This window comes from Felis catus, chromosome C2, assembly GCF_018350175.1.
Source record: "Felis catus isolate Fca126 chromosome C2, F.catus_Fca126_mat1.0, whole genome shotgun sequence".
Classification (NCBI taxonomy): Eukaryota; Metazoa; Chordata; class Mammalia; order Carnivora; family Felidae; genus Felis; species Felis catus.
In genome coordinates this window covers 150134856-150279034 of record NC_058376.1, presented here as the reverse complement: position 1 = coordinate 150279034, position 144179 = coordinate 150134856, and the positions used below count along the sequence as shown (strand labels likewise).

At 44.4% G+C, this 144179-nt stretch overlaps 1 long non-coding RNA gene and 1 pseudogene across 8 annotated transcripts; both read left to right on the top strand.

Annotated features, from left to right (window-relative positions):
* The first annotated feature begins 50445 nt into the window (after positions 1 to 50445).
* Positions 50446 to 139823, top strand: LOC109491582. 8 transcript variants are annotated; one of them, XR_006585638.1, is made up of 10 exons: positions 50446 to 51890; positions 77230 to 77461; positions 78821 to 79605; positions 81486 to 81630; positions 81766 to 81982; positions 104325 to 109912; positions 114480 to 114616; positions 133115 to 133218; positions 139260 to 139380; positions 139547 to 139823. It is a non-coding gene; the product is annotated as an uncharacterized LOC109491582 (long non-coding RNA). The 8 variants fall into 8 exon arrangements; XR_006585639.1 differs by lacking the exon at positions 78821 to 79605; XR_006585640.1 differs by lacking the exon at positions 114480 to 114616.
* LOC101083029 lies at positions 132444 to 133108 on the top strand (annotated as a pseudogene).
* Positions 139824 to 144179: the final 4356 nt, after the last annotated feature.

Below are 144179 nucleotides of genomic sequence, written 5' to 3'. Positions count from 1 at the left end.
GACTGTCCTTCACTTCCTTCGTGCCTGTCCTTTCTCCTTCGCCCAGCTTGAATTCCATGCTCACCTGTTAGGACATTCCTTCACAGTCTCCCTGAACTCCCCGTCCTCTTGCTTAGCCGTGTGCACTTGGTAAAACCCTACCTGTGACTAAACGCAGCGTGTTTGCCTTCCTGGTGCCTGCACCTACACTACCAAAAGTGAGCGGGGAAAACTGCCACGCTCAATCGTTTTCGCGAAAGTTCGCGGCCAGTAACTGCAAGTAGGCCCTTGATGCTTCCTGAGCGTCATACTCTATTTCTGGGGTCCACGTCCCTCCCCCACTTCCCTCGACCACTATTCTGGGGCTTCTGTCTTCTGGATTCTGCAGTGCGTCCCTCTCCGTCCTTGGGCTCAGCCGCTGGTCATCTCTGCCCTCCGCCGGGAGAACAGTGCGCTCCAGGGAGCCTGGGTGACCCGCGAGGACACGTGGGGCCACCTTGGCGCGCCACCTTTCCAGCTTGGGGTATCTGGTCTTCCACCACCATATTCGCAATCACTTCCGCTAAGGCACGTCCACCTCTAAGGTTCACCCGCACAGCAGTCCGCTTCTGGTTCCTAACGCTTGTGTTCAGGTGCTGACTGCAGATCCCCCTTAACTAGGGTTAAGCAAAAAGAGATTTGTTAACCTATTGGTGGTTAACGTGCAGGATTTCCAAGAGGGAACCAAGGGAGGATGCCACAGTGGCAGAAGCCGAGAAGAGTAACTGACAATGGCAGCACCCAGTGGTTCAGCGGGAACCCAGCCGCTGCTGGTGTCTGTGACTGGATGTCTCCTAACCCCACTGGAGAGCGGGACCACCAGGAGGTGGAGAAAAGCAAGTACCCGCACGACCGTTTTGGTAGGAGACTGCAGGGCACCGTGATCTTCTGTCTCCAAGGACGTACCTGCCACTGAAGTCGATTATATGTGTACATCGGAGGAGCGAGGGCTTCCGGGAAATACCTTTTGGATTCTACCTGGGAAAGTGAGGTTTACAAGGGGGAGAAGTCCTAAAATGGGGAAAGGGTTTTCAAAATATTTTGGGGCAGCCATAAAATATCAGATACCCCCACTAGAGGCCCAGAAGACGGCCGAAATGACTGAAGGGTCACCATAGTCGTGGCTGGGGAGGATCAGTACCGTCAAGATTTCAACTTTTGCCAAATGAATTTATGAAGTTAAAAGCAGTTTCAACCAGAATTGCAAAGGAAGATTGTGGACGGTGCCTGACAAACTGATGCTAAAATTTATATTCAGGAGACCAAAGAACAAAGGATAGCTACGACAACTTGGAAGAGCAAAGTGGGAGATTTTGTTCTAGATATTAAATATAACGATCATTGAAAACAGAACAAAGCAAAACCCGAAAAATCGTATAAAAATAGATACACTGTGATATGATTTGCATAAATTAAAAATCTAAGCCAACAATATGCTATTTTACAATATACACATCGTATACAAAATTATACACGTGCAAAATATAACATCATAGAGAAATGAGAGCAAGCGTCAGGGGCATAGGCTGAGAAAATATACAAGACATTTCCGTCTCTCGCCTGCCTTCTTCATTTCTCTCTTACTACTTTTCTCGTTTTGTCCCAAACGCCAGGAACCCAATCCCAAATGTTGCTCGCCAGTTGCCCACCAGCCTTCACTGTTGCCACCTCTCTCTTTTCTCAAAACAAGTTTGATATTTTCTAAAATATCTTGACTTAACGATTCTTAGCGTAGAAAAGGTGGTCTCTCAATCTCCCTGTAAGTAGACCAGTACCAGTGTCTTCGTGACTGTCCAGAAGTTACGTAACTTGCTTTAATCTAAAAATCATAATGTTAAAAGCTAGGTGCTTGAATGCATTGCTTAAAGAAAGCATTGCCAGTTTTATTACATGGAGCCCAATGACAAGATTGGCTCATGTCTTCCCCTTAAAGGAATCCGTAATCAGTGGTACAATTTTATTTCTGCTGATCCACTTGCTAATTACAATGAATTTATGGTGCTCCAGGAAATTTTAATTGGCCTAAAAGTTTCAGTCTACTTCTTTTTGCTGCCTCCACAAGGATACCTTGGAGGTTAATAATGATAAAAATGGATACTTTTCTGGTTTGCCACTTAATATTTAAGCACAGTACATTGCATGAGAGACTTCCTATCTCTGGTTTGTATACCGGGAAACTCCAGAGATGGTAAACGACCTTTCTCAAGGTCACAGTGGTTGGGGACAGAAATGAAATGTTTTGATGTACATTTTCAGCTCTTGACGTTAACTTTCTAAGAAAAACAGCCGCGAGTGTAGCAGATTTCAGTGTATCAAATAATTACTGGTGTGGCAGAGATTTTTTTTTTTTTACTTGCCCTCATTTTGCAGGGAGTCTTAGAAGTTTTGTTATAATTTATTCTTCAGTGACTACTAGCATATTGGTTAATTATGGCAGGAGTGATGTCCATTAGACTGTAAAAGTGTAAATAATGAATCTTAACAGTATAGGCAGCAGAAATATGAAGCCACACTGTGCCTTTTTCTGAGAAGGGCGATTCTCTTTACAGGCGCTGTGTTCTGGGAATAGGGCAGTTTCCTTGTACTTCTCAGGTCTTCTTATCTCCCCATAAACGAGATGCCTAGTTTTTTTGTAAACACTGAGGTGTCTCCATCATTTGAATAGATTGCCCACTTTATTTTAAAATTAGTTAATTTATTTTTAAATTTTATTATTTTTTTAAATTTACATCCATATAGTTAGCATATAGTGCAACAATGATTTCAGGAGTAGATTCCTTAGTGCCCCTTACCCATTTAGCCCATTCCCCCCTCCCACAACCCCTCCAGTAACCCTCTGTTTGTTCTCCATATTGAAGAGTCTCCTCTGTTTTGTCCCCCTCCCTGTTTTTGTATTATTTTTGCTTCCCTTCCCTCATGTTCATCTGTTCTGTGTCTTAAAGTTCTCATATGAGTGAAGTCATATGATTTTTGTCTTGCTCTAACTTTGCTTAGCATAATACCCTCCAGTTCCATCCACGTAGTTGCAAATGGCAAGATTTCATTCTTTTTGATTGCTGAGTAATACTCCATTGTGTGTGTGTATATCTATATATATACATCTTCTTTATCCATTCATCCATTGATGGACATTTGGGCTCTTTCCATACTTTGGCTATTGTTGATAGTGCTGCTATAAACATGGGGGTGCATGTGTCCCTTCAAAACAGCACACCTGTATCCCTTGGATAAATACCCAGCAGTGCAATTGCTGGTTCGTAGTGTAGTTCTATTTTTAGTTTTTTGAGGAACCTCCATACTGTTTTCCAGAGTGGCTGCACCAGTTTGCATTCCCACCAGCAGTGCAAAAGAGATCCTCTCTCCGCATCCTTGCCAACATCTGTTGTTGCCTGAGTTGTTAATGTTAGCCATTCTGACAGGTGTGAGGTGGTATCTCATTGTGGTTTTGATTTGTATTTCCCTGATGATGAGTGATTTTTCCCTGATGAGCATTTTTCCCTGATGATGAGTGATGTTGAGCATGTGTTGGTTGGCCATCTGGATGTCTTCCTTGGAGAAGTGTCTATTCATGTCTTTCGCCCATTTCTTCACTGGATTATTTGTTTTTTGGGTGTTGAGTTTGATAAGTTCTTTATAGATTTTGGATACTAACCCTTTATCTGATATGTCATTTGCAAATATCCTCTCCCATTCTGTCAGTTGAGTTTTAGTTTTGCTGATTGTTTCCTTCGCTGTGCAGAAGCTTTTTATTTTGATGAGGTCCCAGTAGTTCATTTTTGCTTTTGTTTCCCTTGTCTCCGGAGACGTGTTGAGTAAGAAGTTGCTGTGGCCAAGATCAAAGAGGTTTTTGCCTGCTTTCTCCTCAAGGATTTTGATGGCTTCCTGTCTTACATTTAGGTCTTTCATCCATTTTGAGTTTATTTTTGTGTATGGTGTAAGAAAGTGGTCCAGGTCCATTCCTCTGCATGTCGCTGTCCAGTTTTCCCAGCACCACTTGCTGAAAAGACTATCTTTATTCCATTGGATATTCTTTCCTGCTTTGTCAAAGATTAGTTGGCCATACGTTTGTGGGTCAATTTCTGGGTTCTTTATTCTGTTCCATTGATCTGAGTGTCTGTTTTTGTGCCAGTACCATTCTGTCTTGATGATTACAGCTTTGAAGTACAGCTTGAAGTCAGGGATTGTGATGCTTCCTGCTTTGTCTTTTTCAAGATTGCTTTGGCTATTCAGGGTCTTTTCTGGTTCTATACAAATTTTAGGATTGTTTATTCTAGCTCTGTGAAGAATGCTGGTGTTATTTTGATAGGGATTGCATTGAATATGTAGATTGCTTTGGGTAGTATTGACATTTTAACATTTGTTCTTCCTATTCAGGAGCATGGAATCTTTTTCCATTTTTTTGTGTCTTCTTCACTTTATTTCATAAGTTTTCTATAGTCTTCAGTGTATAGATTTTTCACCTCTTTGGTTACATTTATTCCTAGGCATTGTATGGTTTTTGGTGCAATTATAAATGGGACTGATTCCTTGATTTTTCTTTCTGTTGCTTCATTGTTGGTGTATAGGAATGCAACCGATTTCTGTGCATTGACTTTATATCCTGTGACTTTGCTGAATGCATGAATCAGTTCTAGCAGTTTTTTGGTGGAATCTTTTGGGCTTTCTATATAGAATATCATATCATCTGAGAAGAGTGAAAGTTTGATGTCCTCCTGGCTGGTTTGGATGCCTTTTATTTCTTTGCGTTTGATTGCAGAAGCTAAGACTTCCAATACTATGTTGAATAACAGTGGTGAAAGTGGATATCCCTGTCTTGTTCCTGCTTAGGGGGAGGGCTCTCAGTTTTTCCCCATTGAGGATGATATTTGCATTGGGTCTTTCATATATGGCTTTTATGATCTCGAGGTATGATCCTTCTATCCCTACTTTCTTGAGGGTTTTTTATCAAGAAAGATGCTGTATTTAGTCAAACGCTTTCTCTGCATCTATTGAGAGGATCATATGGTTTTCATCCTTTATTTTATTGATGTGATGAATCACATTGATTGTTTTGTGGATATTGAACCAGCCCTGCATCCCAGATATAAATCCCACTTGGTTGTGGTGAATAATTTTTTAATGTATTTTTGGATCCGGTTGGCTAATATCTTGTTGAGGATTTTTGCATCCATGTTCATCAGGGATATTGGCCTATAGTTCTCCTTTTTAGTGGGGTCTCTGTATGGTTTTGGAATCAAGGTAATGCTGGCTTCATAGAAAGAGTTTGGAAGTTTTCCTTCCATTGCTATTTTTTGGAACAGCTTCAAGAGAATGGGTGTTAATGCTTCCTTAAATGTTTGGTAGAATTCCCCGGGAAAGCCATCTGGCCCTGGACTCTTGTTTTTTGGCAGATTTTTGATTACTAATTCGATTTCTTTACTGGTTATGGGTCTGTTCAAATTTTCTATTTCTTCCTATTTCAGTTTTGGTAGTGTATATGTTTGTAGGAATTTTTCCATTTCTTCCAGGTTACCCATTTTATTGGTGTATAATTGCTCATAATATCTTCTTGTTGTTTGTATTTCTGCTGTGTTGGTTGTGATCTCTCCTCTTTCATTCTTGATTTTATTTATTTGGGTCTTTTCCTTTTTCTTTTTGATCAAACTGGCTTGTGGTTTATCAATTTTGTTAATTCTTTCAAAGAACCAGCTTCTGGTTTTATTGATCTGTTCTACTGCTTTTTGGTTTCAATACCATTGATTTCTGCTCTAATCTTTATTGTTTCCTGTCTTCTGCTAGTATTGGGTTTTATTTACTGTTTTTTTCCCCAGATCTTTAAGGTGTAAGGTTAGGTTGTGTATCTGAGATCTCTCTTCCTTCTTTTTAATTTTTTTTTAACGTTTATTTATTTTTGAGACAGAGAGAGACAGAGCATGAACGGGGGAGGGTCAGAGGGAGAGGGAGACACAGAATCCGAAGCAGGCTCCAGGCTCTGAGCTGTCAGCACGGAGCCTGAGCGGGGCTTGAACTCATAGACCATGATGAGATCATGACCTGAGCCAAAGTCAGATGCTCAACCGACTGAGCCACCCAGGCGCCCCTACTCTATGCATTTTGATTGGAGCATTTAGTCCATTGACGTTTAGTGAGTACTTAAAAATATGAATTTATTGCCATTATGTTGCTTGTGGAGTTGGAGTTTCTGGTGATGTTCTCTGGTCCTTTCTAGTCTTTGCTGCTTTTGGTATTTATTTATTTATTTATTTATTTATTTATTTATTTATTCATTCATTCATTCATTCATTCATTCATCTTTTCTCCCCTCAGAGAGTCCCCCTTAAAATTTCTTGCAAGGCTGGTTTAGTGGTCACAAACTCCTTTACTTTTTGTTTGTCTGGGAAACCTTTAATCTCTCCTTCTATTTTGAATGACTGCCTTACTGGATAAAGAATTTTTGGCTGCTTATTTTTGCAATTCAGCACATTGAATATGTCCTGCCACTCCTTTCTGGCCTGCCAAGTTTCTGTGGATAGGTTTGCTGTGAACCTGATGTGTCTTCCCTTATATGTTAAGGACTTTTTTTCCCCTTGCTGCTTTCATGATTCTTTCCTTGCCTGAGTATTTTGTGAATTTGACTATGATATGCCTTGTTGATGGTCGGTTTTTGTTGAATCTAATGGGAGTTCTCCGTGCTTCCTGGATTTTGATGTCTGTGTCTTTCCCCAGGTTAGGAAAGTTTTCCGCTATGATTTGCTCATGTAACCCTTCCACCCCTTTTTCTGTCTCTTCCTCTTCTGGGACCCCTTTCATTCTGATGTTCCTTTTTAATGAGTTACTGATTTCTCTAATTCTTAAATTGTGCTCTTTTGCCTTAGTTTCCCTCTATTTTTCTGCTTCATTATTCTCCATAAGTTTGTCCTCTATATCGCTCATTCTCTGGTCTGCCTCATCCATCCTTGTCGCTGCAGCATCCATTTGAGATTGCAGCTCAGTTATAGCATTTTTTATTTCATCCTGACTAGCTTTTACTTCCTTTATCTCCACAGGAAGGGATTCTAATCTATTTTCGACTCTAGCTAGTATTCTTATTATCATGATTCTAAATTGTGGTTCAGACATCTTGCTTGTATCTGTGTTGGTTAAGTCCCTGGCTGTCATTTCCTCCTCCTCTTTCTTTTGGGGTGAATTCCTTCATTTTGTCATGTTGAAGGGAGAATAGGAATTATTGAGGTCAAAAAATTAAAATTAAAATAAAAAATCAAAATTTAAAAAATCAAAATTAAAAAATTAAAAACAAACACACACATACAAGACAAAATGAAATAAATAATGCTAGATCATAGGTGTGTTTTGGTCTGGGTGTTGAAAGGTGTTTGATAGATTAGAGAAAAAAGGGGAAAGAAAAAAAAGAAATCGTTTGAAAATTTGAAAGAAGGGATACACTGAAGTAGAATAAAATGAAATGATGGAAGTAAAATAGAATGAAAAAAAATTGACACAAGGGTAAAAAATATGGTAGAAAAAAATTATAGAAAAATGTAATAAAAATTGAAAATAAAAATAAATTTTTTCTGTGTTCAAGAAAGAGAAAAGAAATGAAAAAGAGAAAAAAAGGAAAATAAAAGAAAATTGAATAGATGGACCAGCAAACGGACTGAAATACGATTGAATTTACTTCATTTTCCCCCAGAACTCAAACTAGGAAGCGCTTTATAGTCCATAAACTAAGCAGGCGGAGAGATATGTGTTCCTGAAGAGCGAGGTTGGCCCAGTTGGGCGGGGTTTAGTGTAACAGCTCCATTCTCCACTAGATGGCGCTGCTCAGCTTACTAGGGTGGATCTTTGGGCGCTTGTAGGTGTGTATGCGCATGCGCGGAAGCGTTAAAAATGGCGTCATCCAGCTTCCTGGTCTCTAGTGTCAGAACTCTGTTCTCCCCTCCCCGATCAGCAATCGCGCACCCGTCCTTTGTCTTTGGCTTCTGCCCTCTCCCCGCTTTTACGCCGTCCGTGAACAAGCCCTCGGGTTGCCAGGGGGCGTTTCCATCTTGAGTTTTATGTCAGATGCGGCCATTTTCCCCGAGCGCTTACTTCTGAGGGACTGCGTCTTTGACCCGCTCCGCCCCTCTGCGGGAGGGTCTCATGGGGCGGCAGCACCGAGCCAGCCACACCCAGAAACGTCCGTGCGACCAGGCTGCCGCCGCCACCCAGGGACTGCAGCCGGGCGCCAGCCCTCCCCGGAAAAAGTTGACGCGATCGTGTAGCAGCAGCGCCTCAGGGATTCCGGAAAATCGCAACACACATCTGGCGCCGGGCTTCACCCCCAGCGGCCTTGTTCCGGCACCGGTGAATGTGGTTGTTCCCCGGGGTCCGCTGACACCTTGGCCTGTGGCGGGGAGGGCACACAGCCTCTAGCGGTGTCCTCCCGGCAGGGGAACCGCCTCTCCGGCGTGGCCCGAAGACCCCCGGACTCCACTCCGCTCCTGCGGACTCGCCCTTCCCACCAGAGCACCGCCAGGTATCGAGCTGCGGAGTTTCATCTGCGCTCCCCCTGTTTATAGAGTCTTAGTGGAATTTAAGCCCTCTCCTCTCTCCCTTTTTAGTTCTGTCCCTGCGGCTCTTTCCACTTTTCCACTTTGTCTCCAGCTGCTTTTGGCGGGGGTGGTTTTCCCGTACCCTTACCCCCCTTTCCTCGGTCCTCTCTCCCCAAGCAAAAACGGCTCCCTGCCCTCTGCAGCTGCTTTCTCCCCCAGTTCACTTCTCCGCGCCACGTACCTGCTGCGTTCTGGGGTTCAGGTTGTGCAGGTGGTTGTGTTAACCCTCAAATCAGTTTCTAGGCGTGCAGGATGGTTAGTGTTGATCTGGCTGTATGTCATGGACACGAGACGCAAAAAAGACTTTCATGCTGTTCTGTCATCTTGGCTCCCTCTGCTCGTGGTGAATAATTCTTTTAATGTATTGTTCGATTTGTTTGCCAATATACGATTTTTTAAAATGTATGCATGAATGTGCATATACACATATACGCATGCAATTTTTTAAAAGCCCCAATGGGATCATACTATAGATCAATGCTCCTCAAATTGGAGTGTGCTTAAGAATTATCTGGAGGAACTTCTTTTTTTTTTTTACGTTTTTATTTTAATCACCTGGTGCTCGAACCCTATTTCACCCATCCTCCCACCCACCACCCCTCTGGTAGCCATCAGTTTGTTCCCTATCATTAAGAGTCTGTTTCTTGGTTTCCCTCTCATTCTTTTTTCCTTTTCCTCATTTGTTTTGTTTCTTAAATTCCACATATGAGTGAATTCAAATGGTATTTGCCTTTCTCTGACTGACTTATTTCATTTAGCCTTATATTCTCTGGCTCCATTCATGTCATTGAAAGTGGAAACATTTCCGTGTTTTTTTTTTTTTTATGGCTGAGTAATATTCCCTTGTACACTACATCTATATCCATTCACCAATCAGTGGACATTTGGGCTCCTCCCATAACTTGGCTATCGTTGATGATGCTATAAACATCGGGGTGCATGTATCCCTTTGAATTAGTGTCTTTGTTTTCTTTGGGTAGATGCCTAGTAGTGCAGTTGCCGTATCATAGGGTAGTCCTATTTTTAACTTTTCGAGGCATCTCCATACTGTTTTCCACAATAGCTGCACCAGTTTGCGTTCCCACTGATAGTGCATGAAGGTTCCTTTTTCCCCACATCCCCACACCTGTTGTTTCCTGTGTTGCTGATTTTTAGCCATTCTGCCAGGAGTGAAGTGACATCTCTTTGTGCTCTTGATCTGCATTTCCCTGATAATGAGAGATGTTGAGCATCTTTTCTTGTGTCTGCTGGCCATCTGGATGTCTTCTTTGGAGAAATGTCTGTTCAGGTCTTCTGCCCACTTTTTTTTTTTTTTAACATTTTTTAATTGGATTCTTTGATTTGGGGGTCTGGAGGACTACTTAAACACAGATTTCCTAGCTGCTGTCCTCAGAGATTGGCACACCGCAGGGACTAAAACTTAGTCCTCCCAAATACTAGTGGACAAGCCACCTGGAGTTCTGCCACCTCGGACCCTCTGAATATGCATGACTCATGTCCCCATCCCTGCCACTTCTCTTCCTATTCCTAGGGGAACAGCTGTCTTCCTTCTGGATCCCCCTGCCCCATCCAGAAAAACACAAAGCCTGCCTTTCATCCTCTCCCCAGTCTAGTTAGCGTCTCAATAAACTTACCCTTTTAATAGCAAATGTCTGCTTCTAAGCAAAGGTATTGTCATGGCACTAGACTCCAAATTGCTGTCTTTTTAAATTTTTTTTTATAAGAAACAAGCGCTTATTAACTGCCCTCACAGGGACAGAAAAATTCTGATTTTAGTATCCAATACATCTAGCTACTCTCCTGGGAGAGGAAAAAAAAAACGTTCACTCCTTGATGACTGACAGCAGCAAAACCAAGGAAACAAATCACAAGCCACTTGCTTAATCAGCCCGCCACATCCACGATGTGCCAGATGCGGCAGCAAGCTCTAGCATGTTATTGGAGGAGCCTTTGAGCAATGCTTCCTGCCTTGTCCTTGACTGATGTACCGTGTTCTTTACAACATCTTTCCCCCCTAAATGACTGCGTGCTCGTTCTGTTTGATTTTCTATCTACTCCCAAGTGGAGGTCCATTATGGAGATAGTGAGAAACAGGTCGGCGGAGACCTCCAGGGAGTATCAACAGAACTGGATCTAAAATGATAATCGTTCCTTAGAGACCGACCTGTTCTGAGATGCAGTGGTGCTTCCCTAACACTAGTGACATTCGTGACAGCGGTTGACACATTGGTTGACTTATTAAATTCATTCTTTCATTCTCTTAAAAATTTTATCGGGCGCCTACTATGTACTAAGCCCTGCACCGGGACTGGAGACACGATGGTAAACAAACCCTCACCCTCCTGAATGTTACAATCCTTTGTGGGAGGCAGATAGTGGGATAGATAATTGAACAAATTATTAATTTTGGCAAGCATTTAAAAAAAAACTTAAAAAAATGTTTTAAGGCTTTTTTTGAGAGAGAAAAAGAGACGGAGCACAAGTGGGGGAGGTGCAGAGAGAGAGTGAGACACAGAATCGGAAGCAGGCTCCAGGCTCTGAGCTGTCAGCACAGAGCCCGTCACAGGGCTGGAACTCACGAACGGTGAGATCATGACCTGAGCTGAAGCTGGACGCTTAACCGACTGAGCCACCCAGGTGCCCCTGGCAAGCATTTGAAGGAAAGGTAGAAGCCAGGGAAGGGAAGGGCCTGAGATAGGAAGGCACATGAAATTCAAATTCATTTGAAATACTGAAGGAAATCTAATGTGACTGGGTAATAAGTGAGGGATGGAGAAAATAAAAAGTACAGCGTCATTTTACTAGTGCAATTTGCTTATTTAAAAAATGTTTTTTAAAATTTATTTTGAGAGAGAGCAAGTGGAGGAATGGCATAGAGAAGAGGGAGAGAGAGAATCCTAAGCAGGCTCCCATGCTCCGCGCAGAGCCCAAAGCAGGGCTTGATCTCAAGACCATGAGATCATGATCTGAGCTGGAATCAAAAATGAGATGCTCAACCAACTGAGCCACCCAGGCATCCGTAGTACAATTTGCTTATTAAGTAGAGATTTTTTTAAAGGTCTATCCTAAAGCAAATAAGTGTGGTCCTTGGACTATTTTCATCCACACATCTCATTTTGAAAATTGTTAAAGCTCTAGAGAAGTTGAAAGAATGGTACAATGAATACCTATATACTTTCCATATAGATTCAACAATTGTTAACATTTTTTTCACATTCGTATTGTCTATCTTCATATGTGTGTATGTATGTCTTCTTAAATCGTTTGAAAGTAAGTTGTAGACATCATGTTTCACCCCTAACTTCTTCAACTGTATCCCCTGAGAATTTAAGACCATTCTACATAAACACAAACCATTCTCACACCCAAGAAAATGTACCAACAGTTTGATAGTGTCATCCAATTGTAAAATTAGATGTCCATTGAAAAATATCTTCTAATTTCCCCAGAAGTGTTTTGTTTTTGTTTTTGTTTTTTGTTTTGTTTTGTTTTGTTTTTTCCCAGTCCAGGACCTAATTAGGTTTTTCCATGGATTTAGTGGTTATTTCTCTTTTAGAATAGTCTTCTGCTTAAAAAAAAAAAAAAAAGTAATATCAACTTTTTTTTACTTTTACTTTTTATTTTATTTAAAATTCCAGTATATTTAACATACAGTGTTATATTATTTCTAGGTGTACAATACAGTGATTCAACAAATACTGATTTATTTATTTTTTATTTTTATTTTATTTTTTATTTTAGAGAGCAAGCAGGGGAGAAGGGCAGAGGGGGAGAGAGGGAGAGAGGGCTGGGGGGAAGAGAGAATATTAAGCAGACTTGATGATCAGTGCAGAGCCTGAGGTGGTGCTCGATCCCATGATCCTGGGATCATGACCTGAGCCAAAATCAAAAGTTGGATACTCAACCAACTGAGCCACCCAGGCACTCAAGCAAATACTGATTTTTTAAAAACTGCTTTATCGAGGTATATTTTACATATATATGATACACCCATTTCAACTATACAGTTCAGTGATTTTTAGAAACTTTACGGAGTGGTGAAAACATGACCACAAATCAGTTTAACACTATTTTCCTCCTCCCATTAAGATCCCTCATGCCCAAGCAACCACTCATCTACTTTCTCTCTCCATAAAATTTGCTTCTTATGAACACTTCCTGTAAGTAGAATATAGTATGTGATCTCTTATATCTGACTTCTTTCACTAAGCGTAATGTTTATCCATGATGTAGGATCTGTCAGTTTCACTTATTTTTATTGCTGAATTAGTATTCCATTGTGTGGATATACCAAGTTTGCCCATTCACTAGTTGACGGGCATTTGGGTTGTTTCCAGCTTGGGGCTATTATTAATAAAACTGCACGTGTAAGTCTTTGTGTGGTTGTATATTTTCCTTTCTCTTGAATAAACCCTTAGGAGTAGAACTGCTAGGTCTTATGGTAGTTTTATGCTTAATGTTTAGAAACGGCCCAGTTCTTTCCCAAAGTGGCTGCACCAACTAACATTTGTACCATTAATGTCTGGGAATTCCCATTTTGCCGCATCCTCGACAGCATTTGTTATTTGTTTCGTTCTAGCCATTTCTAGCATTTCATAAGTCACATGTGAGTTTAGTTTGTATTCCTCTAACAACTGATGTTAAACGTCTCTTCCTGAGGTCGTTAGTCACTTGTATATCTACTTCGGTGAAGTATCTGTTCATATCTTTTGCCCATTTTTTGACTGGGTCGTGTGTCTTCTTGAGTTGTAAGAGTTCTTTGTATGTTCTGGATACAAGTCTATTATTGGGTACATGTTTTGCAAATCTTTTCTCCCCGTTTGTTGCTTGCTCTTTCACTTTCTTAATGGTATCCTTTAAAGTGCTTTGAATTTCGGTGAGGTATAATTTATCATTTTTTTCCTTATGTGATCGTGATTTCGGTGTCATATCCATGAAATCTTTTCCTAAACCATTTTTTTACTAACCTTGAAAATTTACTCCTAGGTTTTCTTCAACAAGTTTTACTGTTTTAGCTCTTACATTTAAGTCAATGGTCCATTTTTAGGTAATCTGAGTAAAATCATTGTAGGTTTTGTGTGGCTGCTTTTTATCAGGTTGAGGAAGCTCCTTTCCCTTCTTAGTTTGTTAAGAGTTCTTATCAAGAATAGGTGTTTGATTTTGTCAGGTATTTTTTTCTGTATCCATTGAGATGCTGTGTTTTTTGTCCTTTGTTTTATTACTATGGTGTTAATTATAACATATACTATGTTATATAGTAATATAAATATAGTATACTATGTTATATAGTAATATAAAACATATACTATGGTGTTATTAATATTGATGTTTGGATGTTAAACTGACCCTGCATTCATGGGATAAATCCCACTTGGTTATGTATATAATTTCATATACATTGTTAGATTCAGTTTGCTAATATTTTCTTGAGAATTTTTACATCTGTATTCATGAAGGATGGTGGCTTAGAGTTTTCTTGTGATGTCTTTGTCTGATTTTGGTATCAGAATGATCCTAGCCTCAACAGAATGAATTAGTAAGTGTTCCTTTATCCTTCGTTTTCTGAATTTGTGGAATATCGATATGAATGTCATCAGTGAAAGTCATCTGGGATTTTTGTGTGTGTGTAGAAAGATTTTGAATGGCTAATTCACTTGTTATAGGTCTATTCAGATGTTCTGTTTTTTCTTAACCAGTTTTTGTATTTTGTGATTTCTTAGGAATTTGGATAAATTTCTCCCAAGTTATCTAATTTGTAAGAATTAAGTTGTTTGTGCATTCTCTTTAATTTCTGAGGGGTCAGTGGTAATGTCCCTTCTTTCATTACTAATTTTTGTGATCTGTATCATCTCACTTTCTTAAGACAAGTAAGGATTTGTCAATTTTGTTGGTCTTTTCAAAGAATCAATGTTGGTTTCATTAATTTTCTCTGTTTTTTGTTTTCTATTTAGTTCTGCTCTAATATTAATTACTTTCTTCCTTAGGCTCACCTTCAGATTCTATTTGCTCTTTTTCTAGATTTTTAAAATGAAAGACTAGATCATTTATTTGAGATCTTCTTCTCTAATATAGGCATTTTCTTTTTTTCTTTTTCTTTTTAAATTTACATCCAATTTAGTTAGCATATAGTGCAATAATGTTTTCAGGAATAGATTCCAGTGATTCATGCCCTATTATAACACCTAGTGCTCATGCCAACAAGTGTCTTTCTTAAGTCCCCTTACCCATTTAGCCATCCCCCACCCACAACTGCTCCAGCAACTCTCAGTTTGTTCTCTATATTTAAGAGTCTCTTATGTTTTGCCCCCCTACCTGTTTTTATATTATTTTTGCTTCCCTTCCTCTATGTTCATCTGTTTTGTACCTTAAATTTCATATGTGAATAGGGGCGCCTGGGTGGCGTGGTCGGCTAAGCGTCTGACTTCGGCTCAGGTCATGATCTCACGGTCCGTGAGTTCGAGCCCCACGTCAGGCTCTGTGCTGACAGCTCAGAGCCTGGAGCCTGTTTCAGATTCTGTGTCTCCCTCTCTCTCTGCCCCTCCCCTGTTCATGCTCTGTCTCTCTCTGTCCCAAAAATAAATAAACGTTTAAAAAAAAAATTTCACATGTGAATGAAGACGTACGATATTTGTCTTTCTCTGACTAATTTCGCTTAGCATAATACCCTCCAGTTCCATTCACGTAGTTGCAAATGGTAAGATTTCATTCTTTTTGATTGCCGAGTAATACTCCATTGTACATATATATATATACCACATCTTCTTTATCCATTCATCCTTCGATGGACATTTGGGCTCTTTCCATACTTTGGCTATTGTCGACAATGCTGCCATAAACATGGGGGTGCATGTGCCCCTTCGAAACAGCACACCTGTATCCCTTGGATAACTGCCCAGTAGTACAATTGCTGGGTCATAGGGTAGTTCTATTTTTAATTTTTTGAGGAACTTCCATACTGTTTTCTGGTGTTCTGTGATCTTTAAAGACATATTCTGTCATAAGCCTAACTGGAGAGAAAATAATCTGCCATATTGCCTATTATGAAGGGTGCACAGAAGGACCATGATTTCAAAACCCACACAGTGTACTCTGGGAGAGACACTTACCTCTGAAAGGAAAAAGGGGTAGATTTCATTTAAAAACAAAAACAAAAGAAGAGTTATGCATTTATGACAGATTTGATACTATTTTGGTCTATTTAAGTCTAGTATAGTCCAGACTAATTTTTTTTTAACTGAGTCTTCTCTATTAGAACTAAGTTTTTTTGTTTTTGTTTTGTTTTTGTTTTTGTTTTTGTTTTTGTTTTTTTACAGCTATGTAATCAGGTCTGTAGTTCTCCTTTTTAGTGGGGTCTCTGTCTGGTTTTGGAATCAAGGTAATGCTGGCCTCAGAATGAGTTTGGAAGTTTTCCTTCCATTTCCATTTTTTAGAACAGTTTCAAAAGAATAGGTGTTAACATTTCCTTAAACGTTTTGTAGAATTCCCCTGGAAAGCCATCTGGCCCTGGACTTTTGTTTTTTGGCAGATTTTTGATTACTAATTCGATTTCTTTACTGGCTATGGGTCTGTTCAAATTTTCTATTTCTTCCTGTTTCAATTTTGGTAGTGTATATGTTTCTAGGAATTTTTCCATTTCTTCCAGATTGCCCAATTTATTCTCTTATTATTGTTTGTATTTCTGTGGTGTTGGTTGTGATCTCTCCTCTTTCATTCTTGACTTTATTTATTTGGGTCTTTTCCTTTTTCTTTTTGATCAAACTGGCCAGTGGTTTGTCAATTTTGTTAATCCTTTCAAAGAATCAGCTTCTGATTTCATTGATCTGTTCTGCTTTTTTTTTTTCAATAGCTTTGATTTCTGCTCTAATATTAATTCCCATCTTCTGCTGGTTTTGGGTTTCATTTGCTGATCTTTTTCCAGCTCTTTAAGGTGTAAGATTAGGTTGTGTATCTGAGACCTTTCTTCCTTCTTTAGGAAGGCCTGGATTGCTACATACTTCCCTCTTATGGCCGCCTTTGCTGTGTCCCAGAGGTTTTGGGCTGTGGTGTTATCATTTTCATTGGCTTCCGTGTACTTTCTAATTTCTTCTTTAACTTCTTGGTTAACCCATTCATTCCTTAGTAGAATGTTCTGTAGTCTCCAAGTATTTGTTGTCTTTCCAAAATTTTTTTTTCTCGTGGTTGATTTTGAGTTTCATAGTGTTGTGATCTGAAACTATGCATGGTATGATCTCGATCTTTTTGTACTTATGGAGGGCTGATTGGTGTCCCAGTAAGTGGTCTGTTCTGGGTAATGTTCCATGTGTACTTGAGAAGAATGTGTATTCCACTGCTTTAGGATGAAATGTTCTGAATATATGTGTTAATTCCATCCAGTCCAGTGTGTCATTCAAAGCCATTGTTTCCCTGTTGATTTTCTGCTTAGATGATCTGTCTGTTGCTGTAAGTGGGGTGTTGAAGTTCCTTACTATTATGGTATTATTGTCAATGAGTATCTTTATGTTTGTGATTGATTTATATATTTAGTTGCTCTCATATTTGGCACATAAATGTTTACAATTGTTAGGTCTTCTTGGTGGATAGACCCCTTAATTATGACCCCTTCTTCATTTCTTATTAGAGTCTTTATTTTAAAGTTGATTTATATATATATTGATTTATATACTTGGGCGCTTCCACATTGGTGGCATAAATTTTTACAATTGTTCTTCTCAGTGGATAGACCCCTTATTTATGATATAATGCCCTTCCTCATCTCTTATTACAGCCTTTATTTTAAAATCTAGATTGTCTGATACAAGTTATCACCGCTCTGCCTTTCTTTTAGCAACCATTACCATGATAGATGGTTCTCCATTCCTTTACTTTCAATCTGAAGGGGTCTTTAGGCCTAAAGTGAGTCTCTTGTAAACAGCATATAGATGGATCTTGTTTTCTTATCCATTCTGTTACCCTGTGTGTTTTGATTGGAGCGTTTAGTCCATTGACATTTAGAGTGAGTACTGAAAGATATGCATTTATTGCCATTGTGTTGCCTATAGAGTTGGAGTTTCTGGTGGTGGTCTCTGGTCCTTTCTAGTCTTTGCTGCTTTTGATCTTTTTTGTTTTGTTTCATCTTTTCTCCCCTCAGAGAGTCCCCCTTAAAATATCTTGTAGGGCTGGTTTAGTGATTACAAACTCCTTTAGTTTTTGTTTGTCTGGGAAACTCTTTATGTCTCCTTGTATTTTGAATGACTGCCTTGCTGGATAAAGAATTCTTGGCTGCATATTTTTCCAATTCAGCACGTTGAATATATCCTGCCACTCCTTTCTGGCCTGCCAAGTTTCTGTGGATAGGTCTGCTGAGAACCTGATCTGTCTTCCCTTATATGTTAAGGACTTTTTTTCCCCTGCTGCTTTCCTAATTCTTTCCTTGTCTGTGTATTTTGTGAGTTTGACTATGATATGCCTTGTTGATGGTTGGTTTTTGTTGAATCTAATGGGAGTTCTCCATGCTTCCTGGATTTTGATGTCTGTGTCTTTCCCCAGGTTAGGAAAGTTTTCTGCTATGATTTGCTCACATAAACCTTCTACCTCTTTTTCTCTCTCTTCATCTTTCGGGATGCCTATGATTTGGATGATACTCCTTATTAATGAGTCACTGATTTCTCTAATTCTTAAATTGTGCTCTTTTGCCTTAGTTTCCTTCTTTTTTTCCGCTTCATTTTTCTCCATAAGTTTGTCGTTTATATCGCTGATTCACTGCTCTGCTTGCCACTGTGGCATTCACTGGAAATTGCATCTCAGTTATATAATTCCTAATTTCATCCTGAAAAGATTTTACTTCTTTTATCTCTGCAGAAAGGGATTCTATCCTTTTTTTCAATCCCAGCTAGTATTTTTATTGTCAGTCTAAATTCTAGTTCAGACATCTTGCTTATATCTGTGTTGATTGAGTCCCTGGCTGTCATTTCTTCCTGGTCTTTCTTTTGGGATGAATTCCTCCGTTTTGTCATTTTGGAGGAAGGGAAGGAATTAATAAAACTTAAAATAAATTAAAAAAATTAAAAACACACACAAAATCAAATGGGTGTGTGTTTTGGTCTGGTTATTGAAAGAAGCTTGATAGAATAGAGAAAAAAGGGATAGAAAAGAAAACCAAAAAAAAAGTAAGAAAATGTTTAAAAATTAAAAAAAAGTATACAATAAAATAGAATAAAATGAAATGAAGAAAGTAGACTAGAAAATTTCCAAAAACATAATAAAAAATATAGTAGAAAAAAATTAAAGAAAAATCTTTTTTATAAAAATGGAAAATAAAAATAATTTTTTTCTCTTCTGTATCCACGAATAAGAAAAGAAAAAAAAAAAAGATGGACCAGTGAGCAGAATGAAATCTGAATGAAATTACATCCAGTTTCCCCTAGAAGTCAAACTATGAAGCACTTTTTTTTTATATGAAATTTATTGACAAATTGGTTTCCATACAACACCCAGTGCTCATCCCAAAAGGTGCCCTCCTCAATACCCATCACCCACCCTCTCCTCCCTCCCACCCCCCATCAACCCTCAGTTTGTTCTCAGTTTTTAACAGTCTCTTATGCTTTGGCTCTCTCCCACTCTAACCTCTTTTTTTTTTTTTCCTTCCCCTCCCCCATGGGTTCCTGTTAAGTTTCTCAGGATCCACATAAGAGTGAAACCATATGGTATCTGTCTTTCTCTGTATGGCTTATTTCACTTAGCATCACACTCTCCAGTTCCATTCACGTTGCTACAAAAGGCCATATTTCATTTTTTCTCATTGCCACGTAATATTCCATTGTGTATATAAACCACAATTTCTTCATTCATCAGTTGTTGGACATTTAGGCTCTTTCCATAATTTGGCTATTGTTGAGAGTGCTGCTATGAACATTGGGGTACAAATGGCCCTATGCATCAGTACTCCTGTATCCCTTGGATAAATTCCTAGCAGTGCTATTGCTGGGTCATAGGGTAGGTCTATTTTTAATTTTCTGAGGAACCTCCACACTGCTTTCCAGAGCAGCTGCACCAATTTGCATTCCCACCAACAGTGCAAGAGGGTTCCCGTTTCTCCACATCCTCTCCAGCATCTATAGTCTCCTGATTTGTTCATTTTGGCCACTCTGACTGGCGTGAGGTGATACCTGAGTGTGGTTTTGATTTGTATTTCCCTGATAAGGAGCGACGCTGAACATCTTTTCATGTGCCTGTTGGCCATGTGGATGTCTTCTTTAGAGAAGTGTCTATTCATGTTTTCTGCCCATTTCTTCACTGGGTTATTTGTTTTTCGGGTGTGGAGTTTGGTGAGCTCTTTATAGATTTTGGATACTAGCCCTTTGTCCGATATGTCATTTGCAAATATCTTTTCCCATTCCGTTGGCTGCCTTTTAGTTTTGTTGGTTGTTTCCTTTGCTGTGCAGAAGCTTTTTATCTTCATAAGGTCCCAGTAATTCACTTTTGCTATGAAGCACTTTATAGTCCATACAATAAGCAGGTGGAGAGGCTCATGGTCCTCCTCTGGGGCTTGGTTGGCACAGTTGGACAGGGCTTGGTGTAATGGCTCTGTTCTCCACTAGGTGGCATTGCTTAGCTTACTGGGGTCCATCGTTGTGGCTCAGGTACACGTGTATGCACAGGAGCAGGACAGATGAAAATGGCATCAACCAGCTTCCGAGTCTCTAGCATCATTCTCTGTGCTCTCATCAACCGGCAATTAAGCACCCCTCCTTTGTCTCCAGCCTCGTTTGCTCCCCGCTTCTGCACTGTGAGCCAGCCTTCAGCCTGCAGGGAAGCACCTCCCTCCTGAATTTTATCTCAGACGGGGCTGTGTTTCCAAACCGCTCACTTTTGTGGGCCCTGCGGCTTGAACCTGTTCTGACCTTCTGGGGGAGGGTCTTGCCCAGCAAAGGCCAGGTGCCAGCCTGCCCCAGGAACCCTCACGCAACCATGCTGCTGCAGAGGCCCAGAGACTGTGGCCGGGTGCCAGCCCACCCCAGAAAAATTCCGTGCAATTGTGTAGCAGCAGCGGTTCAGGGGCTGTGGTAAATTGCAACACACACCTGGTGCCAGGCTTCACCGCACTCCAGCGTCCTTGTTCCAACACCGGCAAACATGGCTGTTCTCCAGGGTCCACTGGGACCTTTGCCTGTGGGGCGGCTGCACGCCTCTACCAAATGTCCTCCTGGCAGGGGAGCCGCCTCTCCCTTTGTGGCCTGAGGACCTCTGGGACCTTGCCGTCTACTCCTGAGGATTCGCCCTTCCCACCAGAGCTCCACCAGGTATTGGGCTGTGGTGTTTCGGACTCTACGCTCTCTTGTTGTTAGAGTCGTAATGGTATTAAAACCTTCTCCTTTCTCCTTTCTCCTTTCTCCCTTTCTTGTTCAGTCCCTTATAGGTGTTTCCACTCTTTCTCTCTCTCTCCAGCTGCTTTCGCAGGGAGCACTTGTCCTGTATTGTCCCCCTGTCTCTGTCCTATCTCCGAAAACAAAAATAGCTCCCTGCCCTCCGTGGTTTCTCTCTCCCCCAGTTCACCTCTCCATGCTGCGAACCTGAGTTCTGTGGCTCAAGTTATACAGATTGTTGTGTTAGTCCTCAGATCAATTTTCTAGCTGTGCAAAATGGTTTGGTGCTGATCTAGCTGCATTTCAGGGCCAAGAGGGGCAGAGAACTTCCATGCTGTTTTGCCATCTTGGCCCCCTCAAAAACTCTTTTCTCTTTTCTAATATAGGCATGTAAAACTATTTCATTTTAAGCACCACTTTCACTGCATCCCATACATTTTCATATGTTGTGTTTTTATTTTCATTCAGATCAAAAGACTTCCTAATTTCTTCTTTAACCCATGGGTTATTTAGAAAAGTGTTCATTAATTTTAAAATATTTTTGCTTTTCCAAAATTCCGTCTTATTGTTGATTTCTAATTTAACTCCACTATGGTTGGGGAACAAACTCGGTATGATTTAAGTGACATTAAATCCATTAAGACTTATTTTGTGACCAACCATATGGTCCATCATGGAGAATGTTTAAACAAGTGTGATTTATGCTTTTGTTGAGTGGACTGTTGGATAGACGTCTTTAGATCAAGTTGGTTCATAGTGTTGTTCAGTTCTTGTATGTCTTTGCTAATTTTTTGTGTGTTTTTTTGTCAATTATTGAGACTGGAATATTCAAGTTTCCAGTGGTTATGGTTGAATTGTATCTTTTTCTTTCAGTTCTGTCAGTTTTAGTTTTGGGACTCTGTTATTAGGTACATATATATTTATAATTGTTATGTCTCTGCTGAATTAAGCTTTTTATCATGATAAAATATCTTTTTGTCACAAGTAACTTTTTTTTTGTCTAGAAGTCTGTTCTGTCTGACATTCGAGAGCTACTTCAACTCTGTGTGGTTACTTTTTGCATGGCATATCTTCTTACAATCATTTTGCTTTCAGTCCCTTTGTGTCATTGAATCTAAATTGTGCTTTTTAAACAGCACATAGTTTGGTCATTTAAAAAATCCATTTAGTTGGGGCGTCTGGGTGGGTCAGTCAACCAGCTAACTGACTCCTGATTTTGGCTTAGGTCAAAATCTCACAATTGTGAGACTGAGCCCTGGCCTGAGGGCTACTTAAGATTCTGTCTCTCCCTCTGCCCCTCCCCGCTCGTGCACAGTGCTCTCTCTCCCTCAAAAAAAAATCCATTCTGCTAATCTCTGCCTTATGATTAGAGTGTTTGTTTACATTTAGTGTAATTACTGATATGGGTAGGATTTACAACTGCAACTTTGTCATTTGTTTCCCATATGTCATATGTGTTTTTTGTTCCTGTGTTCCCTCATTACTGTCTTCTTTTATGTCATATAAATATTTTTTAGTGTACTATTTACATTTCTTTGTTTTTTTAAATTATATTTTTTGGAATTATTTTCTTCGTGGTTTACAATTAACATCTTCAAACAGCGTGGCCTATGCTTGTGCCTGCAGGAGTCCCTCCTAGGACACATGTCACACTCCATATCTTTCATCCCAAGGGAAAACCCCTCCAGAACCATCTATGTCCAGCTCCCTTGGGGGTTTGCTCAGGGAATTTGGGGCACATAGGTCCCAGACTCGCTACCTGGGCCTGGGAAAATCACCCCTTGCCTGCAGTGTGCCTTAATTTATTCTAGGGCTCTGGGGTGCTGTGTTAGTGTTTTGTTTTTTTCTTAATTTAATTTTTTCCAGTTTTGAGAAAAAATTGACATATATCACTTTATAAGTTTAAGGCATACAGCATGATGACTTTATATACATTGTGAAATGATGTTGTTTTACACTAAGAAAAGGGTAGTTAATCCCCCTTTCCCAAAAAAGTTGTCTTGTAAAATGTCCCCCAGTGTTGATTTGCATGGTTACTTCCCCAGGGTATTAACCTTTTCCTTCCTTCTCTGTATTTCCTGTATCCTGGAAGTTTGTCTAGAGGTTTGATCAGATTCTGGTAACATTTCTGGCAAAAACATTTCATGGTTGGGCACCTGGGTTCAGCATGTGACTCTTGAGCCCCATGTATGGTGTGGAGTTTACTTAAAACAACAACAACAAAAACAAAAACAAAACACTTCATGGTGTTGTTATTATGTTTCATACTGTGTTCCAGGAGGCACTTAATGCCAAGATGATGCTAAGTTTGATCATTTGGTTAGGGTGGTGACTGTCAGATCTTTTTTATTGTAAAGGTACATTTTTCTCTCTGAAGTTACTTTGTAATTTATGGCATGATTCTTTAGCATCATGCTAATTTCTTACTCTCCAACAACCTTTTGTTCTAATGGTTTTAGTGTCCATGAATGACTTTTGCCTGAATTGATCACTGGGGATTGCAAGAGAGTTCTTTTCCAGTTCTATCATTTCGTCTGCATTTATTTTCTGGCATTCTCCGGTAAAGATCTTTTTATCTCCTTCCACTTTATCACTGTGGACTCACATCTTTAAAAAAGTATTACTCAGTGTGTTACAATCAATTTCAGTCCTTCTTCTTATTATTAAATTGTCCCCATTTGGCCACGGGGAGCCCTTTCAGCCTGGCTCCTGTGTCCTGTGGCCATGCCCCCCTTAGTCTTTGAACATTTTTGTGCTTTCTGGCCCAACATGATGTCCATGCTTACTTCCCAGCCCCAGCCTGGAAATCAACTATTTCCCAAGTAGTCTTAGTGTTGGGAATGGTATTTAGAAACCAAGAGCTGGGAATTAGATGTTTTGTTATCTTGAACATGGATTGTGCAAAGTTGGCATTTGATATGTTTAGTCTAGTTCATGGGTGTGGGGCTGTTGGACTTTTATCTGGCTTTCAGACTCTCTCTTTGTGTGGAAACCCAAACTGATTGATAAGTAGATCTCTATGATCTTGGTGCTGAAAGATGGTGATCAAGAGGCATTGACTATTGGTTCTCATTTGAACTTACAGCCATCATGATGTTTTGTTGTTGTTACTGTTGTTTTTGGTATGAGAAAAGAGTAAACAGTCTATGAGTAGCTGACATGTCTAATTCATACAATTCTCTTATTCCAAATGACTGACAGAGTGCCTCATGTGTTGAAGGCTTTCAATAAATAATTTTTGAATAAATAAATTACTAAAGCATCATTGTATAAATAGTTACTGCCTTCATCATAATTCAAGCTGTAGCTTAATGTCATCAGGAGACTAAGCAGTAAATATACAGAGATTCATGAGCTATAAATTATAAAACAGGCTTCACTACGTATTACAATACAGATAAATGATATCTACAGAGCCTACTTTGTTTATAAATTGAACAAACGGGAATATTTCCATAATTATAGGATTACTTTAAGGGCACAGAGCAGAAATTATCTTAAAACATTAAGGAAATATATATTGGTAGATAAATGTCATTAACAAAGGGAAAATGAATAATGTAAGAAGCAACCAGTTTATTCTTATCAGTGAGAAAATGGGCAAAGTTAGGCATTGTTTTTTCTTCTTAATTTTATTTTAATCCAAGTTAGTTAACATACAGTATAGTATTGGTTTCAGGAGTAGAACCCAGTGATTCATCACTTACATATAATACCCAGTGCTCATCCCAATAAATACTTTTCTTAATGCCCATCACCCATCTAGCCCATCCTCCCACCCACCTCCAGCAACTCTCAGTTTTTTCTCTGTATTTAAGAGTCCCTTATGGTTTACCTCCCTCTCTGTTTTTATCTTATTTTTCCTTCTCGTCTGCTATGTTCATCTGTAAAATTGGGCACTGTTTGCAACTTTATTTTACCTGCACTCAGAGGTATTGTCACGTGAGTACGACATTAGCTCTAGAAATAAAGGGCAAAAAAAACAAAGATGATTTGAGTCATTTCAGTTCATCCAGCTGGACACATACAGACCAGAAAATAGTCTCATTTTGTTGTTGTCAGGATCAACTAAGAGGTCGTCTGACTTTTCTGGTATGCCAGTATCTAGAGAGGGGATTGAGTCCTGCTCAAATCTCCATTCTAATCTTTATTCTACTTGAAAAAAGATCCACAGAGATTCACCAATTATTAACAGTTTCCATATGTGGTTTATTATTCTCTCTCTCTCTTTCTCTCTCCCTCGATAGACATATGTGCACCCACAGTATTTTTTTTTCCTGAACCATTTGAGGGTAAGTTGCAGACATCATGTCCCTTCACCCCTAAATACTTCCATGAATACATCCAAGAGCAAGAACATATTCTTTTTTAAAAAAAATTTTTTTTAACACTTATTCATTTTTGAAAGGCAGAGACAGACAGAGCGTGAATGGGGGAGGGGCAGAGAGAGAGGGAGACACAGAAACAGAAGCAGGCTCCAGGCTCTGAGCTGTCAGCACAGAGCCTGATGTGGGGCTCGAACTCACGGACCATGAGATAATGACCTGAAGTTGGCTGCTTAACCGACTGAGCGACCCAGGCGCCCCAAGAACATTTTCTTAATGTAAACTCAACATAGTTGTCAAATTCAGGAAACCAAACATAGAGCCAATACTATTTTCTAACTTACTGTCTGCATTCCAATCTCACCAATTATTTCATTAGAGTTGTTTACAGATATTTTTATTTCTAGTCCAGGATCATACATTGCATTTGGTTTTCATATCGCCCTAGGGTTTTAAAATTTGGAACAATTCCTCAGCTTTTCTTTGTCTTTCATGACTTTGGCATTAACAGCTTGGCTTTCTCTGAAGTTTTCTCGTTATTAGATTCAGATTATGCATTTTGGCCAGAATATCCCAGAAGGGATATTGTGTCCTTCTCAGTGCACCTTATCATGAGGCATATAATGCGGGTTGATTTCATTTTTGATGAAACAAACATCAATCATTTGTTAAGGTGATTTCCATTGGATTTTTCCACTGCTAAAGTAGACTATTTTTCCTGTTGTAGTTGATAAGTACTTTTGTGGGAGATATTTTGGACTTATATAAATATCCTGCTCCTTATCAAACTTGTACCTATTCTTGCTTGAATCATCACCCTGATTTTTAAATATAGATGATATATACCTGTCTGTATAACCTGTGGGGCATAAGACAGGACTTTAATCAAGTTTTATAATTCTACTAAATTATCCTTGGCAGGTGAAATGGCTGCAGAATGCCATTTCTGAAGCAAACTTCAGACTATTTATTCAGTAGACTGACAAGCCAATCAGGTGAAAGCTGCCAGATATTGCTAAAACAGAGCTGTAAACAACACCAGGGGAGGAAAGAATCAATTCTAGCCGAGACCGAAACCTCTTAAGTCCTCAGGTGGCAATTTTCCTGCTGCTCAGAGCCAGGGACACCTTGACGAGGATGACCCTCCAGATGACCTGCCATTATTCTTGGGACAGGCAGGACCCTTTATCCCTCTGTTGATTTACTGAATGGTTATTTAAAAATATGCTTAGTTTCCAAGGCTGAGGTTCTTTCCTAGGGAGAAGTTTCATTTCTTCATGAAGAATCTTTAGACCTGTAAGGGATGTATGTTGATCACACCCGCATTTGTATCCCTCCAGTGCCTGGCATTGAAGGGCAGAGAGGTCCCTCACTCACCAGGACAGCTGGGCTTGGGTTTCCTTTGGCTCACTGCATTCAGTGCATTTACTCTTCTCTAATGAGAACATTTGTTTTATTATTCATTGGTCATGTGTGGTATGGCTCTTTGATATACATCATATGCAAAAATGGTGATTCAGAAAGAAGATCCCAAATTGGGTGATTTGTCAGTGACAAAGTCCTGCTGGTTTTTTCTAAGTATCTGTGGCTTGAGGTTGGAAGTATTCTCACGGCTAAATAACAGGACAGTTATTTTCATTCATTTCTTCACTGGCAAGGAGAATTAATGCCTATGGGCTTGCACAAAGATTTACATACAAGGGGAGTCTCCATAGCATTAGTCATATAAAGAACACTGAAGACCAGAATAAATGTTCCTCAGGCTAAAAAAAATAGCTATTATGATGGCAAGAGATGAAACCTAGTTTTTTATTGAAATATAATTTGTATGCAATGAAATGCACATATCTTAAGCATTTGCTGAGTTTTGGCAATTGTATACATCTGTGTACCATCGCTAATCCAAGACAAAGAACATTTCAGTCATCCCAGAAAGTTCCCTCCTGTCCCTGCCCAGCGAATACCCAGAGGCAGCCACTATTCTGATTTTTATCACAACTTTTCCCTGCAAAGTATCCATTATTCTAACCTGTGTCTCAAAATGTTCATTTTGTCTGTTTTTGATCTATATACAAATGGCATCATATAGCATATATTCTTTTGTGGTCTGGCTTCTTTTCTTTTCTTTTTTTTCTCTTTTCTCTTCTTTCTATTGAGAGAGAGGGGAGGGCACAAGTGAGTGAGGGCAGAGAGAGAGAGAGAGAGAAGCAGGGCTTAAGCTCACCCTAAGTGAGGCTCCAGGTGACCTGATGTGGGACTTGAATTCATGAACTATGTGACCATGTGTGGTCTAGTTTCTTGACATTGTCTGTGAGATTCATCCATCTAGTGGTAATTGTTTTTAATTGCTGTGTAGTATTTCCCAATGTTATTTTGAAGCAAATTCAAGATATCATATGATTCCATTCATAAATCTCTCAGTTGGTAACTCTAAAAGGCAAGTAGTTTCAAAGGACCCTACATTATCATGTGTAAAAGAAATGGGCACACATTCTCTGACATAATTTCTGATTGTCTGGCAGGAATGTTGAGGGTTCAGTCTAGGCTAGATCTGGAATATGGGGGGTTGGGAGCTTGCCTATGGCAGAGGGGTATGGAGTGGGAGGAAAGCATTTATGAACCCCTGATGGGGTGCTGGGGAAGGGAAGGTCACACAGAAAAAGGGAGGAGGAGGATGATATAATCCTGTGGTCAGTTTGGGTCAGGAATGCTATGGGGCTGAGAGCTTGGTAAATGTATAGGGGGTAAATGAGTGATGACATCTGTGACCTTGGACAGCGAGACACCCTGTTCTCTACTCCTTCTGTCTTTTATTTTTTGGATTTCCAGCTGCCAAACCATATACCATAAGAAGCATTTATTACTGCACCCCCCCCCCAAAAAAAGGATTTATTCCCTTTAAGTGTGTTTTTGTTAAATATAGCTTTATTATTTATGTTATAGCTTGCCTTAGGACACACTATCTCTCAACCCCACATACCTTTGTTCCCCCTTTGTTTAAAATCAGTCTCATTCACACACCCACCCCCTCTTTTTTGTTGGAATTTAATTCGACTAGAAGAGATTGGTCTCTTCTCCCAGGTTATCGTGACTCTGCCCACATTCTGTCTTTTCTTGTTCATTAAAACAGGTTCTTGCCCATTTTAATTTCCTGTTCCAAAAATGGTGTGTATCAGCCCAATCCAACATGCAAATCAGTAACAGCACATTTCATGTTCTTGATATATTTCCCCCGTGCTTGCCTCTGTTTCTGCTGCCCTCCTGCTGTTTTCCTGCCCGTGTGTTCTTTTATTCTGTTGATAGCTTTCATTTTGGCCTACCCTTCGCATCTGGCCCTGCAAGCTGGGCTGTGGTTCTGCACTGCGGTTGGGCTGTTCAGCGATTGGACTCTTTCCAGCCCCCGCCAAATGCTGTCTCTTTCTGTAGCGGGAGGATGAGCTTAGGATGTCTTTTACGGTGCCTTGGCTGATGTATTTTGCTTTGAGTGCAAAAGCCCATGCCAACTTGAAATGCTGTCTGTGCTCTGTATTTAATAATAATAATAATGATAGAAAAAGCCACATAATTTTCGGGCCATCTTTGAGCAGAGCCCTCTCCGGTGGCCATTATTTTGCAATAATATTCAAAAAGGTTTATCGATTATATTGCAAAATGTCTTCATGAATTTTCTGTTCTCCTAACATTTTTTTCCACTTGCTATCATGTATCATTTTTCCCTCAGTAGAAGTGAAAATTTAAAACTGAGAATTGCAGCTGATGACCAGGGTTAGTGTTCTTCAAGCTAAAAAACAAAAACAAAAATACTATTTTATGTTGGTAAGAGACTAAATCTAGCTTTTATTGAAATATAATTAGTGCCCAATAAAACGCAGATATTCTAAGCATTTGATTAGTTTTGACAGTTACCTACACCCATGTACCACCACCAAAACAAGATCGCGAACATTTCCGTCTGCTGGATTACTCCTGTCTGTCCCCTTCCAGTCAATTCCTGGCACACAGATGTAGCCACTGTCCCGATTTCTGTCACCATAGATTAGTTTTGCCTGTTGTTGACCATTGTGTAAATGCATTATGTGTCCTTTTGTGTCTCTCTTTTTCGCTTTTATACTTAGCGTGTCTCTGCGATTCATTCATATTGTGTGTTATCTATATCCCGTTCTCTTTAACGGCTGAATAGTAGTCTGTTGTATATTTACACAATGTTTTTCCATTCTCCTGTTGATGGGTTGTTGGGTGGTTGGGACTATTTTGGACAAAGTTGCTCTGAACATTTGTGAACGAGTCTTTGCAAGAGTGTGGTAGGCTCTAAGCTGGCTCCCAGTGATCCCTACCTCCCGGCGTTCGCACTCTTATACAGGCTCCACCCCTCGGGTGTGGGCGGAACCTACGACTTGCTTCTAACCCATAGAATGTGGCAAAGGGGATGGGATGCTGCTTCTGTGATTACCTTTCAAAAGATTGTGTCTTCCATCTGGCCGGCAGACTCGATTGACTTTCCTGCTGGCTTTGATGAAGTATGTGCTCTATGAGGAGGCCGCACGGCGAAGAGCTGAGGGCAGCCTCTGGCCAATAACCAGCGAGAAAACTGAGGTCCTCGGCTGGGGGCCTGCAGGAAAGGAGCTGCATCCTGCCAGCAACCACATGAACTCGCAAGTGGGTCTTTCCCCAGTCAAGCCTTACATGAGACCCCGGCCCTTGGAAGACCCCCTGATGATAGTTTTGTGCCAGATGTTGAAGCAGAGGACCCTGCTGGGGCTGGACGCCTGACCCGCAGAAACTGTGAGATAGTAACCCAGTGCTGTTTGAGCTGCTAAGTTGGTGCTAGGATTACACAGCAATAGATAGCTAACAGAGTGGGCTTATGTCCTTATTTCTCTTGGTTACATATCTGCAAGTGGAAGGCCTAGATCACACGGTGGGTGTACATTGAAACATTGAACTTGTGGAGGAACCGCACGCTGTTTTCAAGCGGTTGTGTCTCTGACACTCACGAGCTGGTGTGAGTCCTGCCTACTCCACAGCCTTGGCGACATTTTGTGTCACTGGCCTTGACTTTGCATTCTGGTGGGCTTGCAGTTACACCTTCCTGTGGTCTGAGTTTGTATTAGTTGATGACCAGTGACAAATAAACCTGTTTTAACCAGTGGAGCACCGCATTCAAATTTTGTTCTTCTTCCAAGAGAAATGCATCTTGTTTGTTGACTCCATTTGTTGTTGTTATCTGAGATACACAGATGAAAAGACAGGGTTCCTATCTTCAGGAAACTCGTAATGAAAACATCAACATATAATTATGCATAAAATGCAATGGGGAATAGTGGATGTGAGGTATCTATCCGGCACAGGTAGAAAAATGAGTAATTCGCTATACTTGTTGCTGGGGAGGCAGCCTGAACCAACACGTTCTAAGGCAGGTGCTCATACGTTTCATTTTAAGATAAGCAGTTGGGCTTACAGACTGGTAACAGTTGAGGTGGGCTAGGCTGTGCTGTAGAAACAAGCAGCCCACCGTATTTCAGTGGCTTAAAATAACAAAGCCTTCTTTCTCTTAAAAAAAAGAAAATTATTCATTGGGGCGCCTGGATGGCTCAGTAGGTTCAACGTCTGACTTCGGCTCAGGTCATGGTCTCGCGATTCATGAGTTCCAGCCCCACGCTGGGCTCTGTGCTGGCAGCTCAGAGCCTGGATCCTGCTTGGGATTCTGGGTCTCCCTCTCTCTCTCCCCTCCCCTGCTCACACTCTGTCTCTGTTTCTCTCTCAAAACTAAATAAACACTAAAAAAAATTTTTTTTTAAACTAAAAAAATATCTACTCATTTTTTTTTTATATGAAATTTGTTGTCAGATTCGTTTCCATACAACACCCAGGGCTCATCCCAACAGGTGCCCTCCTCAATGCCCATCACCCACTTTCCCCTCCCCCCCCAACCCCCAGCCACCCTCAGTTTGTTCTCAGTATTTAAGCGTCTCTTATGGTTTGGCTCCCTCCCTCTCTAACTTTTTTTTTCCTTCCCCTCCCCCATGGTCTTTCTGTAAGTTTCTCAGGATCCACATAAGAGTGAAAACATATGGTATCTGTCTTTCTCTGTATGATTTATTTCACTTAGGATAACACTCTCCAGTTCCATCCACGTTGCTACAAAAGGCCACATTTCATTCTTTCTCATTGCCACGTAGTATTCCATTGTGTATATAAACCACAATTTCTTTATCCATTCATCAGTTGATGGACATTTAGGCTCTTTCCATAATTTGGCTATTGTTGAAAGTGCTGCTGTAAACATTGGGGTACAAGTGTCCCCATGCATCGGCACTCCTGTATCCCTTGGGTAAATTCCTAGCAGTGTTATTGCTGGGTCATAGGGTAGATCTATTTTTAATTTTTTGAGGAACCTTCACACTCTTTTCCAGAGCGGCTTGCATTCCAGTTTGCCTTCCCACCAGCAGTACAGGAGGGTTCCCGTTTCTCCACATCCCCTCCAGCATCTATAGTCTCCTGATTTGTTCATTTTAGCCACTCTGACTGGCGTGAGGTGGTATCTCAGTGTGGTTTTGATTTGTATTCCCCTGATGAGGAGCGACGTTGAGCATCTTTTCATGTGCCTGTTGGCCATGTGGATGTCTTCTTTAGAGAAGGGTCTATTCATGTCTCCTGCCCATTTCTGCACTGGATTATTTGTTTTTCAGGTGTGGAGTTTGGTGAGCTCTTTATTTTTTATTTATTTTTTTATTTTTAATATTTTTTTTTCAACTGTTATTTATTTTTGGGACAGAGAGAGACAGAGCATGAACGGGGGAGGGGCAGAGAGAGAGGGAGACACAGAATCGGAAACAGGCTCCAGGCTCCGAGCCATCAGCCTAGAGCCTGACGCGGGGCTCAAACTCACGGACCGCGAGATCGTGACCTGGCTGAAGTCGGACGCTTAACCGACTGCGCCACCCAGGCGCCCCTGGTGAGCTCTTTATAGATTTTGGATACTAGCCCTTTGTTCTATATGTCACTTGTAAATATCTTTTCCCATTCTGTTGGTTGCCTTTTAGTTTTGTTGATTGTTTCCTTTGCAGTGCAGAAGCTTTTTCTCTTCATCAGGTCCCAATAGTTCATTTTTGCTTTAATTCCCTTGCCTTTGGGGATGTGTCAAGTAAGAAATTGCTGCGGCTGAGGTCAGAGAGGTTTTTTCCTGCTTTCTCCTCTAGGGTTTTGATGGTTTTCTGTCACTCATTTTTGAAAGAGAGAGCACGAGCAAGGGAGGGGCAGAGAAAGAGGGGGACAGAGGATCCAAAAGGGGCTGTGCGCTGACAGTGGTGGAGCCCGATGAGGGGCTCAAACCACGAACTGTGAGGTCATGACCTGAGCCAAAGTCAGATGCTGAACCGATGGAGCCACCCAGCCACCCAATAAAGGCTTATTTCTTGTTCATATGCACGTCCGTGGCGGGTTGCTCTGTGACTCTGCTCTGCACCTGGTTGTTTTCATTACAGAACTCTGGGTGACAAAGTGCCTGCCACCTGGGGTATTGCCTGTCACCGAAAGCTCTACAAAGCTAGAACAAGTTCATTTTGTAACACATTCACACTTCTCTGTTTTTTTCCAACCGAAGGAATGACTCAGAGGGCAGGGATATATAATCTCATTATCCACAGGTTAAATTACCTGAAAGAGACAAATGTGGATTTAGGCCAGATCTTATGATTCTAAAGCTAATGCTCCTCCCTACCCCCACCGTGGTGTCCCAAATGATCCTTGAAATACTATTTTTTCATTTACTTACCTGCTCCATGGTTTTTTACTCTATTTCTGAGCCTTAAATATTCCCTTATTTGTATTTCATCAGTATGGGTCAGATATCTCATGTAAGAAGAATTTATTTAGCATGCCTGTTTATTTATATACAGATGAGTGTTTTCAATTTCCTCCTTCCCAGTTCAGAAAGCTCTGTTGGTAATGAATTTTCATTAAAGTAGTACAAGATTGGAAAATAAAATAAGCTTCAACACATTTTCCAAAATAATCAACACAAACCCGATGTGAGAACCAAACAATTATTACCTTCAGAATTAGCTCCAGATTATTAAAATGCAATTAGGTTTGGAAAAGTAACCCAGCAGGGGGCCATGTTTATATTTTCTCATTTTCACAGTAAATTTTCTCAGTGTATAGGGGATGCCCCCCTCCACACTCTCTTCCTAATATCTGAACAATACCCAGGACTCCAGGGCAAAATAATTGCTTTCTTCCTCTATTGACTCCAAAGATACCAATCAGATAACGATCAGATACTCAATCAGATATGGTCAGGTGTGGCCTGTAGATGTGTTGTATGTGGTTCACCTTATTTATAACTTAAAAAAATTAGCCACCAATACTTAAACATCTCTTTAAAAAATTTTTTTTAAAGCGTATTTATTTTTGAGAGAGAGAGAGCAGGGGAGGGACAGAGAGAGAGGAAGACACAGAATCCGAAGCAGGCTCCAGGCTCTGAGCTGTCAGCACAGAGCCCGATGCGGGGCTTGAACCCACGAACCACGAGATCATGACCTGAGTCGAAGTTGGACGCTCAACTGAACTGAGCCACCCAGGCGCCCCAATACTTAAACATCTTGCGTACAAATTTGGATTTGCAGCTTCTGGAAAACGAGAAGAGCTGGCAGACCCCAGGCGCCACTCCCCTGTGGCAGCACGTGGCTGGGTGGTGGGTCCCCCTTTGGGAGGGCCATGTGTCAGATCCCTACTGTCCCCAGAGGTGGCCTTTGAGTTTCCTAACTGAGGGCAAAGAGGAACTGGGCCATTTCTCAACATGTCTTTCTCCTGGATTCTCCTCATCTTTCCAGCCCCAGCTGTCAGAAGCCTCTGGATGCACGAGCTGCTTGGTAGGGAAGCTTCCCTAAGAGTTGCCTGCAGGGCTAAGAGCCAGACCCCAGAGCAGTGGGTAGCAGTGAATTCAGCTCAGGGCGGTGCCCACATTCCCTTCGTCCCTGTCATGGACTTCAGGCGGCGCCTGGCTTCCTCCTGACTTGTGCCCTGGCTTGACTTTCTGCTTCTGTGCTTGTCACAGGGACAGTCCACCTCTTGTTGGGTCCCACGAGATGCACAGGCTCTCAGAGCTGGCTGTGCCTTTCCCTTCCCTGAGAGGGCTGTTCCGGATTCCCGCTCACCTGCAGCTCCCCGATGGCAGCCTCAGCCCACAGCCTGGCCACTTCCTCCAGCCCTGTTCACTGCTCAGGCTCTCGAGTGGGTGTGACGCTGTTTGAAGTTCTCACTGGCTTGAATTTGGTTCTTTGTTTGCACAGAGTAAGTCTGGAACAGGGTCTTTGGCTCAGGAAGCTGGAAGATGAATTGACCAATGGAACAGAATAGAGAGTCAAGAAACTGACCCATGCATATACAGTCACCTGATTTATGACAAAGGTAACTCTGCAGTGTAGTGGGGACAGGATGGTCTATTTATTTATTTATTTACTTTTTTTTTTTTGAAAACTTATTTATTTATTTTGAGAGAGAGCATGCACAAGCTGGGGGAGGGGCAGAGAGAGAGAGAGAGAGACAGAGGCAGAGAATCCCAAGCAGGCTCCACACTGTCAGCACAGAGCCTGACGTAGGGCTCGAACCCATGAACTGTGAGATCATGACCTGAGCTGAAATCAAGAGTCAGCAGCTCAACCGTGAGTCACCCCCGTGCCCCAGGATCAGTCTTTTTAATAAAACTGTTGAGTCAACTACATATGAATCTGGGGGGAAAAACGTCTCTCTTTACCTCTACCTCACACGTACACAACAATCCAGGTGGCTTTCAGAAGGTCTCTGAGAGAATACAGAGGAGAACACCCTTGTGACCTAGAGTCGCATTTGTTTATTTAGTTTATTTGTTCTTAGTCATGCAACACAAAGCAGGATTGGGAGCACACTGTATACTGGACTCTGCTGGGCAGCAGGGATGTGAGAGTGAAAAGACCGAGTCCCTGCCCTCAAAGAACACAGTTGAGTCAGGGGGAGGAGAAAAGGCACAACGACAAAGTGTGACGAGAGCCGTAGCAGAGGGAGCCCAGAGCTGGGGACCCCAGGTCAGCCCAGGGTGGGAGGAGAGCCAGCTGTCTGGAGTAGGGGAGGGGGTGTGTGAAGGAGGAGGTCGCCAGGGGGGTGCGGGTGGGGGGAAGAGCATGCCATGCAGAGAAACCGGCATCTACAGAGGCAGGGAACTGTATGGCACGAGGATTGCTATCCATTTCTTCCAAGTGCGGAGAAATTCTCTCGGCTTATTTGCCGGATTCTTGCAGAGAAATATCACTTGTTTGTTTGGCACATTCACCATGACGCGATGCAACATCCACGATGGGTCCGATCGTAGTTGTACACATGGGGAACAGGTGGACCTGGTGCCCTCGGGTCGCTTGTTCAAGTCTAGTGCTCTGCTAGACGCCATCTAGAGCTCCAGCGAGGCTGGAGGAATTAGAACTCGGGTATTTGGACGCCTACTCCTGTATTCTTTCCGCTAGGCCAAGTGGTTGTCAGTTCAGCCCCGGCCAAGCCTTTGGGACGGCAGAGAGCCTTGTAGGTTTTGAGAACAAGAGGAAAGATGCTCCAAGCTGTCTTGGGTCAGTTTATAATTAGGCAATCCGTGCCTTCTGGCTGCCCGGCATAGTTAAATCGAAGAGACTGGCACACAGCAGGTTGTACGGACAGGGTCACAGAGGACGAGGGCCACAAGTGCGCTGAGTGCATAGTGCCCATTTTACGCTAAATGGCTAAACGTGAGAAGGTGGCTTTGGAAGGAAATGCTCACTTGGACGCCATGCCCAACGCCTGCCACTAGGTGGCGCTCGGATGCAGGCGTAAACTGGAGGGTTTTGCAGCTTAGGTAGGTGAACGTGCGGGTGTCTGTAACAGAAACCAGAAGGAGGCAGGGAGACTTGGACACACACACAGGGTGACAACGTCCCCTTGCTGGCTTGCCAAAATCTGCCTTGTTCATTCGCAAACCCCGGGCTGAATGTCCCTGTAGACCTCACGAGGTCTGTATGCCCTGAAACCAGTGGGGGGCCGGCAGTAGGCGCAGTGGGCTCTCACCCTTGCCCTGTCTGCGCTCACCGATGGGAACCCCGAACAACTGGACTCCCCCACGTGTGTACGACACGTGCTTGGGTGCAAATCAGCAAGGACTATCCTTCTGATGGCGAAATTCCAAACGGCCCCAATCAGACCCATTCCGTGGCGTTCTGTTTTGTTATCCATTGGGAAATCTGTGTGGATGACAAGCGAGCCTCTGGAACACTTTGAGACCCCAGTTTTCTCACGTGTGATGTGGGGATAATTACGGCTTGTAGCTCCTAGGGCCACTGTGAGCATCATGTGAAAGAACCAAGAGAGCTTTGCAAACTGTAAAGTGCTCTATATGCTTACTATAGCTCTCTGCTCCTAGCACCGTATTTTTGTTTGCTATTTTCTCCTCTTCCTGCTCCTGGCTAGCATTTGTCACGTGCCAGGCAAGGCTCAAAGTGCTTCATCATTCGAACATCTCCCTGTGCCCCGTAAGGCAGTGCTTCTGTATCCCCACCAGGCTAGTCAGTGGCAGAGGGGAACTTCAAACCCAGGCTATGGCTTCAAAACTTACCCCCTCACCACGGCCCCAGGTGGCCTGTCTTGATCAAAGACACGTTGCTGCAATGGAAAACCATGTGCGTTATTTTCCATATTTTCATTTATTACCAGCTGGAGGCTTAAAAGTGCTTTCCCTGTGGTTCTCACCTCTGTTAGACACACCTGCAGCCTTGGGGCTCCTCTTTGGGCTTGGCTGCCCTTCACTCCCCATTTACTCCTCCCTCCTGGGATGTACTGGAAGAGGGGAGGAGGGCTGAGGGGAAAACTGGAGAAGCAGGATGGGGGTGCTCTGTTCTCTGGGTCCAGCAGGGGCCCTGAGGAGAGATCGGGTCAGAGAGGTGTGTGGGCCCCTTTAGAAGAGTCCGGAAAAGGAAGGAACGCCCAAGGGTGCACCACAGGGTCGTAAGTGCAGAGAACCAAATGCTCCCCAGAGCACCGGGCTGCTCCCTGTGACAGCAGAGAGCAGGCAGGCCAGGGGGCTGGGCTGTCCTGAGCCGTGGGGGCAGAGGTCCTGTCACACTAGATTAAACATGAATCACTTGGGGGCTCCTTGCCGCGCCTGGCCTCTTCTAAAGGTCGCCGATCCCAAGCGTCTGGCATTACGATTTGTACTGGCAGCCAAGCAAGACGTCTCTGGTTAGGGGTCATCTCAGAGTGATTTTACACACTCAGTCCCCGTTTAAGGGGTCACAGCCCAAGACGGCTACAACAGGGGACGAAATGCAGGGCCATCAGGACACTCCTTGCTCTGCAAACCCGCCCTGAGCCCTGCCTGGGGTGTGGGAATTAGGGAGCCTCCCTCCAGCCTCTTGGCAGTTGTACCATCCTGGCCACTCCCAGCCTGAGGTCACAGGATGTGAAGACCCCCAGTTTGGCCCTGCGGGCTCACATGCCCTTCCTTCTTGCTAGTCTGCTCTGGAAATACTATTCCATCTTCCCCGAGACAGGAATTGTGGCAATGGTGGCCACAGCACACAGGGCCACGGAAGGGGCGCTGGGTATCAAACACTGATACTGAAGCAAGCAGGTGCATTCACTGGGCAAAGCACTCTGCCTCTTGGGACCTGTGATTTTTCATCTGTAGCAAGGGTCAAAGTCTCCACCTCGCAGGGTTAAAGACTGAATGAGACAGTTGTGTGTAACGCTGAGGCCCAGGCCAGCTCAGTCTTTCCAGCTGTGATCTGGCACGTCGCAGAGGACCGTTCTCCTGCCACCCTGGGCCAGAGGGACAGAAAGCCTCCACCCACCGGCTGGCAGAGGCCTGGCTGAGCCCGTGGACCCAGCCTTGGCTGGCGTCCCGGGAGCGCTGCAGCTCACGGCCTGCAGGGGACAGCAGCGGGACGCGAAGGGGAGGCCAGGCCTCTCCCAGGCGGGCCAGCTGGCTTTCCCTGCAGTCTGGGATAGAAAGTTCTCCTTTGCATCAGTGAATGCAGCTTGGGTCGATTTGTTTTTAAATGGGTGATGTCTGAGATTCCTTTATGAAAGCGCTTCACATCTGGCATTCAAAGAAAATCATCAGTCTAGACTCTCCGGCCTGATAGGAGCTTGTATGAAATTTGGGCCCATCTTTCCAGTAAAAGTGCCTCCCTGCTCCAAGGCTTTGAGCCGCCCTCTCTCCCTCCTTCTCTTCTTGTGACCTTTTATCTCAGCGGGAGCCCTGACTAGAAAGAGGGTTCTGGAAATGTGGTGTGTTTCTCATTAAGTTTCTGCTGCATAAAAGTCACGTGATACAAGGCTCTTTTTCCACCCCCCCCTTCCCTTCTTTCTTTACCCTGTGTATCTACAATAATTCCTACTGCTTAGGTTTTATTTAATTTGAGATGATTGAAGACCGAAATCTTGTTGATAGGAAGATGCTAAAAAATCTGTTTCTAGGGTGCCAGTGGTATGTTTGGTTCACTTTTCCTTGGTGTTGAGATGGGCGAACAGAATCCCAAATAGGATCAGTTCTCTGCGAGACTCCAAATGCTCCCCTTTTCCTTCTGTTTCCAAATCTGAAATTTTCTTTCTTTAAAACTCGAAGCTTTGACTTGGAGATGTTAAGGTAGGAGGCTGCCGAGTGGGCCCTGAGGAACCCCTGGGGGTCTGCAGGGAATCTCGCGGCTCTGGGAAGGTCATTGCTGTGATCCAGCCGCTCCCGTCCCTGCATCTGCTGAGATGCTCTCATCTGAGCTCAGTGGTCTGTGGCAATGAAGGTGAGACAGAGAGGGAGACAGGGAGAAAGAGGGAGAAGAGACCACAGATCCTGGTAACTGCCAAGTCTCTGTTACCTTCCCCCGGAATTCGAGAGGCTCCAACCCTACCCTGTCCCTGTGAAATGTAAAGTGATGGGTCAGAGTTGGTGCAGCTGGTGTCTCAAAATAGGTCCATGGCTTCCTGCTTGATGCAAAGGCCTGGGAGAGGGGGAAGCCAGGGACATGGGGGCAGGTGAGCATTCCGGTCAGGGTGGTGTGAATCCAGAGTTTCTCCTCACCCCTTGCTGTTCAGTGCTCGGCCAGTGGGATCTAGTCCTGGCAATGAGAGGGCCTGGCTTTCTTCTCCCTTTGAAGAACAAAGGGCGCCCGTGGCTCAGCATCACCCTCGTGGCCTTGTAGTGGTCCAGAGACTGGTCCAGAGACCCCGTGCCTCACGGGGCTGGCGCAGAGGCTGATCTACAGGCGGGAATGCTGTCGCCTGCCTCTGCTCCTAGCTTTCTGCCGGCATATGCCCTTCCCTTCTCCTCCTGGGGGTCACGTTACCCTCTATTCCCAACATTCACAGAAACCTTTGGGATTCAGCCCGGCCATGCGAGCCTCAGTTCTGAAGAATGGAAAGGAAATGAGGAGTGGGGCATCTCTGCCACTAACTTCTTGTGGGATTGGGGCAAGTCCTTGGACAGCCCTCTGTGTTTGTCCTCATCTTTTTTTATTTTTTATTTTTTATTTTTTTAACGTTTGTTTTTGAGAGACAGAGACAGACCATAAGTGGGGGGGGGGGGCAGAGAGCGAGGGAGACACAGAATCCGAAGCAGGCTCCAGGCTCCGAGCTGTCAGCACAGAGCCCGACGTGGGGCTCGAACCCACGAACTGGGAGATCATGACTTGAGTGGAAGTCAGATGCTTAACTGACTGAGCCACCTTGTCCTCATCTTTGCAAACCGGGCTTGGATCTGAGGTTTGCTAAACTCCCAGCTCACAGAGCCACTGGCAGCAACCAGCCCCTCAGTGGTCTGTTTTCTAAATAAAGTTTTATTGGCACACAGCCACACCTATTATTTACGTCCTGTCTGTGGCTGCTTTTGCACTGACACAGCAGAAGTGAGTAGTTGTGGGATCGCATCGCTTGTGAAGCCGAAGGTATTTACTATCCGGCCCTTTGCAGGAAAAATGTGCCAACCTCTGGTCTGTGGCTTCAATATGATTTCATTTTCCCTGGAGTGAGGCAGCACCGTTTCCAGAGCCATCGTGATTGTATTTCACGGTGACGGGTCACTTGAATGAGGCAGAGGCGACCGTTCCGCACCCCAGCCAGACAGCAGGTGAGGGAATCTGTATTAGTCAGCCTGGGAAACCATAACAAAATGCCATAGACTGGCTGACTTAAACAACAGGTAAACAGCAGGTATTTATTTTCTCACGGGTCTGGAGGCTGAAAGTCCATGATCAAGATGCTGGCAAATTCAGTTTTATTCTGAGGCCTCCTCTCCTGGCTTGCTGCTACCTTGCTGTGTCCTCACATGGCCTTTCCTCAGTGCACGGAGGGCGGACAGAGAGGGGGTGAGCACTCTGGTGTCTCTTTTAATAAGGACACTAATCCCATTGGATCAGGGCTCCACTCATATGACCTCATTTAAGGCTGATTACTTCCTCAGAGGCTCTGTCTCAAATACAGTGGGGTTGGGATTCAACATAAGAATTTTTTAAAATTTTTTTAAAATTTATTTTTATTTATTATGAGAGAGAGAGAGAAAGCATGAGTGCGGGAGGGGCAGAGAGAGAAGGAGAGAGAGAGAGAATCCCAAGCAGGCTCTGCCCTGTCAGCACAGAGCCCGATGTGGGGCCTGAACCCACCAAACCATGAGATAGATCGTGACCTGAGCTGAAACCAAGAGTCGGGTGCTTGACCGACTGAGTCACCCACGTGACCCTCAATGTAGGAATTTGGTGGTGGGGGTGGGGGGGGGCACAATTCAGTCCATGACAAGATTCCAATCATCTTCTCAGGGGACTTTCTAATTACGCCAACCTGACAGATGAGGAGACTTAGGCCACGGGGAGGTTAGATGCTCATTCTGTGTCTTAGGTCAGGTTCCCCCAGGACAAATCGGGGAGGACGACTGTGTGCAAGGGATGCTCTGAAGACGAGCCCCGCGGGGCACAGTGGTCAGGGCGTCAGGGAGTCCACGAGGGGCAGGGCAGAGCTCAGGTGCAGCCCCCCAGGGGCAGCTTCCTCCTGGCCCCAGAGGGCAGCTGGGAGCCTGAGACACCGCACCTGTCAGCACTGGCTACGGGCTGCCTTGGGGGCAATGTCAAGTCCCGGGCATTTCCAGTCTCTGCAGGTGTGGGCAAAGCAGCTCTGGTCGCCTGAAGGCAGTCCTCCAGAAGCAAGATCACACAGAAGCCAGGGAGGGCCGCACATCAAGCATAAAAGCGATCACAGGGCACCTTGGCAAGGCATTGGCTGTGTGGCCTCATCCCAGAAGGGCAAATCTGAGTCAATAACAAAATGTATATCCAAGAATACCCGCGAACGATCTGGTAAAACAAAATTGGCACATCTGCCAGAACGTTCTATGCTTGGAAGAACTGAGAAGGTGACCGAACCTCGTGTGTGCTGACATTCCCAGACAGGGCACCCCAGTAGTTGCTCAGTTAGTTTTGAGGGCCACTTGCAGGGGGGCTGAGTGGGAGCCGGGCAAGGGGCCAGAGTGAGTGACAAGTGACAACAACCTGGGGTCAGGCTTTGAAGAGAGCCAGCCCTGTCCCGGGCCTCTCCCGGCAACCAGGACATCTGCCCTTGGCCGATAGTCCAGGCAGGCTTGGGGTCTGACCGTTTGCCCCAACGAAGGACTTTTCTGAGTCTGAGTTTCAAAGACGATCTTCACCACATGGGGGGTGGCCGTTCCCCAGGGGTGTTGAGGTAGAGGGCGCTGAAATGGTGGGGGAGGGTGGGTTGGAAACACAGGACTCGTGCAGCACGAGTGGGATTTTGCTTCTGTCTTGATTTTTCACACGTCTCAGAACAAATAGAATGGTGGCCGATTTCACATGTTTTTGTCAGTTTTGTCACATCGCCTACTTTTTCCACCCCCCCAGCCCCCCTTTGGGAGAATTGAACTGAGAAACTATTAGAAATAATGAGAGTTCAGTAAGGCAGGCAGTCACAAAATAAATGTACAAAAATCAATAGCTTTCCTATTTCCAACAGTAACCGCTTAGAAAAAATAATGGAAAAGAAAGATCTCGTTCACAATAGAAACAAAAGGTATTTATCACCTTGAAGCAAACTGATAGAAGACATATGGGCTGCCCTCTCCCCCCTCCGTCCCAGGCATCCCTCTGGGTTGGGGGGGGAGACTTGTGATGACTGTAGCTTGGATTCTGGGCCCCCACCCTTCAGACTCTGCCATGGGAGGGCTGGGGGCCGGAGTTTCCCCGACTCTCTGGGTGGGAGGCACACTGAAGACATAAGCTCATGACGGCTGCTCTGGGCAGGTGCCAAGGGGCCGCTGCGCCTGCTGATTCTGGAAACCTTCAGGGTTGACCACGTCTGCCACTCCACGGTGTCTCAGTGGCCATGTCAGTGTGGATGCAGGTCGTAAATGTCATCGCTGGTGAGAGTTCCTCCCGTAACCAAGGATGGCGTCACGTCTGGGATGGGGTTAGGTCAAGGACGGAATCCAGGGCTACTCCATCCCAGGAACTTTCTAGGATAACCTTCTGTCTTGGGTGGAAGTAACACATATATTAGTCAGGATGTTTTTCCTTTGCACACGGCAGGAAGCCTCGCTTAACCTCCCCCCGACCCTGGTAACCCCAGCAAAAAAAGAAAATAAAAAGATACAAGAGAACTGTATCCCATTCGTTGCCCCTTGGTGCAGTGAATGATGGGTTTGCAGACTGCCAGCCCCCCTGTGGCTGCCTCCGGGGTGGGGGCTGCTTTGTTTATCCTCGGGACAGACTGGAAGGGAAAGGTTATCAACTCCTCAAGGGAGTAGCCTGACATGGCCCTAGGCAGGACAGGTGGGTCAATACCCCAGCCCCCTTGCCCCTTGGGCAGGATGACTCTGAAACGTGTGCTCCACAAAGTGTCTGGGAGTTCCTGAGTCGGACTGAGCCCAGGTTGGCCTTTAGCTGCTATCTGCTCAATAATGTGCCTTCTCTCCCCTGTCTTCTTTCCCCATTCCCCTGCTGGTGTTTTCTGGGCTTGCTTCTCAGATAAATTTTTATTGCAGATGAATGCTTATTTCAGGGTCTTCTTTAGGGAGAGCCTCCACTGAAAGAGGAAGGGGGGGTGCTGTAGATATTCATTTAGCCTCATAGAACTGGAGTCCAGACATGGATTTGGCTTCAGGTAAAGTTAGACCCAGTAGACTCATACAATATCACTAGGACGTGGTCTCTCTCTTCCCATCACTCGGCTAGACTTTCTCCCCAGGCAGAATTTCTCAACACAGTGGCTCCCAACACATGTAGGCTAATATTCTCCCACCTGAACTACCTGAGCAGAAAGAAGAGAACTTATTTTTGTGAATCGTTCCAAGAAAGTCATAGAATGGCAAACCACTGGCCTGACTTGCCTACTCTCTGAGTCATCACTGAGGCCAGGTGGATGGAAGGGTCTGGTTGACCAATCCTGAGTCACATGCCTGTGGTTTCCTTCAGGTTCTCTTCTGTGCCCCCCTTCCTATGTCTCCCACCCACTCCACTGCCCACGCTGGAGAGACCAGGAGCAGAGACAAGGGCTTTGAGTTTCAGCAGTAGGTAAGGCAGACCCTTGGCCTTGTGCATGTGCTGGTGTCTGTTTATTTGTAAGAAGCAAGGAGCCTTGATTTATCTGTACCTCTAGAATCTGATCACCTGCTAACCATCAGATCGTATTGGTGAACACTTTCAGAGAATCTCTGGGTAGGCCAGACCACTCTTCCTCAAAGTTAGGAGATAAAAAGAAAATGAACATCCCAGCTAAAGTACCACATGTCTACTTTTCATACTAATGACTTCTGCAAAGAAACGGATTTTTTTTTTTTTAATGTTTATTTTTGAGAGAGAGAGGGAGGGAGAGAGAGAGACAGAGAGAGAGAGAGAGAGAGAGAGAGAGAGAGAGGCAGAGTATGAACGGGGGAGGGGCAGAGAGAGAGGGAGACACAGAATCCAAAGCAGGCTCCAGGCTCTGAGCTGTCAGCACAGAGCCCGACGCGGGGCTCGAACTCACGAACTGAGAGATCGTGACCTGAGCCGAAGTTGGATGTTTAACCGACTGAGCTATCCAGACGCCCCAGGAAACTGATCTTTGACACGAAAATAGAAGAGGGGAAAGGAACTAATATCTGGAGGTGGTTACTATGCGCCAGGCATCATCTGCATGGCTGTGATTCACTTCACATCAAAGCTGTGGTGTTCATCTGCCGGTGGGCGCACTGAAGCCAGATGATGTCAAGTCAGGTGCGGAAAAAGCAAAACAGGGACGCTGAGTCAGCCCCATTACATTCCTGGACCGCGTTCTAGAAGCCTTCCCTCAGAGAATGGTTTTGGGAGAGAGAGCTCTGCTGGTTCTGCGGGTAAGATGGACTCTCTTTGCCCTGGTCTACAACGTCCTATGATGTTGGAAAGCAGACACTCTAAGCCAGTGGGGCATGGTCGTACACGGTGTAAGAATTAGAAGCAATCCAGCAGTGCTTGTGAAGTCACAGGGAGCTTGGTGGCAAACAGTGAGCGGTTTGCTCAGATCCAGGCTGGAGAAACCTGTCTATGTCGTCCACGAGGCAGGCAAGAGAAGCTGAAAACGGCTCAGCCCGGAAAGCAAGGAAACTGCCTGCTGCTGTTAGGACTTTCTCCGCACAGTGCCTGGCGCACAGTGGGTGCGCGGCACATATTTGGTGGTGGTCTTTTTTTTTCTTTTAAGTTTATTTATTTTGAGAGAGAGAGAGAGAGAGAGAAAGAGAGCGAGCAAGCTTGCGTGCAAGCAGGGGAGGGGCAGAGAGAGGAAAAGGGAAAGAGAGAATCCCAAGCAGGGTCCGCGCTGTCAGCACAGAGCCTGATGTGGGGTTTGATCTCATAAACCGTGAGATCATGACCTGAGCCCAAATCAAGAGTCGTTCGTTTAACCAACTGCGCCACTCAGGCGCCCTGCCTTTTTTTTTTTTTTTTTAACACTATACCCGCTACTTTCCAAATGGCTTTCCATGATGACAGATAAATCATTTCTGATGGTTGCATAATACTTCCTAATCATTTAATTTATTTAACATTCTATTGAATTGACTGTTCAAAATCGTTGTTATTTAATTCCTTATTTTTGAATAGTCGGGTAGTTTTCCATTTTCTGGGGATATTAATGCTGTGAGTGAATATTCTTGCACTTGCATTTTTGTAAATTTTTCAGATTAATTTCCCTAAGATATATGCAGAAAATAATTGCTTGGTTAAATAGCATGCACATTTTAAGGGTTGTCTACTTATTTATTTTTTGGATGCATGCAGCCAAATATATATCCATCTGTAATAAGGAAAAAAGCAATTTATTTGTAAAATTAAGCAAACAGGATTTGCCCTCGATACAGTCTTGGGCCAGACCGATCTGTCATATCTTGGCCCAAATTAGCACTCCAAAGCTAATTAAGTAATTTTTGTGAGCCACTGGATGAGATTTGAACATCCTTTCCTTGCTTTCTGTTTCCATCACCCTGTTCTGTGACTCTCTGGAGAGGATAAGCATTTTGTCTTTGGGGCTGTGATACCGTGTCTCCTGTAGCGAATATTCCACGTTGCTTCCTCTGCACCCCCCCCCCCCATAACCTCATTAGTGCCTCACGCAGGATCCAGATTCCAAAAATACTTGTGGAATTAAGTGTTGGCAAGAGTGTGGGAAACCCAGACTTGTGCACACTGTTGGTGGGAGTATCAGTTGGTACAGCCACTTTGAAGGCAAGTCGGCGGCACCTATTAAAATGTAAAATGTGCCTCCCGGGTGATTCAGCAATTACACTTCTCCACGTCTCCTCGAGAGAAACTTTTACACCTGTGCAGATGTTTACTGCAGCACTGATCCTGGCAGTGAAAACCTGGAATCAACTCAAACGTCTGTCAATAGGGCAATGATTGAAATGGAAAAGATTCTGTTCTGTGCGGTAGTGAAGGAGAATGAAATAGACAAGAGGCTAAAACGGCCCGGTAAATCCACTTCAGTCCGGCAGGTATATCTCATTCTCTTTGCACAGTATTTTTGTCTTAGGCAATCTCCAACTATTTCAGTAGGTTGGTTCTTGTTATTTGTTGTTTCTTCATGTTCTACATCATAAACATTGTGTCTTTATGTTCTATAAAGTCTCTGTGAACACTGAATTAGCAAATACTGAACTATTACTCACAGTGAAAAGAGGTTCCTGCGAGCCTCTGGCCACATCTATTGGTCATCAACCAATAGATGCATAGCCTTGTTTTACATGCGTTTTTGTTTAAAGACACTTTATTTAATGTACGTTGTTGATTCACTGACATTGAACTCACGGCCCATAGCACTATACCTCGAGCCTGGATGAGGCTGTTCTAACAGTTGTATTTTCTCCATGAGGCACATCACAGCCTTTTTGCCCTTGGGAACACTGGATTGTTTTTCAGCACTTAACCATTTTAAACAGTGAGATTAACAACAACAACAACAACAACAAAATCACAAAAATGTGACATTAAATAGACCACAGAAAGAATACGTGCTTACAGTAGGAGAACTGAAACAAGAAGGCAGAGCACACCCTTGTCCAACCTGAGCCGGGAAGGTGCACGTCAGGGTGGCTCAAATTTTTTGCCGCTCTGTCCATGCCCATGAGTGACCGCAAAAAAGCTGAGGGTGTTGGTCTGGGGGTTACACATAAATTTTAGTGAGGAGGGGAATCCACAAATATAGAAACAGTGGATCATTAGGACTGACAGTATATACCTCTAAAACATAAGGACTCTTAAAAACATAACGTCCATTACCATTATTACCCATAAGTTCTTGAATATTATTGAACGTCTAGTCAGTGTTTGCATTCTTCCAATTGTCTTATTTAAAAAAAATGAACCCATGAATTTAAACATATTTGATGTTTTAATTTACTGCAATGATTATTAGCATTAATTTTATTATTATTTTTAAAGATTATTATTTTCAATTTTTAAAAATTTATTTATTTTTGAGAGAGAGAGAGACAGAATGCAAGCAGGGGAGGGACAGGGAGAGAGGGAGATACGGAATCCAAAGCAAGGTTCCAGGCTCTGAGCTGTCAGCACAGAGCCTGACACAAGGCTCGAACCCACGAACCATGAGATCATGACCTGGGCCAAGTCGGGTGCTTAACTGACTGAGCCACCCAGGCACCCCAAGATTATCATTATTATTATTGATGCTCAGATTGCCCCATCTTTGGCCAGTGGGAACTTTGGCAAGTTGAGATAACACCATCAGTCTTTGATAATTTTCTTGTTTTCTGATACAGTTGGTTGTTTCAGGCTCTTCATTTATTTCCTGAGCAGACCTGAGATTAGCTATTTCTCTAAGCAGATTTGGTCCCTTTTAGTGAGAAATGCTATCTAGAAATTGCAATATGAGCTCTAAGAGAACTCATTGCTATTGGCCTTGGCAATGGAACTAGGAAGTATGGGTAGTATCTATCTATCTATCTATCTATCTATCTATCTATCTACCTATCTATCCTCAATATCATCTATCTTTTCTTTCTTTCTTTCTTTCTTTCTTTCTTTCTTTCTTTCTTTCTTTCTATCATCATAAAATACATTATGAATTTGAACCAATGTTCTTTTTCAGTTTCAGAATCGTGTGGTTTTTTTACTTAAACTTTTCTAATATCCTCATTTCTTTCTTTCCACACCCACAATCCTTGTTCTCCAAAACAGCATGGATGACAGAATTGGAATATCATGTAATTATTCTGTACTTTTATCCCACTTTACCCGTACAGTGGTCTTACAATTCCAAACGCACGCACAACCACCACCAATATTATTATTGAACAGTTACTTTTTGTAGTTGTTGTTTTCACAATTCTGTTTGTGCTTAGTAAATATTCCACTCAGAGTGTACAAACTGCTGTAGCTTCTGTGTTCATTTTTAAATATTTATTTATTTTTGGGAGAGAACCAGCAAGGGAGGGGCAGAGAGAGGGAGACACAAAATCCAAAGCAGGCTCCAGGCTACGAGCTGACAGCACAGAGCCCGATGCGGGGCTCGAGCCCATGAACAGTGAGATCATGACCTGAGCTGAAGTTGGATGCTTGACCGACTGAGCCACCCAGGTGCCCCACTTCTGTGTTGCTTTGCCACCACAGTGGGTGCACTGTTAGGTTCACTTATTTCATTTTATTTTTTTCATATTTGGGGATTAATATTTTAAAATGTAATTGTGTCTTAAAATTATTTATAAAAATACATAGCATTAAAGCTATATCTAAGAACCAAAATATATTCAAATAAGTCTAGCTTCTATTTCTGCCTCACCTACCCTATACTTTCCTTTCCCCTATAAAATCCCGTTTAAAATGTTTGTATGGCTTACTCTTCCATTGAAAAATTGAATCAATATGTATATGTATTTTTGTATATATCTCCTCCTTTTTTACAGAAATAGAATATGGAGGCACGTAGGTGGCTCAGTCAAGTAAGCATCCGACTCTTGATCTCAGCTCAGGTCATGATCTCACGGTTCGTGACATCAAGCCCTATGTCAGTCTTTGTGCTGACAGCTCAGAGCCTGCTTGGGATTCTCTCTCTCTCTCAGAATAAATAAGTAAACATTAAAAAAAGAAATAGAATAAGATGCGCATTTTTCTGCACCTTGTTTTTTTAAAAAATCATTTTAGCAGTGTAACTTGGAACTTACTCCATAGTAGAAGATGGAGATATTTCTCATTCCTTATTATAGTTATAGACTATTCTGTCATATGGATGTATCATGATTTATTCAACCAGTCCCTGATTGTGGCATTTGGTTGTTTTCTGCCTTAGCTATTATAAGTGGTGCCACAATTAGCGGCCTCATGCATACATCTCTTTTGTAGTTTTGGCAGTATATGTTTGGGATAAATTCCGGAGAAGTATGATTATTGGATCAAAGGGTAAATGGATATGTAATTTTACTAAATATCTCCAAATTCTCCTCCATAAGGGTTAGAGCGCTTTGCTTTCCTTCTAGCAATATATGAAAGTGCCTGTTTTCCCAAAGCTTCCCCAACAGAGTATATTGTTGAACTTCCAGATTTTTGCTAATCTTTTGGATGGAAAGAGAAATTGCATCTCAGTTGAGGTTTAATTTGCATTTTTGTTACTCTTGCCTGGTTTTGTGAGGAAAAGAAAATGTATTGAAAACATATAAGATAATACATTTCATACAAACACCTGAGTCTCCATCTCTCTTGAAACATTAATGCAATAGCACTGAATAGACATTTCCATGTGGCATGACTGATTGAACTGAGTACCAGCTGTCCTCTTTGGATGGGCATTTATCTTCCAGTTTAATAGAGATTCCACTTTACCTCTTTGCAGGATTATATTACCTGCCTTTCCCTGTCAACATTTGAATTTGTCAGCCTATTCTTTGACTTGGAGAGTCAGTGTATCAGTTAGCTATTGCCACAGAAATGCTGCGTAACAATCACAAAATGGCGGTGACATATGACGCTGAGCATTTATTGAGATTGCTATTGTGCAGTGGTTGGCAAGTAGGCTCTACAATGTCAGCTGGGCTCATTCACATGTCTGGGGTTTGGTTAGCTATCAGCTGATCTAGATACAGTTACAGAGCCATTGGAAAATGTGATCTGATATACATAAAGCTTAGTATGCATTGGATGGCATGCTTCTTGTCCAGCATGTCTAGATCATGGCATAAGCCCTCACCTGAACAACAGGTTCAGGGTTGGGGCCTGTGTCCTACTGACACCCATACATCCTATTGTTCCTCTAATAGGACCTTTCTAATGCCGATTTCTTCCCCCTTCCCTTTACCACGTTTCCTGCACTCTAGTTTTGGGCATAGGCTCAGTATCAGTAAGGGTAGGTCCTTCAGCTCTGTCAAAGATGAGAATGTACTCTGGTTCTTCCTGAATGGTGTGGTGGAAGTGAGAAATGTAAGTAGCAATGTTGGCCTTAATAGAGAAAAGACTGAGCTTCCCAGGAGAAGGGGGAATTCTGGGAAGTCACATATAGACTTGAATTGCAACTCTTCCCTGGGTCCCCAGCCTGCTGGCCTAACCCTGCAGATTTTGGACTTGCCAAGCCTCCACAATTGTGTGAACCAATTCCTTAAAGTCTCTCTCTCTCTCTCTCTCTCTCTCTCTGTTTACATACATACCTATGAGACACACACACACACACACACACACACACACACACACACACACATTCTGTTGGTTCTGTTTCTATGGAGAACCCTGATACAGAATGTTGGCAGGGGAAGGGTTTCCAACCTGGGTTGTTGCTTGTTTTCTTCTAAACTAACAAAATTAAATATATCTCACCACTGTGAGAATTTATTTCCTTCAATGTTATAAAAAAAGATGACTATTCCCTACATACACAAAATTCTGACTTTACTCCTTGTCGATCATAACTTTATTCTTAGGGTTCAATTCCCTTCTGATTCTAAGTTGCACCATAAAGATTTCTGGTATTAATTGACATTGAAGGGTCCCAGCTCCAGATAAGTGTTCTGTAAGCTCTAGGTTTTTCTCCTGCAATGGTGGGTTATAGGGGTGGTGAAGGGGTAGAAGGACCAGGGTGAAAAGAAGTCTCCTCACCTGCCACAACCTTTAGAGAGTGTTTGTGGTTATGCACCCCGCCCCCCCCTCCCTCCCCAAAGATTTAGACCTTCCCTAAGCACCATGTATTCTGGGAAACTGTTCTGGGCTCTGGGACTGGTTTGTTTCAGGCCAAACCTAGGAATGGGGATGATGTAGACACAAGAATATTTTGAGCCATTTGGTCTCATTTAATCTAGCAGAATTTACACTCAATTTGGGACTCAGAAGTGGAAGATTCTGTGTGTCCTAGAGATGCCAAGTTTTGTACAAATGGCATCACTGACATATAGATCTTGACTCGCCCTTGAGGATCCCTGAGAGCATGTAAGAAAGATCTCAGTAGCCAGACTTGGAAAAGGAGAGGAAGTGAGAGGGGATATCACCCTGTTGGCGTGTCAGGCAATCTAAACTCTGGTGTTTTCACAGCAGTTGAGGCTGGGATTTTCGTCTTCCTATCACATTATTTTGCAAATATTCCATGGAGCGTTTGTTCTAAATATCCTTTGATTTGGCAGAGACACCTCTGCATCACGAGGAACTGGCAGCTGGAAGAACTGAAGGAACCCTGCAGCGGGGGCTGATTTCTTCAATGCTCATAAATTCTGCATGCTGTGGAAACAACAAAATGCATAACAAACACACACTCTGAGAATCTTCTTAGGAACCCTTTTCAGTCTGTGCTTCTGCAGAGAACAGGGGCATCATCTGAAAAGTAAATAATCACCTGGGGTCCTAAACCCACAATGGGTGAATGAGAGACTGATGGGCTTGACTCTCCAAATTTGGGTCTCACTCCCTGGATTCCACCGGCAAAAGCCAAGTGTGCAGGGGGGTGAATGGCGGCAGGAGAGAGAAGGAAGAAGAAAGTGGTAATGCCAGTCTCCCAGTGGAGCCACTACTCTTCTTCGGGAAAAGAAGCCGGCACAAAGAAGGTGACAGCCAAAGTGAGCCGCCGTGACACGGAGGCTCCTGAGCTGGCCACTCCTTGGTTCGAGTCCGAGCCACGTGACTAGAGGTTTACCAGCCACGTGACTAGAGGTAGGTCATCTCATGCCTTGACCCTTAGTTTCCGTAGTGTACGATGACAGCAATAACTACCTCAGAGTTGTGGGCAGGTCGAGACCGTGTATGTGAAGAATATGGCACATACTAAGTCTGCATAAATGCTAGTTGTTGTTGCTTTTGTTTTTACCGTACGTATGGTTGCGACACCAAGGAAAGCTGACGGGCAGCCACTTCTGCCTTCCACGAGGGTCCGTGAGTCAGTGGCAGGGTGGGGCTGAGAGCTGAATTGGTCGTGGTTCAGTCTAACTAAAGGGTCAGCTTCCTGAGGCACCTGGGTCGCTTAGTCGGTTAAGTGTCTGACTTCAGCTCAGGTCATGATCCCCCAGTTTGTCAGTTCAAGCTCCGCATCAGGCTCTGAGTGCAGAGCCTTCATGGAATTCTCTCTCTCTCTCTCTCTCTCTCTCTCTCTCTCCACCCCTACCCCACAAAATAAATAAATAAATTTAAATAATAAATCTCTCAAAATAAATAAATAAACTTTAAAAAAATAATAAAGGGCCAGATTCTTGATAAACCATTGCCTCATTGATTGGAGAAACCAAACGTGCCCTGGGGACAGGTATGTATTTTGTTCTTTGACCCCTGGCCACCTTGCTCAGGAGAGGCAGCTGATCGCAGGACAGGCTTGTTTATCTGACCTCTGCTTATCTGGGCCATGGGTTTATCTGGACAGAGTCCTCACCTGGCTGTCTTCTGTCTTGTGTCTCTCCTGCACTCCCTTCAGGACAGAGCACCGCACCCCTGGAGACGCTGCGTCTCCGTTTAGAGAGACTTCTCCGGCCTTCTTACGTCACATTTCTCTTAGGTTATTCAGGTGTGTGTGTGTGTGTGTGTGTGTGTGTGTGTGTGTGTGTGTCCCCTAAATCAGATTAATAGGAGGTCTGAAAAGTAAAAAACGAATCAAAGACGGTAATCACTTCACAAAGAGTCTCTTCTCTGTCTCTGTCTCTTTCTCTTTAATCTCTCTGTTGTTTTGATAAACTTGGTGCTGATTCCAGCTATGGCATCATGGAAAGTCTTGGCCTTTCCATACTATCTGTGAAGTTTATATCAGGGCCATCTTTCCTCATAAGGTGGAGTTATGTTAAAGAAGTGAGCTACCCAATGTGAGACAGCAACCTGGCATACCAGCAAAGCTAACATATTTGGGTACAGGTGGCCTGAGTTTGTGTCCTGGGCCTGGGATCTGGACTAAATTACTTACCTGCTCTGAGCCTTAGTTTCCTCATATGTGTTAGGTGATCTTGGTTTTCTTACTTTTTGTATATGCCTCAGTTTATTGTAATATTTGTGTTCTGGTTGAAATTAGAATTGTGATATGTTTTCAAAGTTTTTTTTTAATGTTTATTTCTGAGAGAGAGAGAGAGAGAGAGAGCAAGCGGGGGAGGGACAGAGAGAGAGAGAGGGAGACACAGAATCTAAGCAAGCTCCAGGCAGCTGTCAGTACAGAGCCCAATGTGGGACTCGAACCCAAGAACTGCAAGATCATGACCTGAGCTGAGGTTGGACGCTTAACTGATTGAGCCACCCAGGTACCCCAGAATTGTGATACATTTTGAAGGTGAGTAAGAACTGACCATCCACATTGAAATGTTAGGTGATTATTTATAACTGTGCCTTGGAACGTTCTGGGTCATGTCAGGGTGTTAAGAAAAAGGCCAACATCTCATAAGGTTTTATATTGGGCAAGATTGAGAGGAACTGAAGATTTTAGATAAGGAAAGATAAATGAATGTTCCTTACCTTTGGTATCAGGAATCAGAGCATTGAAAGAATAAAGATCCCATGCTGTGTGGAGCATACAGCATGGCAATAGGTCATTCCTGACAGTCCCTGAAATACCCATCTAACCTAGACCTGCTCTCTATGTTTGCCCTGCTCAAAAAGGGCAACACTGGGGGGAGCCCGGTCGGCTCTTGATCTAGGGGGTGTGAGTTCAAGCCCCACGTGGGGTATAGAGATTACCTAAATAAATGAAACTTAAAAAAAGAGCAACAGTGAGGGCTACTGATGGCCAGGTACCTAGGATCAGTCTGCTGAGAGCTAGAGTGTCATCCAACCAGGCCACCGTCCCTGTACCAGAGGTGACCTGAGGCTGGGGAGAGCCTGCTGTTGGAGAAGTCCTGTGTTGGGCGGTAGGATTGTGGGGCAACGGAGAGAGTTTCACAGCATTCCCTGTTGGATGGTGTCTCCCAATAACCACTTCTGCATTAAGACCCTATTGGATGGGCCGTTACTGAGAATGAAAGGGTGCTGGACATGAACTCTGAAGGGCTTGGGTTGAATCTATGGCAAAATGTACTGGATGAGAATTCTGAGTTTGGTGAATGCCAGTGACCCTCAAAGAGTCCGAGTTTCCCCATAGAACTCAGCAAGTGTGATGAAGCTAAATTCAGAGAAGAAAAAAAAAACAAAACAGAGGATCTTGGATTCCAGGTGGCTTATTAAAAGCCTTCTTGGGGTGCCTAGGTGGCTCAGTCAGTTAGGTGTCCGACTTTGGCTCAGGTCATGATCTCATGGTTCCTGAGTTCAAGCTTTGCACCTGGCTCTCTGCTGACAGCTTAGAGCCTGGAGCCTGCTTCAGATTCTGTGTCTCCTTCTCTCTTTCCCCTCCCCTGTTTATGCTCTGTCTCTCTCAAAAATAAACATTAAAAAAATTTTTTAAAGCCTTCTTAAAGAAGGCTTCATTGCCTTGTTGTTGTGTGGGGGCTTCTGACCCTAGAGGAGGTACCCTAGTACTCCCAGGTATAGCTCCTTAACCCGGGGGTCCTTGGAGGACATATGTCAAAAGGGGCCCCAAATAAATACAAGAGAAGGACTTTGTAAACAATGCCCTTTATGCAACTTTAAGCTGTTGCAACAATTATCATTACATTGATCTTCAATGGAGTGTTTTTGTTTGTCTCAAATGGACAGAAACTACCCTCTGACAGGTGCATGCAAGTTCTTATCACTGTTCTAAGAGGAAAATTCTCCCAGGAATGTACTGTATGGAACCTTTCTTGATGATGCCATTTTCCTCTAAGTGTTTACTGGTAAAGCCCCTAGAGCAATATTATCCCCAAGACACCTTAATGTGGATAATATCCAATCTCTTATTCCCTTTAGAAAGGCAAACAATCTTGGTGGTTTGCCTGCTGCATGGTGTGTGTCACACTTTATCATCTTTACTGAGCACTGTGAGTTTAGAAAAAGATGAGATTTCTGTTCTAGCAAAACGGGAGACTAGAAAATCTAAAACCCTTCCATTACAAACCACTAACGATGCTAGATAGAACATTAGAAACATAATTTTACTTTACTTTAAAGTTTATTTATTTTGAGAGAGAGTGAGTGAGTGCTGAAGGGGCAGAGAGAGAGAGAGGGAGCGAGAGAGTCCCAAGCAGGCTCCGCACCATCATCAAGGAGCCCAATGTGGGGCTCGAACCCACCAACCCTGAGATCGTGACGTGAGCCAAAATTAAGAGTTGGACGCTCAACTGACTGAGCTACCCAGGCGCCCTGAAACATGATTTTAAATGCAAGATGACCTTACAAGAAAATGAAGGAGGTCATTAGACACTAGGGACGAAGAGGTAGAGGGAATTCAGGAATGTGAGTGAGCACTGATGTTTCTGGCCATCTGGAGGCACCTTTAACCACAGACATGAACAGAGGCAAGACACTCCTCTTTCTACTCCATGTGAAGCTACGATCCACAAAGGTCTACACTCCTAGTAAAAACATAAACCAGGAAAAACCCTCCTTGCAAAGGAATAATGCAAGGAAACTTGTCTGTCCCAGGTGAGTCTTGATTCCGAGTGGAGGGGAAAAGTATCCTCTGTGAATCTGTGGACCTGGGCTGGCCCTTGGGTGGGGTTGGTGCTTGAATGCCATTATTTGCAAGGTTGAAATAAACAAACTGAGAGTTTCTTTTCTGTTGAGATAGAGAGGGTGCAGGTGAGTGAGGGGCAGAAAGAGAGGGAGAGAGAAAATCCCACGAGGGGCAAGAGGGAGAGAGAGAGGAGAAGCAGGGCTCACCTGAAGCGGGGCTTGAACTCACACACCATGAGATCATGACCTGAGCTGAAGTCCAATACTTAACCAACTGAGCTACCCAGGCGCCCCCGAGCTGAGAATTTTTAATTTAACGTAGGCTCAACACCTGAAAAAGCAAATGGAGATCCTCTCCAGGCTCAAATAATGCCCCCTGATGGAATTCCTGTGATTCTGGACTCACAATAAAAAAAAAAAAAAAATATATATATATATATATATATATATATATATATATATATATGAAATTTACTGAGAAAGTCAGTAGAAACACCTGTATGGGAAAAACTCTTCTTCCGTTTCTCTGTACTCTTAGTGCCCCCCAATACTTCACTTCGGGTCACCAAAGCTGTGGGGTTTTCCCCCATACCAAGCAACTCTCCAACACCAGTGGGGTGTCCTACCATTTAACTCAATTTGGACACTATCTACCCGGAGATAACGTCAGAGCCCACAGGTTAAGGAGTCAGTCCCACAAGACTGCTCCCTGACCGAGACACTTCAGATGCCAACCACAAACCCAGGCTGTTACTTGTGCTTCTGACCAACCAACTATAAATTAGAGGTTCCTACAACCCCCTTCTTGGGTTCAATAATTTGCTGGGGTGGCTCACGGAACTCAGGAAGGCAGTGGGCTTCCTAGGTCACTGGTTCATTTATTTAAACGGCTAGAACTCAGGAACAGCCAGATGGAAGAGGTGCATAGGGCAGGGCCTGGGGACAGCTTCTTTCCACTTCCATATCATTCTCCCGGCACCCCCACTTACTCTCCAACCCAGCAGCCCTCCTACCCTTTCTGTGAGGGGTTTTATTTTATTTTAATGTGTATTTATTTTTGACAGAGAGAGAACATGAGCAGGGGAGGGGCAGAGAGAGAGAGAGAGAGAGAGAGGGAGACATAGAAATCAAAGCAGGCTCCAGGCTCCAAGCTGTCAGCACAGGGCCCCACGCGGGGCTTGAACCCACGGACTACGAGATCATGACCTGAGCCAAAGTCTGACGCTTAACCGACTGAGCCACCCAGGTGCCCTTCAGCTCAGTTCTGCTCCTCAGACAGTATTTGAATGCATATATCTATCACATACAACATTTGCTAAGCTGTCAACCACTCAAAGTGTGGTCCTTAGACCAGCACCACTGGCATGGTCCAAGTTTGTAAGGCAGATGGTTTCTCGGGCCCCGCCCCAGACCTGCTAAAACAGATCTGCATTGTAACAAGTTTTTCCCCAGATAATTTGCATGCATATTACAGTGTGAGAAACAATGATCTAAGCACATGAATTAATTTATTTAATCCTTAAAACAACTCTTTGATTCAGATCCTGACTCCAAAGCCCTCACTCCTTCTTGGAGTCCCAGTAGCCAGCAAAAGATGTGGCTTGGGGTGTTGGTCCTGAATAAACATCCATTTTGCTTTTTTTCCCATCTGGAAGATGAGGAGATTGCTGCTGAGGGCAAAATAAGATCTGGGGAGGGTCTACCTTCCAGAGGGTTCATGGGAAGTTGAACCCTGAGTCCCCGGGCTTTATTGAATTCAAATTTATGGTGGAACAGAGTACGTATTTGGAGTTCCTAACCCCAAAACCCTGCAACCACCTGTAGTCCTGGTTTATTTACTCAGTTCTTGCAGAGGAAGGATTAAGAGTTAAAGAAATCACCAAGGTTCGGTGACCCAGTCCTCCTTTGATAGGCGGTTGTGTTTATGACTGTAAAAGTAGGCACGGGCGCCCTGGATGTGGGGTACAGCCTTGAGAGCCAACGGCCAGGGAAGAGCCGGCATCATTTGCAAACTGGTGAATGGATCGCTGTGCCTGTGTTTCAGAAAGTCCTTGCTCCACTTGTGGGTGCCTCAGCACTTGCCCAGAGGGAATCATTAATCAGCCGGATCGCCTTAATTAAAGCTCTCCAATATTTCATTGGCGATTAATACCTATTTGCAAACAGCTGAAGTTTCAACCGTTCGATGCAATAAGCTCAAAACTCCGAGTCTGATGGAAATTCCATCAGCCCCTCCAGGGAAGAACAGTGCATAGGATGACTTGGAAAGCCTTCGGGGGACTTGATGTGCGTGGAATAATTATTGCTACTAAATACCATCACTATCGTCCGTCCTACTGCCATTACTTGATGTTAGCAACTCCTGCTGCTGTGCCCCAGGCACTGTGCAAAGTTCCTTTCCTGCATTATCTCATTTAATCTTTGCAACCAACCTATGGGTTGGTTGGGGTAGGACTTCCTACCCCAATTTCACAGATGAGACAGTTGAAATTTCAAAAGGTTAAGTAACACTCCCAGTAGCAAAACTCGTGAAGCATGTCATAAGTGGGATCTGAATACACTTTTAGTTCATGGCCTAAACCACTGCCTCCCAAGATTCTTGGGTTTTCTTATGCTTCTCTCACCTTTGGGGTTCCATGACATTCCCGTAGAGTCCTTCCCCACCCTTTAATTGGCAAAGGTTTTACATCTATTGGAATGTTTCCTGCAGGGAATATCTGAGTATGTCTCTATGTGGCTTAAACTATCAGGAAATATGTCACCTCGCACTCCTGTGCAATGGTCCAGAGGAAGGTGGGCATCGGAGAGGAAGATGGGTCTCATGACAGTGGCTCTGGCACTCAGCGTGGGTGGGACCAAGAAAGCTGTCCCCAGACATGACACTTGAGCGGAATCTGAGGGTGAATGGGAATGAGCCAGGGGGAGGTGGTTAGAGACAGTGGGGACAGTCAGGGAGAAGATGATTAGTGCCATCGAACTGGACTGCCTTCAGCCTGGTGGAGTGTGACCCTGGGCACAGGAGGGCAAGGAGAGGTGGCTGGTGGCAGATCACACAGGGTCTTGAATTCATCCGGAGTCCAAGCCCTTGGTGGTGGCATGGAAACCCACAATTACATTAGCTGCCTTGTAGACAGGCAGACTAGAGCACCAGGATAAGTAGGAGGCGTTTGTGGTAATTCAGGAAGCATTGGAGAGGGGGTGGGGGAAACAGAAATGAACACCCTTGGGTGTGATTCAGGAAATCTGATCGACAGGACTTGGCGATCGATGCACAGAGGGATCCGAGGATGCCATCAGATCTCTGGCTTGAGTGAGGGCTTGGGGCCTTTCAGACAGATGGGGACGGTAGGAGGAAGAACCCACGAAAGGACCTTGCGCACCCAACAGGGGTCTAATGGCTCCAGATGCCACTCGGGAAAATGCCCAAGGAGGCTTTCATGAAAATGCACATTTGAGGCTGGAGCACCCCTGCCGATCTGCATCTCTGCACTCCTCTCTGTGTCCTAGGTGAGGACGGCTTGGCAAGTAGGACAAAGCAAAACCGCACACACGTGCGCCAAGTGGACGGGTCCACAGATGCTGATAATTGGTATTCTGTCAACCAAGACGGTCAGCAGGGGGGCTTTTGTCTGTTTTTGTGGCATTTGCTTGGGGTGACTCAGAGCGATTTGAATGTCTCTGCCGCTTACAGATGTGGCCGCTTGGTAATGCATTCTTTTGTCTTGTCCAAATATTAATAAAAATACTTTGCATAGAGCTGTAGGCGCCCTTCTGGAAGGTCTAAGGGCTTTGAACAGGCTCTGGCTGAGGAAGAATTGATCTCTGCAGGGGAGGAAGCTATATCCCTGTGTCGCACATCAAGTCCCTCAGCTGAGGATTTCAGAGCTGTTGATGGTGAGGGGACTGCTTTTTCAGAGGTTATATAGCATCTCCTGGGGCGGCTCAGCTGTGGTATTGGGACCGGGAGCCTCTGACTCCCAGGGAAGCTGAGCCTAGAAAGATCAAATGACACCCACCTAAAGTGGAGCTGGGCTTAACCCCAAGAAGCTTGGCTTCTTCCCACCTTTCTCACCTAGTGAGGGTTTCACCCCTCACCACTTCTGATTTTGGACAAGGGGGTCCTGGATGAAGAAGTGGAAAGAAATGAAGAGGGTGAGGTACAGACGCCAGGGTAGATGTGCACTTTTGCTCACCTCTTTTATGTTTAAAACAGCCCCCAGAGGCAGATGCTCTCATTCTTGCTTAGAGACAAGAGCTGGACGCCAAGAGAAGCTAAGGCCTTGCCCAAGACCACACATTGAGAGCTAGAGCTGTGACCTCACCCCAGGGCTGTCTGATCTTCCCTTCTATTTTTTTTTTTTTAAAGTTTATTTATTTATTTCTCGGGGGTGGGGGTGGAAAGTGTGAGTGGGGGAGGGGCAGAGAGTGACAAAGAGAATCCCAAGCAGGCTATGTGCTGCCAGCGTGGAGTCCAACTGGGACATTCGAACCCGCAAACCGTGAGCTCATGACCTGGTCTGAAGCCAGACCCTTAACCGACTCAGCCACCCAGGCGAACCGTCTGGTCTTCCTCTCCTAATAAGATACAAAGAAGAGAGAGGCGAAGATCCACAGGGATCTGGAGTGACACTTAGGGTTCCTTGGGTAGAATGCACACAGCACCGCCGAGTTCTACCCGAACCCCAGGGAGTCACCAGGGCTCGGCTGAACTAATGGAAGCCATGAAAATGAATGACAGAGACAGGCCCAAAAGTGCCTCCAGGGACTAATAAAAGGCCAGCTCTCACCAGACGATACGGAAAGTCAGAATCTTAAAAGTAATGTGCACTAGTCGTGCCCGTGGATTGCATACGTGTTTGGCGCATACAACCTCGTTTAGTGAACACTGTTATCCCATTTTATAGACAAGGGAACTGAAATGTAGAGGCTAAGTAATTGGTCAAGATCATGCCGCTAGGAAAATGGGAGATCCAGGTCTAACTCAGGACCGGGCAGTCTGATCTAAAAGCCCAGCCTCTTGACCACCGTGTACTGTCACCTTCTGACAGCAGCTGGCTCAAAACCTTGCCTGTGTGGAGCATTCAATGTGCCCCCATTGACATCAGGGAGGAAGTGATGCTGGCCGGTGCAGCTGTCCCTTAACAACTTGAAGAATAAACCGAGCAAAGGAATAAGGAGAATTAAGGCTGGGCTGATCATCAGTCATAGGTGATATTATTATTAACTAAAAATACCCCAAGACATACAACTGCCCAACTATTTACAGTAATAGAAGATTACAGTACAAGGGTCGTATTTTAAAATAGCAAAATCAATAGTTTTTCTATGTTAGCAATGATCACCTATAAATCTTTCTTTGAAAATCTTAATTCAAAACAGGAATACAAATGTAAAAGTCTTAGCGGACAAGAGATCTACAGAAACAATATGTAGACAGACAACAACATTCTTAGGGAGACACGTAAAAGGAGGCATGAATAATTTAAGAGGTGCACCTTCCCCGAGAGTGGGAAGACCCCTCACTTATGGGTGTCAGTCATTCCCATATTAATTGTTGAGGTGCAATTCTATTAATTCTATGTCAATGCTTTGTGAAATCAAGATAATACATACACGTGGGATGACAATCATCCCCAAATTAATGGTTCCGTGCATTCCTCTTAACTATACCTCTAAAGCTAGGTCTTTTAATTGAGGTGACACATGTTCTTGGTTGAAAAATCAAATTGTGCAAAAAGATTTATAAAGAGAAACAACCATTTCTTGCTTCATCCTTCCGAGCCTGGGCCCCACTCTTCGGAGACAGCCCTTGTAAACACATTTAGCTCTTTCTTTGGAAAGTTGCCTCTGTATTTTTCAGTAGGTTTTGCTGCAATTTATAGACTGATCAATTTTGGACATTAATTCTTGACCTCCTGCCATGACAGATGAAGACTTAATTCCCCTCCACGGCTTCTCCATCTCTCCCCAATGGCCCGGGATAATAATGTCGCTGTTTTTTTCTCTGTGTTACATTTGTCACTTTTGGAGATCTGCTTGGACCTTATTTCTTTTTAGGCCAATAATAGCGACTTCCTCCTCTTCATCTCGTAAGGCGAGGTTTACATCCCTACAGATCTCCTACCCCTTTCCACTCCATCGTCGGTACTCCAGTGTCCACATTGTCAAGGCGGAGGACGTTTTTATTGTGTTCTTTTATCCCGAAGTCTCCTGGTTTGGTTTTAGGTAGATTTTAGAAGTGGGAAGTCATTAACAGCGATTGCGTTGTCATGGCTACGTAAACAGGGCTCACGCCAGAGCTAAACGGTGTGTTGTGAGGATGGTGCCTTCCCCGCACAGGTTTGTTTTCATTTTCCCCGGGGTCAAAAAAGATCTTTCCTTTGATTTTTCCATTGTCTGCTTTCATTGCCTCCTTCACTTCAAATTCTTATGGAAAGCAGAAGATCTCCCAAATCTTGCCCCAGGCCCCAGCCTTCCATCCCGTTCCTGTTGGGCTGGGGTGCCCATCTCTGCACGCCTTCTGCCCCACACCCTCTCTGTGGGCCCTCCTGTCTCCTGGGCACCATGTCTTATTGGGGGAGGTGGGGGCTCACATCCTATTGAATTCCTAAGGAAGGACAGATGGGAGCTAATTTTGCTCATTTCCACAACTAAAAATGACTTTATTCTACCCTAATTCCTAATGGTGTTAACTCTCATTGGTAATCCTTGTCTGAATCATTTACTTCAGTCTGGGCTGCAAACTGGTAGACTTTCCAGTTTTCTTCATTCCTGCCACATCTATTAGTTGGCATTCTTGTATAAAGGAGATTTTAATTTTTGTTCACCAACTAGTTGTAAACTGTTAGTCCTAAAAAGCAGAGAATTGCTTAGTTCTTCCCCCTCTCTCTCTCTTCTTAAAAATTTCATTTATTTATTTATTTTGAGAGAGAGAGAGAGATAGTGTGCAAGCAGGGGTGGGGGGCAGAGAGACAGGGAGAGAGAGAATCCCAAGCAAGCCCAGTTCAGGGCTTCACCTCATGAACCATGAGATCGTGACCTGTGCTGAAATCAAGACTCGGACACACCTAACCAACCGAGCCACGCAGGCGCCCCACCTCTCTCTTTTTTAATGTCCATTGAATGCATCTGTGAAAGAGAAAGCAAAAAAAATCGGGTTGCCTTTCTATGGGATTGATCCATAAGTGATCCACTGTGATTTCTGGATTTCTTCCTGTTTGGGAATCAGAAGGACGGGGGAGTCCCGCACCAAATGGATTCAAGTTCCAATCCTTTGCTTCAGGACAGGTAGAGAAAGAGGATAAATCTTAACTCCTGGAAAGCACCTTGGCCTCTCCTATGGCACCGTGCAAAGAATATACTAGGCACCAGCTCGACCCACTGTAATTCCGGCGTTTTAAAATTTCATGCTCCAGATGTTTTTAGAATAATTGCTGTGCCTAGTGAAGCCTTGCCTGCCTTAGCAAAGGGGGCCTTCTCCCCGCTCTCCCAGCAAGCCCTGCCCTCTCAGGGGGGCATGTGGAAAGGAAAAAAATCCCAAATGACTCTCCAGTCCTATTTGCTTAATCTGTCGTGTTACAGTGAATACCCCTGGGTTTGGAGTTCATTGGAGCTTTGCCACAAATGGAGAAAAGGAGGACATTTAAAATGTTTTGTAATCCTCTTGTCTCTTGGAGCAAAGATTGTAATTTCTGGTTCAAAGGAACTCTAGCACAGACAATCTGCCTTGTTTTGTTTGTCCCAGGGGGAAAAAAACCACAATGCACCCCCCCCCCCCACCGCGCCCCTTCCCCGTTCCTTTCCTGCCCTGTGTGCGCCTATCTACACATTCACCTACTCCTCCTTGGCTGTAGATTTCGTTCCCTTCTCAGCACAGGTGTGGGCTCTCCACTGCTGTTCTGGAGTTTGCGCTGGGCCCCGGGGGCTGTGGAGATGGGACACAGATGGTGTGGCCACATTCCGCCGTGGAGCGCCTTTTCCACACACTCCTGGGACAGTTTCTGGAGGCAAGTCCTAACGGCTCACAAAGTTTCCCAATCAGGAAAATGGCAAGTCAGAACCGAGCAGAAGTCCTGTTTACGAAGTGTCCTGCACAGTGTGGGCATGGAACAGGTCGTGGATAAAGGTCCCCTCCACACCGGCCCTGCCCCGGACAAGGTAAACCTCTCCTAGATCTGCGGTCTATGCCTCCACTTGTAAATGGGATTCATACTGGAAGTCTTTCCTGCTTATCTTAGGGAACGAGGTCACCAGAAAGGTAGAGCTCGTGATTCACATGACTTTCAATTACTTTGCCATTTTTTTTTCTTTCAAAACGACTATATATATATATGTGTGTGTGTGTGTATATATATATGTATATATATATATATATATATGCATTTTCCTTAATACTTGAATATGGCAAAAAAAAAAAAAACTCAAACACGAAAGAGAAAGTTCAAATCCTCCCATCCCGTGTTGGAAACTTCTGTTAATGGCTGGGTATACAGGTACTCAGACTTGTTAAACAACAAAATTCAACTGAGTAAAGTTTAAAGATCTTATTGGCTTTATTCAATGATTCATGAATCGGCAGCATCCAATCTAGCAGACAGAAAGCAGCTCCGAGGAGTTGTGTGCAAAACGAAAGCCTTTTATAGGCAAAAGGGAGCAGGAACAAGGAAGTTATACTAGGCAGAAAGGCAGGTCGGTTATTGCAAGGTCGCTTTCCTTTAGGGAGGGCAAGGGTCTATCGCTGATCAGGTGACTCCTGCTTGACTGGGTTAAGATCCCATTTCTGGGAGACCCAAACTGTAATTAAGTGACGTCTTGCTTTGGGTGACATGAGGCTTAGCAGAAGGGATTTCATTTGGGGCCTGTTGGTCTTGTTTTGAACAGACTTAGAAAGTGAATATTAAAATATGTGAAGAACTTCAACTTTATGACATAAATGGAATCTCTTTGATTCTGTTCTCTCTCTGGCAACACACCTTATTTGTTTTCCCTCCTGTCTGGGTAACCCTGCATCGTAGCATCTGCCAGAGCCTGCCCATCTTTGCGTGGCCTTCTGGGGTCTGGAATTTGGGCTCCTCTTTCCTACTCCCGGCTGGTCTGAGGACCTCACATCACACACCTGCCGCGACTCCCCGTGGGGCTTCTGCCGACATCTTTCCCTCCACGCTTTCCCAGGAAGGAGGACTGGGGACTGGTGTATCTGTGTTTTAGCACCTTTTTCTCTCCATGAGCGCAAACCGCAGTGACATTCTGAGACCATACGTGCCCCAGTGCAGGCGGGGGGCGGGGGGGGGGGGGTGGCCAAAGCACCAAGGCGCTGATCTGTGTTTTTGGATCCCCGCTCTTGATGAAGCACTTCCTCCCTTGTTTCTCAGAGAAGGCCAGTCTGTGAAGCTTTGAACCAGGTCCCTGTTCCTCTGCACCAGCCTCATTTTCTTTTCTTCCTGCTTCCACTTGTGATGGGAACATAGCGGAGGTGTTGCTAGGTGCCCCGACCTGATACTTACAATATCACTTAAATGGTGTAATCCTCACTATGCTCGCCGCCCAGATCAGGGTCCTGGCCGCTCCGGCGCCCAGGTGCTTTCTCTTCCGGCCTGCTTTCCCTCTGCCCACATTGTAGAAGCTCTCGTGGGCCACCGGTACCAGGAATCACTTAGCCCTGCGGCCACTGCATTTCCTACCCCGGACGTCGCTTCCTGGACACCCCGCCCTCCCCACAACCATTTCCAAAGAAGTCTTTCGCCCTGGAGGAACCAGCCTCTTGCCTCTAGCTTCTTGGTTCTTCCCAACTCCATTTTCCGGCATCCCCACCTCGGCCTGGGCCCGGATCCAGGCCCCGGAGTTCCCAGCGGCAACCGCCCCCCCCCCCCCCCCCCCCCCGCCGCAGCCGTGACACAGTCCAGAAGGGGTTAAACTCAGGCGAGCACCAGCTCCAGCAGTTAATCCGGGATTCTCGGCACTGATCTCCGTGCCTGTCATTTGCATTTCTCTCCTTTGTGCAGGCTTTTCTTCCTCCCTTTCCCCGGGCCGGGCGCCCACATTAGCATAGCGCACTCGGCGCGCCGGCTGCGGGGCCCCCGCTGTGCGCCAGCCTGTGCAATCTGCAGGCGCCATCAATTTTTCAGCGCTTTGCTCATTTCTCATTACAGTCAGGCCCATGCGGCTCCCCACTCAACACCCTCCTCGGCCGTCCTGCCGGAGCCAGGCTCTGTCACGTCCCTCCCCGGCCCTCCCGAGCATGCACTTGCTTGTTGAGGCTCCCACCATAATTAATCACAGTATTAATCCTGGCCAAGCCTGTCTTCCTGAATAATTATGTCAACACGCTTGGGTGCCTGGGCCCGGCAGAAACGTTACCAACCTTGAGCACCGGACGATATCCTTGCAGCCAGGACGGCCGCGGTGGGGTGGGGGGCTCCTTGCCTCCCCCTGCCACACGCTCACATGCACACGGGCCCGCTTGCACACACATGTGCACGCACACACTCACAAAGCTAAAGGCACCAGGGAGGAGTAGAAATGGTGGAACTCACAGCAAACAGCTTTTCTTTTCAAACAAGGAAACATGGCCACACAATGAAGTTATCTTTAGGTAGCAAAGTGGGTGGTTGTCATAGCGATGCGTGCATTATTAAGAGAGTGTTGTTCATCCCGGCAGCTAATCTTATAATGAGGCTGGCTCATTATCACGTTGTGGCAAAGTTGGCTTTTGCTCTCTTTTCTGCTGCGGGCCTAGGGTCCTGCAGGGTCCCCAGCTCCAAGCTGGATCATGACTCCCAGCATGCATCTTTTATTTGGTTACCCCATCCTCCTTCCCTGCTTTTCCCAGGGTGGCGGAGGGCGGGGGGCAGATGCAGGAAGCTGGGGCTGGGCAGGGCTCCAGGTGCCTTTGCCTACTACGTGTCCCATGGTTGGTCCCTCTACAGTTTGTGACACACGTCACAGCGCCTGAGAACTGTGTTGGCCCGGGTATCTGGGGCCTGTGTGAATTAAAATTCCAGATGGGCTTGCACACAATCAGCTCCTCTACTTTTCTTCTACACCTGCTTCTCAGACCTCCCCTGTCCCAGGAAACCAATCTAATGGACCACATAATGCATCATGGCCACCATTTAATGGGGATTTCTTTACTTCCTAGTGGTCATTGCAATTTTACGAAGCCCCAAGATTTATTAAAAGTCCACTATCACCTCACGTTTGGGTGTCTGGGACTCTCACTTTATGACCAGATATCCAGTTTATTTCAAATAGTTTTGGAGGTCGTTTGCCGTTGCCTTCTCTGGCAGTCTCTGTCGGAGTGTTTTGTAGATGGCTACAAAGGTCTATTGGGTTCAAGTTTATTTTCATGCTGCTTGTGATTTTCATCCTCCCCTTTCCTTTTCAATTAAGCTGCATCTGACTTTGCTCACCATTCGGATTAGGGGGGCATCCTCTACAAAGGGAGAGGAGACAGCAAAGTCACCTCCTGCCAAGAGTGCCATCGAGGGAGATGGTCGCCTTGGACTTGAGAGGTGAGCCAGGGAAAGGCCGTGGCTCGTACCTTCCTTTATTATCAAGTGTCACGCCACAGCGAGCACAGGTGCTGCCCTCCGAGGGACAGCCCTCAGTGGTGCACAGATATCTCCCGCACTGTCTCCAGCCCAGCAGATCCTCCGGGGGCTCCGCAGCCTGTGCTGTAGCGGGTGAGGCGCTAGCATTTGTTGGCAGGTTTTCTCAGGGCACAGTCCACCGACGTGAGAATCACCTGGGGACTGATTAGAAATGCACGTTCTAGAATCTCCTGGCCAGTTGGAGCGGCCTTTTCAATAAGTTCTTCAGGTAGATATGATGCACATAGAATACTTCTCATGAGCCTGTTTGTTAAATTTAATCCCCCCCCCCTTTTAAAAGTAGTTATAGAGATAGGGTGAGGCAGGTTCAAACAATGAAAAGGAGGAATAGTCCCTGGTCCCCAGGCTCCCTCTACAGGGACTCCTACATTTTTGTTTTTTTATGTTTCTTTCCAGAGATATTCTTGCATACATATGTGTATAAATCCCTTTAAGACCCACAAATGGTGGCATCCTAAATACACCGTTCTGTCACTTGCTTTCTTCACGATGCAATACATCTTGGCTATGGTTTCCTATCAACATATTGAAATCTTCCTCATTTTTTAAAATGGCTGCGGAGTACATTTCGTATGGGATACAGAACGTTTTATGGGTTTTGGATAAAGCTGGTGTCTGCTCCTAATCAGGCACCTTTCTTTCCTCAGGCTTTAAGAATTGTGTCTCAGAGATCTGCAACAGCTCCTGGGAACGGGGAGACAGTTGATTTCTCGTAAGCCCTACTTCTGACCATAGAGGAGCCTGTATCTTGGTTTGGGTTCCCCAAGGCAGACCCTCATTCCAGGATTTCTGTGTGGGTGGTTTATCTGGGGGGGGGGGGTGATCACAGGGGACGTCGGTAGGAGAAGGGGTGTATTTATACACTAACTTCTGGCAGCCACTGGTGACTGGTTGTTTGTGGGAAGGCGGGGGGGGGGGGGGGGTTGCTAAATTCCCCTGCGCTTCTGGGCTGCCTCACTGGGCGGGCGGGTTGTAGTGGCCGAAGAAAGCAGATCTCAGGCAGAAATGCTAGAAGTTAGGCAGGTGTGTGCTGAAATAGGAAGGGCAAGGGGATGTGATTGGGGTACCAAGAGTAGGTTGCTACCCAACTGGAGGTCAGAATTTCTAGACTAATCTTCATACTCAAAAAGTGCAATTGAGGGGTGCCTGGGTGGCTCAGTTGGTTAAGGGTCCGACTTCGGCTCAGGTCGTGATCTCACAGTTTGTGGGTTCAAGCCTTATGTTGGGCTCTGTGCTGACAGCTCAGAGCCTGGAGCCTGCTTCAGATTCTGTCTCGCTCTCGCTCTTGCTCTCGCTCTCGCTCTCGCTCTCGCTCTCAGTTGCACTCTGCCCCTCCCCCGTTCATGCTTTGTCTCTCTCTCTCTCTCTCTCTCAAAAATAAATAAAACATTCACAAAAATTTTTTAAAAAAGTGCAATTGAGGGACGCCTGGGTGGCTCAGCCAGTTGAGCGTCCGACTTCGGCTCAGGTCATGATCTCGCGGTCCGTGGGTTCGAGCCCCGCATCGGGCTCTGTGCTGACAGCTCGGAGCCTGGAGCCTGTTTCAGATTCTGTGTCTCCCTCTCTCTGACCCTCCCCTGTTCATGCTCTGTCTCTCTCTGTCTCAAAAATAAATAAAACATTCACAAAAACTTTTTTAAAAAGTGCAATTGACATGGATGTGGTACCCGAAAAAGACAATCTATTCCTAGTTCTGTTCCTACTGGTTGGTGACCTTGACTGAGTTCAGTCATTCAAGCTTTTGGAGCTTTACTGTCCCCATCTGGAAAATGGGGTTGGTAGTACCTACCTCTCAGGATAGCTTTGTGGATTGAATCGGATTTCTAGTTTTGGAAAAAGGGCTTCAGAGCTCTGCACGTGGGTGACTACTCTTATGGCCTAACATCTGACCCTCTGGGGAGGAACCCAGTTTGCCTCCTTCACAGCCTGCCTGAGATCACCAAATCACCCCCAGTCCCTGTAGTCACTCATGTTAGTCTCTACAAATGCCAAAGTCAAATTCAGACCAACCCACGTGGCACCAAGGTGGCAGCAAGAATAGGAACAAAATGTTTCCCAGGCAAATCCTTTCCATCGGGAGAGAAGCAAACCCTTTGATCCCATGGTAGCAAGACTACGTTGTTTGTTTTGCAAAAACAGCCTGGAATTTAGAGTCAGAAAGATTCTTAAGGTTGCATAGTTCATTGGCTTCGGGCATATGTAGCCTCTGAAACCCTTTCTGTAAAGAGAATGATGCTCAAAAGCTTTGTCAAATGAAAGCAGAGTGCTCTGCCAGTGGGATTTGGTGCGGGACCCAGGCCGTCCCTTGGGGTCAGGTCATACCCACATCCTCCTTTGCTCACCTCCGACAGCCCCAGGCTCCCGTAGACTCAGCAGGGGCTGTTTATAAACAACTGGTCTGGTACATCCCTTTTCAATGAGCAAAGGAAGAGATGGGGCCCCTTGTTGTCCTGTGTTGGGGCTTCTTTTATTTTAATTTTTTTTTAACGTTTATTTATTTTTGAGACAGAGAGAGACAGAGCATGAACGGGGGAGGGGCAGAGAGAGAGGGAGACACAGAATCGGAAACAGGCTCCAGGCTCTGAGTGGTCAGCACAGAGCCCGACTCGGGCTCGAATTCACGCTTAACCGACCGAGCCACCCAGGCGCCCCGTGTTGGGGCTTCTTTAAATGGTCCAGGGAACCCGACCGAGGCACCCTGGGCTGTAAGACCCCAATCATGGAGAAGATGAAAATGGCAGAGACCTTCATCCCTATGCTTTGATTCTGTGCTTTAAGGATACATTCTCGAGTCCCTTTTCCTCCAGCCCCCTTTGATCCCACCTTGAAGCCCAACCTGGTCTCTGGTGCATCTTCAACTCATTTGCTGTCAAGCTCAGCACATTCCTCCCCCTGTTACCCTTTGCTCTCAGGCTTATAAACCTGAGATTCCTGCCTCCCCCTGCCCCCAGGGACTGGCCTGTTGGGCCCACCTCCTTCCCACCAAGCCTTCTGCTTAGGGGAGGGGGATGGGATGCCCAGAGAGATGAGCCGACTTGCCTAGCGTGGCCGAGTTAGCCCCTGGTGCACAGCGATTTTGATCCCGTGTGATTCCCAGTAGTTGCAAGGCCACTGTTTTCAGGCATCTTCTGGTTGGCCTTCTTCTTACCCAAATTAGCCCCCTCTAGGAGGGCTTGGCAGCTCTCCCAGAGTCAACTGAATGGCAAGGGGAAAAACAAAGTCTTAGCTACTGATGGGCACATCTCTTTCACCAGGGGAGGAAGAAAATGGCAGAGGGATTGCGTGTTGCCATATGGGTTGGCAAGAACAGCTCTGATATTTCTATTGTAATCATGCTGTCTGGCAAGCAGCACCCCCGTCCCCCCCGCCAAGCCTCCGTTGCCTCTTCTGTAGAATTGGGATTGTGATACCTTCCTCCTTGGCTTGCTGTGAAGACTACAGAGAATGGCATGTGGGAAAGGGCTTTGGAAAGAGGAAGGCCTTCCAAAATGGAAGAAATTTCTTTATTATTGTACCTTGCTGATGGCTGTGGGGGTGTAGTTTCCATAAGGCTGAACATCAACCTCAGAGGGAGCCTGACATGGAGGGCGGAACGTGCCTGCAGGGAATCTCACCCTGCCAAGAGGGAGCCATGCCCTCCAGATGCCCGTGACCAACGGGGACAGGAGTCGGTATAAATGCCCCTGTCTTTCACTTTTCCAGTGGGATGATTCTGAGGCACATCTTTCGTATCCCAGAGGGTCCCCAGCATGATTGAACCCCAGTACTGCTCACGAGTGCACCCTTCATTGGCTTTTCTCCTTTCCCCGTGTTGCCTTCCCATTTTCCTCTCACCCTTACTTTCTGGGGCTCCCCTCCCAAATAAACTACCCATACCCTGGTCTCTGTTTCAGGGATTGGTTTCGAGGGAGCCCAATCTAAAACACGCAGCACTGGGCAGCAGTAGGAAGAGGGCTAGCAGATGTCAAGGATCAGAGAAGGTGAAGGCCTCCCATTGCTGGGAAGCTGATAGGAGGCAGGGAATAGAGGTCCTTGCTGATCGGCCCGGGGAAGGAGGCAAGGCCCTTGGAAGGTTGCCTGTGCTCTGTTGGCATGACCCCAAATGGAGCCTAAGGCTTCCAGCCCTGGGCTAATTTGTCCTCAGAGAGTTCTCTGCCCAAACCCAGCTGGGGTGGGAACAGAGCACACAGGTGTTCTGTGCCAGGGCAAAGGCTTGACATCTCAATTCCGTACATACCCCACTGAGCATTTGGGGCAGAATCTGCTGGGAATATGTACCCCAAAGCAGCGTGACAAAACTAAACAACAAAAGCATACCAACAGGGGCGGGGGAGCAGGAAACTTAGGAATGAACTTACTATGTGAACTTGGATACATTGAACTTTTCTGGGTCCCTGTTTCCCATCTGTAAAATCAAAGGAGGGAGGGGACTGAAAGATCTCCATGCGTTGTCCCAACCCTGAAATTCCTATCTGACTTTTCTTCACTGACCCTAGAACTAGATATACCTGGCGGGGATAAGTCAAGGCAGATTGGGGGTTAGCTCACGGCTCGTCCACACCATCTCCGGAGCATTACATTTTTACAGTTTCCCACCAGACCTGAGCCCCCTGCAAGGCTCTTCTACTATGGGGGGTCCTGTCCTGGACTCCTCCCCATCAAAGTCCTGTACCCCTCCATTAAGCTGGGATGCCACATCATGGAGCACTCTCAAACTGGACTTTGTTCCTTAACTTCTCTCTCCTACTCCACGTTGGAGGTTTATAGGTTTCTGGCCCTAAGCCAGGCTCAAGTTGGGGAAAGGGGAGAAACTTTAAAGTTTTGCCATTGAGTTGGACTGGACTTTCTTAACACTTAAATGTAAGATAAGGTACGGGCAAGGCCACACTCCCTCTGGAGGCTCTGAGGGAGCCCCTTCCTGGCATCTTCCAGCTTCAAGTGGCTCCAGGAGTTCCTAGACTTGCGGCCACATCCCTCCCGTCTCTGCCTCCGTTTCCACATGGTCTTTTCCTCTGTGTCTTCACATGTCTTTCTTCTCTGTTTCTGGGTCTCCTCCTCTTCTGACTCTTATAAGGAGACCTGCCATTGGACTTAGGGCTCCCGTGGGTAACCCTGGATGATCTCATCTGGCTATTCCTAACTTGCTTACAGCTGCAAAGACCCTTTTTGATTATCATTTTTTAATGACTGTTGATTTTTGAGAGATAGAGACAGACAAAGTGCGAACAGGGGAGGAGCAGAGAGAGAGGGAGACACAGAATCCGAAGCAGGCTCCAGGCTCTGAGCTGTCAGCACAGAGCCCGATGCGGGGCTCGAACCCACGAACTGTGAGATCATGACCTGAGCCGAAATTGGAAGCTCAACTGACTGAGCCACCCAGGCACCCCTGCAAAGACCCTTTTTTTAAATAAGCTCACGGTGACAGGTTTCAAGTGGATGTATCTTTTGAGGAGACGCCATTCAACCCATGACTTCTGGGATTTCTTGATGTCCCTGAATGTAAATGGTGGTGCTCATGTGCTTGAGCATGCCTGTGGAGAGACAGGCTCTCTAGGACCCTGGTTCTCTTATTCCCCCAGCCACTTGGGATTGAGAATGACAGCGTGAGGGACAGTGGGAGAATGAATGGGAGCCAGCGGAGTGCAAGACCTAGCAATGGTGCCCAGTCTACAACCCTGGCTCTGACCGAGCATCTCCCCCTCTCTGCGGGGAGTGAAAATGCTAGGAGGGCAGTGAGTGGAGGAGAGACCTCCTCTTGGGGAGAGCAGGAGGGGGAGGGGTAGCGACGGTCCCAAGAAGGGCGTTATAGCCCAACATAAGACTTTCATCGCTGGGACTGGCCAGTGTTTTCATCCTTCCGGTCCAGGCCATCTGAAACAGATTACCTCAAAGGGGTGTCACTCCAGGTGGGCACAAAGAGCATCGCCTGGAGCAGAGGGACCCTGTTCCAAGGACCTGGTCATTGAGAGGGCAGAGGGGAATGAGCATGAAAGCTGAGTTAGTCTGAGAGATTTTTCATCCTGAGGAGCCTCAAGAGAAGAGACAAAGGGAGGGCCAACTTGGTGGGGACATTCCCTCAGCAGAGGGCACCGAAGTATTCCTTGAAGCCCTGGGGACTGTAACACCGGGTGCAGCAGCCCTTAGGGACTCTGTTACTATAGCATTGGCCGTGGCTTACCCCAAGTTTCCAAATCGAGGCTGGCAATTATACCATAAGAGCCTGGCTCGTGATGCTCTTTACAAGCGGTGATCTTTCCTCAGCCCCCAAACCAGAGTGAGGGAAAGGTTCTGAGAGGAGGAGAGTTTGAGCTGTACTTAAAAGCAGCAGCCACAAACCAGCCACCAGCCTTAACTGGGCTGCAAGGTCAGGGCACTGGAAGCGGCAGAGGCACTGTTTCCTCTTGACCAGGGATTCTGCTTTCCAAGGCAGTCGAAGGCATGGGCCTCAGGGAGTCAGTGATTCCGTGAATTTGGAAACCATTTTCAGTAGGAACTGTGCCTCAGTTTCTCTCGAGAAGGGACGGAATTGTTATCTTCTTGGTCTGGACACAAGCGCGAAGAGTGAATGTGTTCGGGGACCAGTTGCGTGCTCCCCTGGGCTCGGGGACAGCTGCCACCGGAGCCAAAGGTACCCTTCCCACCACAGTGCCCACCCCCCGAGGGACAGGAGATGGTTCTGGGGCAAGTAGCAGTCATCACAGTCATTTTACAGAAAGGCTGCTGGTTGTGGGGCGCCTGCGTGGCTCATTTGGTTAAGTGTCAGACTCTTGACTTTGGCTCAGGTTATGATCTCACGGTTCGGGAGTTCAGCCCTGTATCGGGTGCTGTGCTGACCCCGTGGAGCCTGCTTGGGATTCTCTCTCGCTCCTTCTCTCTCTGCCCCTCCCATGCTCTCTCTCTTTCTCTCAGTAAATAAATAAATAGATTTTTTTTTAAAAAAAGGATTGTAGTTGGTTACCCCCAAAGTCAGAGTATGAACAGGATGGGCCCCTTCTCATTGTGCAGATACGCCAACATCAGGAAATGAAGAAGCCAACCCAGGATGGTAGCGGACATGGGAAAGATCTGGAGGAAATGAGGGGGGTTTGGTGAAGAAACGCGGGGGTTCCCTACCGGGACTGCACTGTACTATGGATTATTTGTCATGTGTCTCACAAATGTGGAAGAATGATATTGAAAAAAATGTCAACTGAGGTTTATAGTTTCAGTTACCTCCTTTTTGCCACAGTGGTTCCCTCCTCCCCCACTTCCCATCTTTCAAGGAGCTGGGGTACCATCCTGAGAGAACCCCCCAGAGCCCTAGAGCCCTCAGGGGATGGAGGGGACTCGGCATAGACAGAACACTCAGGGAACACAGCACAAGGGAACGCAGAGTGTTGAGAGAAGTCTTCTCCCAGGCTTGGGGAGGAAGGGAGCCAGAGGGAAAGAGATGGGAGCACAGGTTCTGATGGTCCTAGAAAGAGGGATGGTCGTTCTGGTGCCTCAGGGGAGCACCTGGGAAGCAGCTAAAGCCAACACGGGCAGATGAGACCCAAGAATGCATGCTATGTTCTGTTTCTTGGGTAGAGCCCTGGGGAGGTGGGAATGGCTATGGGAATGGCTATGGGACAGTCCAGCAGAGGGATTCATTCTGTCACCCCCACATGGTGTGGCGTAGAAATAGGGAAGAGAAAAGCTGGGCCTGAGGCAGCCAGATGATGGGAACAAGGGACAACTGAGCAGCAATCTATGCAGCCTGGTGGCCAGGGATGGTAAGATGGGGATGGCTTAGCTGATTCCGAAGGGACAGGTGGCTTACCAATTCCTTGTTCCATCCCGCTCTGCCCTTGCTATGCCGTGGCCCTGTGGACGTTCCCAGGAACTTGGGCTTGTTGCATGTTAGTTTGAGTTCCCCGAGAGCAGAGCCTGAGACAAGGATTCATGTGCAAGTAGTTTATTTGGAAGGAGATCCCAGGAAGCAGAAGTGAGTGAGTGGGAGGAATGAGTCAGGGAAGGAGGAGCAGCCGATAAAGGGGGCATCAATGATCAGGTTATGCCGTAAGCAGCTGGGGCTCTGTGTCTCAGGGGACCCTCTGAAGAACAGGCCTCAAAATTGTCTTCCCAGAGGACTATTAAAAAACAAAATTTAACCGAGTAAATCTACAGATCTAACTGACTTTATTCATTGATCCATGAATCGGCTGGCATCCCATCTAGCAACTGGGGGGGGGGGTCCAAGGAATTGTACAAAATGGAAGATTTTTATCGGAAGGAGGGTGGGGCAAGAAAGTTATTAGCAAAAGAGAAAGATTTTTCCAGGCAAGGTCACTTTCCCTTAGGGGGAAGGGCAGGGGATCTGATCCTACAGATCACCTCATCTTCCTTTGGGGGATGGAGAGGGCCCGTGTGACAGAGGACCTCATTGGCGCCAGTCAGAAAATTCCTGAGTGGTTAGGACTTAACATCTCTGGGGGAGGTTGGGACTGTAATTAGATTAGGGATTAAGCCCTGGTTTCATGACGTGGCCTAAGTGACGCCATTTTGGGCCCGTGGTTTTCTTTTAACAGGGCGAAGAGGCTTGTTACCTCCCCACTGAGGCAGCAGAGAAGAGAGGCACGGTGGCCCGTGCCTGACTTGGGTACTGTCAGTGTGTGTGGACTTATGTGGAGCTGTCCCCAACGACTGCCCAGGGGGACATGGTGCAGAGCATCCGAGGGCCTGCTGCACGACCCTGGGAAGGACAGGGCAAGAAGTTGGCTTGAGTTTAAGTTACCTCCCGCTGCTGGAATGAGCTCGAAAGAGAAATTAAGTTGAATAATAGAGAACTAAAGAAAGTTATATTTGTTAGACACCTGTGTTTGTAGACTGAGATTCTATATCTGCTTTATATAAAATATTAAGGTTAACTTATGTTAGTCTATATGATGGGAAGAATATAAATTCTGGAGTCAGACTAGCACTGGATTTGAATTCGGGTCCTGTCACTGAGTTGCTGGGTGACTGCGGGTTAATCACATCGTCTCTCTGACCTCCCCTCCTGCATGTGTCAAACCACTTGCCCTAAAGAGTTGTTGAGGGATTCACAATGATTCATGCGAAAGCCCCATCGTGGGTTTTCAATATGCATTTTTTGGCTAAACTTTAATTTTCTTTATGTGGTGCTGATCTGCTTATTCTTTAAAAAATTTTTTGAGGGGCGCCTGGGTGGCGCAGTCGGTTAAGCGTCCGACTTCAGCCAGGTCACGATCTCGCGGTCCGTGAGTTCGAGCCCCGCGTCAGGCTCTGGGCTGATGGCTCGGAGCCTGGAGCCTGTTTCCGATTCTGTGTCTCCCTCTCTCTCTGCCCTTCCCTCGTTCATGCTCTGTCTCTCTCTGTCCCAAAAATAAATAAACGTTGAAAAAAAAATTTTTTTTTTGAATGTTTACTTATTTTAGAGAAAGAGAGAGAGACAGAGTGCCAGCAGGGGAGGGGTGGAGAGAGGGGGAGACACAGAATCCAAAGCAGGCTCCAGGCTCCGAGCTGTCAGCACAGAGCCCCACGTGGGGCTCGAACCCACGAACCGTGACATCATGACCTGAGCCGAAGTGGGACTGGTCCTCTTATCCTTAACAGGTTCCTTTGTTATTCAAAAAGTTCTTAGCAAAGATGTTTCTCCTGGGTACGGTTCTAAACGGATTTAAAGGAGGGTGAACCCAGATGTCACTGTTCTCCTGGGGTCTGGCACCATCACACCTGGTAAGGGGGTCACTCGGAAGGTGGCCGTCTCCCGCCTCTTTCTGTCCACGCACGGCGCATGTTGGGCGAGGGCTTGTTTTCCAAACTGACCCTTGAGGATTAAGCATTTGACTTTGGTCTTTGTTTGGGGGCTGGAAGCAGCGAGTAAAGGAATTCCCTTCCTTTCTCCTTCCCAGAATCTCTTCCCACGCGCTACTGAACCTGGATGTTCTTCAGCTGATTACCACGAGTGGTGAGAAATGCATCTGCATTTGCAAAAGCCAAATAGACTGCAGTTGGGTAGAGCTGCGATCAAGGTCTGATAAACGTGTCGAGGTGGCCGCACTATCTGGTGCACAGCCCTCCTTAAAACCTGGCCGACTCAGTGGAAAGGTTCCCGCAGACAAAACGTCTGCCATCCTTGGAGGGGTGAGCTGGGCGTGTGTCGTAGCTCTCCACAAGGAAACCTAGGTGTGGGTGCTGGAGCAGAAGGCCCGCCCAGCATGGTGGCCTTTGCTGCAGCGGTCGGGTGGCACTGGGTTTGGGGCCACCTAGATGGACATCACGGTACCTGGGCACACTCAGAACTCCTGGCAGCCCCTTCTCCCTCACAACGGAAGCCTCGGGCATGCCATGGAAAGTCCTGGAAGCTCAGCTCCAGAGTCTGGCGAGGCATGACTTCTGACCTTTCTCTGAGCGCATTTGATCTCATCTGGTGTCCTCAAATTTCCTTTCCAGCCAGGGTCTGTGTCTCTGATCAGTTCTCTGGTGGGATATCAATTGGGTGTTCACATTTTCTGCTCACCCCTGGATGCCTCCTCTTAACTGGATGACTGAGGCTTCTTGCTTTGAGAGGAGAGTTTGTCCTCTTCCATGAATCGCCATGTGTATCAGTCAGGTTCTATTGCATGATAAACAACACGCATCTGTTGTTTTTGCTTATCGATCTGTGGGGCAGTGAAGGTGGCTCTGTTTCAGACTGTGGGTCACCGTGGGATTCCTCGCTCTGGTACCAGAGGGAGCATGCCCTTCTCATAGCAGATGGCTGAGACTCAGGAGGCCAAGCTAGATGAAGCAAGCGCTTTGAAAGTCTCTCTGCTCACTTCACATCCATTCACATGCTACTGGGCAAAGCAGGTCCGTGGTCAAGTCCACTGTGGGTGGGATGGAGATGTACATCCTGCCTCTTCCAATGGAGGGCAGTGCAGAGTCACATGCAAAGGGTGTGGATGTCAGTGCTAAGCGGGGGGGGGGGGGGGGGGGGGGGGGGGGAGGGGGGGGAGGGGGGGGGAGGGGGGGGGGAGTAGCGAAGAGCTGGAAAGAGGAATCCAGTTTCACACACTGCCAGGCCCCGTGCTTTGGGTAGCTTTGGGAGATCCGGGAGAACCGAACATCTGACGGCCAAGGAGGCGCTAAGTCATCTCTCTGTGAATTACCAAAATGTGCCCCTTGCGGGCGGATGAGTTATCAAAGTTGCTTTGGGATAATGCAGCCCCCGGTCTGGGTGCTTGGCTTGGCAAGTGGAAGACGGTGTGGAATTCAGCCCCCACCCGCTCCCTGGGCGGGCACTTTGGTGCAGGGTCAGGCTGCAGGTCTAGGTGCTGCGACCCTGCACCCACTCAAGAAGTGACTCACAAGGCCTGGGAGTGCATTTGGTTACCACCATCTCCAAGCTCTTCAGGTGGGAGCTGTCTGGGATAGTTTCTTGGTTTTGACCATCCAGGTCAAAAAGCTGGATTTGTCTGGACTCTACTTTCAGGAAAGAAATATATGTTTTTTCCTTCCCAGAAGCAGCCTTTCCAGCCAACCACATAGGCCAGAGTCAACGTGAAAGAAATGACATGATTATGGAACGTTCCTGATTGCAGAGCAGCACATGTGTCTTTGAAGAAAGAGCTGCTTCTTTCCCCTCACAGTCTGACGTCAGAGGAGACGCCACGCCTCTCTGGATGGCAAGCAATGACAAGTTCTGACGATGTGGGCCTGTGAGCGCGGGGGTCTACCCCGACTAGTTCCAAAGTGCAGATGGAATGGGTGTGTGCCCCATCGGTGTCCGCTGGTTTTCACGGTGGCCTGGTGTGTGAGCGTGTCATCCTCACCTTCATGCCTCCTCATTATCAGAAATATAACCAATGGATCAGAATTCCAGAGTCTCTATCAAGTCTCATGGCTTCACTTTGAGTTTGGAAGCAGGGCCTGGACCCTGGTGGATGGAATCGTTGTCTCTACATCCATCACTCTGCCTTCTGTCCTCACCCTTGCCACGGCCTCGCTGTGGGTGGAGTGTAACCCCTTGACTCTGCGTTCTGCCATGTGACATCCTTGGGCCAGTGATACATGGATGGAAGTGAGGGGTTGCCAGTTCCAAGCTCAAGTCTTGAGAGCCCTTGGATTTTCTGCTTTTTCCCTGTGTGTCAGAGAAGACCTTCTAGGTCTCTGGGCCCTGAGGTTTATACTTGGGGGGCAGAGATGAGCCAAGCCTCAGCGAGGGCCAAGATAAGCTACGCCCCAAGCTTGAGACGGAGCCTGAACCAACCAGCGTCCGGCTGACGTGCAGACCCACGGACCTGCAGGTGCATGAGTGACACGAGTGACGACTACTAAGATTCGGGGTGGTTTATTGTATAGCGTAACCGTTTATTGCAGCAACCGTTAACCGATACACTTATTTCCTAATGGAAAGCCACAGTATGTTGACCTTGGACACCAGTCGTGGCTGGGACACAGGAAGCACCCAAGCAGAGAGGCCACTCTCGCTCTGACTTGAGGGCTGGGATCTGCATGAAGGAGAAAGTGTGTGACTCAATTAAGATACAATTAAGATCCTCCTCCATGGTCTCCCTTTTATCTACTGTCCTCATTATCCTGCTTCCCTTTCTTCTCACCGTGGGACTGGTGCTGTTGTTGCATGCTGATGAGTTTGTCTGTGGCCCAACTTCTGAACTAGAGATATCTGGGTAATTAATTTGGATTTAAGCTCCTCTAGCCAGCCCTTGATAGGCCCACAACTGAGTGCTTTGGAATGCCTTGATTTCTCCCGGGCATTTTGGGGGTACTTAGAGGTCAAGAGTCATTTGGTACCTATCTATCTAAAGTCAGTCTCAAAGTGAGTTTTGAAAAGTGTATGAAAATGTACAGTTGTTTCAAGTGACTTAGCTTACTCCTGGGAGCTCCACTCCTCCCCCCGCAAGTGCTATGAAGTTTTCTCACATTTTGCCTCTACAATTTGGTTAGAGCAATTCTCCTTCATGAAAGTATGGGCTATTTGCTAGGCATGAGGCCTGGCTGGAGCTCAGACAGGATATGGGCATCATGACACAAGGCCCCCCTTGAAATAAGGTGATGAGAAGATAGAAATAAAACGCCAACAGAAAACGGGGAATTAACTCAGGAAGTAACAACCCTAGTTTCACACGTCATTGTTTCTGGATGCACCATGCACTTTCCAGTTTTTCATGTTTCTTTGTCTTCTCTCTACCTCCACTGAATTCTCTAAGGTCTAGTCTTTCTAGATATCATCAGGGTTAAATGAACCACTTGTGCCCTGAAATTCTGTGATGCTAACTACAATGGCTTTCAAAATTTTTGCTGTGTCTCACAGCAAGAAATAACTTTTGCATTAGTCCCTAACACACGCTCACACACAGGCACACACTTTTATAAAAAATTAAGAACATTTTTTTAGTGTTCATTTATTGTGGAGAGACAGAGCGCGAGTGGGGGAGGGGCAGAGAGGGAGACACACAATTGGAAGCAGGCTCCAGGCTCTGAGCTGTCAGCACAGAGCCCGAGGAGGGGCTTGAACCCACAAAACACGAGATCATGACCTGAGCCAAAGTTGGACGCCCGACCAACTGAGCCACCCAGGTGCCCCTATCAAAGTCTAATTTAATGTATCACTCTTTGTCTTAGTTGGGTTTGTCCCAGAATAGGCCCTGGAATAAGGATTCATGTGCAAGTGGTTTATTTGGGAGGCAATGTCAGGAAAGACCCATAGGGGAGTGGGGAAGTGAGCCAGGGAAGGAAGGAAGGCATTCAAAAGTACGTTATCAACAGATGCGTAACTTCAGTGGGGAACTCTGGAAACAGTTTTTGTGGGGGTTAGCCTTCAGGTCGGCTCGAGGGATCCTCACCTCCTGGTATTTGTGCCTCTGTGTAATTCCCTCCCACACTGAACTATGCGTGTGGCCCGTGTGTCCAGTAGAATATGGCAGGGGTGATGCTCTACCATGGAGAGCAGCCTCTGAGAGGGCCCCAATTCTCTCTACCTGCTGGTATTCGTGACCTTGCACAATCCACCCCCTTGAGTGTAGGCCATTTATAACCACATAAGAAGTGACTCAGTTCTAACCATAGAATATGACAAAAGTGATGGATGTCATTTCTGAGATTAGGTCAGAAAAAGATTCTGGCTTCTGCCTGGCTTATGTTCTCTTGCTCTTTCCTTCACTAGCTCTGAGAAAAAAGAAAACAGCCCCCATGTTGTGAGCTATGCTATGGAGAGGCCCACGTGGGGAAGAGGCTGGTGAGGAATCCTGAGTCAGAGGCACCAAGGGGCACCCAGCTAAGGTGTGCCAGTTTCCTGACCAATAGGCACGGTGAGTTAATACATTTCTGAAAGCTGCTAATTTGTCAGACAGCCATAGACAATTAACACAGTATCTGACTTTGAAGGTTGGGTCATAAAAGACTTTGCTGTTCTCACTTTGGTCTCTCATTCTCTTGGATTCCAGCCACAGATCACCAAGAAGTGTAAGTGGTGGCAGTCTGAGGCCTGCCAGCAGCCATCAATGTCAAGGAGCCAGCTTGGAAACAGACCATTCAGCCCCGGTCAGGCCTTCAACTGATTGCAACCCCGGCTGACATCTTGACTGCAAAATCATGAGCAACTCGGAGCCAGAAGCACCGATTCAAGCTTCCTCTGAATTCCTGACCAGCAGAAATTGTGAGGTAATATGTATTTGTTGTTGTTTAAGCTGCTAGGTTTGGGGGATAAGCTGTTAGACAGCGATTGATAACTAATACAGTGTAGGACAAGTGACTCAGAGTTATTCTATCCAAATGAAGGAGCTGGGGTGTTTATACATGGAAACCCACCTGTCAGTGGGTGAGGGCTGCTTCCAGGGGTGTCAATTCCCCAGCCCTTGTTTGTGAGCAGAGAGGGCTTCAGTGGCCAGAGAAAGGCTGTAGGCAAAGAGATGCAGATGCTGGCAGTCGGAGGTCAGGCCTGTGTGAACCCAAAGGTAAAGATGAGGGTATGCGGATAGGGGTGTTTGCAGGGCCTCGTAGCTCTCAAACTCCATTTAAATCTCATCTCCATGACCTCCCTCCTTCTAGGTAGCTTGGAGCATCTATCCTTCAGAGTCTAGCTCTTCCAGAATGGCCTCTCTGGTCAGAGGAAGAGGAAAAGGACAAGCCTCTCTTTACATAATTGTGCCCACCTCTGGTGGTCCCTTTGGTGGATGCTGGTGTTTCTTGGGCCAACACTGACCTGTCGTCGATACTCTTTGTGACATGAGTCCAAAGGCTAGGCTTTCTTGCAGGGTGTGCGTCAGGGCCTTTGAAGGTCCCTGTGGTAAGTCCCTGATGGAGGCCGCCCTTTCCCACCCCCTACTCGACTTTCACTGTAGGGTCTACCATACAGCCTCCTGCTCCTGCCTCCCTGTGCCTAGTGGGCAGCCCATCTGAGCCGAGTATAGGAAAAACAAGTCAAGTCCAGCCACGTTCTTGACCTTTAGGGGACTCATGTCATCAGCCTCACCAAATACTGAGGTACGGGCTATTCTAGGCTCTCCCCTTCTGCCCTGTGCCTCCCTGGGGCCAAACTCCACATCTTGCAGGAATCCCAGATCTTTACCACTGACTCTCGAAGCCTTCTCTCTTGGCTTTGAGATGGGAACAGCGTTCACACCCACCGGGAGGAAGCGTACTTCTTAGATCCAGCACCGCCTTCCAGTTGGTGGCTCTGCTGTGAGTCTAGCTTCGGTTCCGGAGTGGCAGGCAAAGTGTCGCCTAGTAACCCGTAATGCAAATGAAACACCTCACAGTGACAGGCGGTGGGTACTCCGCAGGCATTCATTTCCTCCTTCTCAGTGTCCGTGATGGAACATGCACCAACCAGTGTGGCTGTTCTGAGGACGTGGGGTTTAATACAAAACGGGCTCCCTGACACGGGGAAAGAAGGGTGTGCGTGCGTTCTTAGGACAGGGCCTTGAGTCAAGTGAGTATTCTCTGAAAGAATGAAAGACGGGGCTGACACAGGAGTTTCTCCAACAGAAAGCAAATGCATAGAGATGCAGAGGTCCAGCATCAGTCTCCGGCGTGTGTGGGGGACTCAGCCTAGTGGCCTCAGCCTGGTCTTCAGTGGTCAACCCCTGCAAGCCAGGGACTTCCTCTTCCGGAGCACTAGGTGTCTGCCACCTGACTTCTCTCTTTTCTGTGACATGTGGCCGGACCCAAGATCCTCACCATCGGCCCTCCCTTTCAGAGGCTACCTGGGCTCCCTCCCCTTCCCTTTCCTCCTTCCTTTCTTGTTCCATCCATATATTTTGGTATCTACTACAAAGGTCAGAAAAACAAATCAATGAAGAGAAGGACCCAATAATCCTGAGAACTGACTCAGGCATGGGAGGTGGGGAGCAAAGCCGCTCAATAAAATGAAAGAGAATTTAAAAATTCCCTGAACAAGGCACAGCATGGGGTCCCGATCAAAGGGCCAGGCAGCTTCGGCTTTGTGTGTGCAGAGGCTGGATGCTCTGGGGCTGAGGGAGAGGCAGCCCCCCTCCCTGCCTCCCTTTCAACACACACACACACACACACACACACACACACACACGCACACACGCACACACGCACACACACATGCACACACACTCCTTGGACCACCACCTGACTGCTGAAGAAAGATCTGATGACGGATTTCCAGAGTCTGGGAGGCAGACAGGAGAAGGCATTGGCAGGTCACTTATATCCTTGTAGTGACCCCATTTTCCAAAGCTGTCACAAGATCCCGATCTGCAGGAGAGAGTTTAAGTGCCCTTTGAGGACCAGACAAGCATAAGGATAGGGACGAGGTGAAGGATGTTATAAGTCCTACCTGGCTTTTTCTGAAACAACCTTGGGAAAAGGTGAGAACGTAAGAACCCACCAGTCTGCAAAGAGATGAATCAGGTTTTATCAGCCCTTTCCTTGTGAATGGCAGCTCTTCCATGAGGTCCTTCCCGGCACCTACCACCATCCCCCCAGTCCCTGGGGCTGACTGAGCACTCCCCTTGAAGCACCCACTGTCCCCCAGTAGTCTTCCACCAGAACACCTGAGATACAAGATCATTCTTCATCATTAGTCTGTCTCATTCTGTTCTATGAGGCCAGCTCAGGGGCAGACTGCCTGCGCTCAAATCAAGCCAGCACCGCTCATTGGCTGCGTGACCGCAGGCAAGTGATGTAACTTCCGTTTCCTCAAGTGGAAAATGACTACGAAGCATGTATTTCTTCTTTTGCACGATGGCTCTTCAAATATTGAAGGGTGGGCTTTTCTCCTCCCAGGTTAATAGGCTCTGCTATTTTCACAATTCTTTATAGAACATCGTTTCCAAAGATCCAAAAATGTTTTGAGCGAGAACAGCATCGTGGGAAGAAGGATAGAAACTCTCCACTTTGGGGACCTCGCTGAGATGTATATGTTCTGCCATGTTTGCTCTCAAGTGACTCATTGGTTTATACTATGCTGATTGTACACAGATGTAGAAAACGTGAAGGCCTCCATGTACACGCAGGTGGGGAAGGCATCGCACATGCATGTGTGTGTGTGAGTGCACGTGTGTGTGTGCACCTGATTATTTTCCTGCCTGTTTCCAGAGTTTTAAGGTGGTTTGCAGATTAAAACAGAATAAAAGATGAGGCAGTTAATAATAAAACAAAATCAGGGGCGCCTGGGTGGCTCAGTCGGTTGAGCGTCCGACTTCAGCTCAGGTCACGATCTCATGGTCCGTGAGTTCGAGCCCCGCGTCGGGCTCTGGGCTGACGGCTCGGAGCCTGGAGCCTGTTTCCGATTCTGTGTCTCCCTCTCTCTCTGCCCCTCCCCCATTCATGCTCTGTGTCTCTCTATCCCAAAAATAAATAAACGTTAAAAAAAAATTAAAAAAAAAAAAACAAAATCAATATTATGGGAAGGATGCAGCAGCGGATGCTTTGAGATTTCTAAGCGAGCAGATTAACCATGTGCCGGAAATTTGGCGGTTTCTTAAAGGTTGAGGCTCTAAGACCAGCCCTTCTGGTCACGTTGCTTTTGTTTTGGCAAAAATGGTTTCATTTCAGGACTATTTCTTGCTTGCAGATAGAAAATGGCAGGTGGATCCAGAGGGATAAGTAGGTTTGAGAATTGGCGGCCAAGAGCATGTTGGTTTGTGACTTTTTTTTTTCACTTACCTTTTCTTTGTCATTTTCTTACTTATGTCACAATAGAGCCAAAAATAAATCCTGTATTTGTAAGCCACTTCCCACGTTATTCCTCTAATGATTCTGTGTGTGGCCTAAAATCATTCTTCCCCTAAACTGAAGCCCCAGAGAGTTAAGAGTCACATGTCCGTTGTGTGGACATATCACGGTTTATTTATCCATTCTCTTAGTGATGGACCTCTCGGCTGTTTCCACTTGGGGCTTTTATAAACAAAGCCGTTGTGAACATTCTTGTAAAGGTCGTTTTGTGGTTTTATGTTTTCATTTCTCTCTTTTTAAACAATTTGTTTATTTAAATTCAAATTAGTTAACATACAGTGTGGTATTTTGGTTTCAGGAGTAGAACCCAGGGGTTCACCCCTTCCATGTGACACCCAACAAGTGCCCTCCTTCGTGCCCATCACCCATTTAGCTCATTCCTCACCCACCTCCCCTCCAGCAGCCTTCAGTTTTCTCCGTATTTAAGGGTCTCTTATGGTTTGCCTCCCTCTCTGTTTTAATTTCTCTTGAGTAAATACCTAGAGGTAGAATTTCTGGGTCATAGAAGAGAAGAGGTGTATGTTTAAGTTTATTAGAAAGCCAACCAGTTCTCCATAGTGATTTTTACCAGTGCACTCTCCTACAAGCGGTATCCAAGAGTTCCAGATTCTACATATCCTCACCAACGCTTGGTATGGTCAGTCTTTATTTTCAGCTGGTCCTTTGAAGGTGTAGAGGGATCTCATTGTTTGTCTTTGTATTTCCTTGATGGCTAATGACTTTGAACATCTTTTTGTGTGTGATTTGGCCATTTGAATGTATTTCTCAGCACGAAAGGAATGAGTTACTGCTACTCACAATAATGGACTAATTTGAAACACGTTATCGTGAGTTAAAGAAGCCAGACACAAAAGAGAACATACTATATGATTCCATTTTTATGAAAGAACAGACAAAACTGATCTATGTGATAGAGGTCTTAGGAGTGATTGCCAAAGAAGCTAGAGTTGGGGATGTTGATTGGAAAGGGGCAGGAGAGAAGTCTCTGTGGGTAATGGAAGCATTGTTTATCTTGATCTGGGTAAAGATTACATAGGATTTCTTTTCTCTGTCTCTTTGCCAGAATACCTCTATGTGTGCTCACCTGGGGCCACTGGCTAGCAAACCCCAATTCTAGCCTAAAAGGGGACTGGAGAAAAGAGTCTGCAAACCACTGAGCCACAGTCTGTCTCCTCCCAAGTTGTTAGCTTTTGCTTCCTCATACAACTAATCAGAGCCACTTAGTCCTGATGTTCATTTTGTGCACTGCACAGAAGTACCTCACAGAGGCAATGAACGGCAATGAAAGGTGTGGGTTCTGGTGGTGCCAGCCCAGAGCAGGTGCTTTTCTTAATCACCCTCCAAGAGGGGATCATTTTCATAATATTGTGGAGAGTTCTCCTTCAAGCTAACAGTGGCCTTGTGGCTAACATTGGGTCATGAAAAGCTGTTCATGATGAAAGCCTGCCTTGGTACTTGTTGAAATAGCAGCTTCTGATCATTTTGGTGACCAGACAGAATCCTAAAGATAGAAGCCCAACATGGGAGCATTTTTATGTTCATTCATTCATTTTTACTCCCTTTTACTCCCTTCCTTCCTTCCTTCCTTCCTTCCTTCCTTCCTTCCTTCCATCCACCCATCCTCCATGCAACCAATATTTTCTGTATACATTGGCTAGTGAATGCCATGTACTGGGAATTGTACTAGTTTCTGGAGATGAATTTTATTTTCTTTTAAGGTGGATATGCAATGGCATTTTTTTAACACTCCTGTCTCTGACTCCTCCTTTGAAACATCTCTGGCCAGGGTGTGAAAAATATCTTTGATTTTCTCGCTGAAGAGCACAGCTCTGCCTTTGGGTATCATATACAAGCTGGAGACAGCTCTACAAAACAGTGTTTTCTCAGCTTTGCCCATTAGTTCCTCTCTGTCTGTGGTTAAGGGGTCTTGCCTGTGTGGGCTCACTTGTGCCGCTGCCCTGTGTGGTCTATGGCACCAGAAAACTACTGGAGGATTTAGTGTAAAGTGTAGCCTCTTCTTCTGATTTAGATTTAATTATAGGATAATCTTGCATTCTGAAACAGGAAAAAAAAATGGGTGAGGTACTATAATAATCAAAGTAATAATCCATTACATTTGCATAGTACTTGGCCTGCTTCCAAACCATTTTCACATGAAATATCTCTAACACCCAAACATGGGAAGGTAGGAAATAGTTATTGTTATTATCCTTTTTTATTGCAGTAGAAAACATATAACATGAAGTATACGCTCTTCACAAAATTTGAAGTATACAGACCACTATTGTTAACTCTTGGTACAATGTTGTACAGAAGGGCTCTAAAACTTTTTTGTCTTGCATAACTGGAACTCTGTGTCCATTGAACAGCCCTCTGATTTGCATCTCCTTGGCCCTGGCAACCACCATTCTACTCTCTGTTTCTACGACTTCGACTACTTTAGATACATCATATAATTGGAAACATGCAGGACATGTCCTTTTGTAACTGGATTAATTCACTTCGCATAACGTCTTTGAGGTTCATCCATGTTGTAGCATGTGACAAGATTTCCTTCTTGTTTATGGATGAGTAATATTCCAGTGGATGTATACACCACATTTTTCTTGTCTATTCATCCACTGATGGACATTTAGGTTGTTTCCAACTCTTGGCTATCGTAAATAATGCTGCAGTGAACATAGGAGTGCAAATATCTTCTCAAGATCTGGGTTTCAATTCTCTTGGATAAATACACAGAAGTGAGATCGTTGATCATATAGTAAGTAGTTCTAATTCCATTTTTTGAGGAACTTCCATACTGTTTTCCCTAGCGGTCACATCATTTAGGAGGTAGATATTAATGCACGTAGGAAACTCCCACTGGATTGACCAGCTAGACGAGTTACCCCATCACGTGCTAATCAGGGCTGAGTACTAATTTCTGACCTTCATGGAGTCTCAACAGATAAGGAATGTCAGTCAGTCATCTTAGAATTAGTCAGTTTTTCCCAGCGCTCTCTTGAGATGGGGACATTCCTATTAACCCTTAGCATCCTGGTTCACCAGCGCTTCTGGCTCTTTGGCCTGGGAGCTGGAAATCCAAAGAAGTTGGAGGCAGCTGGTGGCCCTCTTCCATAAGACATGGGGAGCAGACCAGGGAGACAAGGAATAAAAGTCCCAGTGAGATAAAGTGACTCACTTAATGCTTCTTGCTAAATTGATGGCAAGGCCAAGAATAAAATTTTAGATATGATCAGATGGTGCAAATTTCTCTCACAGCAACTGTCCTCATGTTGCATTGTGGGATTTTTGTTTCAGAATAAAGATTTCAGTCATTTCTTACTAATATTTTCATTATTTATCATCTAGCAATGGATTTTCAGAAATGAGATGATGCCATGTGAGTCAAAGAGGACCAGGCTTGAGGAGAAATGGCCCTGATTCCTGGCTACATATGTGTTGTTAATACCAGTTTGGCTTGGGGCAGGTGTCAGCAATGAAGGGTCTTGGCTGTAGGTGGAAAGTGGGAGTATGGGGGATTTACTGACGATTTCCTGCCACTTATACTGGGATTGCTCTTGGACACCTGGGTGGGCTGGAGCTGATGGAAACAGAATAGAGCTGGTGGTGTTTGGATTTAAACACCAAGTTGATGTTTCCTACAAACGGAAGGAACTCTTGAACTGGGGGCAGTGATAGAAACTGAGAATTTGCTGGAACACAAGAGGCGAATTGACTAGTGGCTGCCCGGAGTAAAGGCAGACTTGAAGAAGACATTTGAAAGACCCTAAGACCCACATGGAAGAGAGAATCAGACTCAATACTGAAGGACCCAACACAATGATTTATGTGTTGTAGGCCCTCAACATATATTAGTTCCCTGAAAGATGTTGGGTAGTAAAAATCAAATGAAGCCAAGTAACCACAGGGAAATCCTAGAACATTTGTACAGGGAGTAGAAGAATCTTTGCAATAAAGTGTCTAATGACTTGTTATAAAAAGTTGTGGACACCTTGGTTGAAGTAGGGGTGAGGGGCCCAGAGTTCTTCTCTGCATTGCTGTTTGGTATCTGATTTTCTCTTTTTTTTTAAATTTTTTTTTTCAACGTTTTTTACTTATTTTTGGGACAGAGAGAGACAGAGCATGAACGGGGGAGGGGCAGAGAGAGAGGGAGACACAGAATCGGAAACAGGCTCCAGGCTCCGAGCCATCAGCCCAGAGCCCGACGCGGGGCTCGAACTCACGGACCGCGAGATCGTGACCTGGCTGAAGTCGGACGCTTAACCGACTGCGCCACCCAGGTGCCCCTGATTTTCTCTTCAGTGAGCCCATGACTTACCTTCTTGAAACCTCCATGGTTCCATGTCACACAAGTTGAAAAACTGGTAGATCAAATTACTTCTAAGGCCAATTCTCTTCTGAGAGTCAGTGATTTTTATTGTTAGCAAATTTATCTATAAATTATACCTTATTTTGTCATCCCTAAGTTCCCCTTGGTTTATATTCACACCTATGATTTAGCTGTATATAGATAGATACTGGATTTGGATATCAGGGATTGTGGGGGCAGTTCCACGGCCTTTTCTAGTGGAAGGGTGTCCTTGGTCAGCAACTTGACTAAGAACTATTCCCAAGAAGGTCTAGAGATGGATGCAAACCAATGTTTTTTCCCTCAAAGGTTTCTGAACGGGCGCCTGGGTGGCTCAGTCGGTTGGGCGTCCGACTTGGGCTCAGGGTCATGATCTCACGGTTTGTGGCTTCGAGCCCCGCGTCGGGCTCTGTGCTGACGGCTCAGAGCCTGGAGCCTAATTTGGATTCTGTGTCTCCCTCTCTCTCTGCCCCTCCCCCACTCAAGCTCTGTCTCTGTCTCTCTCAAAAATAAATAAACATTAAAAAAATTTTTTTTTTAGGGGCGCCTGGGTGGCGCAGTCGGTTAAGCGTCCGACTTCAGCCAGGTCACGATCTCGCGGTCCGGGAGTTCGAGCCCCGCGTCGGGCTCTGGGCTGATGGCTCAGAGCCTGGAGCCTGTTTCCGATTCTGTGTCTCCCTCTCTCTCTGCCCCTCCCCCGTTCATGCTCTGTCTCTCTCTGTCCCAAAAATAAATAAACGTTGAAAAAAAAAATTAAAAAAAAAATTTTTTTTTTAAAAAAGGTCTCTGAACAGAGCTATGGTGGATGGCAAACATGGCCACGATTATTCCCTTCCCTGTAATTATGTCCCTTTACAATGTGACCTTGCAGCTCCTCTCAGGAAGATGTAGTCTGTTTCCTTACTCTCTGAGTCCAAGAGGGTCGTGTAGCTTAATCTGACCTAGAGAATGTGGTAGAAGGGACATTGTATGCCTGCCCAGAGCATAACCAGCCATCCCGTGACATATTCAGACTAGCAAGATAGAGGATAGAGGCCATGTTGAGTAGAGATAGGTCATCTTGGCTGAGGCCGTCCTAGATCAGTCGGTTCCCAGATGGCCTGGCAGCTGACTGCGGAGGCATGAGTGAGTTGAGGTCCGAAGAACCAGCCATCTGAGCCCGGCTCAAATTGTCAACCCACAGACTCAGGAGCTAAATACGTTGTTGTTTCAAGTCACTAAGTTTTGGGGGATTCGTCACATGGCAAAAGTTACCACATAAAACCCACAGAATGTACACCACCAAGAGTGAACCCTAAAGTAAGACGAGGACTTTGGGTGGTTATGATGCGTCAGCGTAGGTTGTGTGGGGGCAGGCTGTGTGTGGGGACCCTGTACCTCCCTCTCAGTTTTACTGTGAACCTAAAACGGCCTATGAAAATAAAATCTTTAAAAAAAAGAGTTAACGGATATAGTCCATTATGGAAATGACCAATAGACTCTCCAGAATCTTAGTGCAGTGGCCACGGAGGCCCGGTATGACCCTTTATGGCAGAGAAAAATGCTGTGTGTTCCACAAATCACTTAATCTTTATGACGATCCTGTTATCGTTTCCACTTTAAAAACCAGAAACCTTTGGCAAAGAGAGCTTAAATGCTTCTCCGAGGGTCATACAGGTGTGAGCATTGCAGCCACATACAAATGCTGGTATCATTTATTCATGACGCCAGTTTGCTGGCCGTGGTTCACTCTCTCTGTGTGCCGTAAGGTCGGTCCTGTGGCTTTGAGTCTCTCCTCCTCAGTCAGAACGTCACTCCCCCCGCCCCCGCCCCGCCCTCCGACCAGTAGTGCCACACTGGGCTGAGGGCTGAGGGCCGAGGGCTGGGGTGGGGGACACAAGGAAGCCTGGCCCTGCCCTCTCCCCCTCCAACCTTCTTCCCTGGACTTGCTCGCATGGCTCAGAGCCTGTCTCAGTTCTGAACGTCAGCGATCTGTTATCACACATCATCAGCATCGGGTCTCCCTGGGACAGAGCGCTTGTTGGAATCCTCCAGAAGCCCACTTATCAAGCATCCCACACCAGAGAGATCCCGACTCTCCAGAAACAAGCCCCTTTCTGTCAGCCTGAGATGGAATTAACCTCCCGAAGGACCCCGTGCAGCCTCTATGAACCAATCACAATTGGCTCCACATTGAGAGTCCACGGGCTTTATTTTATTTTTCCTCCAAATCTCGTGGCTGTTGCATTAGGCACCAACTCCACAAGTTGCTTAGAAACTGCTTTGCGTCAGTGGGCTCATCCAGGTCCCCATGTGCAGGCAGAGTGATAAGCGCCACTATTTATTTTTTTTAAACACAGACATATAATTAAGGAAACTGTTCTGAGGTCTGCAAAGTCCCACTGGCAATGAACAGCCAATGAGAAAGGCCTGAAGGTGGAACAGAGCTGGGGATTTCAATGAGAAAACGAATAAATACGACCCCCATTCACTCCTGTCTCTGTAAACTTAGGGTCAGAGCCAATTTTAGGCGACTCACTTTTCTTCCCCCCAACTTGGTTCTTCTCAGGCCCTGCCCAATCCTTCAGAGCTAAAGATGTTTCTCAAGGGGGAGACACTTCTAACTCCACGTCTCACTATTCTGAATAAGAGAAAGGAAGAGACAAGGCCGCAGATGGTGGGGGACATCTGTTGTGCGGTCAGTCCAGCCTCCATGTCTTCTGCTAACAGCACTTTGATTTTGCACTGGGGTATCGCCTCTCCCCTATTCAAGGTCACAGGGTTTGTGGGGGCGACTCCCCCAGCGCCAGGGAGCAGACACATGACTCAGGCCCTGCCAGGGGGAACGATTTAGGGCTGGACACACGACCCAGGAGGCTCAGCTTTGGGACTTGGTTGGAACTCTGGGAAAGATGACATTTTTTCCTGCTGGAATTGTAATTCTGGAAGGGCAGATGCCTGGTTCTGCTGGTGGCCATCTTTGTCACCATGTGGGCAAAAACCTGCTGAGAATGAAGTCAAAATAGAATAAAGGCAAGAGAGGGAGATCAAATTGTTGGAGCTACCAGATCCAGTCTGGTTTTCAGTGAAATGAGTCCATAGGTTCTTTTCTCCTTTGGTTTTGTTTTGGCTAATTTGACTTGGACTTTTTGTAGCCAAAATAGTCCTGGAAGGCAGGTTAATCCCAAACTCCTTTTTTTTTTAAAACTCTGCCTCCCACCTTCAGGCCAGGGCCAGGGCAGAAGGACTTTGCTCTGTGGTGGTCCCATCAAGGTCTAGGTGCCTGCGGGTGCAGGTGTTTCTCATCCACAGGGAGAGGGGTTGGTGGGAAAGTTGGCACGTGCTCCACAGCACGGTGAGAGGGACAGAAGTCTGTGACTCTCTCTGGAGTCAGTAGAAATGAGTATTGCAGCGCACCGATGTGGTGGCTGAAGTGAAACATCAGCACGGGCTCTTCACCCCAGGAACTTTGGTGTAGAGCAGGGGTGACAGGATGCATGTATGGGCAAAGCTAAAGGTCCAAGGGCAAGCCCTGATGGGGGATCTGGTCGGTCAGAGGTGTGGGGGCTCATGGAGGGCCGTGAGGCTGGTAGAGAGGCAGGCTTCTTAAAGTGCTGGGTCAGGAAGTTAGAGTGGTCAGTGGAGGAGAAGGCAGAGGGATATGTCAGCAACCCTGTGACAGAACTGGTTCACATTTTTGAGACTAGAGACTGCCCAGGCCTTTCAAGCCAAGCCTCCACGTCTGGGTAGAGGGTCCTTCTATTGTCCTCCTGTCCTCTCTTTCCATATTGCTTCCTCTTCTGCTTCCCTTTCTCTGTCCCCGAAACTCTCACGGGGCAAGGGACAGTGGGAGGGTATGGTCACAGGGAATCACTTCTGTCTTCTCTTGCACCCCTGGGAGGCCAGCACAGGCTTTGAATTGCACTGGGGCGGAAGTACATTAGACTAAAGGAAGAACCAAGCAGGACTCCTAGAAGGGTTCCATCAGTTGCCAAGGCAACATGCTGACTCTTTCCCCGGAGGAATTTTAAAATAGGTCACACATTCCTTTTTATGGGAGGTTGGGAGTCCTGCCAGGAATGATGATGGGACCTGCAAAGGACTCAGCATGAGAGGTCAGAATCTGTGAAAGCCCAGATTTCATTTGTAGAAATCTGTACAGAAGGACAACTCTCTCATTGGCTGGGCTGCTCCCATGGGCCACCTGTTTGCAAGGCCCCGGGCAGCAGATGTGGTGGTCCAAGGGATGAAGGGGCCTGTGTGGTTGTGGTCTCTGACTCGCTATCTGTGGGGGAATAAGCACCTGAGTGTCACCTGGGTGCATCCATCCATCCTTCACAGCAGGTGCAGGTGCTGCCTCTCGGTGACTTTCCTTCCAGTGCTGAAACAGGGTCCCCCCTAAGCATCGCTACCTTCTGGTACTGGCTCGTTTGGGCTTTGGATCCAGGTTTGACTCTCTGGTCTGCCTTTTACTAAGCAGAAGGTGCAATCGGTCTACTGAAACTTTTGGAACCTTGGTTCTTAATCCGTGAAAGTTGAAGAACAGGTCACCCACCTGGGAAGGGGAGCCCCGGGCAGGGCGGGAGAAGAAACAGTGCTGAGAAATGGCCCAGCCCTGTCTCTGGCACAGAGAAGACAGGTAGACTTTATCAGCTTCCTTTTTAAGTTGAGTGTTTTCATCTCTTTTAGGGGGAATTCCTGAAGTTTGGGTGGTCACACCTCTTGAGAACCTGGCCCCCACTGGGATGGTCCTTAAGGCAGAGATGCCGTTTTTTTGAAGCTCCTTCTTATGCAAATCTCACCTCATGCTCTCTCATGGCTTCCTTTATTCTCCTTTCTAATTTATACTTATGTATTTATAATCTTTTGATGATCTGCAGAGAGAACGGGAGGGCAGGGACCTTGTCTGCTGCATTCTCCACTGTGTCCCCAGCGCTTGGCACATGGTAGAGGTTCGGTAAATGTTTGTCGAGTGAACAAATGAATGATCAGAAACCCTGCATGGTAGTGGCACGTGTCTTTGCTTAATAAGACACAGGGGAAATGAGACCTTGCTATCTAATAAGTGTAATTTCTCTAGGAGGAAAAATCTTTGCAAGCACAAGCCCACGTGATGTATATAAATAATTAAAACAGGCCCTGGGTGGTAAAAATTCCTGGAGTTACATGGTCCGGATGAATTTTGCCTTTGTATGCTCTAGTTTAACGCGGCAGCTTTCGGAATCCGCATCTGTTGCTTTCACCTGCTGTATCCTGCGGACGAGATCACGTCTGTGTTGCTTTAGGCCCTTGGCAGAGGTATTTCAGCTCAAAATCGATCCCTAATTGTTGCCCCTTGGATACTTGTCCACGTGTCTCTCTCTTCCTTCCTACAAGGCTGGGGGAAGGTTTGGGGCTCGCACTATTCTTCTTGTGCTTCCTTTGGGGCTACATCACAGCCTCAGTGTAGGCACGTGGGTGCACACCGGCATGCACGTGTGTGCACATATGGGCACACAAGTATAAGCACGTGTGAAGGCCCTGGGCAGACAGGGTTAGGAGGGTGATCTCCCGGGGAATAAATAAAGAAGCCATGCCCGCGGAAATGAATGCTAGAATTGGAGTCAGGTGGGTCAAGAAGAGAACGCACTATTGGTCATTGAAAGGTCCTCTTGCCATAGATGATAACTGAACAGAGAAAGTGTACAAGGGAACAAGGAAACGTTGATGAGAGAATCAGTGATGGGTATTGGGAAAAGATAGTGATTCTGATCCTTGTGCTGGGCCATGCAGGAGCTCAGGGTAACTGAGGTCTTCAACTGGTTCCTGTGGCCCCTTTTCATCATTCCAATGGGAGCTAAGCTTCTTCGTCTCCACAAACCACATCACAGTATTCTTTATATCAGCAGGGACTGACACACGGGTTCCTTGGAAGGGTTTGCTAGATGAATGATCCCTAGTAATCCTTCCAGAATTCCTTCAGTAATGGGGATAGAGGTGGTGTCAGAGATGGGTAACTGTCTACTCTCCCCTTCCACGGCAAATGGTGAGATGGAAAGAGGTTGCCCAGCTATCGACTGCGTTCCTGGCCTGCCTTGTATTTGGCTGTAGTCACGTGAGTTGTTCTCACCAATGGAATGTGAGAGGAAGTGCGATGTGTCAGTTTTGGGCCAAGGCTTTTAATAAGAGGAGCATATGAGCATATGTGTCCTCCTGCACCTGTTCCCCTTCTGCCAGCTGGATATATGTGATATCGAGGCCCTAGAGACTGAGAGGGGTGGACACTAGATGGAAGGTTCCTGGTGGAGGGGAGTCGCCTGCCGACTCAAACCCCTTCCCAGGTACGTGAGCAAGGAGTCAACTTTTACCGTGTCAGACCATTATATGTTTGGATCTATTTCTCACAGCAGCTTGGTCTACACTGAATGATACAGAGTACTCCAAGTATGAGCCCATGGAGTGGCAGGGTAGAGAAGACGTTCCCAAGTCTGTGTATACATATTACAACACACACTTGTTCATGCCCAGGCTCAGCAGCCTAGTCTCCATAGAGGTGCAAATGATCTTTAGTTGGGCTCAAGATGGTCGTACTTTTTTTATTGTCAAAACTTTTTAAAGTTTATTTATTTATTTTGAGAGAGAAAGAGTGCAAGTGGGGGACGGGCAGGGGAGAGAGAGAGAGAGAGAGAGAGAGAGAGAGAGAGAATCCCAAGCAGTCTCCACCCTGTTAGCATGAGCCCTATGCGGAGCTCGATCTCATGAGCTGTGAGATCATGACCTGAGCTGAAATCAAGAGCTGGATGCTTAACCAACTGAGTCACTTAGATGCCCCTGGTCATCCTTTTTGCACAATTTAAGAAGCAAATGTTATGAAAAGATACATAGAACTCACTCTCATCTCTGCCCCATCCACACTATTTACTCTCCTCCCATAACATGCAAAGGGATTGCCATCTTTATTAGCTTCTTGTGTGTTCTTTTAGAGTTCATTTAAATGTATCTAAACAAATTTATTGAATATATAAATATATAAATGTATGATTGTATATGTACATCATTTCTTACACAAAAAATAGCATACTAAAATGCTTTTCTGAATTTTATATTATTAAGCAATAAATCTTAGACCCCTTTCTGTATCAGTACATGGAAAACTTCACTCTTTTTCACAACTATGTAGTATTCCATTAAAAGGCTTTACCATAATTAATTTAACCAGTTCCCTCCTGATGGATGCTTGAGTTGTTTCCACTCTTGTTACAGATGGTATGGCAAAGAATAATCTTTTCACGAGTGCAGGAATATCAGTAGAACACATTTCTAGAAGGGAGATCATCGAGTCAAGAGGTAAATGTATTTACAATGTGCATGGATATTTGTTCCTCTCTTTTGAATCTGGTTTCTGGGAGGGTATAGGGCACATTCAGGCTGGCACTGGGCTTTCATTTCTCAAGTCTCCTGCCATCAGCCAAAGCATTCATTTGAGCTGAGAGAGGGTGACCAGACCCCAGTCTCGGTGTAGTATCTTAGAACATGCCAATGTAGGAGCTACGGTCCTTCCAAATTCCTCGAGTCTCTGCCAGCCATAGGTGGTGTATCTGTGCTCTGTTCTCTTGTAACCCATCAGAGCTGTGGGTTTTGAGCTATAGTCTGCCATCTGTCAAATGGAGAATAGAGGCTGTCTGGCTGCCACAGGTTGGTGGTGACACACAAGTGATGTATATGACAGAGCTGCAGAAATTGTGTGGTTCAGAGCTGGGGCTCTGGACTCATTATTTGTGTTGGATTCCTGGCTCCCTCTTTTCTTAACTTTGTAACCTCGGGCAGGTGTTTAAGTCCTCGAAAAGACCCGAGTTTCCTCTGCTCTAAAATGGAAAAGATAAAAACAGAATTATTGTGAGGATTCTAGAAGATTAGCTAAAACATTGAGCACAGTAGATGGCACACAGTAATCAATATGTGTTAAAGGATCTCGATGAGCAGCAAGCCTGATTTGCTCTTTCAATTACCAGCTCTTACAATTCTCTTCATGCAAATTGTAGTTAAATGATGTTTATAGGCCACCAGAAAGTTCCTAGTTCTTGTCACATCTACCCCTCTGATCAGCTCTTTGATAACAGACTGATCTAGGACAGTCTTGGTATATTTCAACTGAAGGCTTTTGGTTTGAGAGTCATCAGCTCAAACATGAAATAAACTTTTAATCCAAAAGAATGATAAATTCATAAGCAAATATCCCCTTCCTCTTTTAAGCTGCTTTTCAATTTGGCCAAACCAAGTGAAATACATGCTGTTAGTGCAGCACAGAGGAAGCTTAAGGGCAAAACAGTTTTTAACACATATGTTGACTTAGACACATGGGCCTTGTAGATTGGTATCCACAACGGGTGATCTGGTGCAATTATGGTTCTAAGGGCCATGTGGTTTTTCATAGAGTAGACATAACCTTAGGTTCTAATTGAAGATCATCTTTTTGTCCTCAGATTTTAACTTTTAAGTGTGCTTGAAGCACAGGAGGTGCTCAATAAATATTTATTGAGTCAATGAATGAATGAATGAATGAATGAATGAATATGCCAATGGAGAAATACTGTTAATAAGAAATAAAATGAAGGAGTAAACCCATGCATTTGGAGAGTATCAGCCTTCATTCTGTTGAGTGTACTTCATGGGTTATTATTTACTCTGCCACGAGTTGATTTTATTCAATAACCAGTATTTATTGTGTGAAGGCCTAGTGCAAGGGGCTGTTGGGTATATACGATCACCAACTCTCTGTGTTACTTAATTGATTTTAAATTAGAGGATCTTTTAGCCTGTCAGGAATTGAGATGTCATGGTTGTCTGACTCTGTAGCAACTTTGCTCCAGAATCTGTGCTGCCTTGAGGAAATGCATATTTTGCATTTTTGCATATTTTTTTGCATATTTGCAAAATATTTTTGCATATTTTCTACCTATTGTGATCTAGGTATGAAAATCATCACCAAAAGGCTGTCTGGGTGGCTCAGTCAGTTGAGCGTCTGGATCTTGATTTCAGCTCAGGTCATGATCTCACAATTCTTGAGTTTGAGCCCCACGTTGGGCTCTGCGGAGCCTGCTTGGAATTCTCACTCTCTCCCTCTCTCTCTGCTTCTCCCGCTTCTTTCTCTCAAAATAAATAAAAAAAACTTAAAAAAAAAAAGAAAATCATCATCAAATAGGAATAGGAGTGAAACACAGGAAGTCCAACTAGTAATTCAGGCACTGAGTCTGAGCTCAAACATCTTACTGCCCTCAGACATCCTTCATCACTGTGAGGAGGGAGATAGAAAGGGAGTGGACCAGCCTAGTGCTCCAGGGACTTACCCAGTTCCAGTGGCCTCTGCCCTGATCCTAAGCCTTAGCCCCACTTCCTGCTATTACGTTGTCAACAGTTAAATGCAACCCAGCTCAGTTCTTTTAAAGGCAGTGACCCACTCACCTTTTGAGAGAAGACATTACTGTGTTCTTAGCTGCCAACTGACTTCTGCCCTTGGCCACCCAGCAGGACCTGGCAAATTGGATCTGAGCACACATGATATGGTGTGATCTTCAGCAAATATGGCCTGAAGTGAACACCCTACCTTTATGTTTATAACGATTATGTTTTCTCTTTAAATGCAATGTGTTAGCTTATATTCTTTTATTTTTATCACTGGTTTGTTCTTACTGTCCTTAGGCTAGAAAGCACGCAAAACCAAATTTGTTGATTTGTAAAAACTCTGTTTTGGGGTGAAGATGACTCATTGAAGACCACCCCACTCCCCAATGCCTTCAGTAGTGGGCATTTTTCCTTAATAGCAGAGAAAGGAACAGGTGGAAAGCTGTGGTGAATTCTACCGATACCCACATGCAGAGAGGTCTCTGCTGCAAAGGGAAGTGAACAGCCATCTTTCATTGAGCATTGACTGTGCCAGCCACATGTGCTATGTTCTTTACCTCTTATATAAGCGTAGTTCTTACAAAATCCTGTGAGGGAGTCAATCTCTCATTTTTATGGATGAGGAAACCAAGGCTCAGAGACACTGACGCATAACAGATCACCTAGCTGTGAGTGGTGAAGAGATGTTGATTCCTTCATGGGCTCCATCATCAGAGGCAGATACTGAAAACTCTGGGCCAGATCTGACTTGCTTGGTATATGGTGCTTACAAATAATCGAAGTTAATCTACTACATTTAAAATCCATGGGGCGCCTGGGTGGCGCAGTCGGTTAAGCGTCCGACTTCAGCCAGGTCACGATCTCGCGGTCCGTGAGTTCGAGCCCCGCGTCAGGCTCTGGGCTGATGGCTCGGAGCCTGGAGCCTGTTTCCGATTCTGTGTCTCCCTCTCTCTCTGCCCCTCCCCCGTTCATGCTCTGTCTCTCTGTCCCAAAAATAAATAAACGTTGAAAAAAAAATAAAATAAAATCCAGGAAATTTCCTATAACCTAGACTTTGGGTTTCTCCTGAAGAACATCACTTGTATAGTGCTATTGGCTGAGTAGTGGCTCCTCTCTCAGGTGGGGAGAACCCTTCCTGGTCACCACAATCCCCATTTGGTCCATTTTATGAATTTATATCCTCTGCCTAGCCTTTCAGCCATTTGAGTCTGATACCTTTGATACAGATTTCTGTGTGAGTAATGGTAAGGTGTGTGGTAGGGGAGAGAAGTGGAGGAGAAGGTAGGGGTGTGAGGGATGAAGGGTGATGTGGCAGAGGACATAGTGTAGAATATTCTGAAACCAGCTCAACATTTCCAAGCTGGGTTAGCCATTTGGATGTTGGACAGTGTGGGGTCAAATGAAAGGGCTGCACTAGTTGAACTCTGAATTTCCATCTTCTATTTAGGTTTTATCTCACCTGCAAAACCATATTCTTTCTTTGTCATAAGTGGATTTGTCATAATTGCTATGGAGAAGTGACTTCATTGCTATGGTCACCATTGAGCAGTAATCTTGGGTTGATGCTGACCAGCACCAATAAGTTCACAATTCCAGGCTTTCTACAGTATTCTACATAAATGGTGCCCTCTGGAGCTGTGAAACATGGCAGCCATGCTGGTGGTGGCATGTGCCACTGTTCTAGATGGATAAGATAGTTAAGAGTCTTCCTTGGGGGCTATCAAGTGTAGTACAATGATGTAGACTAGGAAAAGATATGTAGATAACTACAAAATGAGTTAGTCATTTATGGAGTGCTGGAATAGCATCCATGAAAAAGTGTGTAAAGCAAGAATTGGTGTTTCAGATTTAGGTAGGAAGAGATTGAAAGCTGTCACATTGCTTCTCACTCTGGATAGTTGTCGTGAAAGAGGACTATGCTTATGAGCTGACTCATGGTGAAAGGAAGCTGCTAGATGGGCTAATGTCAGAAATAGGAATGAAGGAAAAGAGGAAAGGCAATATTTTCAGGGAAAGAGACTTTTTCTAAGAACTTTTCCTTTTGTATTAAAAAAAAAAGCTTTGGTGAAGCATTTCTTTTGGCATGAAGACAATTATTCCAAAAAACCAGATTGCTACCTCATCTTTAATGCCCCCGACTGATTTAAAAGTCTACACACTAGGGGGACATGCAAATCAAGACTACAAAGAGATATCACCTCATACCCATCAGAATGGCTAAAATCAAAAAGAGAAGAAACAACAAGTGTTGGCGAGGACGTGGAGGAAAAGGAAGCCTCCGGCACTGTTGGTGGGAATGCAAACTGGTGCAGCCACTGTGGGAAACGGTATGGGGGTTCCTCAAAAAGTTAAAAATAGAACCACCCCTATGATCCAGTAATTGCACTACTGTGCATTTACCCAAAGAATACAAGAATACTAAGAATCAAACACACACACACACACACACACACACACACACACACACACACACACACACACAGGAATATTATTCAACCATAAAAACGAATGAAATTTTGCCATTTGTAACAACATGGAAGAAGATAGAGGGTATAAGGCTAAGTGAAATAAGTCAGTCAGAGAAAGACAAATACTGTGTAAGTTCACTCATATGTGGAATTTGAGAAACAAAACAAACAAAGAAAAAAAAGAGAAACTCTTAACTATAGAAAACAAACTGGTGGTTACTCGAGAGGAGGTGAGGGAGGAGAATGGGTGAAATATGTGATGGGGATTAAAGACCACTTACGATGAGCATTGAGTAATGTACAGAATTGTTGAGTCACTATATTGTACACCTAAAACTAATGTAACACTATATGTTAACAATATTGGAATTAAAATAAAAATCTTAATAAGATATCTACACACTAGGAAGATTTTCATGTAATATTTATATGTATTTCGCGCTAGTCAAATTTTTCTTTTCCACCAGCTCAGGTAAAAACGACCTCCTCCTCCTCTCCCTTTTTAAAAAAAAATTAATATATATCCAATTTCAAGTGCAAAAGAGAGCAACGTCAAGGACTTTATGAAGAAACAGGAAGCATTCAGCTTTCAGCCAATTTAATCAGTGTCTTAGGGCCCAGTTGACTCGTTGGGCCACCTTTGAAAATAAACAGACTGCTTAGGATATGGCACTGGAATGGGGGTTTTTAGATACTCAGACCCTGGGACGCTTGTGCGGGCTGTTGAATAGGTCCCCTTTAGGATTCTGCCAGACAGGTTTCTTCTGAAACATGACAGCAAGAATCTTCTATAACACACTCTTCCTTTCTCATGGGTTCCTGATTATGCCATCTTCTGCTTGCTATAAAAGAATCAGCCTATCTTTTGCTCCATACACCAAGTTAAAAAGCACAGTCATGGAGAAGGATAATGAATCCCAAAGAAAACTCGAGTTTTATAGTTATCAGTGTCCCATCCTGTCCCCTCAGAATTTACCTCTGTAAGACAAAGGCTGCTGCTGTGACATCTGTAAATCTCTGCCCAACAGATTTTTATATGGCCCTGGGAGCACAAGCCTGTGGCAAGGCAAGCCAGAAGATCGGTGTCCCAGAAGCAGAACTCAACCAATCATTGTTAGTAGGTGGTGGATAAACACCCCAGATTCTCATGCCTTAGGAAAGACGACTCTGATGTTTGTGTCCTACACTAACTCCTGGAGGTCCCTCTAAAAACCCAAGCTGTAGCTGTCCCAGCAGGAACTTGTTGGATAACAAATTGGCTGCCTTCCCTTCCTTGCCTCATTTTCCCACTCTGCTGGTGTTCCCCAGATCACCTCCGGAATCAACCATTTGTGTTAGAATCTTTGTGTCACGGGGTGCCTGGGTGACTCAGTCAGTTAAGCATTTGACTTCGGCTCAGGTCATGATCTTGCGGTTTTTGAGTTCAAACCCTGTGTCCGGCTCATTCTGTGTCTCCCTCTCTCTGCCCCTCCCCGACTCGCACTCTGTCTCTCACGCTCTCTCTCTCCCTCCCTCAAAAATAACTAACCATTAAAAAAATCAGAAAAAAATGGAAAGGAATCTTCGTGACAGGACCTGATTTTGGGAACTCCAAACTAATACATATGTTAAAATGATGGAGAGGAAGCCCCAGAAAAGCAGGGCCAGATGACCACCATAGCTGTGAAAGAGAGACCAAAGTTTAAAGGGGCAACCACTGAACCCGGTGAGTTTAGGACTCTTCTAAGTTCTTTCTTTTTTCTCAGTTGCTCTGCTGAAAATGAGGCCTTCTATGTTTATTAGAAATTAGGAAGGCTGGGGCACCTGGGTGGCTCCGTTGGTTAGATGTCCGACTCTTGATTTCGGCTCGGGTCATGATCTCTTTGTTCATGGGATTGAGCCCTGCATTGCGGATTGGGATTCTCTGTCTCCCTTGCTCTCTGCCCCTCCCCCACTCTCATGCACATGCACTCTCTCTCTCTCTCAAAAATAAATAAACATTAAAAAAAAAGATATTAGGAAGGCCATAGTAAAATTGTTGACGTGTGATGTAGAGTACCTAACAGAGTGCCTGGCGCATCATACATGCAGATAGTAGCTTCGAATTCATGAGCGCGGACATGTCAGACATGTTTGTCAACAACCCCCCTCAGTCGTTTCGTCGTACGTCGCTGTGACTTCTGTTCTCCGTGTCCACCACTCATCTTGGGCTGTCTGGTTGATTTTCTTTCCGGTCCAAGTGTGTGTTTTATATTCACCCACATTGACCCTTTTCTTGTTAGATTTACCTATTTCTAGTTACTGGAGTTCTGTTGGCCCCCAGTTCTTTCATCTCGGTCCTGCTGCTCTGCCCAGCTTCACACCCCCCACATCTTCCCTCAGGGCCTTCTCCCTGTCCTCATCCAAGGCACTGGTACAGCTCTTAACCAGGAGTGAAATTAAGAATCGGGGCCGGAAATCACGTGGCTGGTGCCACTACTCCCCTTTATCTTAGGAGTTGTTGGATAGCAAGGAGAGAAAGTGGCTCAAAGTAGCATAAGAAAAGGAAGATTTATTTTAAGCGCTCTGAGACATTCCATGTCTCTTTCTTCTTTCACTCTGCCATCTGGATCCTCATGATTTCCTATTTCTGCTACAGCGAATGCTGCATCTGCCAGCCCATGCAGACTTGGAGCTCTGCTCACTCGCTGAGGCTCACAGTGAACGGTCACGGCTGCCCTCAAGGAGTTCCCTAGACCCCAAGACCACTTGGATTTCCAGCTCGGCTCCATATGTTCGCATGCCTTTCAGATTGACCCGTTTGGGTACAAGTATCCACATCTGTTTCAACCATCTGTGGCCAAAGGCAAAATCACATTGTATGATGAACTGCCCCTTAAAGATTTTGAGTGGGACAGTTTCTTCTTGTTGAAGTATGAAAGAGAAGAAAATGATTGCACATACATCTTGAGTCCCTCCAAAGGCCGAAAATGCCTCTAGAGTCAGGAGGGCATTCGTGGGGTTGATTCTGGAGACAGCAGCATTTCAAGGCCTCACAACCTTCTAGGTAGGCGGGCTATGTGGTTTCCATAGAAGACATCTGAGTCAATACTAATGTCTGTTGGGAGCCTACTTTTATTAGGAAGGCATTTATTTATTCATTACTGAGGAAACCCAACAATTTCCTATAGTTCCATTCTGATTTTAATTAGAATATTAATCAGCTATGCTCTGCACAATTTTGGCTAAAAATCCACAATGCAATATACTAAAATTCCTAGGAACAGAGCCAATTTAATTTGTATTAGATATTTTGCCCCAGGTTAGCATTAGGAACTTATTATTGCATGTCTCATGCAGCTATTATTATTATAAATGTGCGTATTGTGCAAATTAAAATCATATTTTATTCAGGGAAAAACCTCTCTGTTTGCTTGATTCCTAGTGACTGTGTTTCTGTTCCTGAGAGAATTCAGTACTTGTGACATCTCTCATGGTAGGTCTAGCAAGGAAATGCCTTTGGGATGTTCAGCCACTTACCACTTCTGGAAGGACATAGTTTACCCACCGCTTCAATGGCTGCACTGAGGACACAGAGGAACACCAGATGATGGCAAGCACTGTGTCTTTGTTTAAGGAGTTTTTAGCATCTACGATAATGTATGACAGATATAATGGGGAAGTACAGGATGCTATGATATACTCAGTGGGGGGCCTTAGCCTTGTTGAGGGAGTCAGGAAAGACCCTCCAAGAGGCTAGGATGTGCAATCCAATTACTTAACCTGACAATTAGCAGAAGTTGGGAGGATGGGGTAGGTATGAGAAGAGTGAACCAAAGTTCAGTGTGGCTGTATTATAGAGGGTGCAGTGAGGATTGGCAAGACCAGAACTGGAGAACTAGAGTGGGGTCAGGTAATGGAGAATGTTGAAGCCACGGTATGGAATTTACCATAAGGAGCAATGGGAAGCCAATGAGGCCCTTAGTAGAAGAGTAGTATGAGGAGGTCTGCATTTTAGTAGAATCCCTCTAGCTAAGAAGTGGAGCATGGGTTGGAAGGAAATAACAGTAGAAGCAAAGACATTAGTTAGGAAATCATTTCCATCATGCAGACAAAAGAAGATCATGGCCTGGTCTATGGGAGTATCTGTGGAAATGGAGAGAAGTGGATGGATCATTTGGGAGGTGAAATTGATAGGTGGTGACGATGACTTAGATAGGCAAGTGAGAAGAGTGACGGACCAAGGGAGAATTCCAGGTTTGCTTGAAACATCTTGGTGGATGATGGTGACAGTTACTGAGATGAGAAATATGGAAGGCAAAGCATTTTTATTTTGGGGGGGGGGGCAGGTGCTGGGGAGAAGAAAGGTGATGAGTTCAAATTTGAACATGTTGAGTTTGAAGGCCTGGAAGATCCATAGGTGGTGCTGTCTTGGAGGTGAGTGGATACACGGGGCTGCTTTTCAGGAAAAGAGACCTGGAGGGAGATAAAGACTGAGAAATCTCAACACAGGGATGGTCTTTGAAGCTATGGATTTTGTTGGCGTATTCCAGGAAAGCATATCCCTTGAGAAAAGAAGATGCAAGACCCAGCCTTGAGCAACCACCTGAGGGCAGGGAAAAGAAGCGCATGCAAAGGAGACTAAGAAGAAGGGTGAAGAGTGGCTGGAGAGAAACCAGGAAGCACTGGAACCACCTGTGCTTAGAGAAATGTGTCGTAGACCTGAGAGGGCAGTCAACAGTTTCACATGCTGCTGAGGACTCAAATAACACGGTGCCCCAGAGAGCTGAACTCAGTCCCATATGGCTACAACCTCAGAGTACAGTAGCCAAAGGTCTTAGCCCCCATTCACCCCTGCATACTTACATTCAACTTCTTGTCCTTCTTCTCTCTTTTTGAGCTTACATGTATTTTCATAATGAAAAGAAACATATCCAGTATCAAATGTTCAGTGTAGTGAGTGGGTTTCCACTTGAACTCTTTGTCATTTTGATTAGAAATCTTCATCTAGAGATATATAATCATTGCTTTTCTGTGCTCACTGTGTTCACCATCACATAAATGTTCATATTTATTTGGTAGCTGCATTAAAGTAGCTGTTCTCAGATGAGGTCCCTGGTACAAAATCAATAACCTCACCTGATGTGATAAGCAGAATTCCAAGACGACCCCTACATTCCTGACTCCCCGGTGTACATGCTGTCTATAATTCCCTCCCTTTGAGTGTGACTGGCACTTCTAAATATAATGAGATATCCCTTCCACGATTATGTTAATAAGAAAAAGGGATTTTTCAGATATAATTATGGTATCTAGTCAGTCAACTTTGAGTTGATCAGAAGGGAGATTATTTGGGTGGGCCTGACATAATCAATTAAGTCCTTTGGAGCATCTGGGTGGCTCAGTCTGTTAAGTGTCTGACTCTTGATTTCGGCTCAGGTCATGATCTCACGGTTCATGGGTTCGAGCCCCGTGTTGAGCTCTGTGCTGATGGTGTGGAGCCGCTTAGGATTCTGTCTCCCTCTCTCTGCCCACTCTCTCTCTCTCTCTCTCGAAATAAATAAACTTAAAAAAAATTAAGTCCTTAGAATTAAATTTTTCCTCAGGAAGGAAACCTTCTCTGGCCAAACAAATTCAACGCATGAAAGAAATTTCTCTTGTTGGCCTTGAAATGAAGAGAATTGTGGGAAGGGCCATGGAGAGGCTACGTGGCAAAGGACCTGAAGGTGACGTCCAGTCCCTGGATAACAGCCAGCAAGACAGGGGGCCCTTGACTCTACACCCACGAGGAGGTGTATTCTGCTGTCACCCACCACATGAGCTTGGAAGACGACTCTTTGTTACAGAATGGAATGCAGTCCAGCTGACACCTTCATACCACTGTGCCAACGGCCAATGCTGTTGCGGGCTGTCCTTGCAGGTTGGGGCCCATAAGTCATGCCCCAGTGGGTTCTGGATGCAGAGAGTTCCCTGCCTTGCTCAGCCTCCGCTGTGTACATCTCCTTATTGTCCTCTCCTCCTACAGTCCCTGCCTGGATCCCTGGTGATCCCCCGTCACCAGCACAAGCGTAGCCAAGGTCCTAGTTTCCACCAAGAAGTCTGAAAAAAGAATCCAGTGGCCTCTGGTCGCTCAGTACAGGCATGGGCCCTGAGGAAAATTAGCCCCAGCCATGAACAAAACCCACTGGAAGGAGGGAAGGACAGTGTAATTCATTTAACCCCTCCCGGCCTCAGTCCCCCCATGGAAAATGAGGGAACAAGAATGGTCCTTGATTTGGTGTGGGCTCAAACCTGACCCTGTTCTTCCAGCTGTGACCCTTGGGCCAGCCCCTTCCCTGCTCTGAGCCTCACACCCCTCACCAGGTTCTGAGCGGCAAGGAGGGAGATGTAAACCAAAGGGCACATGGAAGTTATGGGCAAAGAGCCCTGTGGAGGTGGGTGGCTGTTCTTCCAGAATCTAATTTTATTTGACTCCCATGGTTTCTCCAGCCACCGTGACATTTTGGCAACACGGCGGTTCAGGAGCGGGGCTCTGGGGCCAGACGGCTGTGTTGAATCCTGGCTCCGCTAATCCCCAGCCGGGGGATCTCAGCCAGTAGCTCAACCTGCGTGCTCCCCGCTGTCCTCACCCGTAAGTGGGTCGGTAATAGAACCATCTCAGCGGTCACGGTGAGGAGTCAGTGAGTTAGTACACGTAAAGGCTTCAGGCTGTTCCCAGTAATAATCCCTGCCCTCAGAAGATGCTACTCTTGTGGGGCGCAGGCGGGAATAATGACCAGGGAGGCATCTAGGGTGCAGGGAATAAGCTGTTTCCTGATCTGGGATGTAGCTTTACAGGTGTATTCTGTATATAAAAGCTCATCGACCCGTGTGTGGAAGATACGTGCACTTTCTCTATATCATGCCTCCCAGAAAGGTGTTTTTTGTTTGTTTGTTTTAATTAGTGCTTGGGAATGAGCAAAATTCCTAGGAAAACTCCAGGCTTTCACAGGCTGTGGAATTTGATGTGGTATAAGGCAGATCAAAAGGCTTGTAAAGGGCTTCCTAGGTTACGGGAACCCAGCTTGTCTGGGTTATAGGTTGAATAAATAGAGAATTACACTAAGGTATTGATGTGATGTGAAGACAGGACAAGGGTGGCAAGTAGGAAGTCCCAGAGAAGTTGGGAGACATCTAGAAGCTCAGGAGGTGGTGGGACCTCTGAGGCTCTGTGGTAGGGGTGGAGTCCCCTCCCCCACCCTTGGGTACCCTTTGTGACTAGTCACTCTGTGATGCAGGCGTGGAACACTCTAGAACAGAGCACACATCTCACTGCCCATTGCCTAAGACAGCAGTGTGCTTCAGGTGGTGAAAAACTATCTCCTCTTTCTGGGGACAGTGAGACATGGGGTTCAATTCCATTTTCTATTTTTAGGGTATGGTTGGGCTCCTCCCTCTATCATTCTTCTTCCTAGAGGGAAGCCAATTGCTACCTGTCTTCGGAATAAAGGAGACATTGGAAAGGTAAGGGAGTCAAGGCCCAGATCTATCGAGATCGACTTTTGATTTTCCTGCTCCTGTCTCCAAGTTTGCAGATAAATTCTGTTGGCACCAAGGGACATCTGACATGAGAACACTTAAGAGAGAATAAAACTATCATGTAGGAATGGTTTAGAATGCTGACTGAGCTTTCCAACTCATAGACCATCTTTCTTGGTCTGAATGAAGATTTTCTTGGTAAAATTCCAAATGCAGTGATTCAGTGACCATGGATTGGATCAAGGGAGTTCAGGACACATGATGAATAGTGTGCTCTAGGTTTTGCTCATCAGCTGCCTTCCTATCTTTGGTATCCCTGGAATAAGTGTTTCCTTTGTATTAGGGACAATCTCAAGAGCAATGTTGAACTTCTGAAAGCCTCTGGAGAGATGTCAGAGCCCTCTCTCTGTTAAGGAGCAGAATTCTGATGGAGCACCAAGCAATTGTAGGCCTGAGACTTTGTGCCCCTCTTCATCTGAGGACCACCAACTCAAATATCAATTGAGAGTCATGTTAAAAAAACTTTTCTTTGAGTTTTTCAAAAAGGAAAAAGAAGAATCCACTTTAAAGGTGAATGTCTTATTCCAGACAATATGATGCATTTCTCCCTCTGCTTTCTACTAAATACAGCTGCAAACTCTGGACATTGTAAACATATGAAGGCTCTGAAAGATATAGAGAAGGTTGTGGGTCAGCTGGAGACCTCATGAGTCGAGGAACAATGTGGCTGTAAGTTCTCTGGATTTTCTTTGCCTCATTATGTTCCAGATTGGCTGTAACCCTGTCCACTTGTCCAGAAGCTGGCAACTCAAAATGCCAATGGACACAGACAAAAATAGGCCCATGAAAAGCCTTCTCTATCTAGCCAAAGGACTAAAAGGTATGGTCTGGAAGGATGGAAAATGTTTTGATAATTACCCTGAATCAGTTAAACAAAACATGCCTCTTCCTCACCCCCAGCAACCTAGCTTCTACCCTCATCCGGTGCTCCCACCACTCTTATTCAACATAGTGCTCAAGTCCTAGCCAGTGCATTAGGGCAAGAAAAGGAAATAAAAGGCATAAAGCTTAGAAAAGAACTCTCTTTTTGTAGATGACATGCTGGCTTATGTAGAAAATTCCCATAAATCTACATAAAAATTTCTAGAACGAATTCATGAGCCAAGTAAGGCCACAGGTAGATCAACATATAAAAGTAAATTGCATTTCTTTAAAAAACATTTTTTTAAATGTTTATTTTTGAGAGAGAGAGATTGAGGTGTGGAAGGGGCAGAGAGAGAGGAAGACACAGAATCTGAAGCAGGCTCTGAGCTGTCAGCACAGAGCCCAACGTGGGCCTCAAACCCACGAACTGTGAGATCATAACCTGAGCCGAAGTCAGACACCCAACCAACTGAGCCACCCAGATGCCCCTTAAAGTAAATTGTATTTCTATATGTTGGCAATGAATGCACGGAAACTGCAGAAACATGCCATTTATGGTTACTTAAAAAAGGAAATCTTTAGGTATAAATCTAACAGAACTTGTAAAGACCCAATGCTGAAAGGTACAAAATGCTAATAAAAGAAATTGAAGATTTAAATAAATGGAGAGACATTTCATGCTCATGGATTGACACAGTCAACATAGAAAAGATGTCACTTCTCCCCAAATTAATCTATAGGCCGACACAATTCCTATTAAAATCCCAGCAAGATTTATTGTAGAAACAAGCAAACTTATTCTAAAATTTAAATAGACAAAGGAACAAGAGTAGCTAAAAGAATTTTTAAAAAGAAGCGAGAAAAATCAGGCCACCTGATTTTAAAATGTACTATATGGCTATAATAATTACGGCAAGTGTTACTGGCACAGTTACGTAGAAATACAGATCAATAGAACAAAGCAGAAAACCTAGAAATAAACCACACTGAGTTTTGATAAAGATGCAAAAGTCCCTCATGGAGGAAGGACCATCTTATTTATTTATTTATTTATTTATTTATTTATTTATTTATAATTTTTTAACGTCTCTTTTTGACAAAGAGAGAGCGTGAGCAGGGGAGGGGCAGAGAGAGAGGGACACACAGAATCTAAAGCAGGCTCCAGGCTCTGAGCTGTCAGCACAGAGCCCAATGCAGGACTGCAGGGCTCCAACCCACCAACTGTGAGATCGTGACCTGAGCAGAAATTGGACACTTAACAGACTGAGCCACCCAGGTGCCCCAGGACCATCTTTTTAAACAAATGGTGTTGGAACATTTGCATATTCATAAGTCAAAACAAAAACAAAAACAAAAAAATCCCCAAACCAAACCTCAACCTAAACCTCAAACTTATATAAAATTTAACTTAAAATGGGTCATAGATTTAAATATAAAACATAAAGTTATAAAATTTTTAAGGACTCCTGGGTGGCTCAATGGGTTAAGTGTTGGACTTTGGCTCAGGTCATGATCTCGTGGTTTGTGAGTTCAAGCCCGCCATCGGGCTGTCTGCACAGGGCCACTTTGGGTCCTCTGTGCCTCTTCCTCTGCCCCTTCTCCACTTGTTCTCTCAAAATAAACAATTGGGGGAAAAAATCATAAAAATTTTAGAAGAATACATAGCAAAAATATTTGGGACCTATAGCTTGGTAAATAATTCTTAGACACAATACCTAAATCCATAAAAGGAAAAAATGATAAATTGGACTCCATTGGGGCACGACGTGGGTGGCTCAGTCAGTTAGGTGTCCAACTCTTGATTTCAACTCAGGTCATGATCTGATGGTTTGTGAGCTCAAGCCCTGCGTCAGGCTCGGTCAGAGTGGAGCCTGCTTGGGATTCTCTCTGCCTTTGCCCTGCTCATACTCTCTCTCGACTAAATAGGTGAACATTAAAAAAAAATTGGACCCTCTCAAAATTTAAACTTTTGCTTTGTGAAAGACCTTGTTAAGAAGAAGAAAACACAAGCTACATGGGGAAAATATTTGCAAGCCACATAGATGTCAAGGGACACGTATCTAGAATATATAAAGAAATCTCAAAATTCAACAACTATCCAATTAGAAAATGGGCAAAGTCATGAAGTCAAAAGCCATGATCTCACTGAGAAGGATATACAGATGGCAAATAAGCACACGAAAGCATGTTGCATACCATTGGTCACTAGGAAAGCACAAATAAGGGCCATGATGAGATATCACTATACGACAATTTGAACAGCCAAAATTAAAAACAGAATGCTATACCAAATGCTGGCAGGGATGCAGAGAAACTGGTTCTCACAAATTGCTGGTGGGAACGCAAAATGGTATGGCCACTCTGGAAAACGGTTTGACAATTTCTTAAAAAGGAAACATACACTTCTGGAATGACCCAAGCATCACACTCCTAGACATTTACTCCAGAGAAATTAAACTTAGGTCCATACAAAAACCAGAACACGAATGTTCTTAGCAGCTTTATTTGCAATAACCCCCAAAGAGGAAGAAACCAAAGTGTCTTTCAATGAGTGAAAGGTTCGGCAGGCCCATCCATACCATGGAATGAATACAATAAAAACGAACAAACTATCGATACACCCAACTTGGATGGATCTCAAGGGCATTCTGCTGAATGAAAACTGCCAGTCAAAGGGTCACATACTCTGTGATTCCGTTTATGTATGTCATTCTTGAAATGACAAAATTATAGATACGGAAACAGATTAGTGGTTGCCAGGGGTTAGGGATGATGAGTGGGAGGAAGTGTATTAGGCAGGGTTAGTAGGAGGGAGATCTTTGCGGTCATAGAATAATTCGGTACCTTGATGGTCGTGGTAGTTCAGAAATCGAAACAAGTGGTAGAAAGGCATAGAACTGTATTCACACATCGTACCAATGTCAGTTTCCTGATTTTGGTACCGTACCATGTTATGTAACAAATAACCACTAGGGGAAACTGGGGGAAGGGTTCATAGTGCCTCTATTTTCGCAACTTTCTATGAATCTATAATTATTTTAAAATAAAGGGTTAAGGGGCGCCTGAGTGGCTCAGTTGGTTAAGGGTCCAGCTCTTGATTTCGGCTCAGGCCATGATCTCATGGTTCTTGAGTTCAAGCCCCACATCTGGCTTTTTGCTCTCAGTGCAGAGCCAGCTTGGGATTTTCTCTCCCTCTGCCCCTCCCCTGCTCTCTCTCAAGAAATAAATAAACTATAAGCAAAATTAGAATTAACAGTTAAAAAATTAAAAAGTAAAATACCTTGTAAGTTTACATTGATACTGTCCTCAAATTTAGGATTACAGAGTAGATCTTGCTGACCTGACATAAAGTGTCGCCTTCCCCTGCGTGGAAAAACATTCTCAGTGACGCCACCGTGACTGCCTGTTTTTGTTTTTTTTTTTTTAACCCATCTAATAAAACCTGTTGGGTAATAATGTCAATGCTTCCTTGACAATGTAGTTACTGAAAGCAGGAATTGTGCAGTTATTTCTTTCTTTAAAGATAGACCCTGCTAGACATGTTCAGGCAATTACTTTAGAGTCATTTGGAATATTTTTTTCTTGGGATTATGTTACCAAGGTGTATATATGTTCATTTGTTGTTTTGATTTTAAGGATTGCACTTGAAACTTTTAATTTCATTTTGAAATTATGTTAATTATTTGCGTGGTTCAAGTCAAGTCCTCAAAACTAGCTGTATTAAGAGAAGACTGAATTTTATTCCTTTTATTCTCCTCTGTTTATAGGTAACCATTGAAAAGGCTGTGTGTGGGCGCCTGGTTGGCTCAGTTGGTTAAGCGTCAGACTCTTGATTTCAGCTCAGGTCATGATCTCACGGTTCGTGGGTTCGAGCCCCACATTGGGCTCAGTGCAGAGCCTGCTTGGGATTCTCTGTCTCTACGCCTACCCTGCTTGCACTCTTTCTCTCTCAAAAATACATAAACTTTAAAAAATTTGTGTGGCTCATCCATCCATTTAAAAATATGCATTTGCATATATATGCATATTTTTATATCCACCACTTTTTAGGAGCCATGCAAACATCACCACCTTAAAATTTTTTCTTAACTATTTATCCTGGCAACTACTTCCTTATACTATCTTTTGACAGGTGTATAACACTCCGCTGTGTGGATATATTATATTTTACTCAACCACTTTTCTATTGATGGGCACTTACATTTTTTCCAATTTTCTGTTAATATATATGTATATGACACAGCAATAAAACCTCAGATGCACATATCTCTTCTTATTTTTGCCAGTGTATATTTTGGATAGATTCCTAGAAATGAGATTGCTGGATCAAACAATAATTTTTATAGATAACGGATAGCTTTTGATTTGCTAGGAAACAACAACAAAATGAAACACTCGGTGGAATGCGGAATGTCAATTCTGTGAGGATAACCATGAATTTTGCAGCGAGTTTTTTTCACTGCAGCGGGAGGCTCCACCACAGGAGTGGTCGCTGCGGAGATTTGGAAGGTGAGCCTTCTGCTTGTCCCACCCGCCCCTGCGTGGCCTTTGGGCAATGAGCTGAATCAGAAATGCGGGCAAATATCCGTGGTGGTGCCCAGCAGGCTACCAAGTTATTCCCGGGACTTCTCTGCCCTCCAGCCTGGAGAAGCCCAGGTACTACCTTTTGTGGCCACCATTATCCATTCCTTGAGATAACGGGACTCCCCTGTGTCACAGGCATCAGGATCATTCAACCCACCACCCTAGGAAAGCTGGATTATTGGCAAAGTTGAGAAAACTGAGATTCAGAAAAGACAGGGGTCTTTCTCAAAATGAGAAAGCTAATCAGCCGTGGGAGCTGGGTTCAAATCTTCGTTGGTAGAAATTCTGGAAGATACAGGAAAGATGTTTCTCTGACCTTTTTCTTTCCCCCAAATTATCCAAAATCAACAAGGAGAACAAGAAAAATGATGACACATTTGAAGCCCTGAATCACAAAACACCAAGTCAGAGAGAGGAGGGAAGAAAGGTTCACAGCTTAGTTGACAGGATGAAGCTTAAAACTGGTTGCCAGGTGTGCGAACGCATGACTGAATAGGTGTGTGCGTGTGCGAGGGTGTATACACACGCTTCGTTTGCTTGTGTTTGTCATGCAAAATGCAGGAAGGGCTCAGATATGGGGGTGACACAGGAACTTTCCAATGCTGGGTGAGGTGCAGCATGGGAGACAGTGAGTGGTTGTTTGAAAGCCGGTATAAGAAGCAGGTAGATATTAGAGTCTCATTCCATTTATGCAGGAGGCTTAGAATTTAATCTTTGGAGAAACTGAACCACAGGACAGGATGCTGGACTGGGGAAGAGAGCTATGTCTTGATTTGCCTTAATAGGAAGTCAATAGGAGACACCTAAAATTGATCAATCTGGAGATAACAGCAAATGCATACCATTTGGAGACACAGTGGGTAAAGCCTGGAACTAAATAATCCAAATTATTAAAAATGATTGCTGAAACAAAAGGGAAGAAATGGTGACTAGAAAAAACGAGAATGATCAAACGTTGGTGATCGCTGAAACTGGTGGGATGATAACCGCATGGAGATGTGGCAACCTCTCTGCTTTTGAGTATTTTTGAAAATTTCTGTAATTAAAAAGTAAAAATCAAGGGCCGCTGCTGTAGCTGTGCCGCTACTCTGATTATTAAAACACCACTTGACTTTTGAAGCCGTTTGCCGGGACTTAACCCTGATAGGAAAATAACAACCAACCTGGTTTGTCCGCTCGCTCCCAAGCTCTCAAAACAAGGAAGCAACACAGCTTGAGGTCATGGCAGAGCCCTGGTGTCTGGGGCAGCCTTGGAGGGCTTTGGGCAAGTTGCCCAGCCTCCCTGGGCCTCAGGTTCCCAATCTGTAAAACGAGGCGCCTGGACCAACTCCAAAGTCTGTAGTATCAGGATTTAGCAGGGCTGGTGGTCTAGACTGTGGGAACCGAATGGGACAAGGTGGGCAGCAGGGGAGCGTTTTAAAAATTCTCTGAGAAAATGAGGGTTAAAAAAAGAAAGCGAAGATTTGCTGCTGTCAAAGAATCTTAAATTAAGGACTGCTTCCACTTGTACTTATTTTCTTCTCCAGTGCTTTGTAATCCTCTCCAGCCAATTTAGAAAATGCCCCTCTATGTTCTGGGAGGATTATATTTCAATGGGAGCAACATTTGATTATATGGAGGAGCTTAGCAGAGCACCAGCATTGACAGTGACTAATGAAGGCAGGGCCACCAGTGTGTGAATGGGGACGGGAGCTGTGTGGCTGTACTTGCACCCTTAGTTAAATCGAAGGGTCCAATTTGGTCTGCTGAACAAACATTTATGGAGGTTTATTGAACACAAAATTAATTTAGGAGACATTAATCTAAAGCGAATGCGACTGACAGCCGCAGTGGCAGTGTTTAATGGAAGACAGAGTAAAAAAATGAGCCCTTCTTTTGGCTCAGAAAATACGAGCATCCCCAGGGCTTTCACAGACTCGAATCTCTTCTTTTGAACGGTGCAGCCTCCAAATAGACCAAGCAAACAAAACGGAATCCTCAAGAACCCATAATCTAAGAGAGAAAGGTCCTGAAGTCATGTTGGCTTCCGGATGAGGTGTCCTCTGTCCATTGGCACATCTTCTCCTCCTGCTTTTTGTTTTCTTTGTACGTGTGTTTGGCCTGGGTTTACGTTACATTAGACTGTAACCTGGCTTCTCACAGTGTGGTGCCCAGGCCAGCACTGTCAGCAATTCCTGGGAGCTTGTTGGAAACCCAGACACTCAGGTGCTGCCCCCGACCTGCTGAATTTGCATCTGCGTTTTAACCAGATTCCCAGGCAATTTGTAAGTACATTAGAATTGAGAAGCTCTGTTTCAGAAAATTCCCTCTTTTATGAGGGCAACATGAGAACAGACTAACCTTAGTCATCCAGAAAACTTTTCCCCTCTAAATGATAAAACTAAAGACCAGTGCAGAAAATTTGAAAACAAACAAACAAACAATAACAAAAACAAAGATGTACAAAGGCAAAAAGTCATCTGCCATCTTGTGAAGCCAATATGACCCCCAACGAACATTTTGGAATGTGTTCTATGGATATGGTGTATATTTTGAAATACAAGAGGCAGTCCCTCATTCATTCCTTAAGTCATTGAACAAACTCTATGGAACACCTAGTAGGCAGTGGGTGCTGGGGATACAGTGATGACTGAGACTGATACAGTTAGGGTTACGGTTACGGTTAGGGTTAGGGTTAGGGTTATTAACATGTAACCACGGGAGACTTAACTAATACCACACCAGGGATGGTAACCTGCTGTCTCCACTTACACCCAGTGTCTGCCTTCTTGTCTCCTATGTCTGTGTGTCTGACCCTCAGCTCCAGAGAAACAGCCTCCCCCTGATCTGCCCTCATTGGCCTTCCCTTATCCAGAAACTTCCCCTCTAATCTCCCTTTTCTTCAGGTCTTGTTAATTATAAGATTACTGACATTTACTAAGTGCTTACAAAATACTAGGCATTATACTAAGTACTTTGCATGAATTATCTTTTATCCTGGCAACAATCCTATCGGGTAGCTGCTATGATTATTATCCCCAATTTATGGTTCAGGACGTTGCCCAGGGTCACCAAGGTAGTGACTGGTGGTCAAACTCCTGGGCTATCGTTGAGTGGATACATGGATTCAGGCTAGAGTGTTAATGGGTAGTAACTAGCCCGTGTCTCATCTGAGCATTTAATAGGGAACCTCCAGAGAGCAGACAAGATACCTTACCCAAAAGAATGAATCTCTAATTGTAACATTTTAGGAAGAGGGGAAGATCAAGTGGGGTGGACGGACGTTAGATGATGATCTTCCATGTATACCTTATTTCAGATCATTGAGTTTTTTAGTGATGTTGTGGCTTTGTTAGAGATAATGGGAAAACACCAAAAGGAAGTTCCAGTTATTGACTCAAAGCCCTTTTAGAAATTCGACCTACAACCTTGTCTGTTTTAAATTCCCAGCAAGGCAAATGTACATGAGCCTGAAGTCTCCTCAATCTTTAAGGCTCAACCAAAACTTAACGCTCTTGAAGTCTTTCCTGCATTTCCCAGGCTGAGCTGACCCTTCCCTCCTTGCTGTAACATGATCTTTCTACCACCTAGTTATAGAACCTGGTCTCTCCAAGCTTTGGTCTCCTCATCTATAAGATGGGGATCATCACAGGGTCTACATCATAGGACTGTGGCAAAAGGCTGCAGGAGGTCTGTTTACAGTTCAATGGCCAGCCAGCATGTGGTAAATACTTAATAATGGTATTTTACTGTTCTTTTCATAATGCAGCGTTTTATTTGTGTGTCTCTATCTCCTTTTCGACTTTCAAAGAGCAAGCACTGAATCTTACTCATTTTTCATACCTCAAGGAGCAAAGATAGACCCAGAATTGGGGTGCAGTGAATACGAGTACTAGCAGAAAAGGAAAAGAATATTATATCAGGCAAGAAATGAAGAGCAGGATTTCATTTATGGTGATGCCTCATGCTCTGGAGCATAGATGTGGGAGAGGACCCACGGTGTTTATGGACTGTTGAATAAATGTTTTGCATGTTTCCGAAGCATTGAAGAGAAATCCTGATTAAATATTTGGTGATCTTGCCTCTCCCTTTATATTGGTGGCTATAGTGAATGATTTGAAATATTCTTCAGGGTCAGGTTTTGTAGTTACAGGTTTAAAGAGAACTTGTCATTGATTTAGGGGAAATGCAAGCTGATCAGTGAATTGGAAAATGCCTAGAAAAAAAGGTTAAAGGGGGGTTCCTGGGTGGCTCAGTTGGTTGAGGGACCAACTTCGGCTCAGGTCATGATCTCACGGTTCATGGGTTCGAGCCCCGTGTCGGGCTCTGTGCTGACAGCTCAGAGCCTGGAGCCTGCTTTGGATTCTCTGTGTCCCTCTCTCTCTCTGCCCCTTCCATGCTCATGCTCTGTCTCTCTCCTTTTCTCAATAATAAATAAATGTTAAAAAAAATTAAAAAAGAAAAGGAAAAAAGGTTAAAGGTTAAAGGTATGTAGAAAGGTTAAAGAATCCAGTATTAGTTGATATTAGAAGAGAAAAGCTTTGGGGCGCCTGGGTGGTGCCGTCGGTGAAGCGTCCGACTTCAGCCAGGTCACGGTCTCGCGGTCCGTGAGTTCGAGCCCCGCGTCGGGCTCTGGGCTGATGGCTCGGAGCCTGGAGCCTGTTTCCGATTCTGTGTCTCCCTCTCTCTCTGCCCCTCCCCCGTTCATGCTCTGTCTCTCTCTGTCCCAAAAATAAATTAAAAAAAAAAAAAAAAGAGAAATGCTTTCCAGTAACTCCACTACTGGGTATGTACCCAAAGGAAACAGAGCCACAAATTTGAAAAGATACCTGCACCCCAATGTTTATTGCAGCATTATTTACAGTAGCCACTCTATGAAAGCAACCCAAATGTCCACTGGTTAATGGATAAGGAAGTGGTATATAGATACAATGGAATGTATTGATTGCTCAGTCATAAGAATGAGATCTCGACATTTGTGACGACACGGGCAGATCTAGAGGGTATTGGGCTAAGTGAAATAAGTCCGACAGAGAAAGACAAATACCACATCATTCTACGTGTATGTAGAATCTAGAAAACACACCAAAAACCAGAGTCTTAAGCACAGAGAACAAACTGGTGGTTGCCAGAGAGGAGATGGATGGGGGGATGTGCAAAATTAGATGAAGGGGATTAAGAGGTACAAGCTTCCAGTTATAAAATAAATCAATCATGGGGATGAAAAGTACAGCATAGAGAACATAGTCAATAATATTGTAATAGCTCTGTGTGGTGACGGACGATGACTACACTTATCATGGTGAGTATGGAGTAATGTACAGAATTGTCAAGTCAGTATGTTATATGCCTGAAACTAATGTAACACTGTATGTCAATTATACGTCAATAATCAAAAAACAGACAAAAAGGAAAGTAAAAGAAATAGAGGAACAAAAAAGACTGAAGATGTATGGAAAGCAAATAGATGGCAGTTGTAAATCCAACTATATCAGTAATAACATTAAATATATATGGATTAAAAATCCAATCGAAAGTCAGAGATTTCCGGATTGGAAAAAGAAACAAAATCCAACTATGTTCTGTCTACAGGAGACACATTTTAGATTCAAAGATGCAAACAGATTGAAAAGAAAAGGATGAGAAAAGGTATAGCATGCAAACAGAAACCACAAAGAAGCTGGAATTTTAGCTATATTAATATCAGACAGATAGACTTTCACTTGTGTCACTAGAGTTAAAGGAAAAGAACTCTAGAAATAACTGATAACATTACTAAGATGATAGGAAAATTGTGTGTGTGTGTGTGTGTGTGTGTGTGTGTGTGTGTGTGTGGTGTATGTATCTATATACACAAAGAATAGAGTTTTATGTCTCAAGTCATGTTTACATTGATTTGGGCATAGATTCCTTTTAATTCCAATAGTAGTAGTAGACAAAGTGAGAGAACGTTGGGGTAGTTGGGAGCTTTAGATCTACTCTAAGGGCTTTGTATTTGATATAAGGGATTTATAAGCAGGGGTCTTTTGAGACTATCCTAAGCTGTTACCTGCTTCCTAGGTATTGAGAAAGGTCTAGGGAGTAGCTTTTATCTGACTTTTTTGTTTTTAATATAAGAGCTCTTTTGCTATAACAAAAAAAATCCTGGTTAATGAATTTCTTGGGGAATTTTATGCAGATAAAATATGAACAGAACACAGCTACAAATTAATTCCACAAATGTCTTAGGTTATTATTAGCAGAGGAAGGTCTGTGTTTCTCAAAGGACTAAAAATGGCCTAGGACAATTTTAAACCTCAAGATTAAATATTAGTAACACTATAATTATAATGTTAAATTTCTCTGAAAGGCTCAAGAACAATTCTCACCCACCTTCTGGTTGCACTCTCTGGCTTCTTCTGACCGACAGCAGAGCTTGGAATGGGGAACTCTGTAGATGGTCACTCTGATATGGCATCTGCAGCTTTGGAAGGCTGGGGTCATGCCCATTCCTCCAGCTTCCTGTTCAAGAACAAAGTATTCTTGGCTTTCAGCTAAGCTGCAAACTTAAGTCTTGTGTCTCTTCAATTTATTTTTCCTCTCGGCACAACATTATGTTCTTTGTTGGCTGCAACCATGAATGGCCAATGGGACATGAAGTACATTCAGAGTATCCTACCTGGGCCAGCTCCACCATGGCTGTCCCACTTGTCAGTCTAACCGAGATTCTCCCTCAATGCTCAGAAGCCACTATTTCGTGGCCCTAGACCTCCCAAAGGGGAGATGGGAGGGAACCTCAGGCCAAGTCAACTGCAGAAAATGCATGGGTCCCTGATCATTGCTCTTGCAGAAGACTGTCAACTTGGCTTTCGTGTTTGGATTTCTGGTAGAATAAGAGAACAAAAGTCAATCATCAATTCATGCATGGAGCAGCAAATGGTGAGCTCCTACTTTGCTCTAGACTTCGATCTAGCTGTCAGTGATACAAATGTGCACAGAGCCTTAATCCCTTCTGAGAAGGAGCTGAAGGTCGACATGTGAAAAACAGACATGTAAAAATACATCTGGAACAATGTTATGATAATAGATGTATGTGACAGGGAAGATCCCCAGTCTTCTCTATAAATGGAAAAGTGCCTTAGGCAAGTGGCCACACCATAGTTAGCCCACAAGTGTGCTCTCTGGGCTTTGGTTCCTGTTTTGGTCCAGTCTGAAAAGTAACGCCTTAATCATTTGTCTATCAGCATTCATTCATCATCCACTCACCGATTCATTCAACAAACATTAAATGCCCACCAAGGGCCACACACCTTGAGTTTCTGTTTTCAGAGACCCCATTAGCAGACAATGAGAAAGACCCTTAGTACCTAGTGTGACAAGTGCACTGTCAGCGGTGAGTTATATAGAAAGGCCTAGTGGTATAGTCATTAAAGATTTCATGGGAGGTGATTAATCTACTGGGGCTATTGGGTGGAGTCCAGAACTCTGGGCTTGTCCTTTGTTTAATGATGCTATTGGGTGAGAGGGTAGGCAGAGAGGGCAGTTTGAATGACTCTCAGTTGAATAACTTACCTAACATTCTCTGGTACAGAATGTATGGTTAGAGAATTTTAAAACTGGTGCTTTTAATAAACTGTATGATATCATGGGAATTTTTTTATTAGTTGTAGGGTTTTTTTAAAAAGGTTTTTAAGTTCTAGCTAATTAATATACAGCGTTATATTGGTTTCAAGTGTGCAATGTGGTGATTCAACCCTTGCATACAATGTCCGGCACTCATCACAAGTGCACTCCTTAGTCGCCAACCCCTATTTCATTCATCCCTCCAGGCCCTCCTCTTTGGTGACAATCAGTTTGTTCTCTATAGGTAAGAGTCTGTTTCTTGCTCTCACTTTTTTCTCCCTTTGCTTCTTTGTTTTGTTTCTTAAATTCCTCACATGAGTGAAATTGTATGGTCTTTACCTTTCTCTGACTGACTTCTATTGTTTAGCATAATACTCTCCAGTTCCATCCATGTCATTGCCAATGGGGAGATTCCATTCCTTTTTATGGCCAAGTAATATTCCATTATATATACGACATCTTTATATGTTCATCCATTGATGGACACTTGGGCAGCTTCTATAATTTGACTCTTGAAGATAATGCTACTATAAACATTGGAGTACATGTCTCCCTTTGAATTAGTATTTTTGATTTCTTTGGGTAAGTAACTACTAGTGTGACTTCTGGATTGTATGGTAGCTCTATTTTTAACTTTTTGAGAAACTTCCATACTGTTTTCCAGAGTGGCTGCACCAGTTTGCATTCCCACCAACAGTGCACAAGGGTTCCTCTTTCTCCACATCCTTGCTAACACCTGTTGTTTCTTATGTTCTTGATTTTAGCCATTCTGAGAGGTGTGAGGTGATACCTCATTATGGTTTGGATTTGCATTTCCCTGATGATAAGTGATGTTGAGCATTTTTTTCATGTGTCCCTTCTTTGGAAAAATGTCTATTCATGTCTTCTGCCCATTTTTAAATTGGATTATTTGTTTTGGGGGTGTTGAGTTGTATAAGTTCTTTATATATTTTGGATATTAACCTTTTATCAGATATGTCATTTGCAAACATCTGTTCCCATTTTCTAGGTTGCCTTTTAGTTTTGTTGATTATTTACTTCACTGTGCAGAAACTTTTTTATTTTGATGTAGTCCCAATAGTTAATTTTTGTTTTTGTTTCCGTTACCACAGAATACATATCTAGAAAGGAGCTGATACCGCCAATGTCAAAGAAATTGCCCTCTGAGTTCTCTTCTAGGAGTTTTATGGCTTCAGGTCTCACATTTAGGTCTTTACTCCATTTTGAATTTATTTTTGTGTGTGGTGTAAGTGACCCAATTTCTTTCTTTTGCATGTTGCTGTCCATTTTTCTCAATACCATTTGTTGAAGAGACAGTCTTTTTCCCGCTGGATATTCTTTCCTGCTCTGTTGATGATTAATCAACCATATAATTGTGGGTTCATTTCTTGGCTCTGTATTCTGTTCTATTGATCTCTGTGTCTATTTTTGTGCCAGTACCATACTGTTTTGATTATTACAGTTTGTTATATAACTTGGAGCCCGGAAATGTGATGCCTGCAGGCTTGCTTTTTTTTTTTTTTTTTTGATATGAAATTTATTGTCAAATTGGTTTCCCTACAACACCCAGTGCTCATCCTAACAGGTGCCCTCCTCAATGCTCATCACCCACTTTCCCCTCCCTCCCACCCCCTATAAGCCCTCAGTTTATTCTCAGTATTTAAGAGTCTCTTATAGTTTGCCTTCTTCCCTCTCTGTAACTTTTTCCCCTTTCCCTCCCCCATGGTCTTCTGTTAAGTTTCTCAGGATCCACATAAGAGTGAAAACATATGGTATCTGTCTTTCTCTGTGTGACTTATTTCACTTAGCATAACACTCTCCAGTTCCATCCACATTGCTACAAATGGCCAGATTTCATTCTTTCTCATTGCCAAGTAGTATTCCATTTTTATATACAAACCACATCTTCTTTATCCATTTATCAACTGATGGACATTTGGGCTCTTTCCATAATTTGGCTATTGTTGAAAGTGCTGCTATAAACATTGGGGTACAAGTGCCCCCATGCATCAGCACTTCTGTATCCCTTGGGTAAATTCCTAGCAGTGCTATTGCTGGGTCATAGGGTAGATCTATTTTTAATTTTTGGAGGAAACTCCACACTGTTTTCCAGAGTGGCTGCACCAGTTTGCATTCCCACCAACAGTGCAAGAGGGTTCCCGTTTCTCCACAACCTCTCCAGCATCTATAGTCTCCTGATTTGTTCATTTTAGCCACTCTGACTGGCATGAGGTGGTATCTCAGTGTGGTTTTGATTTGTATTTCCCTGATGAGGAGTGACATTGAGCATCTTTTCATGTGCCTGTTGGCCATCTGGATGTCTTCTTTAGAGAAGTGTCTATTCATGTCTTCTGCCCATTTCTTCACCGGAGTATTTGGTTTTTGGGTGTGGAGTTTGGTGAGTTCTTTATAGATTTTGAATACTAACCCTTTGTTTGATATGTCATCTGCAAATATCTTTTCCCATTCCATTGGTTGCCTTTTAGTTCTGTTGATTGTTTCCTTTGCCTGCTTTTCTTTTTTAAGATTGTTTTGGCTATCTGAGGTCTTTTGTGGTTCCCTACAAATTTTAGGAGTTTGTTTTAGCTCTGTGAAAAATACTGTTGGTATTTTGACAAGGATTGCATTAAATGTGTAGATTGCTTTGGGTAGTAATCACATATCAACAATATTTGCCCTTCCAATCCATGATCATGGAATGTCTTTCCATTTATTTGTGTCATTTTCAATTTCTTTCTTTAGTGTTTTATCGTTTTCAGAGTACAGGTCTTTCATCTCGTTGGTTAGGTTTATTCCTGGATATCTTATGGTTTTTGGTGCAATTGTAAATGGGATTTCTTCCTTAATTTCTCTCCCTGTTGCTTCATTATTGGTGTATAGGAATGCAATAAATTTCTGTGCCTTGATTTTGTATTCTGGGACTTTACTGAATTTGTTTATCAGTTCTAGCAGTTTTTTGGATTTTTTATATGTAGTATCATATCACTCATAAATAGTGAAAGTTTTACTTCTTCCTTCCCATTTTGGGTGCCTTTTAGTTTTTTGTTTTTTGATGTTGTGGCTAGGACTTCCAATACTACGTTAAATAGCAATTGTGAGAATGGACGTGGCTGTCTTGTCCCTGTGAAGGAAAAACTCTCAGTTTTTCCCCCTTTTAGCATATTAGCTGTGGGTTTTTCATATATAGCCTTTGTTATGTTGAGGTATGTTCCCTCTCAACCTACTTTGAGGGTTTTTATTATGAATGGATGTGTATTTTGTCAAATGCTTTTCTGCATCTATTGAAATGGTCGTATGGTTATTAGCCTTTCTCTTAGCCTTTCTTTTATTATTGTGATATATCACATTGATTGATTTGTGAATATTGAACCACACTTACAACCCAGGAATAAATTACACTTGATTGTGGTGAATGATTATTTTAATGTATTGTCGGATTCGGTTTGCTAGTATTTTGTTGAGGTTTTCACATCAGAGATATTGGCCTGTAGTTCTCTTTTTAAACGGTGTCTTTATCTGGTTTTGGTATCAGGGTGAGGCTGGTCTCATAGAATGAATTTGGAAGGTTTTTTTTTCTTTTTTCTTTTTATTCATTTTTCTTTTTTCTTTTTATTTATTTATTTTTACATGTTTATTTATTTTTGAGAGAGAGAAAGAGACAGAGTGCAAGTGGGGGAGGGCAGAGAGAGAGGGAGACACAGAATCTGAAGCAGGCTCCAAGCTCTGAGCTGGGACTTGAACTCATGGGACTTGAACTCATGAACTGTGAGATCATGACCTGAGCTGAAGTCGGACACTCGACTGACTGAGCCACCAAGGCACCCTATTTTTTTGTAAATAATATTTTTTTTGATAAATAATAGCTATTCACTCTTCTTTAAATGTTTGGTAGAATTCCCCTGTGAAGCCATCTGGTCCCAGACTTTTGTTGGGAGTTTTTGATAACTGCCTCATTGTTTTTGCTGGTTATGGGTCTGTTCAAGTTTTCTATTTCTTCCTGTTTTGGTTTTGGTAATTAAATGTTTCTAGGAATTTATCTATTTCTTCCAGGTTGTCCAATTTGTTGACATATAGTTTTTCATAACATTCTCTTATAATTATATTTCTGTGGTGTTAGTTGTTATTTCTCTTCTCTCCTTTGTGATTTTGTTAGGTCCTTTCTCTCTCTCTCTTTTTGATAAGTCTGGCTAGAACTTTATCTTTTCCTTCTGATAAATCTGGCTAGAAGTTTATCGAGTTTATTAATTTTTTCAAAGAACCAGCTCCTGGTTTCATCAATCTGTTCTATTAGATTTTTTTTGTTTGTTTTTTGATTTTGTTTTGTTTTGTTTTTAGTTTCTATAACATTTATTTCTGCTCTAATCTTTATTATTTCTTTCCTTCTGCTGGCTTTAGGCTATTTTTGCTTTTCTTTTTCTAGCTCTTAGGTGTAAGGTTAGGTTGTTTATTTGAGATTTTTCTTGCTTCTTGAGGTAGGCCTGTATTATTATACACTTTCTCTCAGGACTGCTTTTGTTCTCAAAGGTTTTTTGTTGTTGTTGTTGTTGTTTTTGTTTGTTTGGGTTTTTTTTGCTATATCACAAAGGACGATTGTGTTTTCATTTTCATTTGTTTCCATGTATTTTTAAATTTCTTCTTTGATTTCCTGGTTGACCCATTTATTGTTTAGTGGCATATTATTTAACCTCCATGTATTTGTGGTCTTTCTAAAATTTTTCTTGTGGTTGACTTCTAGTTTCATAGCTTTATGGTCAGAAAAGGTGCATGTATAACTTCAATCTTCTTGCATTTGTTGAGGCATGTTTTGTGGCCTAACATGTGACATATTCTGGAGAATATTCCATGTGCACTTGAAACTAATGTGTATTCTGCTGTTTTAGGATGGAATGCTCTGAATTTATCTGTTAGGTCCTTCTGGTCCAGTGTGTCATTCAAGGCCACTGTTTCCTTGTTGATTTTCTGTTTAGATGATTTGTCTATTGATGTAAGTGGACGGTTGTAGGGTTTTTTTAGGTAGCCGAACCTGTATACTTTTGGATATTTTTATCTGCAGTTATCTTGTGAATCTCAGGGCATTGTTTAAACAAAGATCTACCTTTGTCCATGACATTCCACGATTACAGATGTGACTCACTGGAATACACCTTCAGAAAGGGTATACTTGGCTTCTACCTTGAGCCCAATGAGAGACTAGGAAAGGAATGATTCACTAAAGGGGCTGAGGGAATTAGCTTTGGAGCCTCTCTGACCTGGTTTTTATTCTCAGATCTACCCCTTAAACTTGGGCATGTTTCTCAACTTTCTCAACTTTCATTTTCTTTATTTGTAAAACAGAATAACATCTATCTCATAGGTTTGTATTTGAGAATTAAATAAAGCAATGCAGATTACACTGGGTTCTGACCAGTGCAGACTCTGAGTTGTGGCTTCATCTGAAAGTGATTTATGAGGAAGTGGACTTAGGAAAAATATTTTGTTTTTATGTGAGAAAAGCAGTTCATGCATTTATTTTCCTCATTGATTTGAAAGTCCACCCTTTAAACAAATGCCCTCTATATTGTTCCATTGGTCAGGGTATTCATTTTTCAATATTTAATAACTACAGATGTGCTATAGATTTATAGCACATTTAATATGATAAAATGAATTCCCCTTAATATTCTTCTTTTTTGAATATTTTGACTATTCTTATACATTTCAAACTTGAGAATTTATCCAGAAATTTTGATTGACAGTGGCTTAATTTATAGATTTAGGAAGAAGTGACTTCGTTACATTTTTAATCTTTCTATACAAGAACATGGCATTCCTCTCCATAAGTTCCTGTGTTCTTTTCGATCCTTTAGTATAATTTTATGGTTTTAATCTTACAGGTAAGGTACATGTTTGTTGGATTTACTCAGATGAATCTTTTATTAATGTGAGTGGGATCTGTTTGTGTGTTTAGAGAGTTTTAATTATTTTGTTACACTTTATCCACTGGTTCTAGCCTTCCCTGTTAGAGAATTGGTCTTCAAAGTGGGTTGTGAATATCAGTGGGGAAACATGAGGACTTTCCAGGCAGTACTAGAGTATGGTGAGTTTATGGAAGTCATTTTCTGAAATTTCAACAGCTATAGGTAGGTCTTATTAAAAGTTGACCTTCTCAAAGAGAGAGTGAGCTCTGTTTTTGCACTAATTTTTAAAAAAAATTTTAACATTTATTAAGTTTTGAAAGGCAGAGAGAGACAGAGTGCAAATGGGGGAGGGGCAGAGAGAGAGGGAGACACAGGAACAGAAGCAGGCTCCAGGCTCTGAGCTATCAGCACAGAGCCCGATGCGGGGCTCAAACTCACGGACCGTGAGATCATGACCTGAGCCGAAGTCGGCCACTTAACCGACTGAGCCACCCAGGTGCCCCTGCACTAATTTTTTTGAGTGCATTAGATTTTTATTCTTGGTGTATAAGAAACCTACTGGCATTCTGCATTTATTTTGTAACTGATCACTTTATTGCATTTGCTGGTTATTTCTGATAGTTTTCCAGTTGATTTTATTTGGGTTTTTGAGGACTGTCATGACAATATCTGCAAATATGGGAAACTTGCCCTGTCATTTAGAATATCAATGTACTTACTTTACTTTTTAGTTTTCTAAGTTATTTTATTGTTAATATGTTTACAGTTGACTCTGGAACAGCAGAAGTTTGAATGACACATGTCCACTTACAAACAGATTTATTTTGAAAAATACAGCGCAGTCCCAAAAACGTATTTTCTCTTAAGATTTTCTTTTCTTTTCTTTTTTTTAAAAAGTGTTTATTTTGAGAGAGAGAGAGACAGAGTGAGAGCAGGGGAGGGGCAGAGAGACAGGGAGACACAGAATCCGAAGAAGGCTCCAGGCTCTGAGCTGTCAGCACAGAGCCCGACGCAGGACTTGAACTACAGACTGCGAGATCATGACCTGGGCCGAAGTCGGATGCTTAACTGACTGAGCCACCCGGGCGTCCTGAGATTTTCTTTAAAAAAAAAAAAAAATGTTTATTTATTTTTGAGAGAGAGAGAGAGAATAAGCAGGGGAGGGGCAGAGAGAGAGAGACACAGAATCCTTAGTAGGCTCCAGGCTCTGAGCTGTCAGCACAGAGCCCAATGCAGGGCTGGAACCCATGAACTGTGAGATCATGACCTGAGCCAAAGTCAGATGCTTAACTGAGAGCCACCCAGGTGCCCCTAAGATTTTCTTAATCATATTTTCTTTTCTCTAGATTACCTTAAGAATATAGTATGTGATACATATTTAAAATATGTGTTAATCAACTGTTTGCTATAGGTAAGGCTTCTGGTGAACAGTAAGCTATTAGTCGTTAAGTTTTGGAGGGGTTAAAGTTATATGTGAATTTTCAATGCATAGAGTGTGAGCACTCCTAACCCCTGTGACGTTTGAAAGGTCGACTGTATACTGTTTGCAACTTTAATTGGAATATTTATGTTTTGCCACCAAGCAGAATACCAGCTGTTAGTTATTAATTTTATTGAATTTCTAAAAAAATCGGGGTCTTATGCTTTTTGGAAATCTCTCGTGATCATCACATGATCTCTCCCTTTCATTCACTGTGGATCAAATATGTTGAAGAAATATATTACTAAGATTTCCTAATTTTTAACTGTGCCTACCTTCCTGGAATAAATGCCACTGAACTAATTTTAAAATACCTTTAGATTCTATTGCTACTATATTTAGACATTTCATGCATATTTACAAATATTGGAGTGTTTTTTAAAAAATGTTAAGTTTTATTTATTTATTTATTTATTTATTTATTTATTTATTTGGAGAGAACGAGCATGAGCAAGGGAGGGGCAGAAAGAGGGAGGGAGGGAGGGAGAGAGAGAGAGAGAGAGAGAGAGAGAGAGAAAATCCCAAGCAGGCTCCATGCTGTCGGCACCGAGCCTGATGCAGGGCTCGAACTCACAAACCGCAAGATCACGACCTGAGTTGAAATCGAGAATTGAATGCTTAACTGTCTGAGCCACGCAGGTGCCCCTGGAGTGGTTTTTAAAACAATTATCATGGATAAGATCTGGTATCGGCTCTATGTCAGTGTCTTTAAAAGAATGGAGACGTTTGCCTTCTTTTCTTATTCTCTGATATGTCCTAAATAGTATATGAGTTTTGGTTTTGAAATAGCTCATCCTCAAAAACAATTTAAAACTGGCACTTTTTGATAAGTAGTCTCTGTTTCCCTAATTTTGATTTGGGGAGATAGGAGAAGATGAATTATTTTCAGCTTCCCTTATCAAATGGAGTTGTCGATGATCAGTTCAGCCATTAACTGAACCTGGAATTGGCTTTTCTGAGGAGCGATTTCCTTTTTTTATGAGAGAACCCTCGGAGTGTCTATGGCCCTGCGAGCTGCCTCCAGGGGTTAGGGGCATGGGAACTGGGTGGACTGACTTCAGGGCTTGTTGTTTTCTTCACCATGTCAAGACTTCATTGAGAAAAGAAAGCAAAGCAGGAAGGAGGGCTGTGTTCTTAAATCCTGTCCCTACTTTTCCCTTCCTGGCCTCCCCCCCCACCCCCGCCCCATTAGGAATTCTGTCGTGGGGTATGTCAAATATATAGTAGCCCAGATGCCTTCTGATGCCTCCAAAACATCTCCTAATGAAAGTCTCAGAGGCCCCACCTCACCTTGTCCTCCAAATGTCCTATCTTGGACATTTGTCTCCTTGTCCTCCAAATGTCCTATCTTGGACATTTGTCTCCTTGTCCTCCAAATGTCCTATCCTTCTTTCTTCTCCATTCAGTGCTGGCACCTCGACACAACTTCCCAAGTTAGGAGTTGGAGTTTTGTCCATTATTATTCCTTCTCTCTTACCCATCCCATTTGATTTGTTCACAAGATCTCTGAAATCCATCGTTCTTTCTCCTTTTTTACCCATCGTTGTTGCCTCACTTGCCATCCTTACATCCGGGCTTCATTATCACGTGGGCTCTCTCGTGAGTCTCTGACTCTCCTCTTGCCCCTGGTGTAATTCCACTCCCCCAAATCTCCTTCCACACTTCTGCCAGAGTAGCCTTTTCAAAAATGATTTTGATTTTTATCAAAGTGCTATACATGGTTAAAAATATCAAACACAAGATTACAGTCACTGGTTTGCATGTTTTTTAATCAAAAAAAGCTTTGAAAATTGAGTTTTGGGGGGTACCCTAGCACCAAAGCTCATTCTGGTGGCACAACCTGACCTAAACTTAAAATCCTTTTGCAAAATTATTGTGTTAATTATGGGATGCTGTCCCCAATTATGTGCACATAATTGTGTGCTTATGATATAGTATGTGAATATTGTCTTTTAAAGATAGGAAAATATCTGAATTCTGAAATACATCTGTCTTTAAGGATTCAAGGTGGAATGTGGGACCCTGCCTCAATCTTCTGAGGCAACTTTTTTTTTAATTTTTTAAAAAAAAATTTTTTTTTTCAACGTTTATTTATTTTGGGGACAGAGAGAGACAGAGCATGAACAGGGGAGGGGCAGAGAGAGAGGGAGACACAGAATCGGAAACAGGCTCCAGGCTCTGAGCCATCAGCCCAGAGCCCGACGCGGGGCTCGAACTCACGGACCGCGAGATCGTGACCTGGCTGAAGTCGGACGCTTAACCGACTGCGCCACCCAGGCGCCCCTTTAATTATTTTTTTTAACATTTATTTATTTTTGAGAGACAGAGAGAGACAGAGCATGAGCAGGGGAGGGGCAGAGAGAGAGGGAGACACAGAATCCGAAGCAGGCTCCAGGCTCCGAGCTGTCAGCACAGAGCCTGATGCAGGGCTTCAACCAACCACGAGCTGTGAGATCATGACCTGAGCCCAAGTCAGCGCTCAACCGACTGGGCCATTCAGGCGCCCCCCTCCCCACCCCCCCCTTCCCCCACCCCCTCCCCCCCAGGCAACTCTTTAACCTCCTTTAGCTTTTAATTTTTTTTTTTTAAGATTTTTTTTATATATGTTTTAGAGACAGAGAGAGACCGAGCACGAGAAGGGGGTTGCGCAGAGAGACAGAATCTGAAAGAAGTCGGAAGCCTAACCTCCTGGGGGGCTCAGGTCATGATCTTACGGTTCCTGGGTTCGAGCCCCCCCTGTGCTCTGTGCTAACAGTTCAGGGCCTGCTTTGGATTCTGTGTCACTGTCTCTCTCTGCCCCTCCCTCATTTGCGCTCTTTCTCAAACATACAAATAATAATAAAAAAAAAATTCCAACATGCCATCCAGCCTGAGGAAGACCCAGAAACTTCAGGACCACGTGAGCCATGGCTGCGTGGGCCAGCACCGGAAGCACCCAGGGGGCTGGGGAAATGCTGGTGGCATGCATCACCACAGGATCAACTTCGGCAAATATCACCCAGGTTAGTTTGGAAAAGTTGGAACGAGGCATCACCTCCTCAAGAGGAAGCAGAGCTTCTGCCCAACTGTCAACCTCCGTAAACTGTGGACCCTGGTCAGTGAGCAGACATGGGCAAATGGTACCAGAACCGAGACTGGAGTTTCTCCCGTCGTTGATGTGCTGTGATCTGGCTACTGCCAAATTTTGGGAAAGGAAAAGCTCCCCAAATAGCCTGTCACCGCGAAGGCCAAATTCTTCAGTAGAAGAGCTGAGAAGATTAAGGGTGTGTGGGGGTTTATGTCTTGGTAGTTTGAAGCCACATGGAAGGAGGTCCGTTAAAAGCTAGCAAGTACTTTAAAAAATATGTTTATATTCATGTTTTAAGCTTCTTGATTTATCAGTTTTGGATATTTTTGCACAATGACTTTCTATTATAATTTAGGAAGATTTGACTTACATGTTTCCCATCTGTCTTAATCTGCTAGGGCCACCATAACGAAGCACCACAGACTGGGAGGCTTGAACAACAGAAATGTATTTTCCTCACAGTTCTGGAGGCTGGTAGTCCAACATCATGGCATCAGTAAAGGTTGGTTCCTCCTGATGCCTGTCTTCTGGGTTTGTAGACGCCCATTTTCTTCTGGTGTCTTCAAATGGTCTTCCCTTTGGACCCATCTGTGTCTTAATTTCCTTTTTTTTTTAATAAAGACATATCGGGGCGCCTGGGTGGCGCAGTCGGTTAAGCGTCTGACTTCAGCCAGGTCACGATCTCGCGGTCCGTGAGTTCGAGCCCTGCGTCGGGCTCTGGGCTGATGGCTCAGAGCCTGGAGCCTGTTTCCGATTCTGTGTCTCCCTCTCTCTCTGCCCCTCCCCCGTTCATGCTCTGTCTCTCTCTGTCCCAAAAATAAATAAACGTTGAAAAAAAAATTAAAAAAAAAATAAAGACATATCATATTGGATTTAAAATTCTATCTCCAAATATAGTCACATTCTGAAATACTGGGGATTAGGGCTTTGATATATGAATTTTGGATACCATTCAGCTTGTAACACCAACTACACCTATTTATTTATATGTTTGTAAACTTTGGGTTTATTCAATAGTCAGTTTGCATTCTTCATCATTAGCTTTCTGCAAATACTGTTTATGACAGGGTACAGGAAGACACTATAAGGATATTTCCTTTTTATTTATTTCTTCTTGGTGTTAATAATTGTTTCCTTTTCCAACCGATTACCTGTGTCCTGATCCTTAAATTTTTTTCTCAAATGCTTCATCAGATGAATCAGTGTATTAACATGATTTTTTAGGTAGTTAAAAGTGTATTTTAAAAAGCCCCAAACACTATTCTACGAGTTTGCTTCTCCTGAAATGGTCACTCTTTAAGCCTACTATGTAGCTGTCATTCCTCCTTTGGGTTCTTTCTTTCTTGGGCTCCATGTTTTCCTTTCTCTTCATTTTCTTCCTTATTTTTTCTGGAACATGTCAGCAGTAGCTTTCTAAGAAAAGGCAGGAGATAAAAAGTTTTAGGTTTCCTGAAGGCATTAAAATATATTTTAAACTCACACATGATTGACAGTTTGTGGGCATAGAATTCCAGGCTGAGAATAATTATTTGTTAGTTGTTTGAAGGCATAGACCATAGACCAATCGTGTCTATGAGATTTCAATGTGGCTTTTGTATGTACCTAACTAGATTTTTTTCTGGAAGCTTTGGAGTCTTTGCTTTGTTCCTGAGGTTCTGAAATCTTACAGATACACTTTTACTGGGTCTTTTCACTTGTCATTCTAGGTCATTGGTGGTCCTTTCACTGTTTGGTGATATATTTTTCAATTTTGAGGATTTCCTTATCTCATTGAAAATTTTTTCCTGTTTTCTGTGTTCTCTTTCTGTAACTTCTATCATTCAGATGTTGGAACTTCTGGTATGTATGATTCTCTGATTTTTTTTTTCTTTCCTATTTTCCATCTCTGTTTCCATCTCCTATCTTCAGAGAGATTTTCCCTCTGACTTACAAAAATTGGTTGAAATGTGTGTTACCTTTAACGGTTTTGAGTAGCTTTTAAGGAGTCCAAGCTTCTTGGGGTACTTCGTGGCTCAGTTGATTGAGTATCCCAACTCTTGATTTGGGCTCAGGTCATGATTTCAGGGTCATAGGATGAAGCCCTATGTTGGGCTCTGTGCTGAGTGTGGAACCTGCTTAAGATTCTCTCTCCTGTCTTTCCCTCTGACCTTCTCCCCTGCTCATACTCTCCCTCTAAATAAATTAAAAAAAAAAAGTCCAAGCTTCCTTGATGATCAATGCTTGCCTGTACCTCTTTCCTTGTAGTTTGCACCCTTCGTTTTCTGTGATCTTCTTTGAATGTCTCTCTCTATGCTTATCACATTGTATTGTTCTACTCAGTTATCTCTTTGTTTTTTTTAAGTGAGCCTCCTGAGGATTGGGTTTGGCTTCTGTGTGACTCTTCATCCCCAGTGTAGGACCTGATACATTATAGGAGTTTAATAATGTTTGTTGAATAAATGGAAACAAAGCTATTATTCCTTCTCCTGTGCCCCTCCCCCACTTTTAGGCGGGTCACCACAATGGAGGGTCTTGAGATGAAGATTGGTGTGTAGGCGGTTTGCTAAGGAAATGCTTCCAGTAGAATTTACTAAGGGAATGGGGAAGAAGGACAGGGATGGGAGAGGCAAGGATGTAATTTTAGGCAGAGTCAGAAACCTAAGCCTGATCTTCTAGGGAAAGTCTGGAGTATAAATTAGTTCTCAGAATTTGTCTTTGTTGAGGCAAGTGAGTTGGGTTTCACACCGTATCACCATCAGTCATTGGCTCTAGGGTAGGGCAGCCAACCCCTCTAGTTGGTCCAGGACTATCTTGGTTTTAGCAGTAAAAGTCTCATGTTCCGGAACCCTCCAGCCTGGGGCAAACCAGGACAGTTAGCAACAGGAACTTCTAGCTCTCTGTGCACTGGGGCATAGTGGCTCCAGGAGCTGAAGGGAAGTCCTTGGAAAAGAAACTGTTGCATCCATTAGGTGTGGTGGGTGGAATAATGACCCCCAAAGAATTCCACATCCTAATCCCCAGAACCCATGAATACTTTATCTTAGATAACAAAAGAGACTTTGCAGTTATGACTCAAATAAGGATCTTGAGATGGAGAGATTATCCTGTATTATCCTGGGGTCCCAATGTCATCACCAGGATTCTTATAACTGAAAAAGGGAGAGTCAGAGATGTGACGGCAGATGCAGAGCTCAGAATGATGCCACTGCTGGCTTTACACATGGAGGGGCCATGAGCCAATGAATGAAGGAAGCCTCTAGAAACCAGAAAAGGCAAGAAATGGGTTCTCTAGAGCCTCTGGAAGAAATAGAGGCTTAAAATACTGATTTGAATCCCATGAGACCTATTTTGGACTTCTGACTTCTAGAACTGTTAAGGAGGTAAATACATACTGTTTTAAACCACCAAATTTGTGGGAGTTTGTTGCAAAACTTCTTGCCAATTTGTGGCAAATGAATTCAAAGGTAAAGGTGCATTGAAGCTGGGGGAGGGGAACATGGAAATGGTAAAAACATCCGAGGCGGATCCTGGTGGTGCCTCCACAATTTCTGCTCCGTCCCAATCAGGAAAGTAAATCAGATAGCTAAAACTTGAAATCAGTAGTCAACAAATAAGTTGAATATCAAATTAGGGAAGTGTTGCATAGTGATCAAGCCATGGGATCTGGAGTTTGATGCCCCCTGGTTAAATCCTGGCTTTGGGCACTTTTAAGCTCTGTAATTATGGCATGTTACATAAGCCTTTTGCATCCTTCAGTGCCTCATCTGTAAAATGGGAGGAACAACCCCAAGAGCTATTCTAAGGACTAGAGGAATATGTACGTAAAGCACCTGACATGCAGTAAAATCTCAATGGAGCCATGACTGGCAGCCGAGGGGTATCTTCTCTCTCTCTATTCAACTGCTATATTCTAAAGACAGCAAAGGGGAGAATCAAACTTGGTGAATATTAGGGGTTAAAATCCCTTTACTTGTCCAGAGGGTACAGTACACAGGATTTTGTGTTTATAATCTTGTAACATGTATATATGAGACTTTCCTTGTCATCACAGTGGGAATTACATAATATGGAGTCCAAGGGCAGAACATTTGTTTTGGTATCTAAAATTACTTAGAAGAGAGTTGTTGAATATTGTATGGTGGCTCCTCTGTTTTAGCACTTTTTAAATCTGTGGTTGGTTTAAAGGATGGCTTTCACCTTCACTGGAGTTTGCTCTCCTCTGGAGATCTGTGTTTAGCCCAGCAAAGTCACCCATTATGGTTGTGCCTGTCTCTCTTCCCAAGGTTATCTGGGGGGTATTTCCCAAGCCTTTTGATATGCTAAGCAGCCATAACTGGGGAGAGTTTCATAAACAACCATTAAGCTGCTATTAGAAGTGTCAGGACTGGTAGAACTAGTAATTCTGTAATAATTTGTGAAGTTTAACTGTAACTATGCAGCCACTTAGTGTTTCAGGTAGCTTCATCTGGATCTAGACATGGGCCCTACAGACCCTTTCTGCTATCCAGGTAGGCAATTGCCTGGGGTCTTTTATTCACCTCTGTTAGGAAATAGCAGCTAAAAATTAAATCAGCTCCAGGCGCCTGGACTCAGTCGGTTATGTGTCCGACTTTGGCTCGGGTCATGATCTCATGGTTCATGAGTTCGAGCTCCGCATCAGGCTCTGTGCTGACAGCTCAGGGCCTGGAGCCTGCTTTGGATTCTGTGTCTCCCTCTCTCTCTCTGCTCCTCCCCTGCTTGTGCTCACTCTTTCTCTCTCAAAAATAAATAAATGTTAAGAACAAAACAAAACAAAACAAAACTCCTCAAATCAGCTCATTTGGAGACCTTGAAACAGCTCTTCAAGGAAGCCAGAGCAATTGACTCATCCTGGGGGGGTAGGAGCCATCTAGAAGTGGTATATGATCTGCTCTCTCCTGCCTTTCTCCCAGGTCACACAACTCAGGGCTAGCACTTTCTTCTGCATTCCAGGGCTGTCGCTGATTCGGGCTGAATCTCTTTTAACCTTGGTGCTCCCCTCCAACCACCCAGCCTCTCCCCTCCACCCCCGTGAATGGTGGCAGAGAAGGGGTGAAAGCCAGCGGAGGAGAGGAGGTCCTTGGCTGAGCTGTAGCCCAGGGTGCTGGCCTGTGCCCCGTGAGGAAGGGACTGGGTGTGGCAGAGCTTGCTTTGTTCTGAGGCCCTGCCAGCTCCCGGAAACTCAGGAAACCCTCCCTGAGGAGGACCAGTTCAAAGGACAACACAAGACATCAAATCAACCTTACAGGGTTACTTTAAGCCAAAGGGAAAGTAGCTAACTGGAGAAGAGAGGCAGGCAACAGCGGAAAGTCAACCGCTGCCTCCTTGTTTTTCAGCCACTCAGCCCTCCAATCACTATTTCCCCACTTCTATCCAGCGGCTCTGGAGCCTGGGCCTCCCCCTCGCCCTGTTCGCCATTTGAACTGCCCTGTCTGGGCCTTGCCTTAGGCGGGGCCTCTCAGGGATAGAGCTGTGTTTGTCTCCACTGTGTGTTGAACTTGGCAGGTGCAGGCGCACCTCATTCCAAGTCAAACTACCACCTTTCAAAAGAGAAGTCCAGGCCTGGAAGCCACGGCTTGGGGCGGGCCCTGTGCACCACCACCAATGGCTGGAAGTGAATGCTGTCCTTCTCTACCACCCATGCCAGGCCTGCCTCTGGTAATGACTGAGAAGGGAAAAAACAGGCAGTCGGGGCTGGAGGTAATAGGAATTCGGCCGGAGGGCTGTGGGCTGTGGGAATGAGGGCAGCTTCTCGGCTGGAGGTTCAATCAGCCCTGGAGAGTCAACTGTTGCTTTGGACAAATGAGCATTGGCCATGTTGAGGTGCATACCTGAGCGTGCAGAGCTAGCTCAAGAATGAGGTCCCGGCTTTCAAGAACCAGCCTCCTTCCAGAAAAGATCTGGAAAGACCTAGTACGTTCGAGAAGTTTCTCTCCCCGTTCCCAGCTGTCATGGAATCTATTGCTCCCACAGAGAATGTCTACCCTCCAAGGACCAGGAAGGGCCACCTGCAGATCAGAGGGGCAGAGAGACCTCCAGCCTCCGTGTCTCATTTGAGAATTGTTGCCGGATAGTGAGATCCCTCGTCCACCTCATCAGTGTCCGTGAACTCCCTGATAGTTCCGAGTGGCTGTCTAGGTGCCATTGTATGTTAGCTACGTGACCTGAGCTAGAGACACAGCCTCAGCGTGCCATGGTTTTCTATTAGATGGAGATAATCGTCTACCCACTGAGTGCGGTGATGATTACAGAACGTGTGGAAAAGTGCGTACTTGGCTGCTATTCTACTCAGGCCTTGGGCAGATGTCGCAGTGTTTCTACAGATAGCTTCTCACTTAGCTTCGTAATAGCTCTGGGAGGTGGGGAGGGCGGCGGTGGGGTGAGAGTCATTCCATTGTCTTTGAAAGTTTGAAGGGCTTTGCCATTTGAATGATGGCCTTGGGAGCCCCGCGTCTGGCACCGAGTAAATGACCCCTGCACTTTGTCTGCCCGTGTTGGTTTTTCTTTCTTCTCTTTTCTGGTTGGTGACTTTGTTACCAAACAAAGAACTTCAAAGCGAGTAGACAACGTTGAACATTTTCCAAGATCCTCGAGGGGCCTGGTCCGGGATTTCTCGTTCAGGAAAATGCACATCATCTTAACCAAGTCTGTCCAGTGGGAACTTCATGTGAGTCACTCATGGAATTTTATATTGTCTTAGAGCCACATTGGAACAGTTTTTAAAAGGTGAAATTAATTTTAGCGATACATATTTTTAACCCCTGTGTATTACATATATTACCACTTCAACACATAATCTAAAGATGATTAATGAAATACTTTCTATTCTTCAGACCCTGTCTTTGAAGCCCAGTGTGTATTTTACATTAACAGCACATCTTCATCCACTGCTAAAAACTCATTGGAAGCTGCTGATCCGTATTTCAATACGGATGCGAGTTGGCCAGAATAGCTTCATACTCGTCATTTCAAGCATACGTAAGGAGTGCCTGCGTGGCTCCGTCGGTTAAGCATCCGACTTCGGCTCGGGTCTTGGAACTCACAGCTCGTGGGTTCGAGCCCTGCATTGGGCTCTGTGGAGTCTGCTTCGGATTCTGTGTCTCCCTCTGTCTCTGCCCCTCCCCTGCTTGTGCTCTGTCTCTCTCTCTCAAAATAAATAAACATTAAAAAAAAAATTAAAAGTTTTCCAGTAATGGAATTGAGTACCAGGTTTGTTTTTTTTAAATTTTTTTTGAGCCACAGATATCATATTTTTATTGGTGGGAAACTAGAGAGACTTCTTTTTTTTTTTTTTTTCAATATATGAAGTTTATTGTCAAATTGGTTTCCCTACAACGCCCAGTGCTCATCCCAACAGGTGCCCTCCTCGATACCCATCGCCCACCCTCCCCTCCTTCCCACCCCCCACCAACCCTCAGTTTGTTCTCAGTTTTTAAGAGTCTCTTATGCTTTGGCTCTCTCCCACTCTAACCTCTTTTTTTTTTTTCCCCTCCCCCTTGGGTTTCTGTTCAGTTTCTCAGGATCCACAGAGTACCAGGTTTTAAATACAAATTTAAATTAATTAAAATGAAATAAAATGTAAACTTCATTTCCTCGTTCACACTAAGCAATATTTCAAGTGCTCAATAGCCACGCAGAGCTTGTAGCTGTCACATACGACAGTCCAGGAGAGGTTTCTGCTAGGACATTTTCTTGTTCACTTGTTATTTCCAGACTTAGAGTTTCTTTCTTTGCCTTCTTTTTTTTTAATATTTTATTTTCAAGTCATTTCTACACCCAGCATGGGGCTTTGAGCTCACAACCCCAAGATCAAAAGTCACATGCTCTACCGACTAAGCCAGCCGGGTGCTCCCATATTTACAATTTTCCTCACTAACTCTCTTTGCAGTGATGTTTTAAGTGAGTGCCATGGTTTGCACTATTTTACAAGTATTTTAAACTATACAATACACTCTGTCTACCCATTGAACGGGCCACATTGCAGGACAGTGCAAATGATCGAATGGTTCTGCTGGTGACCTCCTTGCATTATGAAGGAATCTAACCACAGAGCCCCCGTGACACAGGGCTCTCCGAGGGAAGGCCCCAGTGTCAATCCACATAGTCGGTAGTTTAAAATCATAATTTCTGCCTTTTTTTGTGTGTGGGGGGGGACAAAAATAAACAAAGATGAAAGATTTAACATTCTCTTCCAACGCCCTTATGGATCACTTTTATGCATCATGCTTGCAACACCAGGCTCTGTGGACTCAGTGTTTCCCTAAGCTCCAGCATAAGCTCTGGTCCTTGACTTTCAGGCAATGGGTGATGTTTATTCCAGGTCTTCTCCCTTCTGACTTCCCCTCCCTCTCCCAGAGTTCCTTGATCCTGTTTACTTTTTTTTAGCATATATATTTACATCCATTCAAAGACTTGATTAAATATTACTTGGTCATCCAAATCAAAACCCCAAAACAACAGAGCATCTCCCACAGAAGTCCCAAAGAATTGGCCGAATCTTTAGAAGTCGACCTAATTTTGTTTTGGGGGGCTAAACTGTGCACTGGCTTTTCCCTCTTACTCAACTCTGGCTAAATATTTTGGCACGCTGCCATGGGACGACATCACGGAAAGTTGTACTTACATTTCCAGGATTTTCAGTGCTAGGATTTTCTCCAACCGCACTATGTTCAGACGTAGAAGCGCCCTCCTATTTATATGTGGATTATGTTGTGTTTGTTTGAGATTTCAGAGTCTAGGCTGTGTCTTTGCTTAGCCTAAGCCTCATCTTGACCGGGTTCTGGACGGTCCATTTCTTCTCCCGTTTTTCTAAGTATCCCTCCTTGCTCCTGCCACCTTTATTCTTCTTTATGCAACTCTTGTGTTACTTCAGTCATCTGAGGTGGAATTTTTGGAGTCCTTGGCTTTTTGTGGACACGAGTTTGACTCTTATGACCCGTGCAGGAGGAGTTGCATATTTGGTGCTTTTCGTCTCTGCTGCTTTCCTTGAGGAGGCTCCAGATAAAATTCTCCGAGGGAATGGAAGCATTTTTGGCAAACTGTGGGGACTTTCTTCCTCTCTTTTGTCTTGAATTGTATAAGCAAAATATTCCAGAGCCCTGAAATGTTGTTTTCCACAAGAGCCTCACAAAGGATACATTCTACTGGAGGACATCTAGAACGTTCCTATCCAAGTTCACCCGGGCTTCTAGCATATAGGTGACCTGCGTATGGTTGTGTCGGGGCCTGCTCGGGGGTCGAGGCCCCTCTTGCTAGTTATCGTGGTCTCTAGAACATGTTTCCAGTTTCTTTGATCAGTTTTTTCCTCAAGAAATCCTGACATCGTTTTATAAGCTAGGAGGTAATTCATTATAGCTTTTGCTGCTTTTCCCATCTCAGTTCTTTAATTTCACATGTAACTATTTCTTTAGCATGAGCTCCAGCCCTTGTCTTCTCAGGGAAGAACCCCCAGCTGGGAGTGGCCGGGCCCCACTTGGCTCGTTTGGAAAGTCTCCTCTATAAACACTGGTGCGGGGTTGAGATTTGTACACATCTGTATGTATAAAGACGCTCTCTGGCTTGGCAGGTGACTCTGGGTTTCCTGTGACCTTCACCTGCCCTTCAGGAGTCCTGTTGCCAAGGGGTGGGACACTAACTGAACGGAAAGGTGGCAGTGAGGCCAGGGCCAGGGAGTGGAGCACCTGCATTTCCATCAGCCATCCATCAACCTCCCATCTGCTTTGTGAATGGTTTTTATTAATGGTGTTAGTATTTTGAAACAGCTAGTTCTTTATTTTCAAATCAAGGCTGCTACTGATTTTTTGTTACTATTTTTCTAGCGTCTTGAATGCTTGGTTCACTTTTTTTTTTGACTTTTGCACGTGTCCGTTTAAGAAATCTTCACTTACCCAAGATCGCAAATGTCATATGGAAAAGATAAATTGCTATGTTCCCTCTAGGATATTTATCATTGTTGCTTTCCTATTTGGGTCTGTGAACCATCTTAAGACACTTTTGAGTGTAATGTGAGTTAGGGGTTTTGTGGTTCGCCAACTTATTCAGCAACATTTATTGGAAGGTAATTCTTTTCCCACTGAATGGAATGAATCACTCGATCATATGTGTGTAAGCCTATTGCGAGACCCCTTCCCAGACAGTCTATTTTTAAATCTTTGTTCCAATACCTCATTGTAACTTCACAATAGTGCTCCATATATGTTATTATGCATCTTCCAGGTTCATTCTTTTTCAAAATTGCTTTGGCTATTCTTACTCCTTTGCATTTCCACATATGTTTAGGACCCGCATGTCAGTTTCTGTGGTGGGTGGAAAAATTGCCCCCAGAAGATATCCATGTCTCAATCTCTGTGATTAAGATCCAATGATTATTACTTTATCTGGAAAAAATTAAGGATCTTGAGATGGGGAAGTTATCCTGGATTATCCAGGTGGGTCCTAAATGCAGTCACATGTTTCCATATATGAGAGAGGCAGAGAGATTTGACTGCACAAAGAAAAGGTGATGTGAAGAGGGATTTCAAGAGGGTAGCCTTCAAGATTGGTGTGGTGTGGCCACAAGCCAGGGAACACCGGTAGCCACCAGAAGCTGAGAAGCAAGGAACAGATTCTCCCCTTGAGCCTCTAAAGGGAGAGAGATCCTGCCCACACCTTGGTTTGGGCCCAGTGATCCCGATTTCAGACTTCTGGCCTCTAGAACTGGGAGAGATTACCTTTTCGTTGTTTCAAGCCACCAGCTTTAGCGGCGATTTGTTACAGCAGCCTTAGGAAACATCATTTCCGAAGAAAAACCTGCCAGAAGTTTGTTGAGATGGTATTGAATCTGCAGATCGCTTTGGGATTAAACTGACATTTTAACAGTATTGATGTTTTTCCCTTCAAGAACAAGGTATATATATTAACATAGGTCTTTATTGATTTCTGAAGAGTTTATTGTTTTGCCTGTGAGTGCTTGGTTAAGGGACAGCACTGGCTGGCTCAGGGAGAGGTTGGCACTGTGTCCTTTTGCCCCTTGCCTTATTGCCATCTGTGTCCGGGTAACTTTGTGTGCATAGGTAGGGAGCAGACCGGAAGGAAAGAAGAACATGTAGGTTGTATTTCCACTTAAGAGGATGCACAGAAGGGTGAGGTCCTCTAAGGAGCAAGTACTTAAGGTGCTGAAGGAAACAGGGATGCTCTCTCTGGGAGCTCCTGGATCCTTCTTATTGGTGGCATTGGGAGATCACCCGGATAGTTTTATTTATTTGTTTGTTTTTTGATTTATTTTTATTTTTATTTTTTTAATACGAAATTTATTGTCAAATCGGTTTCCATACAGCACCCAGGGCTCATCCCAACAGGTGCCCTCCTCTATGCCCATCACCCACCCCCCCCTCCCTCCCACCCCCCATCCGCCCTCAGTTACTTCTCAGTTTTTAAGAGGACAGTTTCAAAAAGTACCTGTACCCAGGCACGTGTAGAGTTTCTCAT